Here is a 142,842-nt window from a genome sequence, read left to right on the forward strand (position 1 = left end):
TGAGATTACAAATAAATGGGCATAATGTCATAGGGCTGATATTGTTCCTCTTGATTCTGGTATTTCTCAGAATAATCTCAAAGGGACATCAGCTCAGCTCTAGAACGTGGGAGTGTTAATAGGCATAGGAAGTTCTGAGACTTTCAGCAATAGACTCAAATTCCAGTGTTGCTGGCATCAAATAACATGCACATTAATATAGATTTCCCAGGAAGGATTTTATTAAGATTTTACTTTTTTTTTCTTTTGGAAATGACCTAGCTTTTTACACATTTTCTCAGCAGCATATTTTAAAAGCGTAATTGGCTTTAAGCAACTTGCGCTGAGGTGTTACAGCAAGGCATCCCCAGGGGTAGCCTTCATGTTATACATCTAGATCCCAAACCACCACGTTACCTGCTGAGCCAGTCATGCCAAAAAATGACTCGCTCAGCTGGCCATGTAAAGTGGCTCCTCATGGTTCCAAGCCACATCCACACCTCCATAGATTGCACTATCACCTCTGAGCCACTATGAGCCCCAACAACATTTGAATGCAAGTTATTGGATTCCTAGTCTAGAGTGTTGTTAACCATCAGAACAATAATGTAAGCAGTGCCTATGAACACAGTTATGTAACACATTAAATTAGGGTATGCCACTAAGTTCTTTTGCTGTGGTAACTCACAGTGGCTGTTTAATTATAGAAGAAACCCTGGAATAAGCACAAGACAACTGGGGCAAAATGAAAAATAGCTGCCGTAGGGTCATTGATTCCATTACTTACAAATGATTCAGAGCACCATTTCATTATTCTTTTTTCAGAATTGGACACCTGATTCTAAACAGCACTTTGGTCTTTGCAAACTAGCAACACAGTGGCTTTGTTTACAGCCTGTCAACAGTTTTTATACCTTTTTCTCTCTTTTTTTGGTCTGACTTTGTTTTTCTTTTTTATTTTTTTCTTTCTTGTTGCTTACTTAACAGTTTCATCCAGACTTACAATGACGTGAACTGCAATCTTAATAACCTTACTGATGTAATTGCATATTTTGTCATTTCAGATGGAAAGATATTCAAAGCCATTGAAGCAGCAATCCACTAAGCAGTTCATCTTAAGAAAAATTGTTTTATAATTTCAATTATGGATGAAATCTGGTTAGCATTGGATAGAGGAATTCAAAAGTGGCACGATGAACCCTTGTGATATCTTCAGTATGCAGAAGTAAACGACACTGATTGGCCGTACATTACAGGGTGAAAAATGCCACCTTTTTTAAGTGTTTGCTATTAATTCCTAGAATAGTACCGAGGCATTGTATGCGCTGACTTCTCGACACTGATTCTATTAAAAATTAGGAACAGACGGGTTCTGATTCCAAACGGCTAAAAGTAGATGGCTTGAGAAGACCTTCAGATGGTTCATTCTGCATGTCTCCAAAAAAAAAAGAGCGCAGTCCGTACGTCACCTTCGCAGTCTCATGCAGGCACACCATCTGACTGCTGTCCTGCCAGATCGGCCCGTTCCTCCCTCTCTATCTGGCCGACGTGCTGAGTGAGGATAAGAGCGCTCTTTCTGCAATTCAGTGTTCGGCCCTCACTTCGTTTATGAATGAGCCTACTTGGGAATTAATATTTTGTTCTCTGCATTACCTCCAAAGCCCTGCTCATTTATTTTTTATTGTGATTGTTGTTTTTCCTAAGCTCAATTTTGTCTTCGTGTCAGTGCATATTACGTGTTGTCATCTCACATTCAACGATCACGGAGAGAAAACCGTTTAGCTCTGCACATATAAATGTTTTTTGTGCAATCAAAGTAAACTTCAAAGATCACAAGCTATACACACGGGTTTATATGCGATGCCATGCGTGTCGTGAATTTAAATGTTTTTTTTGAGAATTGAACACGGAGCAGATTTCACAACTTTAATATGTAAGAGTGGCAGATAGCACCACATTTTTACATTACATTAGAATTCAAGAAGGGGGGGCTTCAGGGATCAGGTGTAAGGTGGGGCCATTACAGCATCAAAGCATTGGAGAATCTATTCAATGAGAATTAGATTTAAGCCCTTCCGTTTCTAAGATGTGGTTTTTTTTTTTCCAGGCAGCACAGTGCTTTCTCTGTGAAGAATGAAAATTTGATGCTTTTTCTGGGTCATCTCTCAAGCACACTCCCGAAAGAACACAATTCCTATTTTTGCCACCCTCTTTAGAGGTTCAAAATGTTCCTGCAGCAGCGTTCCCATTGATTGACATTAGAAATGCTCCATTTCCTTTTCATGTTTGTTGTGCTGCAGTATCTGACTGATTTCAAAATTTCCTTTGGAAACATGTGACTGGCAACCAAGACGTTCTCTGCATTGTGAGTAATAACTCCATTCAAAATACTTGCAGGTAAATAAAACTGAGCAGTACATAAATACAACTTCTTGTAAGTCATGAAGCCCATACGAACACTTCAAGGAACATTTTTTAAGCGTGCCAATACCTGAACAGTGGCCAAAGCAGAAAGCCACAATTATTAGTAATAATCATAATCCACTATACATGGCAGATTGCCTGGAATAGTCATGTTCTGAATTATTTACTTTTCTTTACTGTGGTCAAAGATAATATTAATAGTTTGTGAAATGAGATTATACTGTTTTGTGTTCATTTAGTGGTGGTACAGAAATGTAAAGATACTCAAGAAAAGACACGAGTAAACTGAAGAGTACTTCATATTTTCTAAAGGAATTTTGGCGACTGTCTAATTGTATTGAATGTCTGATTTTGACAATCTCTTCTCTGGATTATAGCTGCTCGTTTGCTGACTTTACTAGGCTTTTAAGGGTCAGGTTTACATACAAAAGTGGTTCCTGAGATATTGCTTGAAATGATGCACTCATAGGGAAAAAAATCCACTTGTGAAGCTCAAGCCTCCAATACTAACAGGCAACAAGCACATTAAACCCACTAAATTTTTCTGTTTCCATGCATAAGACAGGGTGGGTTTATCTGAGTATAGACCTGTCAACCTGTGACAAGGTGTTGTGCTCCAAAGGCCTTCGCAGTGCTGATGGCCAGAGATGCTGAGCTGTTACCATGCCGATCAACGCGTCTTACCTGCACGCAAAAGTCAACTAGTAAAGGTGTGTTAGCAAAATATTTCCGCCCTAGAAAAACACAAATGCTGCCGTTCTTCAGAGTGTCCACATAAACACCAATGTGGGTCAGAGACGGAGGAACTGGATTACAGCCTCATGACGCGCGTGTGTGTCTCTACGTCTCTGTATGTCCGTATGGGTCTCTGCATGCTTTTGTCTGGGTGTATGTGTGTGTGTTGTGTGAGCAGTAATAACTGGACAGCGGCTCTGCATCTGCCTCCCACTAATGGGATTGTAGAGGATAAATCATTTTTCTCAAATCCCGAAGCAGTTTACAGCTCGTAGCCGTGTGAATTAAAACGGCAGCGCCGCCAGCGAGCGTTGACAAGACACAACCCGCTCCGGCTCTTTGAGGCTACAGTCTCACCGGCTGCCTGTCTTTCACATCTACCTCTGTGGAGCAGAAATACAGTTGGGGGCTGTGACCGCCATAGAACGGCATTTCATCTTGCGAAATCAAAGAGACGGAAGACTAATCTGGGGAGCTGAGGAAATGAGAGATGAATAGCAATTGCATACCTTTTAACCTCTCTAAAAGCTTCTTGCCACAGCTGTGCGCTACGTGTCAGGATGAGATGATTTTCCCCTGGTTCTGCCCCCCCGTGCCAACAACCCCATGGAGATGGAAGCAGACAACAGGCTGCAACGTTGTTCATTTTGCAACAAGACCCCTAGACCCTTATTAAACCCCAAAGGTCCACAATGCCTTTGCGTACCGACCGTTTCCGGCTCTTCTTCACACGCTTATGGCCCTATGAATAACTCTTTCTCGATACATGTCTTATTTTGTTTGCATTCTGCAACAACATGCTGCTATATTCCGCAGGGAAATTAATCTGATGAGAAAACTGGTCTGCAGAAGATAGCACCAAGTTGCTAGAGAAGAACCCCCTCCCATCCATCCTAAGGCAGTCCCATTTCCAGCGTACAGACAGCAAAGCATCGGCACGACGAGGGGTGGTGGAAGGGATCCATGCTTACCAACATCATCCTCATCAAAAGAGTTCATGCAGGGGAAATAAATGGCCAGGGCTTCAAAGGAGGCTGACAGGCTGATGCGGCTCTGCGAGCGTTCCATGTAGAGCCCCGGCGTGGGCGCCGGCTCGGGCGCCGCCTTGGCCAGCCTCGCCTGGGCATTCTTCACACGGAGCACGGCGCGCGGCGTCTTGGCGGACTTTCACGGCACAGCGCAGGGGAGAAATGTTCCTTCTGTTCCTGTACCCCACACAGACGGTACCCACTGGCTGCACTCTGCTCCACAATCCCCTCTAGGACACAGGATCCGGGGGTCCAACTTTGGGTCAGCTCTGCTGATCTTCTTCACTCCCAAAGTAGTTGGTCAAGGAAAGACACCTCTATCATCTGACAAGGGTCCAAAGATAAAGAAATGAGCACTAGGAGCTGTAATTTCTTAGAGCCGGCTATTCCACACATAAACAAGGCAAATGACTTGTTAACGCCGCTTCATTGAAGAGTGCCGCCACTCCTGTACCTCATAAGCGAGAAGGTGCTCGGTTCATCCGCTGATGGGGATCGGCAGAGAGCCTCCTACTATCTCTGTGGCTTGTGCTTGATTCGCTCCATTCAGTGGTGAGTCCTTTGTGGAGACACAGAGGGGAGGCGGCGGCACAAGCTGTTGCTGGGACTCGGCAGCTCGGCCAATGGCGTGAGGCTGGGGTGGAGTGGGCGTGGCTTGGAGCCGACGAGAGCCCCTTCGCACAATAGGCTCCGCAAGTCGTCTACAACCCCACTCCCCGCTTTCTCGCTCTTCGTCGCACAGGCACAATGAAAGGAGCCACCGACGGGGAGATATTAAGTCAACACGGTTTGATTAAGGCTGCCTTCAGCACAGAGTGGAATGTACCAATCCATGGCTTATCCCCCCCTGGGAAAAGCTCATGTCCAGGGATGGATTGGGTGGCTTCACTGAGATTTAGTGTGGCAACACATGGCAGCGCTTAGCGTAAGTGTCTATTCATCTTCCTGTCAGTCAGTCCATCATTATATGCCTCTTTGGATGTGCACTTGTGAAAAAATAATTCCTTTGGAATGCTCGTCATGAAAAATCCCCACAATAACCTTCTGCTTCTGCGCTCTGCAGAAAGAAAGCAAAAATAATGTAAGACATTTTGCCTTTGTGTTAATTTATGATTTGTGTAAGTTGCTACCTGCTCCAGGCACAGTACAATGTTGGGATCTGTGTTTTGAGAATTCTTTGTTCCCTTTGTGCCAGACGGTCCTTTGTGTCATCATAGCGTCAAAAACGCAGGCCGTTCCTCCACACTAATCCTGAATGAATATTCATTTGCGCCACTTCACTCTCACCACCGATGGTGTAACCCTGCATATTTCTTGTGATTTCATGGAATTTTACAGTGACACTGCTCTTGTAAACTGTTTACGCCATTCTTACAGCCACAGAAGTGTGACGATATCCCAGTATGACTCTCCATTGCACACGCTCTTCCTGTTTGGCTCGAGTGCGCTGTCAGATTCACACGAGCCACATGGTAACTGCGATTTCGCTTTTACCTGAGACTGGGTAATAGTCTGCTTCATCTTTTTTCTTTCGGTGCCACTTCTTCTGAGAATCATAATTTTTATCTGGATTTTTTTTTTAATCGGAATTGCAAATTGCATTTGTATTTCTTTTGATTACTTAATTGCTCAGCCAGCATTTTTACCCAGTGTTTTATTTTTTCAGTTATACTGTTGCGTGGTTGGATTTTTCACCACAGTAATTTAAACATTTTTGCCACAGGTAGAAAAGCAGGGTGGCCACTAGTGTCCACAGCCATAAGCCTCCAGGTTTCAACTTCGGGTCCCCAACATGGGTCGTAATCATTCCCTTCATGACATTTATGCCTAGATGCATACATTATGATTACCTGAATATTAATCATGTGATACCCATGCTGTTTCCACATGCATAAACACTGGAACACTGAAGTATGGTCTCTGACAAGAAATCAAAATTGTTGATATACATTAGCTTTTCTGAAATGAAAATGTCATAAATCAGCTGAATCCCTTGCCAATACTCCCACTAGTTGCAAAAAAAACAAATTTGCATAGTATTTCCATATTTCACTTGCTCAATAATGAGTACACACAGTCTGTGGTATTTGTATAATGATACTGTAAAAATGACCCAATCAAGGGCTCACAATGGTGTTATGATCGGAGATTATTCATTTTCTGTTTTGCAGACCATTCTCATTCAGGGCGAAACAACAGGTTGTGTTGAAATGAGGGTCTTGGGTCAGAGGAGAAGAAAACCGTTCCAAAATAAAAGCACTCTGGTATGCAGGCATGAGGCAAAGAACCTTTATTGGATGAGCCTGTCTGGAGGTACTAAAAGCTGGTGCAGCACAGAGGAGGAAAAAGCTTTGCAAATGCATCAAAGTGAAAAGTGTGACATAGCACCCTACGGAAGAGGCACACCTGTAAGGAGCTATTCTGTGCATAAACTTCAAAAAAATCCATCTCTACTGCTCTTCTGGTCAAAGCCAGTTCTTTGGAGTCAGAATATTTATTAGAACTGAGCAGATGTTTTCTTGCTAGACATGGAATATTTTAAAGAAATGATCATATGGAAGACTGCTCATGTTTACTACACTGTCACATGCATGTTCTGCATTAAAAAGGGATTCCAGCTGCCACTGGACATCTCAGTCCAAAGCTGAAAAGTACCACTCAGATGGATTTTCAGAATTGGTGTGAGGACATCTGGAGAGCCCATTCTTAGCGGCTCTACAAAGGCTGTGTGATTATCTATGTATAACACGGGAGTTTTCAGTTTCTTAGTAAAAACAAATGAGTGTGGGGGCAAGGGGGTGCGGTGGCGCAGTGGGTTGGACCGCAGTCCTGCTGTCCGGTGGGTCTGGGGTTCAAGTCCTGCTTGGGGTGCCTTGCGACGGACTGGCGTCCCGTCCTGGGTGCGTTCCCTCCCCCTCTGGCCTTACGCCCCTGTGCTCCCGGGTAGGCTCCGGTTCCCCGTGACCCCGTATGGGACAAGCGGTTCTGAAGGTGTGTGTGTGTGTGTGTGTGGGGGGGCAGTCAGATCAGAAGGATTATTCCCTAATCAGTGACATATGAGCTCTTAAAACAACCTAAGACACCAAGCATTTGTCATGTGGATGAGTTCAAGAGGGATGAGGAAAGTTTTACAAGATGCTGTGTTATCTGACAGAAATATAATGGTCAGCAAGAACCCCACCTGTGTAGAATTAATAATGCCCAGTTTGCTAATGTTCTGTGTGAGGTACACACACACTTTTGGAACTGCTCACCCCATATGGGGTCGTGGGGAACCAGAACCTACCCGGTAACACAGGGCGTAAGGCCAGAGGGGACACACCCAGGATGGGACACCAGTCTGCCACAAGGCACCCCAAGCGGGACTTGAACCCCAGACCCACCAGAGAGCAGGACCTGGTCCAACCCACTGCACCACCACGCCACCACACCTCCCTGTGTGAGGTATATAAAGGGAAAACATGCTCTGCAGTCTGAGAATTGTCTAACCCAAGCATACAGTGTGTGGTCACATATTCTGCAGTATTATTACTTTAAATACATTGGATTGTCTTTTCTGTTAAACTGCCACATACTGTATGTACACATACATACACATTGTCTGAACCGCTTGTCCCATTCAGGGTCGCGGAGAGCCGGAGCCTAAACCAGCAACACAGGGCGGAAAGCTGGAGAGGACACATCCAGGGCAGGACGCCAGTCCGTCGCAAGGCACCCCAAGCGGGACTCGAACCCCAGACCCACTGGAGAGCAGGACCCGGTCCAACCCGCTGTGCCCCCCATACTGTCTGTATTTACTGTTAAATACCTTCAAGATTTTTTAAACATTATAACAGTAGAAAATTCTATAGAAAATTATTTCAAGTTCAAGTTCAAGGTTTATTGTCATAAGTACAAATACCATGTACAAAGTACTATGACATTCTTGTTTGAGTGCTTCTTCAGACTATGAACAAAAACAATAGATAGTACTGCACAAAAACAAAGCAATAAATGATGCCAGTAACAATAACAACAAATAACAATAACAATAAAGAACAATAGATAGCCAGGATACTTAAAGTGACAGTGCAAGTAATGTGCAAATGTGCTTGGAGGGATCAGTGTAATTCTAGCTGCAAAAAGGTGGCACATTGGTGAGAGTTGTATGCTCTTACATCAGTGGGGTAAAAACCGTTCCTGTACCTAGCAGTGGGATATTTCTACAATAAATTACAATATTACATTACATAAACAATCAATTGATTATATTACTTTGTATCTGAGTTCTGTCACTTTATAATAGTTCATTCAGTCATTATCAACTGCCTGTTCACTCCTGGATCATGGTGGTCCAGATCCCACACAAGAAGCATAACGTACAGGACCGGATGCCTCCTGGATGACACAGCAGTCCATAAACAACATTTATGATGTTTGAAAATGTACGATTTTACTAATATGCTAAACCGGTGCGTTAAAAGGGTGTGTATATACCATAAAAGCAGACAACACAACAATCCTAGCTAGTGAAGATATCAAAAAATTCTGAACAAATTAGGCTATTTTTATTTTTAAAAGAAAATGAATTAAATATCTGATACTGCTGGTGTATAACGTGAAGATCTGCACAATGTAAAATGTTTCCGCTGCAGTTCATGATCAGTATATTGTATTGCTTTAAACCTAACATGATAAAATTGGTAATGGTATTGCCTGAAGTTACTGATGTAATTTATTTATGGTAACCTTATGGCCAACCCTTAATAAGGACATATTATATATGCTCAGCCGTAGCTTCTTAACACTAATGCTTTAACACAGATAAATACAGATATACAGAATAAAAAGATGCAATAGTGGTTTGATACTTACATTACTGAATTTAGTGTCATGTATTTACATAATTGGGATTTAATTCAGGTGTCACAATACATTACGGATATAATTTTATTGTTGTTAGGGAGCATTCTAGTTTGAAGTTTGGTAATATTTCCTACAATGCATTTTGTTGGTAAATTTTATACTAAAACTACAGTTCTCACCTCATGTGTTGGTTAGTGGTCTCTGGCTTAAACAATTTTGCCCTGTTGGATCCTGTTCCTCGGTTGTTGCTCAACTTTACTTATCGGAGTCATTTTACGAACCGACTAACATCCTTTATAGGCAAATAAATTTTTTCACATTCGCTTTCTCAGCATTTGAAGTTCTTAACATGTTCACACACATATGAATAAAGTACAGTATTTCCACAATATCTGCAAAAAAAATCTAGATCAAGAATAAAAATATCTTGACTTAGCCCAACAGTTGTCATGGTTACTGAGTGTACTCAAAAAGCACTCGTAACAAAGACGTCAAAGCGAGCTTTGGAACAGAAAACATAACACCCACAGCTTCCTTTCCCCTCGAGACATCGACTGCTCCCTTAATCTCCAGAGGACTCATCCAGTCAGCCTGCATTGAACACTTTGAGCCGAAACAACGCCGTAGCACTCTTTGAAATTTTAATACAGCAAAATGTTTTAAATGTGGTATTTCTTTTTAATCAGATTTCTGAATGTCAACAATCTTGACTCTACATTGAATTGTGGGTTGTAAAAATGAACAGGTGAGCGATGGCACAAGGTGGTTTTGGATTTTTGTGCTACCCTCGTTTCTGTTACAAAATGGTTCTTGGAGGGAAAGGACCATCGTCCTTGTCTTTGCAATGTCATTCGTACATATTGCAATGATGCAAAACAATCACATTTAATTTAATTTTTGAAAAACATTTTCCTTCAAGAGACCATCAGGCTACTTCATTATTAAACCACTGTTTATGCGGAAACAGATATGGCTTAATGACAAACACCTGTCCGAGTCTGATGCGTTTATATAAAGGGCTTAAGCTCTGTGTTGGAATTATGCAGGCAGGAATTACCTTAAAGCCCCTGGTGTTGTCAGTGCATGCACTACAAATGTAAGTGTTTTGAATTGTCACTGCATGACAACAAACGCAGGTTGGTACCAAGTTGATGGGAACATTAGTTACACACCTTGCCATAGTAATGTGTCTTCTAGGATTCTGTGACCTTTGCATGCGCCGCGTGTCTCGCCTCTGGGGGGCTGGGGTGGCTGGGGGCGGCACTGGCCAGGAGATGTTCCGCTCGAACTCCAGCTGTCGGAGCGACAGATCCACTCTCTAATAAAACAGCGGATGCCTGACGGTGATTTGGTCTGACAAGACCACCGAGTCCGAGTAGCACAGCAGGAGCCCGTAGGAGGGAAACATCTTTCGACATGCTGCTGAAAAGCAATAACATCCAATCCCAGCTGGAGGTAAGAACAAAGAATTTTCCAAGGCCCCTTGATAATAATTCCATATACCGAACATAGCGTCAACCGGAGACGCCATAACCGGGGCTGGGGAATTACATAATACTTTAGGCATAACTGATGATGAAGCCCTTCACTTTGTTGTTTTAATCATTTCCTTCTGGACCGCTGTTACCTCTGCATGAGGCTCAGTCTTTCATTTGCGGCGAAAATAAATGCAACACACAAGTAGACCTCAACACAAAAAAAGAATAATTATTAGGCTCAAAGGTAAGAAGGAGTTATATTCAGGCGAACCTGCCAATGCAAATGCAAAATTCCAGTATAGCCTGGATTATTTTAGCAATGATAAATGAGGCCAGGCAGGCATCTGATTCCAATGGGCATTGCTATCATGAAGCTGTTGTACAATTCAAATCAGGTAATAAGAGAGGTCTCTCTTCAGTAGATGAAAAACTGGATGTGGATGAATTGCTGTAAATAGTTTCATTGGCTGGAAGCACATGTCCGAACAGATGACATGATGTCATGTATCATACATAGTGATGTCACGCAGAGTGATGTCATACACAATGAGTAGACCACAATAAGTATAAAGTTCATATTCACTTTTCTCTTCTTGAAAACATTATGACCTTGTAGAGGTCCACCAAAAACAAAAGGCTTCTGACAACAGAGAACACAGTGCTCTTCCTCTTTGGACAAAAACAGGGTCCAGTTGTGGGTGAAGGAGGTTGAGAAGTTAGATGAAAAGGTAAAAAAAATGGAAAGCATGTATTTTTAAGATAAGATGAAAAAAGTAATGACTAGAGATACCATACTGGGACAGGTGCTTGCACTTGCGTTTGCCCTCTGTGCAGAATAAATGTTGTTATCCCTTTGCGACCGGCTGATTATTTCAGCAAACCCAAAAAATGAAGAATCTACTGATGGGATTTTGCAAAGAAAACAGTTAAATGAGAATGCTGCTGACCACTGTATCAGCATTTCCTTTTATAATATATCAGCCCATCGGTAAAGACCTTGACCCAGTTGACCGTTAGATTTTGTATTATGATGACAAGTTAGAGACTTTGAAAGACAACAAAGGCCATAACTTACAAAACTCTTGATGACACTGAAGCCTTTTTTTCATTTTAGGCCCATAAGCAGATAGTGTTTTCGCTGCTATTTCCACTTGTGCCTATACCTCAGTTTTCTCGGTCCAGGGTGTTCGAACCGAGGTGTGTTTCTGTGTTTAATTCATTTTTTTTTTAAATGTACTGCTCTTTTCTTCTGACGTGCACATGACTTGTGAAGAACACTGTCGTCCACAGGCATGTCTCCTCCCCAACCAGAGCTGAGGACAATTCACAGAGCAGTTTCTAATAAACTGCACCTTTTTCTCCTTCAGGGACCACAAGCGCCTGAGCAGAATCAAATGTGGGGATGTTTGTCACTTGGAGACGCTGTGTTTTCCTGTTATAGTCTCAGGTGTCTCCCCTGCAACATTCCCATTCTATCACTAATTTGTTTTCACTGAGCTCCTGTTTCTGCAATAATGCTTGACTCTCCTTTCTGCCTGTGTCAAAATGCAAATTTCACTTGTTGCCTGAATTAAAATATATCAGGCCTGTTCATAATGTTTTTAATGTTATGCAGCATCCTGCATGCGTGACTGATGTCTGTGCATCCTTCTTGGAAAAACTTACATTATGAAATGTGATGTACTTAACACATTATGTAACAGCTACTTGTTTCAACAAACATTATTAAATCAAAGCAGCATTTAATCCCAAACTATTTGTTTGCCCTGATTTTTCTATATATATATATATATATTTCTAATCCAGCGTTATCTGAGTTTTTGTCGGGCGGACAGGGATTTATGGAGGCTCGGTTGTAATCATGTTCGTCTCACATGGTTTGCATTGCTGATGTGCTGGCGTCATGGAATCAAAATCTTTCCAGAAAAAAAAAAGTTTATACAGCAGGGATATTTCTTGCATTATTTATTTAATGTGCAGCTAAAGGTTTTCAGTATGTTATTGAAAAAATTATTCAAAAATGTAAATGCAAATACTGGACTGTGCATGTCATACTCTGTTGCCAGAAGGTTTACTGAAGAGCAAACTTAGAAATTTAGTTAATACCAAGGCTTATTCCAGTGCCTAAGAAGGAAACTACAGTATGGAGCTAGAAAGTTTGGATGAGAGGTAAAAGAGATGGTGCTGACCAAGTCACTTTCTGCGGGAAGCAGTGTGTCCTTCGATACAAGCAACAGAATGATGAACTAGTACAGCTGCGCAAAATGCAGTTCCATGCTTAAGATTCCTAAATGCACTTTACAAGTACAAACAGACAGCGCTCCGATATGTTTGAAGACCCCTGGAGTGGACCTGCACCAAGACATCCATTCCTGAGGATACAAAAGAAAGGGAAACCAGTACACGTGCACTTGGTAGCCCTTAAAAAGAAAGGAATCTTATTTTTTAAGGCTGACGCACCCAAAATAATCCCAAATACTTTCTCAAAAGGCAGTATTGCTTTTTTGCAAATGTTGTATTATTAAGTCAAAATCTGCATTCAACATAAATATGATTTATGGCTCAGTCTGGCATGTATGTGAGTCATTTTTATTTAGTAAAAGAGGCACAAAAAAGCATTTATTTCACCCAGTCCAGTCACTATAGTGTAAACACATATTGGAAAAAAATAAACAGAACAGAAAACAGACATTACATTTACAAGTACAAATTTGCTTATCCATTTGGCAGATGCTGTCCTCCAAAGTGACATAAAGCTCAGGGCATACAATGATATTTAAGGTTATTTCTCGAGGAAGCACCGGGCAATCAGACTGCTTAAAAAAGTATTGTGAATTCAAAGGTAATCCAGCCTACCAGGATCAGGTGTGTGTTTAACACTGCACAATCAGATTTCTGTTAGAGCCCACAAGCAATTTTGCCCCTTCTCCACTGAAACCCTGTCCCAGGAAAGGGAAGAACCTCAGATGTACTCATTTCAGAAATAAATTCCATCAAGAGGAGCTGGGGTGGGTTTGAGCTGTAATAGATTAGATGCCATGGTAGTAGGTGCAAACAATCGAAGCTAAATGCCATGTCGGAGTCAACGGAAGGCAACATCTGTGACAGAAATTGCTTTCTCTCCAAGATGAAAATTCATTACAGGACTGCATGAACTCACGTGAGACTACCAGGCAACTGGAGCTCACCGGATATTGGAGTGTATCATTATACTAGGCCCTGTCCTTTTTTTCCATCTGATATCAGAGGTGTGATATCATATATATCATGTAATCGTCAGTATATGATAGGGTCTCTGACCTCGCTGCAGAAGGGCTTTGGATGGAAAGAAACAGAAAGGAATGCCTCCAAGAAATGATGGCAGGAAGGGAAAAACCAGTATTGAATAACAAGAGGGTTTGGTGGTGGGTCCTAAAGGAAGTCAGGGAGATGTTGATTAATTTTTTAGGCTGATGATAATCTCAAGGGACAGAAAGATAACTCAGCTGTGCATCAGTTTAATTGCATATCCTGATGAGGTATATTCACTGAAGAGCAACCACACGAGGGCCACAAACACACTGAGTTATTAAGGCGACCTTCAAACCTGACATTTATTAGGCATCTCAAAAAATATGCTAGTGTCCTTAAAGAAGAACCAACAGTGAAGATCATTATTGTGTGCTGTACTGAACCTTTGTCAATTTAACTTGGAGGGCTAGGAGTATGTTGTTAACGTGTGAACATATGACAAAAATTGCTTTCTGACCAAGCTGTTGTTCAGCGAGATGCTAGCAATATACATCATAAGCAGGAAATGAATCTAAATATCTGTATAAGTCAAAAAATCAGTATTAATAATGTAATTAATCTCACATTGGTGTAGTGTTATGAAAAACAGCATTGCTTGAACAATTCTCATCCTATGTTTTGTGGATCCTTCAGCACATTTGAAGGCCTTTTCCACATCACTCATGACAGCTGCACCAAGTGCCAGTGTCCGGCACACCTTTCTACCATATCTATTGATGGAGATCATTTATCCCAAGATGCAGAAGTTGCCAATTTCGGCATCTTCACCGTCAGTACTAATTTTTGTTGCCGCTTGCTGCAGAATCTCACCTATTTAAACACATAATTAGAAATACAGCTATATGGAAAAAGACTTAGCGTGCATGCATTTTTGCGGTGAAAACACGTTCAGTTTACAGGGTAAAAAGGACATAGATGCTGATGTTTTCCGTGACATGTTATCTGTTTAGTAAATGAAAAAATACTCTACATGCAGCTACTGGTGTCATGTATACTGGTTCATACGGTGGTTTGTGTTTAACTGTAGTCAAGAATCACTTGTCTGCATCCAAATCTCTCTTTCTGCTGATGTACTGCACTCTTTGTATCGTTCTTTGCGATGGACTTCGTTCCCAAGAAAAGCCTCTGCTAAATGAATGAATGCGAATGTAAAGGATGATTTGAACTTTTAGAAGAAACTCAAAGTGTAGGGTAAGGTGTGGTGAATGGGCAGGAGTGCCTGTTTCCCATCAGCTTGCTGTCACACTTATGGAGAAGCAGTTGCCCAGTCCCTGGGAGTGCAAGGGCTGCCCTTCTCATGACCCCCAAGCACCACAAAGTGAGGTTCTCCACTCCAAGGATTCAGCCCCGCCAGACCTAGCATTCCACACCATCTACTATTAATGTGACCAAATGTTTAGATGTGTCAGGAATGTAAACCAAGTTAGGTACGCCTGGAACTCAAAAGGCCTGATATTGCCAAAAGTTTTGTGTCTAGCTTTTAGTGGTGCATATATCTTTATAGATTCTGTATAATTCTTTCTTTTCAGAGTAACTAGACCTGTTGCAGTGCTATTTGAACAGTTAAACATGAGGAAGTTACACAGACTTTACAAAAGGTATGCGTTTCTCAGAAATAATTTGCTTTCCCAGATAGCCCCTTATTCAGCACCTTATCATTAACATCATAATAAAGAAGTCTTCTTTACATTTATTTAGCAGATGCACACACACACACACACACATTGTCTGAACCGCTTGTCCCATACAGGGTCGCGGGGGAGCCGGAGCCCAACCCGGCAACACAGGGCAAAGGGCTGGAGGGGGAGGGGACACACCCAGGACGGGACACCAGTCTGTCACAAGGCACCCCAAGTGGGACTCGAACCCCAGAGCCAGCAGAGAGCAGGACCCAGTCTAATCCACTGCACCACCACACCTCTATTAAGCAGATGCATGTCTCCAAAGCAACTTCCAGTGAACTCTATGTAGTGCTATGAGCCCGCACACCTTATTCACCGCAGTGACTTACACTGCTAGATACACTACTTACACTGGGTCACTCATCCATACGTCAATAGAACACACTCTCTCTGTTACTCACACACTACAGGTGAACCTAAGCAGCATGTCTTTGGAGTGTGGGAGGAAACACACACAGAGAACATGCAAACTGCACACAGACTGAGCGGGGATTGAACCCATGCCCTATTGTACCACGGAGGTGCTGTGAGGCAGCAGCACTACTTTCTGTTGCACTGTGCCACGCTTTAACTGACTGCAGCTGTAAACTGGTATCATTTGGCACTCACATTGACAAGGCAAACCCAAACGTCCTTTAAAAATCAATTTTTCACATTACACCTCATCCAGTAGTATCTCAAGAATTACTTGAGCCACTGCAATGAAAAGGAATTATTCAACAATGCAAACTGCCAGTCATAAATATTGTATAGTCTATTATCCTTGTTGGCTCATTGAACCAGAATATGGATTTGCATAATACAAGATTGGAGTTTAACACAGAAAAAGTACCTGAATATCCGCAGTGGGTTATCATTGCCGTGATTATAATGGGATAAAGGGAGGGAAAAAGTTTACGAAGCACCCGTCAGCGATGTCCAACTCGTGCCGGTGGCCTGCAAGCTCGCAGCAGTCACAGTGCAATACGAGCTGTGGGTGAGAGCTGCTGAAACGGCGGCGCGCAGAAGGAGTCTGCCCTGTAAGCGTGCACAACAGCAGCAGAAAAAAAGGGCGCGCGTCGGCGGCCCGCGAAGAAGCAGCTCTAAATTTGCTTTTCTGGGAGGTCATTCGATCCACCGCCGGCCAAGGCGTGCTGCTGCATTCCCGTCGCCAAACTCCCCACCCCCACTTTAATATCAGGATGAGCTTGAAACATTGCCATCTTCCGCTATAGCCTCCCCGCTCGCTCACAGTGCACTTCAGGCCAGCCATATATCCCTCATATGCACATCAAAATTAACTTATGGTTTTGCGCGTAGGCTTGGCATTAGGTAATGACGAAATGAAAGCCCGCACTCCTAGGACACCAAGTGCCTAATCTGTTTTGAGCAGAAGGATGCAACTGTCAGAACATGAGGGGGCTGAGAGCCACACTTCATTCTGACTCTGTTTGATCCTATTTACGCATTGAAGGTCTACATGGAATAATCCTGTATTTATTACCTCAAAAACGATGTGGCAAGAGAGCAAGAGGAATGCGATAGATGTAGACGTCTGAAAAGTAAACAGGTTATTTTTGCGCATTTTGCTTCGGGATAGAGAAGCTGCTATTCAGAAAAAAGGAACAAAATAAACGAGAAAGAAAACGTCTCACGAAAAGAAATAAAATCAATACGCGGGTGAAAACGGCACTGTAACTAATGAAACGAAATGTTCTGATTTTTTCATGCAGTAATTTTGACTCCTGTATTTGCTGAACACATTAGTTTCCCTTCAGTAGGGAGTCAAGCGTCACATTCAAAAGACAGAGGCCCCTGAAACGAGAAAAATAAAATGATGAACACATCTTCAAATAAACAATCCAGATCTTTTAGGTTTCATTCCAAAAAAGCAAAAATTCTCTCAGTCCTCAAATTCCCGTACAATGAAAAGTTACTACAATGGCTTATGAAAATATAGATCCTTTTTACTACAATGATGTTATTAATCAGTACAATGGCATTTCGGCCTATTCAGCAGCCATTTGACTTCAGGTGTTCTAGACCTCATAAAATTTCTATCTATCTATCTATCTTGAGACATAGATACATTGTTGGTGTCTAAAATTCAAATGTTTGTGTCCATAAGTGTTGCCAATCTGGCAATTTTCTTACTAAACTTATCATGATAACCTCTACATTACCCAAAAGAATGACTGCTAGTGTACAATTTGAGTTTAAATAGTGCCCATAGAGCACCTTTTTTCTTAGTATACGCACTGGATGGAAACCGATGCTCTATCAAGCAACTTATTAATTGTAAAGCAGTTTACAATGTTAAGTTACCTACAATTATCTATCAATTTATGCAACAGGGTAATTCAGGGTAAGTACCTTGACCAAGGACACTACAGCTGGGCTAAATTTTGAACCTCCTTTGAGTCCTTGAAGAAATAAACTATAAAGATTTAACTGTTAATTCAGTTATTTAAATCTTATAAACAGCTGTTATAACATGAATAGCCTCACGCCAACATCGGAAATCCGTAATCAAATGAAGATTATCTAAAGTCAAACATTTGCCAGAAACTCCATACAGCACATCCAGTATTGCAGCGTCCCTCTGCTTTGCAGAAAGACATAAGCAATGATCTTCTAAGCTTTCTTCATTTATACCATGAACACATCGCACTCGGTGCTTCCAGGATAGGCTCCATGACCCTGCACTGGACAAACAGTTATTGAGAATGAATGAATGAATGAATGAATGAATGAATGAAATACAAGCTGAAAAAAATAATGTTGTTACAAATATTGTAAAATATGTTGGTGTTATTGTCATACATAAAAATACTTTTTATTTTGACACTGTAATTACCTTTTGGTGATATGTTTCTCATTCAAGAATAGATCATTTTTTCCTCGTAAGGAATAATGGAAACTTGACCGCCTCACAACAGGAATTTGCCTAATGAGCTGATTTCATGAAACAAATTAACCCTGTTTTGCAAGGAAAGGTTGTTTTTTGCTCTCCCCCCCCGCCCCCCATCCCCACCCCCCACTGTGTTCAAGAGATCTCAAGTCATGAGAGGTTTCATTTAACTGTGTTGCAGGAAATTCATGCTGTATTTACTTCTCAGAGTTTTGCATTGCTAACATATAATATTAATATTCTGTACCATAATGGTTGTGTAATTTCCATAATTATTTCCCAGCAACAAATTTCCCCTTTGACTGTTGATAGAAAAGGTTGTTGATATAACCCATTTTATTTTTACACCTAATTATTCAGTTTTGAAACTATTTAATTTATACATGTCTGAAAAAGCTGTAAAGATTTTCTTTTGTTGAAGGCTGAAGGTTTTTCTCTGCTCCCATGTGTATTTCACACCAATATTTTGTAATGCTCAGCTTTCAGCATTGTAAATGTAGCATTTTTAAAATAGAACGAACCCAGCAATGCAGCTGAGACTACAGAACTGCTATTAACGTGCTTTTAAAAAGTCCCCTTGCATTATATATATTTGGAGCAAAGAGCAAGATATGAACAGTTAACCTTGATTGTTTCATAACTCAGATGTCTTCTTAATGGTTAATGTTTCACATTTAATAATTAATTATATGGGGAAAAGGTCGCCAAAATGTTAATTAGTAGAGCCTTTGTGAAAAAAAAATGTGTTATATATTGTCAAAAATACGAATATGAGCGCTAGATAGTTTATTTTACACAAAAATCTGTGTTGTGTGACACCACTTCATCATTTCAAAATGATTTCGGCTCTTTTTCTTTGCTGTTATTTTATTTAAAATGCATGTAGTAATATTCAGTGAAACTCCGCTGACAAAAAATATATAGCGATCAAATGTGGCATTGTTCTAGATCTCTCCCAGCAGCAATGTATTATTATTATGCCAAACAATGCCACCGTACTGTGCTACGCTTGTTGCAATTGCAAAACTCCGTGTTAAACTGAGCAACGTAATTTTCTGTTCCCGGCTAGTGGCTCCATTGTGAAGACCCCGCACAATAAAGCTGTGCCAGTGAAATTTTCTTCGCTGCATTTCTTCTTTGCACACTCAAGTAGTTTTGCAATGGCTGCTGTTCATTTTGTATTCCTTTTTTGGGATATTTCTAAAGATTAAGGTGAAACCTGTGGTGTTTATGTCTGTGTGCACTTCTGTGTGTGCGTGGCGGGCGGTCGGTGTGTCGCGCATTCCCAGCAGGCCCCTTACTTTGATAAACATAAACTGTAAGTCCAAGAGCCAGATTCATCCCTTCGTCCTTCCTGCCTGCTTGCTGAGGCAGAAGAAAGCGGCACGGAAAATGTCACGCAATCACGCTGAGATACATCTGCAGGTGGCCCCCGTAACCAGGTGTGACAAGCTGGCATCTACAGCTGTTGGCAGGTGGACTTTTCGCTCCGCAAGGGTTCAACCGCACAGCTGCACCGGAGAGACCCAGCTGGAACCCGTGCCGTAGGTCTCTCGCAGGGGGTCCCTCTCCCACTGGTGGTGCCTCCTGAAACCAGGCACTCCAGACACCTGCTGGGTGTTGGGTGTGTAACTAGACACGGAAGTCCTCGACCAAGGTGTGCGAAAGTCGGCTCCACTCTGACTCGCTCAATAATAATTTTCAGTAATTACACAAACACAGCAAAAAAAAAAAAAAAGACTTGTTCATGTTCAGTTTATTAAATAATTGTGATGCGTGGCCAATAAGCTCAGTACTTAGTCAGTGGAGTTACATGTCAAATTTGTCAGTCAAGTATCAGGGTTCGTTTCCAGCGCACAGGTTCAAATTTGGCAAGGGTATCATATGCATAAATGACGAGAGGCGTATCACTAAAAATGGCTCACGCAGACCAACATATTAGTGGGCAAGGGCTTTAAGGAACATATGCGGTTACAGTGATTACCCTATACCATGATTACCCTATGTAATTAATTACCCATGGTATTAATTATACCATGATTTTTAAAAATGGAAATGATTTCACTGCCTCTTGCAAATCAGTGACATCAATGCAACAAACAATAATAGCCAAAATTTATGATATCAGTGTGATAGCAGATAAGAGGTGATGTGAATTTGCAGGATTGTGGGAATTTTAATAGTTTGACACCAACGCTTCTCTCTCAAACGTCTGCTTGAGACTTAAGTTCAGGTACAACCGCTTTTCTGGCCGTTCTGACTGTTTCTCAGGCACCAGGATGTATACATAAATAACTGGAAGGAGTAAATAAAATTCACTTATTGCTGCTAAAGTAGATAAAATTTAGTTTTGTCCTCTGTATAAAGGAAGCGTACTGATGAGAGCGATCTTTTACAAGCCATTACATTTTATTCTCATTCTCCTAAAACCTTCCATCATACAATCATTTAAGGTCATAATTTCCTCCATAGGAATTTTGGCTCTTCATATGGGAGCCACAATTTGCGACGTTGTGTCTTTATTAAATGTTCAACAAGTGTGTACAACTGACTAGTATTTGCAGTTTTCGCTTTAATATGAATCTGTTGTGTTCCAGTATTAAACAACAAATACGCCTTTCTTTTTCAAACTCGTCTCAGTTATTGTACGCAAAATCTACAACAAACTGCTAAAAAACCAAATACACATCCACTGCACTCACACTAGCTATGTCTGTTAGATAAGTCAGGTGATTGCATATAAACCCTCTAATGCTGCCCCTCTTGCAGGATTTTCTTCTTCAATGCACTTTTCTGTCACTGATAACATGAATACATCTGAAATGAGTCAAACTGTCACACACACACACACACACACACACACACACACACACACACACACACACACACACACACACACACATTTTCAGAACCGCTTGTCCCATACAGGGTCACGGGGAACCGGAGCCTACCCGGCAACACAGGGCGTAAGGCCGGAGGGGGAGGGGACACACCCAGGACGGGACGCCAGTCCGTCGCAAGGCACCCCAAGCGGGACTCGACGTTTTTCTTATATACTGTAACCTTTACTGTATTGATTTACATGTATTCATTTAAGCTGATGCTTTCCTTCAAAGCAATTTACAATTATTTACCCATTTATACAGCTGGGTAATTTTACTGGACTAATTGAGGGTAAGTACCTTACTCAAGGGTATTACAGCCAGAAGTGAGGCTCAAACCTGCAACCTTTGGGCCCAAAGGCAGTTTTTCTAACCACTACACTACACTACACTACACACCATCCCCAACTGTCATTTATTCTTTCATTATCAGTGCTTGCCCACTGCAGGGTGGTGGTGGTCCAGAGCCTATCGCAGAAGCACATTCACTTGCACAGTCGCACAATACAGGTAGTTTAGAGCCGCCTGCTCACTTGATACACTGTGTAAAGAAACCAGAGGACCTGTATGAAACATAGAACGATCCAGTTTTTTGGCACCAACTCTACCCGCTGTGTCAATATTCTGCTGTACTTCTCAATAATATTAATTGATATTAATATAATGTCAATTAATTAGATAAGGGGCTGCTGGTGGTGTCGTGGTTGGAGCAGCTGCCTTTGGCTCCGGTTCGATCCCCACCTCTGGGTGTGGTGCCCTTGAACAAGGTGCTTGTCCTGCAATTGCTTCAGTACCTGTGCTTCAGTACCTAGTTGTGGCCCTGCGATGGACTGGCATCCCGCCTGGGGTGTGCCCCCCCCCCCATCCCCTTAGCCTTGTGCCGAGAAGCTTTGGCTCACTGCGACTCTGCTTGGGACAAGCGGTTATTGAACTTGGTTTGATAATTCTATATTTTATTATCAGTTATAATACATTTTTAGTTTATTAGCTTTTCAGCAGTGCTCGAAGTTGCAATAATTCATTATGTTCCTAATTATATATGCTTTTCTCCTATAGATGTTGAGGGATTTAAATATGAATGAAGTAGTAAGTGATATCTGTTTAGATAGTACTCACTTGTACTGTTTTGTAAGGCATTCATTGTATGTGTCATAACCTGTTTGTACTGAGTAGGCAGATGTGATCACATTGCAGGTTCTCGTTTGCGAAGCACTGACAGTCTCTCCTCATTACTTTTTCAGCACACACTTGCTTGCCTGAGTAAAAATAAACACATATTACTACCGCAAATATGTTTTTCTGCGCATTGTTTGGACAACGGCCTTCTTCTTTGCACCGGTTTAACGGGAAAAGAAAACAAATTAGCCGCTAATATCACCAGAGCTCTGTTTTGTTTAATGACATTGTGGGCGGAAGAGGAGAGATCACATTTAAGAACGAGGTCCTTTCTTTCCTGGGATACTCCTAACATGTCAGCGCGTTTGAATAATGAGGTAGTTAAGGAGATGAATCTGGAGAATGTAATTAAGTGGGAACCTGGTCATTTGCAGCAATGAGTGTCCATTACTCACCCAGAGAGGAGCCATGTAGTAGCTGGAGATCGCAAAGTACCTGAGACTATGGCAAAGGCAAAATATTGTGGCAGTGGGGGCTGAGACCCTTCCCATCATCCCCTGTGTGTCGTGTGACTGTGTTGTTTTAGTAACGCTTCAGTAAACGTTTTTCTGTTTTGCTTTTTCTCGTAAATTTCTTCTATTTATACTGCTTTAGTTGCTGGGGTGTGTTATTGTGTGTGTATTTCTAATATTTGCATGCCCACCGCCAGTACATCTCATAGCTGGGTTTGTATGTTCAAAACAGCTCGCGTGTGTTATTAGTCGAATTACTTATTGGTTTTGAAAGTGGATATGTTTTTTTTTTTGTTGGATGAAAGCATAATTTGGAGTTTTGGACTCTGTGCGTTGCAGGGATTCAGGGTTTTTGGTGTTTTCTGACAGGTGTGTTAATTGATAATTGCTGTTATTGGTTAGGATATTGGTGTAATGTTTTCAGTTATATTTATTACTTGTTGGGTTTTGTATATGAAGTATTAGGGATGTTTTTAAATGAAATTGTCATTATGTGTTTTGTTGAGGAGTAAGATGTGATTGTATGAATATTGTGATTTCTCTTTGTTTGACTGCTTTCGGGTGGGGATTGTTGATTTGGAAGAGGAATGTTTTTGTCCATTGAATACAAAGCTATTTAATGGGTCTGAGGAAGGGATTTTCTAGTGTATTTTCATTTTGGAACTCCTTGGAAACTAGTGAGTCTATAACCATTTTAATTCCACTGCTTCATTTTTGCACAGATTCACTAATAAAGTTAGTAATAATGGCACAATTAATGCAGTACAGTGGCTACTTTCAGTATCCCCAGCCTTAGTGTAAAAATGCTTCTCTTCTGGGAATCCGGGATGTTTATTTTTATCCAATTAATAGAAGAACACTAGTGAAGAACATGGACGAAATCACATTGCATGATTCCCGTTGAATTTTTATTTAACAAATATAATGAGCCCCTTGTACAATAAAATTAACTAAAACTTAAGTATTACAGTTATCTTGTAGGTTAAGATTAATTTAAGGTATTTAGGCCTAATTAATAAAACCTAAAGATGATATTATAGCCTACATGTTGATTCTTACTACAAATGAATAGAAATAGAATGTTTTTCCTTTTTACAGTTGAATATAAATTTAGTTGTCTTTCATCCATGACATGTGCAAAGGAATGCAATTCCAAAATATTACCTATATTTGCACCAGAACTAATCCAATTTTATGCATAATCAAAGCCAGTGATAGGAGGGCGAAAATATTGTTAAATCGGTTTTGTGAACCAGCTCCCAGGTTGTCCAGGTGCTTGGGTACGAAAAACGTGACATTGGATTGCCTTTGAGAGGTAGTTCGACAACAAACCCACACCCCCCAGTTCCAGTAGAGACAGCAGCAAGCAGCTCTGCTGCTCCATGTCCTGACAGAGAATAATTAGAACCTCTGTGAACGCCTCCTCTGCAACATGGATCAGCCTGACCTAGAAACAGATCACAACTTCTGCCACGCGGACGGGCGCTCGTGAAGATTTATCGTAGCGTGGCCTCCTCCGTACACGTGCAGGGACACGTGGCAGAGTGCGCTCGCGATCAGGGCCCCGAGTAGCAAGTTCCGTTTGATGTGCTCGCTCAGCTCCCATCCGCTCCCCTGCTACTTCTCCCACATCCGTTCGGTTTCCAGCATAGTACTTTCAGGTCTGGAAATAACAGATATGGGTTTTACGGAGAGTATTAATTACATTTAGCAGACGCTTTTCTCCAAAGCAACTTCCAGTGATCTCTATGTAGCATCAGCCCACACACCTTATTCACCACAGTGACTTACACTGCTAGATACAGTACTTACAATGGGTCACACATCCATACATCCGTGGAACACGCTTTATCACTCACACGCTATGGGTGAACCTGAAGAGCATGTCTTTGTACTGTGGGAGGAAACCAGAGCAACCGGAGGAAACCCACACAAACTCCACACAGACCGAGCAGGGATCGAACCCCTATCCTCTCGCACCACCCAGGCCCTATGAGACAGCAGCGCTACTTGCTGTACCGCTTTAAGTAATCCATTTCAAACACAAGTCACTTTCAGAATTTGTTTCATTTGTATGTTTTTATTTTTACCCCAATAAGCTAAAACTCCAACTCAGTGCTCATTCTATTGATACCAAACATGTCTTTTGTGTGTTTGCAGTGAATTGATTACTGTACGTTTCTTGTAGTGTGTGTGCCAACGAGTGAGTGTGCGTAACCTTGCTTTGCAGTGTAGAAAAGTGAATGACTATAGGCAGTTTACTGTAGTGTACTTTTGTAAGTCACCATGGATAAAGGTGTCAGCTACATGTTAGTTAATAATCATTGTAAATCGCATTGGAGAAAAGCTTCTGCTAAATGGATAAACATAAATGAATAAATTACACACCTGAAAGAGGCTCATGCGCTCATCCCTGGAGGGCTGGCAGGGGGTGGACAGTTACAGCTGGTGCTTTTTGGGCTTAGAGGTCACAGGTTCAAATCCCACATCTGGCTCTAGTACCCTTAAGCAAGATCCTTACCCTGAATTACTCTGGTTAAAAAAAAAAAAACAAAAAAAAGTTGCTCAGCTCTATAACTGGGCTGAGTATTTATAGGCAACTCAGCATTGTAAGTTTCTTCGGAGGAAAGCATCAGCGAAATGAACAAATGTAAATACATTTTACACTGTAAAAATGTTCCTATTATTTGGGTGTATAGCGGAAGCTATTTTCATCCAGATGAGCATTGCTGAAGGGGTGCGGTGGCGCAGTGGGTTGGACCACAGTCCTGCTTTCCAGTGAGTCTGGGGTTCGAATCCTGCTTGGGGTGCCTTGTGGTGGACTGGCGCCCTGTCTTGGGTGTGTCCCCTCCCTCTCTGGCCTTACGCCCTGTGTTGCCGGGTAGGCTCTGGTTCCCCGTGACCCCGTATGGGACGAGCGGTTCTGAAAGTGTGTGTGAGCGTGGCTGTGGTACGCTTCACCCATTTAAACAGCTGGATATTTTATTAAAGCAGTGTGAGCTAAGCGGATTGCTCGCTCAAGCAACGCCAGTTGCCTGCTGTCCCCATAGCAGCAGTTACTGATCATTCTCGAGTCGAGAGGTCTGGCCACGACACTTTAGCACGAGGAGTCAGCCCAGAAGCAGCCTCTTAACCTCTTCTCAACAGCCTTCCCAAAAGTACAGGGGAACAACATACTTGATGTTAACAATCTTATCGCTCACATTTATTCACTTAGCTGACACTTCTCTCCAAAGTAACTTACACTGCTAATCTACTTACAAATATTTCCCTATTTATGTAGCTGGCAATTTTACTGGAGCACTTTAGGGTAAGTACTTTGCTCAAGGGCATTATAGTTTGAGGAGGGAATTGAACCTCTAACCTTTGGGTCCAAATGCAGCAGCTCGAAGCACTACGCTACCAGCTGCCTTGTTACAGCACTCATGTAACACCCCATTTGGAACAACATGTATCACAATTTGTGTGATGAAAGTGTGTGATTGAGTTTTGAGCTCACAGTTGAACGACAGAATACGATTTTATGTAAACTGGTAAATATTATGTATCCACTCCCCCCCTTGCTATCCATAACTGCTTATCCCAGCACAGGGTTACAATGGTCCAGAACCACTCATGGATAGGGACACTAATCCATTGCAGCATGTTATATAGACACACATTGACTGAAGCCACTCGTCCCAAGCGGGGTTGTGGCAAGCCGGAGCCTAGCCCAGCAACGCAGGGAGCAGGGCTGGTGGGGAAGGGTACACACCCCGGACAGGACGCCAGTCCACCACAAGGAACCCCAAGTGGGACTTGAACCCCAGACACACCCCATACTGTTATATACAATAAATTTAATAAAACATGGCACTTCACACACAATTTGACATGATCATCGTCTCTATTTCTTTATGCTTTCTTGGGTTTTTAGAGAACCAGATGTTCGGCGTCTCAGTCAAATGCATACCTGCAGATAATATTATTTGTTCCGAGACTGAAAATACATCCTTACACCACATTACTTTCCGAGGAGCATTTCCTGGGCACAGCAGAGCAGTTTGTCACCCTGCGCATCCAGGATGAACACACACTCTCAGCGGATAAAGTATGATAAATGGGGTCCATTACAGTTACAGTGGCCTCCACATGTATTCTGTACCCTTGAGCAAGGGTACAAATAAATTAGACAAAAAAATGGCATATGTTCCATATAAAAAGCCCATGTTCTCAAAAACAGCATGGTTAAATTTATTTGCGCACTGAAATAAGCGTTTTATGCATCCCACATGACTGCAGAGAAGCCGAGAGACTGATCTCTCTTGTCCAGCATGCGCTTCGCCATTGTCTGTAAAACATATGCCGTTGCTCCCTGCAAGGATGGTGCTATGAGAAATTCACACTTCTTGATTTTTTTTTATTTAGCTTTCCAAAAATTGCTTCTCTTCTGTCAAACCATCTCGTTGTTCACAGCTTTTCAGGGCTATAAAAGGAAAAGCATGACTTTGCATGTGCTTTTCAGTCGAGACATCCCGCTAGGTATTCGACAAAACGGTTTCATTTGTGTTCAGGCGCTTTCTTCTCGGGCTCCGTGTTGTCCTCGGGGAAAGCGAAAAGTCCCCTTCATCACAGTCTTTGTCCTTCGGTTCTCAGGATCGCTCACACGTTTGGTCGCGAACCTTTGACTTTGGCGTTAACTTTCATACGTGTCTCCATCGCCCTTTCTGGCCCGGCTTTTACTTTCGGCGCAACGCTTCTCGGTGCTGGCGTTCACAGCGAGGTCACTCACTGGAACACGTGTGTGCATGTGTGTGTGTGTGTGTGTGTGTGTGTGTGTGTGTGTGGTGGGGGGGGGGTCAGGTGAGACACAGCCAACATCTCACACTCTCTACTCATCGTCTAGAGGAATACGACTTTTATCTTCCTTTCATAAATTTTAAATTATTGCTTCATAACTGCAGGAGTATGTATGTGCTGTGAGGATTTACAGAATTTACATGGGCGTATACTTAGAGCACACAAATGTGAGGACAGAGATATGATGACCTAGTTTCTCACTTGTTCTGTAGCGCCACCAAGTGGTAAGTTTATTCAACAACACTGTAATACTCAGTAGCTATTGAAGCACCTCCGAAGGCTTTTTTCCCCCCCCCCACATCCAAAGCTATTCACAATGACTCATCCATTTACACAAGCAGGTAAGTTTTAGTGACGCAGTTCAGGGGAAGAACATTTCTCAAGGGTTCTGCAGCAAAAGGTGGGATCTGCAAGCGTAGGGCTGTGGCTGGAACTGCTGCACCACCCGCTTGCGTCAAACTCCTAATGGTCTGTGATAGCATTTTACAAGTGGTGATCATTGTCTGACCCCGGGCGTCATATTCATGGAGCATTCCAAAATATGCACCAATAATATGGGACAGCTGGTCACCACATGGCGCATCTTTCGGCGGAGGCTGTATTCGGTCAGCTGCAAGGACGACAGTGTGGAAGAATTTATTTATTATTATTGCTTTAATATGTAGGTATCCTCAGCAAAAGATATAGAATGCAGTTGTAGCAGTTTCTTTCTCACATGTTCAAGGCCTATTGCGAAACATCACGTCCTCTGGTGTTCCACGCCAGTCCGCGCACTAGGACACCGTGACCTTCAGGTTGGGTGACCTGATGCTGTTTCTGTCGTTGTGCCATCAGCGCACTCTGCGTGGAAGCCTGGATGAGCCTTCAGAGCAATAGCCCATGAAAACCGTGACAGGAACAGAAACTCACCGGTTGGCTTCCAGGTCACATGCATGTCTTTGCCCCCCGTTGCTTCTCCTTCTGCTTCCTTGCGTGAGCTTGACGGCTGTCCAGCCCAGGTGCCCAGACTTCAGCACAACTCTTCCACCAGGGGCGGAACAGGCAGTAGTGTAGTGGTTAGACCCCCCTTGCCTTTTGACCCACGGGTTGTAGGTTTGATTCCCATCTCTGGCTAGAGTAGTGTCGAGTACTGTGCTTACCCTGAATTGCTCCAGTAAAGTTACCCAAATGTATAAAAGGGTAAATAATTATTGTAAGTTGCTTACAATACTTACTAAAATGTGTCAGCCAATGGAATAAATGCAAACATGAGTTTGCAATAATCACACACCAGGCTTTGCCATAATAAGGTGGGTGTGATCCTGAAGACCTTAGCTAGCTTAACAAACAGGAAAAAAAGTCGAGGGTTAGGGTACCATTGGCATGTTGCTCCTGTTTGCTCATTCTATCTGTTACACACAGGTCTTCCTGGGTCTCACACACCATGTGACCTGACAAACAGTGCAGCTCAAGGGGGTTCTTCTGTGTTTGCAGACCTTGGATTTAGAGCCATCATACATGACTTCTTGTGTTAATGTGCTTGGAATGGTATTTTACCATTCGATTATTTGGGAGAAATATGCAGGTAGTCCCGGAGTTACTAAATATGTGATTTACGACCATCTGGATTTACAACACGTGCCCCATTAACCTTATTATTAATTATTATTTTCAAGTCCTGACATTTGGTCATAGCGCCTAACCATGACTGCTCCCTATGCTGTACAATAACATCGGCTGGCCACGCTGCCGCAAACTTATAGTTTTGGGTCCAGTCAGCATTTGGGTGTGTAGCAGCAATGGTGATTTATTTATAAAACATTTGTGATCCCCATCAAGCTGCTTTTCAGTTTTAAATCTAGTGAAATTACAAATTACAAGGCGACTGTGCCATTCAGATCTACTTCATTAACACTGTGGAGTGTTAACTGCAGTGCTTTTACAATTACCTGTCCTGTATGTATTTCATTTATGTGTGTGTTTGTGTGTGTGTGTGTGTGTGTGTGTGTGTGTGTGAGAGAGAGCTGTGATAGCATTACGTCCAGGGTGTACCCTGCCCCACACCCTGTGCCTCCATCACAGATTCTGCTCTGATGCAACCTTGTATTGAGCAAGCAGTTTTTTGATGATATATGTACAGAATTTTTATGCATACTATAAATTTGTCATTGTGTGATTTGCTTTAATGAAAAAAGAAATCTAATTAAAAATTGGAACGCTTAAGGGATTCTTCAATTGCTCTGCCAGGAACGGCCAGTGCATCAAAAGCAGTGAAAAGCAACAGTGTGCAGGGGGGACAAATGACAGAGACGGTTTCTTCAAGCCGCTCGGGGGCCGTTAAGCAACCGATCATTTTGGCTTGGCATCTCTGTCGGATGTGTTGATGCACCTCCTTTCGCTTGCCTTCTACCCCCTGCCCCTGAACCGGGGAGGAGGGGCAGCAGTGCACCGGTGCATCCTGGCTGACCGCTTCATAAGCGTCACCTTGTGATGTGCTGTGAGCTGGCAGCAACGTGGGCAGCCAGATGTGACATCCGTCCTGTCGGTGGTGGCTCTCTTGCGTGGCTTTCTGTTCAGCCCAGAGTGGAAAGGCAATGTTCTGCTGAAGGGCGGAGGAATTAGAAGAGCAAATGTTGTCTAGGATGCTGCATTCAGGACACTCCACGTGTCTGGAGGGGATCTGTGGGCCAAATATTCCATTGTCAGCTTCTACGAAGCAGTACTTAATGCTCCAATCGAGTGATTTTGATCATTTTTATACGCGCTTACTTCCAAACTGTCCTGTTTCTATGCAGTAATATTTGCCGTTTTTAAAAATTTATCTGCAAATATATTCATGATGAAAAAGGCTTTTTTGCCACTCTAGACTGCATTTATATATTCAGAAAGAAATTAAAGTTTAAGTATTGCTTTGTCCCAAACTATTCCATTTTAATACGCATAGAGCATTCTTCTGTGAACTACTTTTACACGAGGGAAGTCTCTAAAATGGCTTTATGTAATGTAAGTCTGTTTGAATTTAAATAAACCATAGCTGCTTGGGGCAAATTAAAAACCACAGATCATCACACAAACGCATATTCCAGCTCTAGATCTGTGTGGCTTTTCACTTTGATTGTACATATAATCTTAGTAATAGCTCATAAAAAATAATAAATCATATGCAACTGGACGGCTCTCACTGTAACTCCTTTATTCTGCTGTTCCAGAAATAGGCAAATATTGTATATCCAAAAACAACGCGGAGAGGCAATTAACTCAGTTATAGCAACACCAGCCTACTGCAAAGGTCTAAGTTAAGCAAAATTAAACATGGTTCCAACATATGTGTAAGGGACAGTCATCACTTTGTCATTTGCAGATCAGTGTCAGTTCCTCAGCCAGGCTTCTCTTAAATTCAGAAACACACACACACACACACACACACACAGTCTGAAACTGTGTGTCCCAAGCAGGGTTGCAGCAAGCCAGAGCCTAACCCGGCAGCGCAGGGCACTGGGCTGGGGGGGGGGGGGGGGGGGGACACCCAGGACGGGACACCAGTCCATTGCAAGGCACCCGAGGCAAGATTCGAACCCCAGACCCACCAGAGAGCGGGACCTAGCCAAACCTGCCAAACCTGCCACACCACCATACCCCCCAATTCAGAAATCTTTTTTACATATATATGCAGCTTCTTTCTCTAATGTAAAATTTGTATATATTGATTTATCTTTTGTTTTTTAAATTTTTTTTTCAATGTGTTCATTTCATTTAACTTCTAAAAGTGAACAGCCTTTGATAGCGATACAGTTTCTCAAAGTATTTTCTGCATCACTGTGGGGCTTCTTTATGTGGATTGTGGAATTTCTGCAGTTTGTGTGACATTCTGCACAAATTTATTTATTAAATGAATACATTTCTTGCTTGGTCTAACACTACAGGCTGTAATCGGAAGAAAAAGTAAAATCTCTTGAGCATCACAAAACTAAACTACCCCTGAAGTTGTGCAAAATATTAATATAGGACCTATTACCTTTTTGTGTAATTAGCTTATCTTGACACACAAGATAAATGTGAAGGACAATGCAATATAAAGTGAGAAAGAATATACAGTACTGAACAATACCAGGTTTTGAAAAGGCAGGAAAGTTGCTGGTGCTGTAACTAAGGTACACACCGAATGAAAGGTGAGGGTACTGAGTGAAAAGTGAAAATACTAGTCAAATGGACAGTGTCGCCAACATATTTCTTATGAATTCTGTATACATTTACATGTATTTATTTAACGGGGGTGCGGTGACGCAGCAGGTTTGGCTGGGTCTTGCCCTCTCCAGTGGGTCTGGGGTTCGCGTCCTTCTTGGGGTGCCTTGCGACAGACAGGCATCCTGCCCTGGATGTGTCCCCTCCAGCCTTCTGCCTTGTGTTGCTGGTTTAGGCTCTTGTTGCGCCACAACCCCGCTAGGGACAGGTAACTTCAGCACGTGTGTTTATTTATTGAGCAGACACTTTTCTCCAAAGCAACTTCCAATGAACTCTACACAGTGTTATCAGCCCACACACCTTACTCACCACAGTGACTTACACTGCTAGATACACTACTTACACTGGGTCACTCATCCATACATCAGTGGAACACACTCTCTTTGTCACTCACACACTATGAAGGAACCTTAATAGCATGTCTTTGGAGTGTGGGAGGAAACCAGAGCACCCAAAGACTTACACTGCTAGATACACTACTTACACTGGGTCACTCATCCATACATCAGTGGAACACACACACACTCTCTTTGTCACTCACACACTCTGGGGGAACCTGAACAGCATGTCTTTGGAGTGTGGGAGGAAACCAGAGCACCCGGAGGAAACCCACACAGACACAGGGAGAACATGCAAACTCCACACAGACTGAGCGGGGATCGAACCTACATCCTCTCACACCACCCAGGCGCTGTGAGACAGCTATATACAACTCCTTATGTAATGTGTGCTGAAACAATGGCCGTACGGGGAAAAACCGATATAAATGTAATTTCAGGAGTTTAAACACTTTGTCAGTTACACCAGTGAATTGTTGGTATGCTTTTGATGTATTTTAACATAGGTTTTAACTTTATAGATGTTTGGAGAACCACATGTTTTTACCAGAATTAAAGATAATATTCTAAATGATAATTTCTCATAGATGATTCAGATGCAAGTACATGCAAAGAGTTCACTATTTCCTCAACCTATTTTTTGTGTGTCTTCCCACCGTGAGGTTTCGAAGGTAAGTACTTAAAAAAATCTACAGTCAGCTGCTTTTTCCCCCCTCCAGCTCCACTCTCCGCTGTCTCGTGCTACCTGGGGCGAGGATTAATTTTGCCCGTGAATTGCATGGCCCAGCACACCTGCCATATTGTGGCTGAGTCAGTGGAAAACCGTTGCTCCGGACGTTTCACATCATACTTTAAGGTGGCTGGGATAGCTTAGCTTTCATGGTGTAAAACAATGATAAATACACCTTCATCTTAGTTTGCGTTTTTGTTGATGATCCCAATATCTCTCAGAATCATCTATGAAGTACTTTATGAAACATAAGATTAAGGTCCTGGAACGCCCTGTACAGTCTCCAGGCCTGAATATCATTGAAAATCTGTGGGTAGATCTCAGACATGCAACTCATGCAAGACAGCCTAAGAGTATTTCTGAATTAGAAGCCCTCTGCAACGAAGACTGGGTGAAAATATTCCTAGAGCAAGACTAGAGAGACATTGACCTGATGCTTTTCTCCAAAGCGATTTGCAATTATTTACCCATTTGTTCAGCTGGGCAATTTTATGGTAAGTACCTTACTCAAGGGTACTACAGCTGGAAGTAGCACCTAAACCTGCAACCCTTTTTTGAGTCCAAAGGAATCAGCTCTAACCACCACACTACCAGCTGATCTCACCACCCTGATGTGTGGGTTTACATTTATTCATTTAGCTGACTGTTTGAATACAAGAAACAGTTGGAGACTGATTTCTGCCAAAGGGGTGTTACTAAGTACTAACTGAGAAGGTGTGTGTTTCTTTTCCAGTCCGTTAAAGTTCACAGACAAATAGCAATTGTGCATTAGAATTTGCCACCTTTAAGTTGGTTCCCTGCAGAAGCTGAGCACGGTGCAGTTGAAGGACTGCTACCGGAGGTCATTTCTACCAGCAGCCCCGAGGCTCTACAAGGAGTCCTCACACTGCCGGGGGGGTGACCTCTTCATGACCAAGTGACACTGAGCTCTTCTGTGTTTCACCACACCCTGCATCACCTCAGCATCACTCATTTAGCTGATGCTTTTCTCCAGAGTGACTTACAATGTTAAGGTTACATGCTTACAACTACTTTACCTTTTACACAGCTGGGTAATTTTACAGTAAATACTTTGCTCAAGGGTACTAGAAGCAGAGATTGAACCTGCTACCATTGGAGCCAAAGGCAGTAGCACTAACCCCTACACTACCAGCTATCACTCATCAACACTCTTCAATCCACTCATCCCTCCCTTGCATCTAAATATGTCATCCTGTTCATTCATTTGTTAACTTTTTTACTTCTCTAATTATTTCACTTGCTCACCTGTTTTTGTACTTATTTATATGTTCAGTTGCTTTAAATGTCTATGTATGTGTGTATGTATATATGTACATGGGTGGCATGGTAGCACAGTGAGTAGCGCTGCTGTCTCACAGAGTCTGGGTGATGTAAAAGGATGTGAGTTTGCATGTTCTTCCCGTGTCTGTGTGGGTTTCCTCTGGGTGCTCTGGTTTCCCCCCACAGTCTGAAGACATGCTGTTCACCCATAGTGTGTGAGTGACAGAGAGAGTGTGTGTGTGTTCCACTGATGTATGGAGGAGTGACCCAGTGTAAGTAGTGTATCTAGCAGTGTAAGTCACCAAGGTGAATAAGGTGTGTGGGCTGGTAACACTACATAGTATCCATTGGAAGTCGCTTTGGAGAAAAGTGTCTGCTAAATAAATGTAAATGTATGTTGTCCATTGTGCGCTAAGGCAACCAAAGTGAATTTACTCCTGGGATTACTGAAATGTCATTCTTTTATCACTTCTTTAATTAATTCAACTTGTTTTTAATTAGAGAATCAACAAAACCTGCAATTTGACTAGGGCTGCCCAACCTTTTACACACGACTGTGAACGTACACATCCCCTTTCAGTTAAGAGCAATTTTATTATTTACCCAAAACCCCAGTTTTGCGCTACAAATTAGATATGTAGATATGAATACATATTACATATTCTGATCACTTTCCCTATTATTCAAAGGTTTCCATGAAAACAGAGGTGAAAAGGAAAATGATAAGAGGCTTTATGCTACATGACAGCAAGCAGAGAGGAGAAGCACACAGAAAACCCTGTTATGAGATGCTGCTCTCATTTGCTTAGAGTGTGTTTCCCTCTCCAGCGCCTTTCAGATACACACCATGCTACAGCCTGGATCAAAACAAGAACTGATCCAAAGTGTGTGTCTTACAGCTCTGCACAGCACCGAGAGGCGCTTGATACTTTAAGTGGAGATCATAATGCTGAGGGTTTTATAGCAATAGGTCCTCAGGAGCCAGCTTTTCAATGCTGAACACTCCAGTTTAGCTGCTCTGTCCACAGTGTGCCCTGAACTACTGTGGACAAAATTTCTGTCTTTCTCTATCATTGATGTATTTAAGCCTTTTGCATTAAAAATGACTTGATCAGCTTGTTTTATTTCCTAAAGTTTAGAAGAGAATATTACATGATTCAGTCAAAGAAGGTGGTATAATGGTGTTTTTAATTTATTGTTCATTAGTAGTATTAGTGCTATTAGCATTGTTTAGTAAAACTATTAGCAGTATGTGATGTCTGTCGCTCAAATGGAAAAGTACAATATAAAAAAATATCGCTCAGGAATACTGATTTATTTTTCATTCCTCTGTTCCTTTGTTTCCCCGTGTCCTTAAATTCATTCAGCGATAAAAGCAGCACCCCAAGGGTGGCTTTCTCAAGCGGGAGTTGAGACATATGCGCCAACTGTGAAATTTTGGCTCCTGCCTGTGCAGTGTGATCAGTTTCTTCTGGTACATTTCAACCTACTTTTGCAGGAAAATGGAGCAAGGCCTACGAGTTCATGTAGGAAACCGAGCTCCATCATCCCATATAATGGTGTGATCATACACTGTAATCGCGGTGCATCAGCAGTCAGTCAGGAAATAAACTTCTATTTGCTGCTTTTATCCAACCAAGAACTAATTTTTAAATAATTTCTAAGTTGCATTTTTTTTCAGAGTAGCTGACATGGAGCCGTGGAATATGATTGTGACAAATGGTGTGTTACAAATTTATGAAGCTGTTGAGATCAGAGGAGAAGTGAGTTTGAAAAAAGATTTGTTTTGAGAGCCTTCTTGAATGTTGAAAGGGATTCAGCAGGGCTGAGGGACAAGGGCAGCTCATTCCACCACATCGTAGTCAAAACTGGTAACACAGTCATGCGCACTGGAAGCAATGGTGGTGGCAGATTGAACATCAGCAACCTTGAATCACTGCTTTGCTCCTCATATAGAGCAAAGGGTAGTGCAAAAAACAGAGCTCAGATTATTGGTTCATTAGGCACACGTGTGCTGGGTCAGCTAGGTCGGACTGAGTCGTGTCCCCCATGGTCAGTGAGGCTATTATTCCCGGGGTCATGACACCCAGGACCACCAAGTGGCCCAAGGTGTAGGAACACAGTTCTCTTGCTAGGGTGAAGGAAGTGATCATGTCTCCGAGGTATTGGGGTGCACATCCTTTGACTGGCTTGTAGGCTGTAAACAGACTCTTGAACTGGAATAGGCAGTTGCTGCAAGCAAATAGAGAGAGATAAGGAGGGGAGACAAGGCTTTGGCAGGTCAAACATAACTTGTGCCAAAGAACACTGGGTCCTCTTGCTACAAACACTGAAGTCATGATTTTTTGGAGGCGATAACATTCGCCGTTTATTTATTTTTATTTGTACTTTCTTGTCTATTTTCAAAAATTTGTTGTGGAGTGAACTCGACCGGCGTTTCCACAAGCTGCTGTTAGTTAGCAGGAAAATGCACCCAGGCTGTGAACGTAGGAAGAGATTAATTGTACTCACTTGCAGTGTTTACAGTCCCCGTCTGGTGTTTGTGAGGGTCGGTGATCAATAAGAAGATGACGAGCACTGCACGAGCTCATGGAATAAATCAGTCAACACACACACACACACATTTTCAGAACCGCTTGTCCCATACAGGGTCACGGGGAACCGGAGCCTACCCAGTAACACAGGGCGTAAGGCCTGAAGGGGAGGGGGACACACCCAGGACGGGACGCCAGTCCGCCGCAAGGCACCCCAAGCGGGACTCGAACCCCAGACCCACCAGAGAGCAGGACTGCAGCCCAACCCACTGTGCCACCGCGCCCCCAATCAGTCGACAATCAACAGCAATAAATAGGCACTGACAAGAGGCGGTACGGTGGCACAATGAGTAGTGCTGCTGTCTCAGAACACCTGGGTGGTGTGAGAGGACATGGATTTGATCCCTGCTCAGTCTGTGTGGAGGTATGTTCTCCCTGTGCCTGTGTGGGTTCCCCCCAGGTGCTCTGGTTTCCTCCCATCATCCAAAGACATACTCTTCAGGTTCCCCCATAGTGTGTGAGTGACAGAGCGAGTGTGTTCCACTGATGTATGGATGAGTGACCCAGTGTAAGTAGTGTATCTAGCAGTGTAAGTCACCTTGGTGAATAAGGTATGTGGGCTGATAACACTACATAGAGTTCATTGGAAGTCGCTCTCGAGAAAAGTGTCTACTAAATGTGATGAAGACAACCTAGGGTTTTTTTCTTCAATGATTTTAAGTATGTTTTAATGAAGTTAAAAATTAATATTTTTTTTAATGTCTTTTAATGTGTTTTTTATTTGTTTGTCTGGGACTGCACATTCAAGACTTCTACTGAACCCACCACGGTAATAAATTGATGTGTGTGTTTATTATTACCCTTTTGACTGAGTGTTAAGGTGATAAAGCAAACCAAAAAGGGGGGTGTGGTGGTGCAGTGGCGCAGTGGGTTGGACTGGGTCCTGCTTTCCTGTGGGTCTGGGGTTCAAGTCCCACTTGGGGTGCCTTGCGACAGACTGGCATCCTGTCCTGGGTGTGTCCCCTCCCTCTCTAGCCTTACACCCTGAGTTGCTGGGTTAGGCTCTGGTTTGCTGTGAGCCTGTATGGGACCAGTGGTTCAGAAAGTGTGTGTGTGCAAACCAAAAATAGCTGACAGATGCTACACATGTTCTTTCAAGTTACCAAAAGAGAAAAAGCTAAAAGTCCTGTGGTAGACTGGTGTCTAGCCTGCTGTTTACCATGCCTCAGGCACTATGTTTCCACAATATGCTCTGGAGCACAATAACCCATCACTGGATGCACACCTGATGAAAACTGAATAAATAAATTTCTCACAGCACTGGCATCCCATCCAGCATGTACCCTCCTCAGCTTTGCAATCAGCAATTGCAGGATAGGCTTCAGACCCCCTTGACCCTAATCTAAACAAGTGGTTAATGAAAATGGAGAGATGGTTGGGTGCCTTACAGCAAATTGTCAAAATTTAACATAGATTTACCTGACATTCTTTTTGAACCAAGCCTGTGAATAAACAGAGGGACGAATATATAGTTGAGATTTTGTCAATTGTAATGGTAAGCGGTAGGATTTATGAACAAGTTGAATTACGATTAGAATCGTGGTCACAGTTGTGTTTGTTACTTGGGGACCCGCTGTGGAATTATACTCTCTGCATTCCTCAAGCATTACATTTACATTTTTTATTTATATAACTGATGCTCCTTCCCATAGCTACTTACAATGTTAAGTTACCCATTTATACAGCTGGGTAATTTTTACTGGAGCAGGCAGGCTAAGTACCTCACTCAAGGACCCTTCACTGAAAGGAAGGGCTTCATTTACAAATGCATTGTTACGCATTGATTTATTTGAATTCTATTTTTTGTCAGAATTCAAATCTAGTGGTTTGTCTGTCCAGTCTGCTTGACCAGTTTGTGAATTTTACCCAGCTCATTTAAAGGAAGAAGGCTTTCCGAATTCTTCATGTCCTTGCGTAGCTAATTGGCTGTAATATGCCACGTATATGGCCAGTTCTCTCCACAAGCCCATTGTCGTTTTCAATATTTTTTGTTTTGTATTTACCGTTTCCCTGGGAAAATGCAATAATAAAGCTCATATTTTATCATTAGTAACACATTATATTAGGAACAATAATTCATCTGAATAAGAAGACAAGTACGAATATTTTTTTGGATTACTTCTCGCCCATTTTCCATCGTGTGTCCACAAATGACAATTTTCTGATCTTGCTTTCATATTGAGTATTGATCATTTTTGAATTATAGGAATCGCTAGTTTTAGCACGGACAGTGTCTCTTATGTTCCGTTACGGGTACTGACTGCTCTGAAGGACCATTTGTTTTGAAATGTGAGTTTATGACACATCAGTGAAATGTGTGTACAAAATTAAAGACCAAGCAAGAGAGCGAATCTGCCAAGAGCTCTGTAAATTAGAAAACTGCCCTAAGGGAAATCAGAATAATACTGCCCTTCCAGCATGTCTCCTTCTATACACTTATCTGCTACACAGAAAGTCAAATACTGGATCTTTCATTGTCACTTAAGCCATCTTACAAAAAAATTACATTTAAATTCAGATAAATATTTCATACAACAGTGTTACGAAATGAAATACAAAATGATAAGACAAACGTCATTTCAAATGTGAGGATTTATTTATTGTTGAGTGTATTCTATTGACTAATGCACGCTGATGAATGCCTGGAAGCGAAACTGAAAATGAATCAAAATAATAATATATTTATGAACACAAATGTGAAAAGAGCAACATAAGTATGCAAATAAATCCTTTGATGTAATGCTACAGATGATGTTATATAACACTCTAGGTCATAGGGAGTGCTCATATCTGCATAAGTATATTGCCTACTGGTACTTTATATCACTGCAAGAACACATACACATACGTGTATGTGTTTTACATGTATACAATGTATGTACGTGTATGAATATATGTAATAACATAAATGATTTCGGTATATATGCAGTAAAAAGACTGCCAGTAAAGGCGAAGGATGTACTAAGAGCATACCACAGTGAAACGAGCACAGCAAAGGCTACCATAAAGAACTTCATTACCATGATCCTAGGACGATCTGGTGGAGAACAGCTAACCTACCGTGGTGTTTATCATCACATTGGAGCATACAATTTTTTAGCGATGGCGACTCATTGTGTTGTGTCAGAGTGCTTAACATTGCAGAGGGAGATAGAGAAACTCACGTTGCCTTAGGACAAGCACCAAATGCCAAAGAAAGGAAACCTCTTCCCAGGGAGATTTTAAAATGATTTTTAAAAATTGTGACAAAGCTGCTGGGGGAAAAAATTAATGAACAGTGCTGTATTGAAGGTTTTAGGTGCATCCCCATGTAAAGAGGATTAAGGGTTGTGAAACACCTGTGTAGCAGGCTTTAGAGTGATCACACATGGACCTCTACTCAGAATAGATTTTTTGGCATACAGACATACAGATCTACTCTGGAAAACAGTATAACAGCTTAGATACTACATATTAAATTATAATTTGTGGAATCAGTCTTTGAGAAATCCTGCTCCCTTTACCTTTGGTCAGGCAAATTTATTTAATGAAATATCGGTATCATCACCTTATGAATTAAAAAATTGTTTTACATTATTATTGTTCCTTCCATCGTCACTATCGTAGTTGTTGTGGTGGTTGTATCAAGATATATCAATTATTGTGTCAATCACAAAACTGAATCACATTTATTTATGTGCGATGCATAAAACACTTCATAATATAAAACTATAACTAGAAAATTCTTGGATATGTATTTTTCTTAAGCCTAAGATTAGTTTCTTAATAATGTTTTTACTAATAGTGCTTTTAGTCACTGGTAAATTTTGTAAAACATGGCATGTTTGATACAGCTTTGTAAGTCTTTTGTGCCCCCTGCCAAAAGTACCATCACTGGTACTTAGTGAACATACTTTTCTTAGTAGTTGTTACTCAGAGCATACAAATCTAATTTTGCAATGCCATAACACAAATAACACAACCTTTAAGCAATTGTATTATGTGAGCAAAGGGCCAGTCTCACAGCGTTCAGCTCTAAGGCTGCGTAAACCTCTATGAGAATTCTGCGTCATTGAGTACGGCCTTACTGCACTCAAATACGAGATTTCAGCAAAAAAGTACTGCGATGAGCATCAGTTCTTACAAAAATGGTGTAAGATGTAATTATGATTTTAAAAATCAGCAGTTTTCACAGCTGACAGTGTTCAAGTGAGCTAAAAAAGGTCCTCTCTCTTCTGTTCTATGCGGGGTCTTGTCGGACACCGTTGCCATATTATAGCTTCCAGTGCTCTCTGCTGACAAGCGTCTAACATTACATACAGTCACACAGAGACCTCCTACCTTACGGGGGCACAGCAGTTCCACCTACACCATTTCAACAATCCACCTTTACTCCAAGCTTAGGACAACAAACCTGCAGAATACCTTAAGCAGAATTGCAAAAAACAAGTAACTGAAACATTAATATCCTCCAAATATCAAAAGAAATGAAGAGTGAATAAATAAAGATTTGTCAATTAATGCATTCCAGAGCAATACAAAAAGTCAAAAAGAAATTGCCGGGCTGCACAGAAATTTCTTTAGACATTTTTACAAACGTATGCTCTGCCAATTTCACCTTTCATAATACAGACCACCAACCACATGGTCACATGTCAATATTTATAGTGAAACCCTTCCCCCCCCCAGACCATTTTTTTCTCAACAACTTTTAAATTTTCTCACTGTGATACAGAGGTAGAGGTAACAACAAAGAGTCTGTAAAAGTATGGCTTAGACAAAACAAAAAAAAAAACTTATTTATCAAGAAGAATTACTGCATACCTTGGATGAATCTTAATAGTAACAGTATTAGTAGAGGAGTGCTTAAATATCATTTGAAAACTGTTAATGGTATTTTTCACAATATTCTTTCTTATACTGCCAGGGGTGCCCGAGAGGAAGAGGGAACGAGTGACTTGGAATAAAGGTTTTTGAAATCTGATTTTTTGTGAAGGTTGACGAGTGATAAATGCGTATGTGGCATGGTGTACGAGATTCCATGAGGACTGAAGATCCACCAGCTTGTTGCACAGTTGAGTTTGCATCACAAGGCACGGGCCAGGAGGCAATCCACAGTGCCCAGAAGCATCAAGTGACACGAGCCTGAACCCCAAGCAAAGAAATAGAGAGGTCTTGCGTAAAGTAAAAACAATGGTAACAGTTTGATAAAGATGCAGACAACATGCTGGAGGCAACCATGGATGGTGACATTGGTAGGGTTGAGACAATGACCACTGTTGTTAGTTTAGCAGCAAAGAGGTTTGGATGGAAAAAGAAGGCAGTCCAGTTGGGTTGCACAATGAACAACAGCGCATGGAGCACCCAGGGTGTAAGGCAGGAACTGAGGGCATTACGGCCTCAGTTCAGGGACGCTAGTGAGGAGAATGTCTCTACGCAGGGCACAGTGGCATAGGATAAGGAGGAAAGAAAGGGCCAGAAAGCAAGCACCATTTTTAGCACATCCCTTGGTTCACCATACAGTTGCAGAGGTAGAAACAACATATTGGGCAGCTTCTCTGCTACAAGGAGGAGACTGATAAATATTCATTAACACACACACAAACAAACAAATGTATATACTGCTATGTTACATATATAATCAGGAAGTGTAATATATATACAGTACCTCCTGTATGAGCAGTAGGGCCCATGCCATACACACACACACACACACACACATCTTCAGAGCCGCTTGTCCCATATGGGGTCACGGGGAACCGGAGCCTACCCGGCAACACAGGGCGTAAGGCCGGAGGGGGAGGGGACACACCCAGGACGGGACGCCAGTCCGTCGCAAGGTACCCCAAGCGGGACTCGAACCCCAGACCCACCGGACAGCAGGACTGTGGTCCAACCCACTGCACCACCACACCCCCCCCCCCCATGCCATACAATAGTATCAAAATATTTATTTTTATATAACAGTTCATTAACAGGAAGTATTCAGTATATAGGAAGTATAGTAAGGTAATGTGTCATGCTGAGCAAGCAGACTTTTTTTTTGTGTGACTAAACATGGTGGTAACAGAAAGAGGTCAATTTCAGTTTTTAATTATTTTGCTCTCGACTTAACGTCACCGAATCATGGATACGAAATTAAGCTCATAAAACAAAACAGTGAGTTTAAAGTCAAAATACGGACAGCTGTTGTTTTACTTGAGATTAGAACATGCAGCTGTTTAATCCACTCGCTCCTCCTAGGACCAGTCACCATGGTGATCACTGACGTTACTACCTACTGGTTGCCATGGTCGTTATGACGTAATGAACCCTGGAAAGCGCTTGGGAAACCCCGGGCGGAGGTTACCATCGTTACTGGCGGGGGAGAGGTGGGGTTTAGAGGAAGCGGAAGTGTCAGTGCAAGCGGAAGTGGTACTGCCCTGAATAGCCAGAGCAGCGAGACGGAGGACGGAGAGAAAGGCTCTCATCGGCCCCAGATAAAAGCAGGACTAAAAGTACATTGCCAATGTGAGTGTGTTCGTGTAGGGTGCGTCGAATAGCACGGGCCGCTGTTAGGTAGCCACGTAGCGGGTTATGGTAGTGTGCAAACGAACCCTGCGGCGGGCTGTGCCGGAGAATGTGCTATTGTGGTTTGGGGCTGGGTGCGAGCGCTTAGGCCGTGGCGTGTGATGAATAGGTATCGCACACAGGCGAGCTAATGGAGGCACTGCGGTCGAAGGAACTGTCTGCTCCTGGGCTTCATTTTAACCTTATGGTGCAGTTATCGTCTAGGATAGCTTTTTGGGTGTCAAGGTAACGTGGTCGCGCAAATTCCATCGGGTCGTGATGATCATGATCATGATTGTGTGGCCGACTCGCTCAGCTGCTGTCGGTGAAAGAGGAGGGAATCAATGCGGCCCTCTGCGGTGCGCGGAGAGCAGGGGGGATGCCGACGATGATGAGGCCGACCGGCCCGCCGTGTGAAGGTGGTGTGTGAGGACATCTCTCGTTAGAAGTGAACGCGGACACGGGGAGGCCCGGAGGGTGCGGTGAGCGGCGCGCAGAGCCCCGGGCTGGATTAGCCGCGCCTCCGTTTCGATCGCAGCCTTTCCACTCCATCCGGGCGAGTCGTGTGGAACCACGACCACGGTCTTCCTCGCACACGGACTCGAGGAACGGAACAGTGAAAGGCGAGATGATAAATGCCATGGCGTTTTCTGCCTCTCTCGGTTCACTCACTGTGAGTGTTTGTTTCACGTGAGTTCGGCTTTTCTGAATGAGCATCCGGATGAGTTTTATTGTTCAGTGGGAGCGCGAGCGTTGCTTCGGGACTGATGTGACACCGTCGTCGCGCGGACGGCTGATGGCGCTGGTCTGGATGGGACCCCTAGGTGCTCGTGCTCGCGCCCGGCGTCGGGGCGGAGTCGCGCACCTCTTCTTCCTCGCTGCAGCTTTTCTGCCCTTTTCCTGCTTCTCCTACGAGCCGCTTCGGCCCTGCGACTCTACCGGCCCCGGTCCGCCTGTGGCGGCCGCCGATCGGACTGCTTTGCTTTGGCCTTCGGTTTCGGGAACGATCCTGCCGAGTGTGTTTCACACCCGAGGGCTCATTCATGATTAAATCGTTCTCGGTTTGCCCTTCAAAAACGCTTAAAAAAACAAAATAGGCATATTTTATTTATCTATGCTGAGTGTATGTACACACGTTTACAAAATCATCAAGTCACACAAGTGTCCAGTATGAACCCGGATGAGCAAGACTTGTTCCTCGCTTTGATGGAACAGAAAATTATTGACATCGTTCTTTAACTTTGTGAAAGTTAATATTTAAATGTATGCGCCTACCTCTCCTTGCACCTCTGCTTTACCTTTTCTGTATTTGGATGAATGTAGCCTACTCTAAACTCATATTTACACTTTTATCAAATGGGCTTGGAATGTAAAATGCCTTCACGTGTGGGCAAAATATTTCTTTGGAACATCTCGATCTTGCTGCGGTGTGGACTGTAGCCTTCTAATGTGATTCCTGGGTTTACGCTCCCTCCTTCTGTAGTACCGTTGATCAAGGTACTTTACCCTGAACTGATACACAGTAGGGTATTACTGTAAATGTGGAAATCATTGTACACTTGAATAAGTCACCTTGAAAAAAGACATCAGTTAAAGTTAATAACAAAGTGTATGATACAAACATTTTACTCTGCTCGTGCAGTGTGTCCTATGGCTGAACTTCGTCTCATCTTTTAAATCAGATCAGAAGACGTGACAAACTGCAGTGGATGCTCCATTTTTATTGTCTCCTTGAAGTTTCTTCTGTTTTGCATTGGCATCTTTTGGCAAAAGGAATTCTTGTAATTAAATATTTGTATTGTGCTTGCTTGCTCACATGTACTAACTGCTAAGGTATAGGATTTAGAAAAGAGAAATATAATACAAACTGAACTGGCATGTAGATAGGACTGCTCGTTTTTACTGTTGTCTTGTCATCGAGCAGCTTGAAGATGGACAAGAGCGAACTGGTACAGAAGGCTAAGCTGGCCGAGCAGGCTGAGCGCTATGACGATATGGCGTCGGCAATGAAGGCTGTGACGGAGCAGGGCCATGAGCTTTCCAACGAAGAGCGCAACCTTCTCTCCGTCGCATACAAGAACGTGGTAGGCGCCCGCCGTTCTTCCTGGCGCGTCGTCTCCAGCATCGAGCAGAAGACGGAGGGTAATGAGAAGAAGCAGCAGATGTCACGCGAGTACCGTGAGAAGATTGAGGCCGAGCTGCAGGACATCTGCAACGATGTGCTGGTGAGGCATGGTCCACCATTTGGTGGCCCTCTGGAGGAGTAAATGCAAAGTGTCTGTGTTCCTAGAGGACCCTTCAACAGGTCAAACTGGTAGAGTGGGGGGTGGGGGGGGTTAAACGTGTGTTGAAATTGGTTGATGTTTGGAAGCAGTTTCAAGCCAAACTCTGGTACTTGGAGACATTTTTTTTTTTTTCTATTGTGCAATTTTTTAAAAAAATCTGTCAATCTTCCAGGCAGTTTGAGTCATGGCAACAGCTATGAAAACACCTGTGCAAACAGTGTACGAGGAAAAAATTGTTGACTTGATTGGCAAACACCCATAATTCATATTTGTGGTACTGATACGGCTGGCACTTGAAAATAACGCTTGGCATTTGTCAAACATAGGAGAACTTGGTAGATATTCATCTCAGTGTCATTTCTTTCTCCCATGTAATTATTTATGGAAAAAATAACATCTGTTTAATCCTCCTTCTAGGGACTTCTCGACCAGTACCTCATTGCCAATGCAAGCCAGGCAGAAAGTAAGGTCTTCTATCTGAAAATGAAAGGAGACTACTACAGATATTTGTCTGAAGTGGCATCTGGAGAATCCAAAAAGAGTTAGTATATGATTAATGTTGAATGGGAAGCTTTCTAACTGGTGTATATATGAAACAAAGAGAGTAATGCTATGTGATCATGAGGTGTCATCATGTTAGTCTTATGTCATGTTTTACCCATTTCTCTCTAGTGTTTCTACTGATTGTTTCCACAAATTTATTAACGTTGAATATGTAGCTTTTTGTGTTTTGAATCTTTAGCTATTATCTAAATCCTGTTTACCCCCTTTTTTTTTTTCTTTTTCTTTTTCCCCCCACTCAAGGCACAGTTGAGAATTCCCAGCAGGCTTACCAGGAGGCTTTTGACATCAGCAAGAAGGAAATGCAGCCAACGCACCCCATCAGACTGGGGCTGGCTCTTAACTTCTCTGTGTTCTACTATGAAATCCTCAACTCCCCTGAGCTGGCCTGCAACTTGGCAAAGACGGTAGGCACCATCAGGCTGCACACATGCATCATAATGCTCTTGCATCAGCTCCCTTTGCCTGTCTGTCTGAGCACTTCAGGCTATGACAGAAGCAGAGTTTTGATGTTTTTCAAAATGCTTTGCATCTGATTTCATATTGCAGTCATAGCCTTGGTAAAGCAAGTCTTGTAATAAGCTACCAACTCTATAGTCAGTCTTTAATGAATGGCTGTGTAGGTGTAGATTTGTACTGAAGGGCAGTTTATGTTTTCTTTGCAGGCTTTTGATGAAGCAATTGCTGAACTTGACACCTTGAATGAAGATTCTTACAAAGACAGCACCTTGATCATGCAGCTACTAAGGGACAACCTCACTGTAAGTTTGATTCAGTGTTGGGGGGATTAATCTGCAGCACTATTAAATTCCCTTAACTTGTTATATTACAGGAATGCTACACAATGCTAAATGGGCTCATTGTACTACGTTCACCTGTAGCATATTCCGGGCATTTTTGATACTTTCATAGAGTTGTTGAACTTGTTGTCCTGAGACTTTTTCTTTTTTAAAGGGTTTTCTACTGATTTCATGATATTTAATCAAAATAAGCACCAAAGTGGATCGTGAACATTTAATGCATGGCTTTGTGTGTGGCTGAAGTATGTGCTTAACATTTACCTGTTTTATTCTGTTCCTCACCCCCAGCTGTGGACATCAGAAAACCAGGGTGATGAAGGGGACGGTGGTGAAGGGGAGAACTAATGTTGTTGCACTTCACTGTTAATCCACCCTCACTCTTTATCTTACACACGTACAGCCCATGCGCCCCCCCCCACCACCACCATCAGGCCCCCCTTTCTGTATGGCGAGCAGCGAGAATTGTACCTGACCCCACCAATTGTGCCCCTCTCAGCTGATTTGGAGGTGACAGGGTAGAGTTAGCAGCCTCAGTCTTTCCATTTGTGAATTGAATACATAGTCAAATAGAAAAAGCAGAGTGCTCTCTTTATTTGTTGTCATTTATGAGCCCTTTCTTCACCAGTTTAAATTTGTTTTAATTTTGTTTATTCACCTAGCAGGGTGTGCATTATCATTCTTTTTTTTATTGTCATTTTTTAGTGTACTGGCATTTGCAGGTTTTACTCAAAGGTTATTAAACTGGCGGTTTATTTTCACCAAACACTGTGATGCTTAGTTGTTTTCCTCTGCATTTTCTAATATCCTTAAATAAAAATAACACCTGGTCTGTAAAATGCAGATATACATGGCTTGGGTAACTGTACAATTCTGCTGTGGGCTCATACAGAATGGCATAAAAGGCTGTATTGTGACACTGACTAATGTGCATATTGCTGTTTAATATTCATTATATTCAAAATGAAGAAAAATTAAAAGGGACCCTAGTAATTTTTTCCCATTCTACATCTTAAACAGTTTTAAACATTCCATCATAGCCTAACTTTAGTTTTTCAAACTGCTGAAAGCTTTTGAACAAACTGGAACACTATGCTAACCTGCTGCCCACAAGCAGTTAATGTAAAGGTACTGTGACATCAGTACAGTGAATCTTGTTTGTTCTTAAATCTTTTCCCCAGTTTTGCATTATGACTGTTCTCAGCGAAACAAATTGTATATTGTAAACATTTTTTTAGAAGTGCATATAAATTTTTCTTAATGTAATATTGTGATCCTGCTTGCTAAAGAACACCTTAAAGCTGTTACTGAAATTTTCTACGTCCGGACTTTCCTTATTGAAGGCTAAAACTACTCATCGTTCCATTTCCTAAATTGAGTTGCTTCAGACAACACAAACCTGTTGAGGGTTTGAGAAAGCAAGTCTTCAGGTGGGATTGTGATGATTGGTTTATGTTGGTATCTGCTGGGGACTACAGTTTGGTACTCGTTTGATACTTCACAAATCTGCTGGGATGTTGGGGGGAAGAAAAGCAATGGTTTGTCTCTCAAATAGCTGGATGGAGAATTAGTAGCTGTGGTCAGCTGAAGAAATAAAACTGATCCTGAATTCACTCAGTGTCACAATACTTTGCCATCACCATAACATTCCACTTTTAGGTGTAGAAGTCATCTGTCTCGGTCCATCTCGCTGAAGACAATGTTCCACACACTAAAGACTTTCCCCTTTAGCTGAACAAATGGCAGTTAATCTACGCTTGATAAAAATGCAGTAGTGAATGTGGAACCGAGCCTGTCTGTATATCTGGTATCTACTTGCTTTGTTTTTACTGACCAGTATTCTGCCTAAAGTTTGCTTCTGTGACGGTTTTATTGCCTAGCGAGCACGTGGTTGTGAAAATTTAGAATAGCTTAAACTTAAAGAAAATTAAAAAAAAAAAAAAAAAAAAAAACCCGAAGTACCTGGTTATTGACGTAATACTAGATTTGTGTATGTCTTTTAAAACAGTTCTAGTTTCACCTTACATGTAATAATCAGGAGAGTGTAAGACAATTTAAAGTGAAATAAAGGTTTTATCAGTTCCAGATTTTCCTGTTTTATTTTTCATGTAAGGAGTCGCATTGTTTTCACCACTAAACCTAATTGCTTGTATGTACTGTAGCACTTTCAAGGAGATCTTATTTGCTTTATTTTGTTGAGCTTTAACAAAGGAACCATAAAGTGTTCAGGAAAATAGTCACAAGGGATCCCTTCCAATAAGTAATGTTTCTTCTTGCTCTCCAGTTTATTGAATTAAGCAGACTCTTCAGTGCAAAATCCCTTCTTTGAGTCTTGAGAACTAGGTTATGAAGCAGACAACTCAAGAAGCAAGTAGTCTAGAAAAGTAGGCAAGTTCAATAAATATTTACCACTACAGCAAAATTCAGACATATTGCAGATTTATATATCAATAGATTAAAACAGCATATTTCAGAATACTATGTCAGTGGAAGTCCTTTAAATACTATTGCTCGTATTGTTTGGCCCATCATAACACGGCAAGTTGTTACACCCTTGTTAAGATGCAAGTTAACTGACAAAAATGGAAAATTTTAGAAAATATATTTTTTTTTTTTTACACCTTACCTAGTATCTAGTAACATTTAAGAATACTGGATGATCTCAAGAAAGGAGACAGTTGAGTCACTCTTGTAAGAAATCTTAATGTAAGGGACTTAATTTAAGCATTATTTCACATATTGCTTTTTTAACCATTTAATAACTGAAAACTACTGTGTTCCAAGTATAGCTGCTGTTCAGTGATGCTAGTCCAGCTACAAGATTCCCTGAAGTATATATTTATATCATTTTCTAAAACTCCCTTCCTTTAACATAATCAATGAAAGCAATGTTTAATGCTAAGCAGCATAATGAAATATGTAACTATATTGACATAACTAATGAAAAATGTAATTTCCATCTGAATATTTTAATCCCCTATTTGCTTCCAGCTTCCTTCTGTTACATTAACAACAATTAATTACTATAAAACATGCATCATTCACACAAACTCAGCACAACTGCGACTGGAAGTTTGGAACAAATCAGCTTTACCACCAAATCACAATCCAAAACTTTTATTTAGATTACTAAAGCATCTTATTCAAATTGGAATGATGCGTTATTTCATCAGTTTTGTCCAATGCTAAACAGAAACATAAACAGTCAAGATTTTAAGTTTAGTTACTTTACTGAAGCTACCTTGTGATGGACTAGCGTCCCGTTAGAGATGTACTTCCTAGTCTTGTGCTCAAGCTCCAGACTGCCTCATCCCTTACTACGACAAGTGGATAATGAAAGTGACTGAGTAATTTACTGAGCCAATTCAGAGTAATTTAGCCAAGGATTGAAAGGAAGCAGGAATTACAATGAAACATTTGTCACCACACCTTGCTGCACATCCTAATTAATTAAAAACAGTATCATATTTCACATGTGTGGAATCCAAGATGGAAGCTTAGTCATTACTGAATATCAATACTTTTGTTTTAGAGATCTTTGCATACATGGGACAGGACAGATTTTTAGACAGGAAGCATGGTACTGTAGTACTTAAGTCTCAGATGATTTTCAAAAGGACAGAAAGATAAAATATTTGAAAGTCTATTTGTATGTGCAAATCCTGAGATGATTAAAAGAATCTATCCTTTAATTTGTATCAAATAAGGCAATATGCTGTTATACATTTTAGTTTCAGTTCAATTACCTATCATCCAATCACCCCCACCCCCCTCCTCCACCATTTAAAACAACCACCTATGCAGGATGACAATGGTCTGGAACCTATTCCAGAACCATAGGGGGCAATGCAAGGTACACCACAGACAATTTACCAATTTGTTATATTCGAAAACATAAAAACTCTGGATTTAAATTTACCAGTGCAAGCCACTCTGTGTACTTATATGCTTTTACTCCCTGTACTTTGCATAAATGCCATAAAATCTCCTTTAAATTGGTGTATGAATGCTTTTTTTCCCTAGGGAAGACAGTACACATCTGGAAGATATACAAGAAAAACATTTTGAAATACTAAAAATACTGTATACACAAAACTATTCATTGCTAGGCTATTAAACATAAACAAACAATCTCAAACTGATTTGTCATAAGTGGGTCCAAAGTTAAAATTCCAGACATTAAAGATTTTAATTACACAATTCAAAAGAATTAGATATGTATTGTACAAAAGTTTTTTCCAAATCCCCACATAACACTAAAATAAAATTCACAATCCTTTATTTTTCCTGTCAGTGCCATTGTAAATATTTTTCTCAATTTTCAGTGCATAGACATCAGCATTGAGGAAAGATTGAGTTTATATTGTAAAAATGTATGAATGTATTCTAAAATGTTCAAACTAACAATGTACAGTTGAAGGACAAACTGAAAAACTTTACATTACAGGCCACATAATTTTCAGCAAACAAGGGCACTTAAATGTACACATAGTTTGAATAAAAACTTTGTGCCTGGAGATATTAACATGAAAAGGTCACTTAATCTTTTGCACTTCTAGCTTTAACTTTTGAGCAGCTGTGTTCTTTGGTTCAATTTTCAACAGGGCGTTAAGGTCATCTACACAAGCTTTGTAGTCCTGTGAAGGAGAGATTTACACACATTCATTTATTTGTTACACTAATCCATTTAGGGCTAAATCTTGCTAAAATAGACCACATGCCAGTTATATGTATTAAGTATCTTTTCTGGTCTAAGGATAATGGTGTTGCATTCCCCATAACATATTCTAATTTTGCAAAACATCATGCATACATCAAAACAAAATAGATAAAGGGTGACTGCAGGTTTTCTGCATGTTGCTTGCTGTCCACCCCTAATCTCAAACCACAAGTAATCTTATCAGTTAAAGCAACTCACTAGCTGCTCACCAAGTGACCACAAAAATTTCAACCTTGGTCTTAAATTATCCAATTCCAGAAATGAACTTCATCTCAAAAGCAATGTCATTAAAAACAAATACATATGTGAAAATGATGTATGGATGAGTGACTTATTGTAAGTAGTGTATCTAGCAGTGCAAGTCACCTTGCTGAATAAGGTATGTGGGCTGATGACACTACACAGAGTTCATTGGAAGTCGCTTTGGAGAAAAGCATCTGCTAAAATAAATAAATGTAAATGAAAATGTGAAGCACATTTGAAAAAGTGCACTTACTTTTAGTTCCTTGTGTGCTTGGGCTCGTCGGTACAGGGCTTTAACATTAGAAGAGTCAAGCCGCAGAGCTTCTACACAATCTTGGACTGCCTCTTTGTACATTTTCAGAGACAGGTAACACAGCGCCCTGCACAAAGGAAACAGGCAAATGCTTTAATTCAGTCCTTGACCGAATTTCTAATATTGTGCCTACCATGCCACATCTCCCTGGAATATCTCGTTCTCCGGATTTCAAACCGTCAGAAGCCGAAATCTCTGACCTCCTGCTGTCACAGAGAATCATCACCCCGCTCCCTCAATCCCACCCCCTCACCTCTCTACTGGAGATTTCTCCACATCTTATCTCTTACCTTCAGTATCAACTCCTTGCTCTCCTCTGGTTGCTCCCCATCTGCCATCAAAACTGCCCTCATTTCACCACTGCTAAAGACACCCTCTCTGAATCTAGACTGAAACCAGAACTACAAAGCAGTCTCCCTCTCTTTTCTGTCAAAAACTCTGGAACATGCAACCTGTGACCAGCCATCTGCATTCCTTGTACAGAATGATCTCCTTGATGGTCATCTCAGACACTTTGCTAAAACTGCCCTCCTCAGTATCACTTGCTCTCTAGTCGGCTAGAGCATCCTCCTGAACCCATCTGCAGCATTTCACTCTGTCAACCACTGGATTCTACCTGCCTCTCGTGGACAGTTTGGTATCTAAGGAACAGCAGTGAAAGGGTTTGGGTCCTACCCATCAGGTAGATCTTAGTGAGTGGGTTTGTGTGGCTCCCAGTAAGCCCTCAGCCTCTCTCAACTGGTGTTCCACAGGGCTTGGTACTTGGCCCCCTCCTTTTCTCAAATCCACACCCTTGGCCCTATCACCTCCTCCTTTGGATTCTCCTACCACTGCTACACCAATGATACTCAGCACTTCCTTTCCTTTCCCACTGGAGCTATAGATGGTCCCTCAAACGTGCACCGGCCTCTCGGACATGTCTGCCTGGATGCCTGATCACCTCCTGCAACCTGACTCCTCCAAAACTGAGATCCTTCACTTCTCAGATGATCTATCCCCTTGTCAAACTGGAAAAGTCATCTAATTAATCTGTTAAGAACCTAGAAGTAATGATCAACTCAAATCTTTCTCAAAACATATGAAAGCCACAACCTGATCCTGCACATACATGATGCTTAACATCTGCAGGATCCACCCTTATCTCACAATAAACTCTACACAGCTCTTCGCCCAGGCCACGGTGATATCCTGTTGGGATAACTGCAACTCTCTCCTGTCTAGCCACCCAAGTTGTTTTTGACCTGCCAAAGTGGTCCCATGCCCTCCCCTCCTTGTTTCTCTACATTGGCCTCCTATAGGTGCCTGCGTCAAATTCAAGACCGATTACAGCCTACAAGACCATCAGTGGATCTGCTCACCCTGTCATTTATGTTATATTAAAAAAATTAAGAAGTCTAGATACAGCTATGAAAATATATATATAACAACATTACATACATAATCAATATTGTAATTATGACAAAGAGGTACAAATTCCAAGATGCCCCTACCTATTTGTGTAAGTTGTGACTTCCGTAGGATTTAGTTTGAGGCTCTGAGTATATTTTTCTATAGCTTTTTTATGTTCTCCTTTTTTCACCAGTGCATTGCCCTCTTCTTTCAAGGAAAGTGCTCTCTTTGAAGAATCATCTCCTGGAGCAACAAAACAGACAAATCCACACTCATACTCAAAAGAAACCTAATCGCAACAGTGAACACAATTTAAACAAGTAGCTTTGTGTGCGCATTTTGTCACGATTCCTTAACATAAGGCATAACATAGCAGTAAAATTAAACAGAGCTCCAAAAACCTCATTTTTCTATGTATGTTTTAACAAAGTTTGTTCTGAAGCTTGGTAAACAACAGTACTAGCTCTCTCTCTCTGGTTTGTTCCATTCTGCTGGGCAGGTGGGATGGAGGTGGCTGTTTGTGATGCTTTCTCACGAACAGCCAGTGGCACTGTGGGAATCGGTGGCAGCTTCTCTCTCCAGGCCAAGCCATCCTGGTCAGTCAGAGCCTTGGTCATTCTGCAAGGAAATGCAATTCCTTTCAACAAAATGTAGGTTATTTGTAGAAATAACTATTTCCCTAATGTGCCTGTCTATGTGCTTTTTAATCAGTGGGATCACTTAGCTGAGACCACAAAGTGTCACCAAAAAAAAAAAAAAAAACAAAACTATTTTCCTACCTGTTTGTTCCATCATGAGCCGCAGGTATGTTGCAGTCTATCTGCAAGACTGTCTTATAATCTACATAAGCCAGTCTATATCTTTCCATTGCCTCATATGCTGCTGCACGCCTCAAAAGGGCTTTAATTCCAAAGGGAACCAGGTCAAGAGAGCTGTGAAATAACACCGGTTTATTAGTGTGATAAGCATCAAAGCCACTTATCACCAAATATTATAAACTGTGCATTTTAATTGACATGATAAAAAACAATGAACATCTTGCACTCAAGATGTTCTTTTATTTCACACATATTTCAACAGGTGAATAACTCCCACTAAGAATACAGATTAAACAAGGAGGATTTATAATACAAGCAAAACTATGGAATAAGCTTTTTATTAAGTACATTAGACACACTGCTTACATTTATTAATTTAGATGTTGATTTTCTTCAACGTAACATATGTTAATTTGCTACTCAATGATCTACCCACTTATAGCTAGGTAATTTTACTTCAGTATTTCAGGGTAGTTACCTTGCTCAAAGGTGCTAAAGTAGGAGGTGGGATTTGCACCTCTTCAGTCCAACGCTGACATCTGTTACCACTGTTACCCTGCTACCCCCCATTTAGTATACATTTAAAGGCACATATTTAAATGTATTTTTTGCATTTCATACTGTAATGTTTCAGTCCTCGCAGTATTATGTGATACATTTAAGCCCTACAGAGGGTGGTCAAAACAGCTCAGGAAATCATCAGCACACAGCTACCAGCAGTCCAGGACACCTACACCACACGCTGCCTCAAAAAGACGATGGGCATCATGAAAGATCACAGTCACCCCGCATGGGCACTTTTCTCTTCTCTGCTGTCTGGAAAGCGGCTCAGATCTATTCGAACCCGCACTGCTAGGTACACGAGCAGCTTTTACCCCATTGCTGTAAGAGTATACAACACTCACCAATGTGCCACCTTTTGTAACTTGGACTGTTCCTTCCAAGCACATTGGTAAATTACACTGTCACTTTAACTTCTCATGTTTTGAGTTCTCTGGCTGTCTACTGTTATTGTTTAGCATTACTCACTGTCATTGTTTTGTGCAGTATTTCTATTGTTTTTGTTCATAGTCTGTGGATAAACATTCAAGAAGAATTTCATGATACTTGTACATGGTACTTGTACGTATGACAAACTTGAAACATAGAAATACATGTTCAAAACTGTCACACAGCTAAGTAAATGGTACATTAATAACCTTATATATTTGCCAAAAGAACAAGACTTTCTGGATTTTTTAACCAACATTTTAAAACAGCAGCTTACAAATATCTGAGAACCTCTACATAGGTTAAAGATGAAGTATGTAAGAAATGGAGTCGGATGGCAGTCAGTTCCCAGGGATTACATTCTTCTTTCAACTTCCCATTCAGCTTGCACTCCTAACTTTAGTTTGGCATCTCTTCTGACAGCAGTTGTCAAGAGTCACACTGAACATAATTCCATTAACTGTGATTATAAACCCAAGACAAGACATGAATAACCTAATGGCTGACAACATATTCATGTAACATTCTCAGACAATGTTTTTCAAGGCTTATAAACATGAAACAGTTATAAAGTAGATCTACATAACTTACGTTGTGCAGTCCTTTACACACTCAGTACAGTTCCCATCTTTCAGGTAACTAGCAGCTCGGTTTGAGTACAGAATACTTAGAGCTTCATCATTCTTCTTACCTGCATGAGTGGAAAAGGACTGTGTTAACTCACTAAAAAAACCATTACTTCCCTCTGCTTAAGGGAAACTGCAGAGCTTCTAGTTTTACAACTGATTCAACTCCATAGCATTACACCTTTCAAGTACAACAGCAGGTGGTGTGTGTGTGTATGTATATTTTATATACAGACACATACACACAGACCATTTATCTAAAACGACTTACCATAAAGGCTATTATATAATGAAAAAATATTTTACCAGGTGTTAAAACAGACTTGTATGGAGTGGCACAGTGAGTACCACTAGTACTGCACAGTAGCTGGACTGTATGACCAAATGTAGGTTTGGGCTCTGATCAGCCTGTGTGGGGTTTGCATGTTCTCCCCTTGTATGTGCAGGTTTCCTGTGCAGCCCAAGAACATGCTTTTCAGGTGACTAAACTGAATTTAGTATTTGTATGAGTGTGGGGGTGCTGTGGCGCGGTGGGTTGAACCGCAGTCCTGCTCTCCGGTGGGTCTGGGGTTCGAGTCCCGCTTGGGGTGCCTTGTGACGGACTGGCGTCCCGTCCTGGGTGTGTCCCCTTCCCCTCCGGCCTTACGCCCTGTGTTACCGGGTAGGCTCCGGTTCCCCATGACCCCATATGGGACAAGCGGTTCTGAAAGTGTGTGTGTTACATTGCTCAGTTGTACAAAATGAGTGATTTTACAGAGTTTACTGTACTGTGTATTTCATTAAGTCACTTTGGACAAAGGAGTCAACAAAATACTAGTTAATGATCATTCACTTTAAAGAAAAATGTCTGCTAAATGAATAAATGTAAACTTTCTCAATATCAATAAGGCAGGGCCACAGCAGTCTGGAGGCGATGCTGTAAGCATAAGACACTCGAGCAGTAGCTAGTGTGCTGCTGCCTCCCAGCTCCCTGGCTGTGGGTTCAAACATGGATTCATATATACATGATCTGGGTTTCGAGTTTTCATGTTCTCTCTGTGCTTCTTCTGGCTGTTCTGGTTGCCTCTCACAGCCCAGAGATGTTTCAGGTTAAGGGGTGACTCCAAATTGCCTGTTATGCATATATTTGGGATTGCATTTTGGTGGACTGATGTCTCAGTCATAATAATATTACCTGCATATGCATTTTAAATGTTTCTCCAGTCCAATGCAAATTGTAACAAATTTGTTGCTTTCTGGTGAAAAACACGAACCCAGATGTTCATAACACATTTCCAAGTTACACAAGTTTTAAGAGAAACTAAAAATGTTTCCTTGAGAGCATCAGGCGCCTCGCTTTCCATAGGAAACGTTCCTGCCTGCTGTCAGGAGTGACTGCACGGACTGCGCATGCGCAGCGACGACACCAGACTACGGTTAATTATCAATTCATTTCGCATAAAACAACAAGCAAATTAGTCGCAAGGTTACAAGAATACACAGGCTTGGGTACAAACGAAAAGCGGGGTGTGGCGGGATTTTGTTCTGAAGCTGGTCGAAACCAGTTCAACGCGGCTGCCTACGCCGCCGGCACGATTACCGGATTTTTCGAGAAGCGCGATGGCCTGGCTGTAGAGCGCCGCCGCTTCGCCGTACTGGCCGCTCTTAAAGCACCCGTTCCCAGCCTCCTTGAGCTCCGTCCAGGACTGCGAGCGGCGCTTCTGGGGCATCCTTCTGGAAGTGCTGGTTAAATTAAAAAAAAAAAAAAAAAAAAATGAGCGTTTCAAAGAGCGGTCTTACACCCAGTTTATAATATACAAACACATCAAATTTAATTATTATGCACACACAGACTGTTCCAGTCAGTAGTCTAACAACACAACACTCACTGCCACTGAAACTGAAAACAAAATAAAAAGTTAGTCCTCCCACCTCCCCGTACTCGATAGAAACCCCGCTTCACATGATTTTGGTCAATCATGTTCACCATCATGTTTTCACATGATGATTACGTCAGAGAAGCAGCTCAGACTCAGCAACAAGATCACCCGCAATTTAAACGGCGCAAAACTTGGTGACGTCGAGAGTCAGAGATGTGAAGCAGTTAGTTTTCTTCAGAGGAGAATAGTCGCGATAGTGTTAGCGTTACCTTATGTACCTTCTTCTAACAGCGGTTTAATCGGTTGGTTCTACACCGGCTCTCTTTCTCCCTCCAGCACGTCGGACTCTTTGGGGGCCGTAGTTCACCACGCCTGCTAGGCTGCCCTCCTTCCTGACGTCTAATGTTTCACTTTTGCTTCCCTGTATGGAGCTGAGAGGACGACTGCGCGTGTCCCTATTTGCGGCGCAGAAAAATCTAGTACGTTCTCGACCGTCCTTACGGCAACTGCAGCTGCGGCGTGTGGTATCTTAAGCAACGTTGTTCCCGCAGCGATGTTGCTGCACACGCATTACAAAAAACTGTTTTTGTAAATTGTAATAAAAACATTAAATTCTTGAAAAAAAAGTTTTTACTGTGGGCCAAATAGAAATCATATCACCTGCTTTTGGCCGGTTTTGTACAGTACAGCATGTTCAGTTAGCAAAGTGGGAAAATACTATTCCGAGGTAACTGGAGGTATTGAAGCTGTCCATCCTCCATAGACCTGTAGTGCTGTATACAGATCATAGTGTTTGTTAACTCTTATTTTTGCAGAAATGCAAACTTTGAAAGAGCGATTTCAAGAAAATTTGGGTGTCAACTTGAAAGAATTTGCTGTTATATAATTTTATAATTCACAAATGTTTTTTTTATTTAAAATGTAACTTTTTTTTTTTTACATTATGGAGAATTCGGAACATTCAGGGAGGTGGCCCACTGTATTTTGTTGGGCCCAAATACTAACCAGCCATCCTGTAGTCCGGACAAAAACCTTTTGTGGGCTGAATGTTTGAGATTCCTTCTCTATGCCTTGAGCTTGGCCCCAGTTGAGGAGAATGATGCATAAAATTCATTACACTCAGACAGATTGTATTAGATTATATTAGACAGCGTAATACATTCCTGATTTAAATGCAAAGAAATAGAAAATTGTTTGGCTATTCACACAATATTCTCCTTACCGGTTCTGACAAAAACAAATTAAAGATTTTTCATTATCCAGGAAAAATCCACATGAGATTCCACAGCAGCATTTTCTCTGACTAACCAAGGCAAATTTGGCATAATATCCAAACTCAATCAATATCACAGTGCTGTTTTAGTTTAATTCCAGCCTTCTGTATTTTCATTGATCAATGTTATTGAAGAAAGCAATATTAAGATAAGTACTGTAAATAATTTGTGCAAAGGCTAATATACACAGTTCTAGTGGGAGCACGTATACAGAGTCAGCCAAATGCCTGAAACCACCGAAATATTTTTAAGATGCCTAATGTTGGATTGACAAACCAATACCATTTTGCATTAGAGTTAGACCAATGGGTGTATGTGTGAGGTATGTGTGAACAAAATAAGTTAATACATAAGTATGGGGGAGCATGGTGATGTAATGGGTTCAGCCAGTGCCTGTCGTGTGGGAGGTCTCGGGTTCGCGTCTTGCTTGGGGTGCCTTATAGCGAACTGGCGTCCTGTCCTGGGTGTGTCCCCTCCCCCTTCGGCCTTGTGCCCTGTGTTGCCCGGTAAGGCCCCGGCTCACCGTGACCCCACTCGGGACAAGCGATTGTTGACAGTGGATGGATAATCAAGTATATTTATCCGCAAGCAAATGGATAGGTGGTGCAGCTCAAGCTCAATACAACTCACTCAGAGAGAGTTCATTAAGAGGTCGTGACCCTGACAGCTGCTTATAGACATGGCCTCCGTAGCCTTTCTTGGAAGACCATAACTGGATTGGCCAGACAAAGAGCTCTTGAGGAGGATTTCAGTCTTGCAAAGGTTTAGCTGGAGGTGACGATTGGTCATCCAGATGGGAAATGTTAGAGAGGCATGCTGCAGCACCTGAGGATATATCAGTGTTGGTTGGGAGAAGATAGGAAAAACTGTGTGTCACCTTTATAGCAATTATGAGAGAAGCGTGATAAGTAATGGCGGTAGCTGGTAGTGTAGTGGTTGGAGTTATCACTTTGCACTCCAGAAACTTGGGTCTGAACCCCACCTCCTACTGTAGTGCCCTCGTGCAAGGTACTTAGCCCAAATTGCTCCAGTAAAAATTACTCCGCTGTATGAACGGGTGAATCGTTGCATGTTGCTTTGCAGAAAAGTGCTAGCTAAATGACTAAATGTAAATGTGGTAATTACTGAGTTGAGGGAAGCAGGTGGAGATAACCCTGGGGGACATCATTTGAGGGACTTGCAAAACTACTTGGAGAGGATTCAAACTAAACTATTTCCCTTAAGAGTAGTGCAAAACTGAACCAGAAACACGTTGGTGACAAAGCTCTATTTACACAATCACTGCGCTGCCTGTAGCCGTAGCATTACTTCACCGTGGCCCCTTAACGAGCGCTGCGAAGGACAAGCCTGTGAATAACAACCGGAAATAACAGCTGAAATTCACACAAAATCCTCCCTGCCGTAGAGGGCAGCAGAGAGCGCGAACGACCCTCTTTTGGTCTCGTCAGAAAGAGAGGAAGTTTATCCTGTGTCTCCAAAGCGGTGCGTCGCTCTCTGGTGAAGGTCGTCAACGCTACGGGTGAGTAGCTTAGCTGGACGGCACGTTTGCGCTTCTTTTGATTTATTTGTTAGTTCTTTAGTCTAATTCTAAGTGTAGTCGTGGTGTCGTCTTTAACTACGGTGAAATATTTCGCGCGCGGATACGTTCTTCTGGTCGTGGGCCGCCCCTGGCCAACACTCTGCACAGCGAAGTGAGGTCATTCTCATTCTGAGGCAAAAATTACTTGCTGAGAGGACTTCACTTCAGTACGCAGACTGGAACGACTCGACTTATTTAATACAGTAGTGTAATTAGTTCATCTGTTCGTCTGCCAATGGCAATTATGAATTATATATTATGTAGTACTTGGTAACTTTCAAAAACGGAGCGTAGCCCTGCTGCTGGAGGATCATTAGGAAAGTCCAAGCGAGCGGTCGAAAAAGTCGCCTTTTACTTAGTTTAAGCAGCTCTCTATTTCTGAAACACAGTGGGTTATTATCAACAGAAATTGTTGTTCCCTTTTGAAAATTTTGGCACCAACAATTAGCTCAGTCAGTGTGCTACTATACGCTCGTGCCGCGATCTACCGGAAGTGAAATGAGGCGCTTGCAGCACAGCAGGCAGGGCTCATCTCATGACATGGCTCGCGACTGTGTTGTCATTGTCGTTTTATCACCTTCCTTTGCTTTTGTGCAAAGTGACTTTGAATCTGTACATCTGGTTATGACTGAAATATTTCATGGTAAGTATCAGCAGTGTATATGATAAATGCCTGAAAACATAAGTAATTGCACTTGACTTAAGTTTCTATAACACTGTTTAGACAGATCCTGTAGTGTGCTGAAGGAGATCGGGGGGGTGTCATGGTTTTCCGTAGGAATGTGGCGAGTGACTATAAATGGAGCACATAGACTATAAAGGTACAGATCTGTTTCTGTGTGAAAATACTGTATTGGACTTCACTTATCAGTCATGTGTTTGCATTGTAAAACCTGGGTGGGTTTAAAATGTACAGCTATAAATAAATGTTTAGCTTGATAAGTACTGTACTTATAGGCCCCGCATCACCAGGAACCTGGCAATGATAAGCAATTATTGAAAATGGATGGATGGACAGACTTGTAACATCAGGAATGGTTTTTAATTTCCAGAATGGGCCCTTAGGTTTAAATGCTTTCTTTGACTGAATTTCGATTGTGTTGCCCAGTTTTCTGTTTCCAGTGGTGCAAAGATTCTTTTTGTAGGAATCCTGTATAAATGGCAGAAATCCATCATATGCCCTTAGTCAAATTACAGATTTTTCATAAAGTGCCATAGTTGATTGCCTGTTACTTCTCATATGTTTTTTTAAATCTTTTTTTAAAAAAAATCTGGCAACTAAAAGCTGTTCTTTTTTCATTAATTTACAGGTACTTCAAAATGTCTCTGCCAAAGCCTGTTATGAGAGGACTTCTTGGAAAGCGTTTGAGGCTTCACTTACCCCTTGCTTTTGCTTTTGCTTTGACTTGTGCTGCTGCTGTTAAGGTTGGAAAGAACACAATTCTTTAAAATGAAATGAGTGTATAGATTGAGATGCAACACAAGTCTTTTGAATGCAATTACATCAGACTGCTTGTGCTTAATTGTAATTGTTTTTTGCCCCATGATCCAAGTGACAATATTTACATAAATTAGTAGCCCTTTTTGAAATGCCATTTTCCCCCTCAGTTTGGAGTCACGGAGCCCAGGAAACGGGCATATGCTGAATTCTACAAAAATTATGATGCCACGAAGGAGTTCAACAACATGAGGGAAGCTGGTGTGTTTGAGAGTGTCAGGCCTTCTGGGGAGTGAACCTGTGAGTGGTCTCAATTTTTTTCTAATAAATTAAATGAGCAAAAATCATCCATTTCAAGAATCAGTGTGGAGAAACATCAAGTGCTTAGAATCTGTGATCAAAAAAATAACTGTATAATGGGGGGAAAAATAATTAGCTTTTGTGTCTCTTCTAGGTATGAACACCCATTCCTGATGTATCCTCTGTCCACCTTCAGAATGTGACATGTTGACCAGTTGGCATTCTTATGTGCTCCTAATAAATCCAACCAATTAAACTTATGTTTAATATGATTTGTATTCACCTGCTGTCTTTGGTTTCCAAAAAAAAAATCCAGAAACAATAGTTTAATTATCACTTTTATTCATATAGCTGATATTTTCATCTAGGACAGATTGATTTTAAACCATATTTTACATCTTGGGTAAAAGGCGAAAAATGTGTAGGTCTGTAGTGCATAATATACGACTTCGCAGTTTCTATGGCATAATGGAATGTTTATACATATTTGCAAAGTGTTTTAAGCAGTCATTCCCTCTTGGTTGTCACTGGTCGCTACTTATAATTGGGAAGGATTGCTGTAAATCATAATTCCAGCAGTAGGTCAGGATGGGGGTATTGGTTTGGTGATTGTGCTGCTTCGAACAGAATGCTGAAAACATGCAGACGCCTATTGCGTCCTCTCACGAGACTGTCCATAAGGAAATGTTTATACCTTTTGCTAAATCCAGTGTGTGCCCAGAAGCCCACACAGGAGAAAACAAACATAAGCTTTAAAAATTCAAGGGCTGAATATTACAGGTTCATAGCCATACAGTATTTCATTATAATTCTTTTGATGTCAAGAACAGCAGTCTGAATCTCCTTGGTTCAAATCCTTGCCCCTTGTGTAGTACCATTGATCAAGGTACTTATCCTGAATTTATAGAGGAAAACATTCTCCAGCTGTAGAAATGGGTAGAGAAGTAACATTGCAGTTATTTAGCATTGTAAGTCATTGGACAAAGGTATCAGTAATATGGAAGTTCTCTAAAGCATCTCTGATTTTTGACTTTCTATTGTAATTTTGAGTCATAACTCATTTGTATGAGAACTGAAGGAACAAAATGTCAGTTAGTGAAAAGAAAAGGGCACGTTGTGACCTTGGAAGGTTGAACACTGGACATTAAGTACAACCAGAGAGGTAAAAAAAGGCCTTGAAAATCTTCTGTTTGCTTCTGACATATAGAGTTGGTGTTATGTATTATCACAATGATAAATGTGGATTCACCTGATGTGGACGTGAAGGGGAAAGCTAGTACTGTAGTGGTTAGTGCTACTGCCTCTGGATCCACCAGTTGCTGGTTTGATCCCTAGCTGTAGTACATATGGGCAAGATACTTACCCTAAATTGCTCTAGAAAAATTGGCTGAGAGATATGTTGGTTTGGAGAAAAGCATCTGCTAAATGAATAAATGTAAAATTAGCCAGCTGTATAAATGGGTAAATAACTGTAGTCTTAAAATAAGTTGCTTTTGAGAAAAGCATCAGCTAAATGAATAAAAGTAATGTAAGTGGAAAGATGCAGCCAGTGATATTACTGTTTACCCAGGAATGGATGGAACTGCTACAGTAACAAAACATTTATTGTACATGTTTCAGCATTGTGGCTGGCTGTTGACAAATAATCATGTAGCACATGTAAAGGAGTATGTAACAAAAAGCTGGAGGGTCCTGCAGTTATTAAGGATGGAGCCTTTTAACCTGAATTAGACTTTTTAACCTGTAGTCCCATCAGCAGGGTTCTTAATGTGAAATTCTGCATTAGAAATGTCTGTCCCACACACATTGTTAGAAGCCACTTGTCCCAAGCAGGGTCACAGCAAACCAGAGCCTAATCCCAGCAACACAAGGCACAAAGCTGGAGGGGGAGGGGACACACCCAGGACAGGACACCAGTCCATCACAAGGCAACCCAAGCAGGACTTGAACCCCAGACCCAGTGCAACCCAATTTCTGTCCCTTTGAATAAATTAGAGCACATAGTGATCAAGGGCGTGGAATTGTAAACTGAAGGTTGCTGGTTCAAAAACATTCCTAGTGGCTCTGGTAGTATGCTTCTGCATGGTACTTGATTGGCTTTACTAAAATACCTGGGTAAAGCAGTAGGCTATACTCTGAAGGTCCCAGGTTCAAATCCCACTTCTGCTGTAATACCCCTCATCAACGTACTTCCCCTGAATTGATACAATAAGAATGGCCTGCTGCATAAATTGGTGAATCAATTTTATGTTGATTGCGAATGGCCTCGGAACAGCTAAGACTGAAAATGGTATGTGCAAAGCGAGCGCCCCCTGTAGTTCACAAGGTGTTAGCGCGCAGCCTCAAAGCATTAATACAACACATGGTGATAGTAACAATATGCACGCGCTTGCTGAAGCCGCTTGTCCCAGTCGGGGTCGCAGCGAGCTGGAGCCTAACCCAGCAACGCAGGGCTGGGGGGGGGGGGACACACCCAGGACAGAATGCCAGTCCATCGCAAGGCACCCCAAGCGGGCCTCGAACCCCAGACCCACCAGGGAGCAGGACCCGGTGAAACCCACTGCACCACTGCACCCCTCTAGCAACAATACAACAAAAAGAAAAAGAAAATAGAAATAGAAAAAAAAAGAGAACAATCATACAATAAGTCATGGAAAAACAGTTACAGGTTACAATTTAAATAAAAATAGTGAGGGATTTACAAAGTTGTAATTGCTTTTTATACGTAGAGTTCCAGACAGTAATAATCATGTACTGTTTGATGTGAGAGTGCCAAAAAATCAGGTTTCTTAGCGAATGTGCATTCCTGGATATTACACTTGGTGAGCGCGCCACCTGTCTTTGTTCGCGGCATCTCGCGGTGACCCCGCCCTCGCGACACAGCGTCAGTTTCAGAGGCACTTCCGGTCCCCGCTGTCAGCCACGCGGAAGCGCGAGGAAGCGGGGCAGAACGAGGCGGGGAAGGGGTAAAAAAAGAAAGAAAAGAAGAAGAGGAAAGAGGGCGAAGGAGCGGAAAGAAGGCCGAGGAGGGAGTGCGAATGAATCGGTGAAGGAAACATGGAGCTCAAGTGAACTAGACGCGTCTCTTTATTTATTCACGCCTACTTTTAACAACAGCCGCCCTCACAGCGCGGTAAATAACTTACAAAAAAGCAGCGCGTCCTGGCGGAGTTGAAGCGACGTTGAAAGTGTCTAACCGGCTACCGGTCCGGTGTAGGAAACGGCGGCAGTAAGTAAGTAGCGGGGAGTTCGTCTCCTCCCACGTGAAGTTCTCCTAGGCAAAACTAAGAAAGTTCGAGAAGAAGAAGTGTGTGGAGAAACATGGACAGTAAGGTGCAGCTGAGGCACAACCCGCGCAGGTGAGACAGACACACGAGAGAGACAAGTTGACCGGACCGAGGGGGCTCGCCGGGGGAGGGGGGTCCACCTTCACCTTCACCTTCACGTTCGCTTCGTGTGCTGGCTCACGCCGCTCTGTCTGGAGGTGTGTAGTCGAATGGGGAACTGTACTCTGTGTGTCCGTTTGCACCGCCACAGCACGTCCGGTTCTGACACACACAGAGACAGAGCCGGCGGCGGTGTGCTGACTGACTGCCCCCCCCTTATTTCCATTTTACATTTTTTTTAAACACACAATCAATCGCAAGTGATCGACTGACGCTGTCAGACTTGCTGAGAGTTAACCGATGTTTTCCAGTAGAAATATAGGAACTGGGAGGGAACTGATGACAATGGTGGTGGTGATGCACTCGTGTCACTGGATTGTGCTCCCTTTCGTTTTTTGTTTGCTTCTCAGGCCGATCGAGCCGATGAAGACACTTGGGCATCAGTGTGAAAGTTAACTGCAGGACTACCCCCCCAAACACACACACACGAACGTGAACAAGTGACAGTCCACCCTCCAGCCCCGTCCAGTGCAGTGGCTCACCGTGCCTAGACTTCACTGTAGTCGGTCATTTCTGAGAACAGAAGGAGAAACAAATGTTTCCAGTGATGCTGCCATCATCATTACATGATCAGTCTTTGTTGAAATTGTTGTATCTCTTAGTGAGGCAGAGCTGTTTGAAATGGACATCAGTAGTACAGTTGCACTGCCACATGATGTCTTGCTATGTTGCGCTGTCAGATCTCGAATAATCCGCTCATCTCTTTCAGGTAAAACGATTAGAGTGCTATCTAGGTGTAAGAAAAGGAGCATCTCAGCAGTTTTACAGCTATATTTATGTTTGGAGGAGCTTTGTTCAGCCTTTCTCTTTTTTTTTTTTTTGGTCACGAGTAGTCATGTATTGCTCAGGATGTCATTTGTGGTTTTAGGAGAGAGTTGCCGGAGGCAGTGAGTTGTTGTAGTTAGTAGCTAGGTGTTCTTTCGAGGAGCGGCCTACGGAGTGAAGCGGGGTCCTGGCCAGAGCCTGTCTCTGCTTGTTTGCCAGGTTGTGGAATGTCTCCCGAAGAACCCCGGGGGATATACTGTACCGCTTCACGCTCGTGCTACATTGGTTTCCCCTTGATTTGTTAAGTGCTGAACGTCGCGTTGGTTCTGTACCAAACTGTACTATTTCAGAGGTTTGATTTATGCAGTGAAAAGTCGTAACGGTTTAGACATACTTCTTGTAATTTAGTATTTTCACACATGAAAATGAAAACACAGACATTGCCACCGTTCCATGTGCAAAACACTACAAGCACTTGGGAAGATTATGAAGCCGTTTATTGTGTTTATGGTTGTATTGTTAATGTTCCCTTACTTTGCAGCCTGAGTACAGTACTAAAATAACTGAATTGTCTGAAGAGGGAAACTCTTCTCTAAAATCTGGTGATTTCCCCCCCCCCCCCAAACCTTGGATTTCCTTGAGATTGTTTAGTGCAGCTCCCAGAGCAAAGGAACAACGGTTTGTTTCTTTTGATTGTCCTCTTTGGTTGTTGGTGTGATAACGTGTTCCACAGTTGTTGCACAAAAATTAGTTGTTGTGTTTGTCTAATTTAAGCTTTTTTAGACATTTAAACCTCAGCACATTAACATCCCATAAATTGAGAACTTTATGTATCAATCACACACCATAACACCTATTGTGATCTTTTTCAGTTTCTTGTTAAACGTTTTAATTTTTTAAATTTATTTATTACGGTAACTGGGTGAATGTATGCAGCTTGGGGAATGATTTATATCGTGTCCTTAGGACACATCAGTGCGGTGTCCAGATGAAGACTATGGAAGGAAACGCAGTCAAAATTCTCTCGCTATGTTAAAATTCAGTGTGCATTTCAGTGAACAAAACTTCCAGAAGCTCTTTCTTTTATATCAGTCTGCAAATGCTTTTTTCCTGCTGAACTTGAGTTACTCTCTTCTGTCTGTCCTCATTCAGGCAACTGAAAAAGCTGAGTGAGGACTGCTTGACGAAACAGCCGGAGGAAGTGTTTGACATCTTGGAGAAGCTGGGTGAAGGGTGAGCCTTTACATACAAGTCTGAGTCTTCACACAGAGATGTCACTGTAGGAGAAAGGCAGACTTTATGCCCATTTTTGAAGAAATAAGATCATGTGTGATGACACAATTTAGGTTTTACCTTAAATACTTCATTTATCACCGTCATAGCAGGTTTTTTTTTTTTTTTTTTTTTTTTAAATGATAGTATGGAGAGGAAATTTGAGATGAAGTGCAATACGTGTCCTTTAGAAAATTCAATTTTATAACCTTCAGCCTAGGTATACATCGTAGTAGTCATTGAATGTGCTTTTATACTGTGTTTTTAAGTAGTCTGTACATCATACTGTGTTTAAATTATGTTAAATATGCTTTGCTTGTATGGAAGATGAAAGCAAATAAGGGTCATAGCCTCAGTATTACAACAGTAACATATTGTACAATATGGTTCTGTAGGAGAAGCTCCTCTTGTACCTCTGGGATATTAAGGGGTTCTTAACAGGCAAAGAACTTGAAACTATCAGAATCCTGAAGCTAATGGTGAGAAGGAAATTGTGCTAGGGCCATAATAAGCAGGGAAGGGTCAAAATTAGTTCCTGTGGGACGGAGCGAGGCATGTATTGAGTCTGATTGTTTAGTCTGAGAAAGCTTAGGTTTCTTAAAGGGCAGAGCACCAGTCCAGGAAACAGATGTATATTTGGATAACAAGTCTGCACTACTAGGTGGGTTGACACTTTCAGAAGCGTCCGTTAGAGAAAGTCAGCGAGGTTATCGCCTCCCGCCGAGCTTCGTCATGCTTTAGGTTTCTGTTTTTTCCACATGTGGCAGCAGTTTTTCCTGACTCTCTGAGCAACGATTCAGGAATGAATATTAACTTTTGGCACAAGCTGAAAGGATATGCAAGGTCTTCGTAGCGCTGCTGTCTATTTTTGTCCCAGGGCAGGGGAAGAGCAGGGGTAGCACTTGCAGGCACTTCTGCCTATCATAGATGCTGCCATATACTTCCTGTTTCTCAACTTCCTGTAGCACGGCTCAGTGAGAAACATCTTAACTACGTCATTTGCTGCTGGCTTGTTGGCTTTGTGGAGAGCTCAATGTGTGTTAAGTGGCTGTAAATTAAATATGCTTATTAAAAATAACTTGATCTACAGTCTTTGTTAAATTAGTAGCTTCTGGCAGTGCGCACTGCTTGCCAAAATAAGATGTCTTAATAAAGGAGCAGTATTTCACTTAAAGGTCCTGGACTTCAGTGTATTTTATATATGAAAGCATGATTTAAGAGATGAGGTTTTAGTTAACTTTCTCCTTGTCTTGGCGTATAGGTCATATGGCAGCGTATTTAAAGCTAACTACAAAGAGACTGGGGAGATTGTGGCTATCAAACAGGTTCCAGTGGAGTCAGACCTACAGGAAATCATCAAGGAAATCTCCATTATGCAGCAGTGCAACAGGTAAAGATGCTGCACTCTAACTTCTTTGGCACTAAGTGTAATACGCTGCAAAAAAGCAAAGCAGAACAATGAGTCTGGTTCCTAGACATATATATGGCAATGTCTATTTTTTTTAGTCACATGACAACTATCATTTTTTTATAATGTGATTTTAATAGAAGTCATTGTCCTTATGGTTATCGAAGGAATTAACCATTGTTTCGGTGACTATGTTGGGTGTGTTTCCAGTCCACATGTTGTTAGGTACTACGGAAGCTATTTCAAGAACAGCGAATTATGGATTGTGATGGAGTACTGCGGGGCTGGCTCGGTTTCTGACATTATCCGGTTGCGGAACAAAACAGTAAGTGGAAAAAGGCAGTTACCTCTGCTGAGATGAGAAGTTTACAGTTGAGCGTTAACACTGAGTTTCCCTTTCTCCTCTGTTCCCCATGCTATCGTAGTTAACCGAGGATGAGATCGCAAATATTCTACAGTCCACTCTGAAGGGACTAGAATACTTGCACTTCATGAGGAAGATTCACAGGGACATCAAGGCTGGGAACATCCTGCTCAATATGGAAGGCCATGCCAAGCTGGCTGACTTTGGAGTAGCAGGACAGCTGACGGTAAAAAGCCCATCAAACACTTCAGCCATTGTAGTCAAAAGAGCCATACAAAGTAAGGGCTTGATGTTAACGGCTGTCCAGGACAGGTAATTTGCTTAACTTTTCAAAGTTGGACAGGTAAAATCATTAAGATTTTACATGTTCCGATGGAAAAGTGGGCAATAAATTATGGTAAAATATTAAGAAGAATTATGCAAGGTGATGACTACCATCACAATAAAAAGAAACCATATCATGTCACTTACAGTATGGTGTCATCTGAATATTTGTTTTGAAATAATTTCTTGCTGGATAATGCCAGATTTATCAAATAATGCAAAATAACCACAGTACTTAACTATGTTGGCTGATTTTTTTTTTTTTTTTTTTTTTTTTTCTCCTTCCCCCTCTCCTCTCTAAAATTATTATTATGTTGGAGTCCAATATTTAGCATGCTTTCTTTCATGTGATATCCTGTTTGCTTTGGTTACTATTTAGGATATTTTCAACTTTGAAATTTAGTTTTTATATTTATAATATGTTCCAAATTGAACCGCTACAAAGTTTGATGAGACAAGTGAAATGTACCTGTCCTGTAGACAACCAAACACAAAAACTTGATGTGGAGCACTAGAAGTGTTCCCAGACCTATGTAACATCATATGTCTTGATAATGCATGGATTTATGATCTGAAGTAGGGGTATGCATAAATGTACATCCGCTAAATTGAACTTTTAGTGTACTTTCCATTAAAAAAAAAAAGGCATTTTAATCGTAATCCTGTTATCCCAGTTCAGAGTAATTATTGCTTGGTGGTATGATCAGGTCGGTGCTTGCAGAGAGGTAGAACATGGGTCTTTTTTTACATTTAAAAAAAAAAAAAAAGGCAAATGTCTCAGCAATTTCTTTGCAAATGGCTTTCCTCACTGCTGTTCTTAGGACACCATGGCAAAACGTAACACAGTCATTGGAACCCCATTCTGGATGGCTCCAGAGGTGATCCAAGAGATTGGCTATAACTGTGTGGCAGATATCTGGTCACTGGGCATCACAGCTATAGAGATGGCTGAGGGCAAGCCTCCGTACGCAGACATCCATCCCATGAGGGTAGGTCGCCATGTTGCATAACCTGCTGTTTACTTATGTACTGTTATTTAGGGTATTATTCTTATCCATAGTGGCACTGAATGAAAGGCTACAAGTAATCTACTGTTTATAGTCAGCGATTCGGCCCCATTGCTTTAACATATTTGAGTTCAGTGTTTTTGCATGTTTTCATTTGGTGTTGCATCTTGGACTTTAGTTCTTGCTGTTTTGTCGTTCTCCCTCTTACAGGCCATATTCATGATTCCCACGAACCCTCCTCCAACATTCCGGAACCCGGATTTGTGGTCGGCACCATTTAAAGACTTTGTTGCACAGTGTCTTGTGAAGAACCCAGAAAGCAGAGCTACCGCCACTCAGCTACTTCAGGTATACAGGTTTCACCCAGTAGGTCAACATGAAAACTGTCTATGGCAGGGGTGTCCAACACATGGCCCACCATTTTTCATTTGAATGCAGAAGGTGGCAGGAACAAGAGCAGAAAAGTTTCAGATAAATGTAAGACTTTTCAAGCGAGACGGTCGAATCTGTACTTTAGTGAAATGAAGAGCAAGTCAATTTGTTTGATATGTAGTAAGGTGATTAGAATTTTTAGGAAGTGTAATGTTAAAAGACATTATTGCATGACGGGGCGTAGCTACGTGGTGGCCATGGGTGGCCAGTGCCACCCCTGTTATACAAAGCACTCTGACCGCACTGACAGGTGACTTTTTTTCGCCGCTCAAACTTGTATGACGCACATAGTGTTCCGTACGGCGTTATTAGGCTGAAGAGTTGCGAACCGCCTGCGCAGTACAAACCTCTGTGTGTTGGAGGGAGGAGTAGGAGTGGGAAAACTCAATTTCGGGAGCATTACTACAGCCAAGTCCAGTGCAAGAAGATACGGTGATCAGGAGAGTAAAATCAGTTATTTACTTACATTTCACTACCATTTCGTGAAAGTTTGTTAAAGTTGAGGTCCTGCGATGTTTCATCATGAGAAACAAATGTTACCTTACCATTAAACATCGCATAACTTAGCTAATAGGCTAATGCTAAAGTTACTGCCGCTGCTAGCTAGCTAATTTTTAAAAATGTTACCACACACAACGCTACCACATCATAATACGCTTACATTGAGTCTGTCACTTTTTTTTTTGTAAGTAGGTATTCAATTTAATAATAATAAAAGTGTTTATCTAAACTGTAGAGAGCAAAGGAAAGGAAGATGAAGATATATATTTTTTTTTTTTTTTTTTAAAACACAACCTGAGGACTAGTAGCAGTAGAACTGAAAATGAAGAGGCAGGGAAATGAATGCTACAGAGAGGGAAGAAGCAGGGAAACTGTGTACTGCTAAGAGAGACAAGGAGGAGTTGGAGAGGGAGCTTGTGGAGAAGCTCTACAGACACAGCAGACATCAGACCAGAATTAGAGATGAGCAAAAACACTCATATAGTTAGTCGTTGCTCACCAGGTATGTAGGTTGCATCAGTTGTATCTGCAAACATAAAAGAATCATTTCCAATACCGAATTTGTATCATTAGCATCTAAATGTATGAATAATGTAGAATAAGGATCGTATTAAATGATATATTTTTACAGACATTTAAGTACTGCCACTGTAATTTCTTGTGTGCATTTGTAATAAATTTATAGAATTTCTGTCTGTAGAATTTGCTTTTGGTACAGCATGTCACAGTCAGGTGTGTGTATTTTTGGGGGCACCCCAGTGAAATGACTGGGTCTTATTTGGCCACCCCTGGAAAAAAAAGTTCTGGCTATGCCTCTGTTGCATGACACCACAAGTTTTTGTATGAGCGAGGTATATGAGCTAAAAAGTAAACTTTTAGGACAATAGTGGCCTTTAAGAACTTGTGTTCCCAGTCAGAATCATTGGTCACAGTCAGCTGTACGGTAGGTGAAATTATCGCCGGAAAATCAAACCACTTTTGGATGGTGAATTTGTTGAATGTTTGGAGTAAGCTGCCGATGTATTTCCTGAGGGGAACAAAATGCAGTTACTAAAATAAGTTTAGAACATTTCAAGTATTATTGGAGTGTACCCATTTTCAGCATGTGTATGACTTGAAGGGAAGTTAAACAGTTTTAGACATTTACAAGAAATTAATTATTTCTTGAATAAAGTTTCTGGCATCTGTCAGTTAATAAAATTGCAATTTATGGTTTTAATTTTTCAATTAAAACATCTAAGGTTCAGTATGTCACTTATTGTGAGTTTTTTTTCCATTTAAAATTCAAACTGCCGTATATGTAATGTTCCTTTGTTTGCTGTAAACCTTTACACTCTCTCTCTCATTTTTTCCTAAAAAATACATTTTCAGAAATGTTTGTTACAGCACAGATTCTAAAATCCAACAGAAGAATTGTCTGTCTCATGTATACATTAGTATATCTCACTGATGCATTGTGAAGGTCTTCAAATGAAGATTCTAAAAGACCATTCATCTTGGTCCTTGTTACTTCTCCCAGACCTACATGATCAACATGATCATGAGATCTGGGAATTATTTTTCAAACTTCTCAAACAGTTTTCCTGACATTTTCATTAAGCCATGCTAACTGTCAGTGCTTTGAGTTCTCAGATTTTTCTTGAATGCATCTCATTTGAATTCTTGTACCATCTCAGGGTGCACTAAAATTACTTAATCACATGCCTGCAACTATGTCTCTTTCTCCTAATGTAATGCACAAATTGTATTTTCTCTGAGATGTACATCGCTTTGGAGAAAAGCACCTGCTAAATGAATAAATGTAAAATTTTACAAAGATGAATATATGATGTCATAAATTTTTCAAAAATTGTTTTTTGCTCTCTTGCCTGTGTTGCTTTGGATACTTCAATCTTGACTGCTACTCGTGCAGCATCCGTTCATCAAGAGTGCCAAGCCAAGCAGTGTCCTCAGGGCGCTCCTCACAGATGCCTTGGAAATGAAGCTGAAGAAGCAGGAGGCCCAGCAGAGGGAGCAGGATCAGGAGGAAGAGGACAATTCGGTACAGTGCCTCTAGTACATCTTATATCTGTATCTAGCCTCATGAATTGGGTAAGGCCACAAGGTATTTTCAGTCACATACTACACTGTTCTCCTGGTCTTCTTTTCATGTTCATCACCAGGGTTCTGCCAAGCACACACAGTTTTTAGATTCTCATTATGGTGTGGCTTTCACAGAACCTCTCATCTGACCTCACCAAAGCCTGCCTCTCGACTCAATTATGAATTATATAGTTAGTTATGGTGGTCTACCGTTAAGTATTTTTGTGAGTGTGGGCATGAAGACACTGAATCTTGTTTCCTGTTTTTCCTCTGGGTTTATAGTATACATCTCACAGTACAGTCTGCGTCCTTTTTTTTGTATTTTAAGGATGATGACGAGGTGGACCAGGGCACAATGGTGAGGGCAGGCTCGTCCAACTCGGGCACTATACGGGCAGCATCATCCTCCCTGGGAACATCGGCACGCACAATGATTGAGCAAGACGGCACCCTGGAGTCACAACTTGGCACCATGGTTATCAACTCTGGTGAGGATGAGGAGGAAGAGGAGGCTGGCACCATGAAACGTAAGACAAATGTCAACTTTGTATATATTGCTAATTCTATATATTTAGACCCGCATTTAAACCTTATATTTTTTAATTTTTAGTGAGAGACCTTTTTTAAACCTGATCATTTTAGGGCCAGGATGCACTGATATTTGCAAACCTTACATTCTGTTAGTCATTGATGGAATCATTATTGAATTTAACATTTGACTGTGTTACCTTTTATGTGACAGTTTTAGTTTCTGATTTCTAATTAGTGACATGTTACACTCAGCTGAAGAATGCATAGACAGTATGTTAGGTTGCTTTTCAGCTGCTGTTCCACTCATGTTCAGAGGAGGGCCCCATTTCACTGTGAAAAGCACATCTGTCACTTTTCCTGGTTGGGAAGAGATGAGTGTGCTGGAATCAAACTACTTACATTTGCATTTATTCGTTTGGCTGACACTTTTCTCCAAAGCGACTTACAATGTTAAGGTCACAATTATTACATGCTTACAATCATTTACACAGCTGGGTGGCTTTTACTGGAGCAATTTTAAGGTAAGCACCTTGCTCAAAGGTAGTACAGCCAGAGGTGGGGATCAAACCTGTGACCTTTCGCTCCAAAGGGAATAGCTCTAACCAGTACGCTACCAGCTGTCCCGCTACTTGTGTGCTACTATGTGTTTATTAGGCACCTTATTTAGGGCAGGATGGAGAAACGGTTCTTTCATAAGTGAAATAACAAAATTCACTGCACAAAATTAGGGTATACTTTCTAATTGTGATGACCCAAGTTGTTGTCATATATATACACACACACACACACACACACACACACACACACTTTCTGAACCGCTTGTCCCATACGGGGTTGCGGGGAGCCAGAGCCTAACCCGGCAACACAGGGCGTAAGGCCAGAGGGGGAGGGGACACACCCAGGACGGGACGCCAGTCCGTCGCAAGGCACCCCAAGTGGGACTCGAACCCCAGACCCACTGGAGAGCAGGACCCAGTCCAACCCACTGCGCCACCGCGCCCCCCTGTTGTCATATAAATATGCATTTTTTAAAAACTCAGAAGGCAATAAGAAACCACTTCTGTACCTTCCCTTACCATGAAAACCATGCAAGTGGTGTCTATTGAAATTATGGTCCCAGAAGTATGAAATTGATTTTAAGTGGGTTTACATACTTAAACCTTATTGAATGTCTATCTGTATTCTGAACAGTTTAACTTAGCAATATGTCCTTTTATCAGTTGTGTAAGTTTTGTCAGATTCCTTATGCAGTTATTGTGAAAAAATGAAATTTTTCAGAAAAATGTTATGTCTAGTGTTTTTGGAACACACCAGTATTTGTAGTGCTTTCTCTTGTTACATCTTTACAAGTCAAACCAAGCAATAAAACCAGTTAAAAGCTTAATAAGATCACAAGGTTGCACACTTTTTCCATGCTGTCCTGGAGGAAATTAATCTCATTTATATAGATTCATTTGGAGAGCAGTGAAGAAGATGTTAACGGAGGAACGTGTGGAAAATAGCGTTTCCCTCATAAATTAGATTCCAATTCTGATTTCGATCTTTTAAGTTGGGATAGGTATTCAATCCAAGTCCTTTAATTAGAATAAGTAATTGATTTTTCACTAAAAACGCTTAGGGGAATTAAAGTGCTATTCCTTCTCACTACTGTGCAACTAAGATCACAGAGACACTAGACAAAAATTAGCAGCTTGATAGCATTGCTTTTTCTGGACCAAATCTGAAATGGATTTAAAGACCCCCCCCCCCCCCCCCCATTTTCTTTGAGAACGTCAAAATTGTAATTATAGTGCTGTATAATTATAGAAAAGTATGTTCTACCTGAATTTTTTCTCCATTTACCTTTAAATGCTAAGAGATTACAAGGATTAAAGAACACTAATTTAATTTCTATAACAACTGATGTATTATTTATGAATTTAATGGATGGGAGAAACATTGACCCTTTCTGTTGAACATTTATTTTCTTTCCTGCATATAGACCCTAATATGTTCCCACGGCACCCAGTACGTTTGGCTATGCTTCTGAGTGCTGCTGTTTCCCTGTCTCACCAGGCATAGCCATATATGACCATGCTGGGCAACACAACAGATCTGATGTGCACATCTAAAAGCAACCATTTGCTCTTTATTTAAGATACATCACTAATCTGTGCTTGATGTAGAATACATCCATATTGAAGGTTAGACAGTTTCCTGTGGGTTGGTGCTTGGAGTTTGATGCTTGCTTCCAGGCTTGTCCATTTTACGCCATGCAATGATACCTATAAACTGTCTACGAAACAGGCTTAAAAACTGCCTTAAAATCTGATGCAGTAATTTTGTAACTACTGTTAATACCATGTAAATTTGACTCCAGACAGTGTCTGAAGGTTGAACCACACGCACTGTCTGAAACCGCTTCTCCCAAGCGGGGTCGCGGCAAACCAGAACCTAACACAGGGCATAAGGCCGGAGGGGGAGGGAACGCACCCAGGACGGGACGCTAGTCCATCACCAAGTACTCCAAGCAGGACTCGAACCCCAGACCTACCAGAGAGTAGGACCTGGCCAAAGCCACTGCACCACCACGCCCCCGTGGGTAGAACCATCTTCTGATTTATATATGAGCAGCAACTGTTGGCTAGTTATTTATTTCTTTCTTTTTCCCTACCAATTTTTTTGAAGGACCTTTTGAGATCTGTTGGATTTACCTTGGAAAAGTCACTTTAAGCATAATTTGAGGGTGTGAAATATACGTGTATGTATTATTCTGATTGAGACAATTTTAAAAATCTGATCCGCTGTGTCCTAGGATGTTGAATATTGGTGACTGAATATAAATAAAAGGTCTCAACTCCCCCCCCTTCTGTAAGTGGGAATCCTTGGGAATGTTGTCCTTGCCTTAACTCCAGACCTTGCCAAAGAGGAAAGGGGAGACAATGGGGAAGCTCCTGAATAATTTAACTTTGTGAATTAATGATGAGTAAAGTGTCTCTTCTAAATGGAGGCAGAGGTGGACTGCTACATCTGATGTTCACAGATGAGCCAGCGCTTGTCTCAGGCATGCATAAATTATTTAAGAACTAAAGAAATTATGTTAAGATGAGTGGAATTACATGAAGCAATGCCAGTTGGAGTAGTCCTGAGTTAAAGAAAACATGAGATTTCAATAACATTTATTTATTTATTTTTAGCCCCCATTATATGACAGATTCCTGCAGGAAAGTATAAGCCTTTTCTGGTTCAAATTCCTCTACTGCGGTTAATAAATGAAACGCTACTGTGGAATGGAACCATCCCCCTTGGTGGGAACCCATTTTCATTGTCAATAGCACATAGAAACCCCCACCCAGAGTTCTGTTTCATGTGACATTAGAAACATTTAGCACAGATTCCAATGTCATTGAAAGCTTGTGAAACCATGTATAGAATTTTCAAGCTGTGGGCAGCAACTCAGCTGGAATGTCATGAAAGGAACTCACTGAAGAGGAGGTCCTGCCCCTGCATTTTATTTTTTTTATATTTTATTTATTTATTACAGCCTAAATTCTGTGGTCAGTCATGATCACAGTAGGATGAGTACAGACCTGCCTTGGACACACTGAACAGCACATGGTGAACTTCTACTGTGCTTTGTGCAATGGTGTTTTTTGTGCTCAACACTGATTTACAGTGTGGTCATTCAGAGTTTGACTTTTTTTTTTTTTTTTTTATAAAGGTTGCGATGAGACCCCGCAGCCTGCCAAGCCCTCCTTCCTGGAGTATTTTGAGCAGAAGGAGAAAGAAGCAAACAACTACAATGCAGACGGTGTCCAAGGTCATATAGGTGACAACCGCAAGCTGCCAGGAGAGGGCGATTTGGAGCAGGTGAGTCATCACTGTTTGAAAGTCATACCTCAGCTACATGTTAGCACCAGCACAATAAAATGCATACATCTGTTTCTGTCCACATTTTTATAATGTGCTTTATGATGTAGAGACTCTCTCCTGTCTGTTCTGTCAGAATAACTTGAATTCCTGTAACTTTTTTACATAATGTTTTTCACACAGTACTTGCACTGCTTTACTCATTTATACAATTAGGTAATTTTTGCCAGAGAGGTTCAGGAGAAGTACCTTCATCAAGGGTATTGCAGTAGAAGCAGGATTTAATGCTTGGTTTTTAAGTGCACGCTGATGGCTCTAACCGTTTATGCTACTCTCTGATAATGGTTGTATTTTCAAATAGTTGTGATTTCAGACACTGCTGCATCTCTTGTCGTTCTTATTCCAGTTTGTACCTACATCCTGAAACAACACCCAAAACTAGACTGTAGTGCAGTTTCATTCAATATAGCAGTTTCCCCCAGTTCATGAATTTTTTTTTTTTTTTTTTTTGAAATTACATTAGAAGTTTGTAGTGATGTCAAAAGTGTATCTGTATAGGCAATATATGTAACAAATGTGCTGTCTGCAAGTAAAGTCATTGTATTGTTATTTGCACCATAAAGGCAGAAGAACCTTTTCTGCAGGAAAAGCTTCTGTCTCTATAGAGACCGAAGCTTGGAAACCCTGTCCTCAGCAATTAGTTGACAGATGTGCTGTGGCACCCCAGAGGCAGCACTTTTGTTTGTTTTGCCATGTTAGTTTGCTGTCCTTGTGCTTCTCATCTGATGCATAGTGACAGAAGTGTGTGTGTGTGTGTATGTCAGAGTCATCACTCCAGCATCACACTTGAAAGCCAAGCAAATCCTTATGTTTTAGGGCAGACAGTGTGGTTTTGACCGGATACACAGAAACTGCTCCGTATCCAGTTAGTTTTACATACCTAACATTTCACACTGTATGCTGTCCTTTCACATGCACAGCCTGAATAGATTTGGATGCACAATGCCAGCGAAGTGTTATGGTTAAGGGACAATTGTACCCTGATTCCTGTAACCTGTAGGCTGCAGGTTTGTCTTTGGAGGTGTCCTGCTGTAGTACCCTTGAGGAGGGGGCTCTACCTGAATTGCTCCAGTAACATATTTAACTGTATAATGGCTACATCAGTTTGGAGAAACACATGAGCTAACATAATAATACAAATAGATTACCAGAAAGTAAGCTATGGAACTATATAGAAATGAAATTTATAATTAAAGTAGTACAGTAGCAGGTTTAATTGTCAAGTTTCACTTTGGAGGTGCACAGCTATTGCTTTATTGTACACGTATGCACTGACAGACATTGCCTTTTCTGAAAGCAATAGAATTTTAACGTATTTACTATTTTTCCGTCTTTACCAGTATGTGGTACTACTAATGTTTCCACCCTTTGTTTACAACTGAAAGGCATTAAGTGACCGTTTTCCATTTCAAAGGTTCCGGTTTCCCTTTCAAAATCCTATGCTGCCATACAGTTATTCTGCATTATTGTTTTGTAGCTAGATTTGTGTTACTGTATCAGTTCATCATATGGCTGTAATTGGACAGGAATAAGAGTTTAGGAGGAATCCTGCATGGTGATGTGGGAGGAAGAAACCAGCTGTGTACAGTAATTACAGCACATTTCTGAACTAAATCTTGATCCAAATCAGTGTGTACACTGACCAAACATTTGGTTTCATTTACTCTTTAACGTTCAAAGTACGTACATAACAAGTCTATGGTTATCTTATTAGTTTTACTACAGATAATGTATTCTCTTTAGAAACACTAATTCCACTTAATAGTTGCTAATTGAATGCATGTTTTGACCTTCCTCAATGATTGGCAAGGTTATCCTCAAAAGCTTATGCTGAAACCAGAAAATAATTTACATGGTTTGAGGATGATTGTTGGATGATAGCTCCCTGAAGAAAGGCACTTCATTATTAATTCATCCTGGGCTGTGCTCTAGAATCTATTGCACTTTAAGACTTAAGTAAAAATACATGTTTACATGTGAATGTCATACAATTTTTATTTTGACTGGTTACATTTTTATAATGAGCATAAAATACATTTTAGAAGTTCACTGCATACATTTTGATAGATTCTAATTTACATTATACCAAGCCAGTTGGACAACAACACAAATAACGCCGTACTGCCTTTTGACAAAAGTACGAGTGTTGCATTTCTTATGCTATATTACTGAAGTAGAGGTGGTCACATTGCGGTGTGTGGGAATGTCTGCTGTCAGTCTCTACTCAGTTGTCATACACAGTTTACGAATTGGCTCTGCTGCCTTACCTTTTTTTTTTTTTTTTTTATAAAAAAAGGAAACTAGAAATTGACCATATTTGCTCTCAGTTGCTCTTTTGGGCTTCCCTCTTTGCATAGAACATTAGAGGTCAAAACATGGTAAATGTTGTCAACTCAGATTAATTTCAAAGTCCTCTGTTGTGAGAGAGTGGCATATAGATATTTGAAATTCCTTACAATCAATACAGGTTGATTGATGAGAAGTTTTATAGGCTTCTTAAATTGCGTACAACTGGTAGTGTATTGGTTCGAGCTGTTTCCTTTGGACCCAATGGTTGCAGGTTTAGTCCCTTTTGGCTATAGTACCCTTGAGCAAGGTACTTACCTTAAAAATGACTCCACTTACATTTCCCAGCTGTATAAATGAGTAAATAACTGTAGGTACCTTAACATTGTGGGTTGCTTTGGAGAAAAGCATCAGCTAAAATTAATAAATGTAAATTAAGAGAAGTTTTGAGAACACCAGCAGCCTGGTCCCAGGCTCCTGCTCTGTGGTTGTATCTAAGTGAGGACCAGGTGAAGGAACCTGAAACAAGATGTCAGACAAGGTGAAGACTGGGTTGTTGTTGTTCTCCTGTACCGGCACTCTACTGCTCTGCTCTACTATTGCTGCTTATGTGACAAAAGGGTTGCACTAGCTGAAAAAGACATAAATACAAGTCAGGGAACTGTATTTCAGGGGTTTGACACCCCTTTAAGTGCTTTCTTCCCACTGTTAAATGTTCTAAAAATCTTTTAGTGTGATTAAAAAGGCAAAGGCAAAACTTTGTAATTGGAAATAAAATGTATTCATTATTAAATTGACTTCCTCTCCTTTTGATCTCATATCTATTTTCAGTTGCCTGCCTATTTTGTGGTTTTTCATTATCTGAACCTGTCCTTTTTGTCCTCTGGGAGCTTTATACCCCAGTGTACGTCCATGAATGTGAAATGGGCTATACTGTGAAAGAAAGAGAGGGAGGGAAGTGCAGCCTTCCACCCATCGATTTCTGGCCCACTTGGTCCCTACTTATCCTGTCTGCTGCCCTTCTGACCACTTTGCCTCTCTATTCAACCTCACTCTCACACTCAAAGGGGGTGGCACTTTGCACAGATTGCAGACGCCACTCTTATTTTTACATCATTGATTTGGGCAATAAATACTGCAGCTCGTTACAGATGTGAAAGTGCGGCAAGGTGAAGGATCTTATTTTGCTTACAGTTCTGGAGTTTCTGTGCGTGCCTTTCTACATGTGATGTCAAGGACTTCCGAATATCTTTAAAATAAAACTGGTCGGAAAGCTAGTAGTTCACGCCTAACCTTTTTGCTTGGCTTGGGTGCCTTTATCTCATTTGTGAAATCCTTTTTACTCACATATGCTTCTTTCTTGTGAACATAAGCAGTCAGTATCCTACAGAGTAAGCAGTACATATGTGCCAAAGTTAATAATGAGATCATGAAGTGCTTAACGCTGCCCCTGTTTTGTATTGTAGGCAGTGATTATTATAATGTCTGTGTAGGTGGGCAGTTGATAATGGAGTTGAGGGTGGCTCTTTCCTGGTGTTGTGTAGACAACAGCAGGTCTAGAGAGTGGGCTTCTCATTTCCTGCTTTAGTCCTTTTTGGCGTGCAGGCTCCTGTTGTCTGGAAGTCTGATGGAGCAGTCGGGTTGGGTAAGGTCATTCAAACTAAGTGAATAATCATGCACAAGACATCCGGCATTTTCACCAACTCTTATTGACGGGTTTCACGGTCGGGTCAAGCGCTGTGCATTGTCCTCTGACTGCGTCCTCTTTGTGCAGATGAAGAGCTGGAGTGTGGACGAGCTCAAGTCAAGGCTGGCTTCCCTGGAGCCCCAAATGGAGCAAGAGATCGAGGAGATCCGTCAGCGCTACCAGGCAAAGCGGCAGCCCATACTGGACGCCATTGAGGCTAAAAAACGGCGGCAGCCAAACTACTGAGGAGTAGAGATTGACTGGCTGGTTTCAGTGGACTCCTTTCTCTGCTTTCACACTGGAGAAGACGGTGGACCAATTACTGATGGTCCCGAAGCTGCACTGTTCGGCTACAGCGCAGCTTTTTTCTGTTGCTCTCTAATACTTGATGAACATCTTTGCAGTGCTGTGAAATGGAACTGGCAAAGTGGCTTATTTTTTTAAAATCTCTATGCCCTGTTCCAGTTTGAAATGCTTATAGCTCAAAAGTAATTTTATAGTTGATATAGAACCATTTTGGTACTACAACCCTGGGAATTAGGTTAAGACTGGTACAAATGAACCTGTGCATAGCATTGCAAACTGGACAATGGAAATTTATTTTTAATGTTCATTTTTTAATATAAATATTGTTAGTATGTTTAAATGTTATTTGGATGTTCAGTTCGACTTTGTAAATTTTGAAATGTAATCTTTTATATTTCTACTGTGTTCTTGTCTTTTGGTACTTTTTTGTTCTATAAAGCGATGTTCCAGAATCCAGATGAGTGGAGAATCAGACAGTTGCACTAAAGTGAGGGATTCACTGTAACCACTGCTTTCTGTGTGCTGCCTTGACAAGATTATGTGGCTCTACTGAGTGATGCACTAGGGTGGACACTCGTAAATTAATGAACGGGAGCATGATTTAATAAAAGAAGATGCAGGGTAGAAACGAGGCATGCAGGTCCGACAAAAAATGTAGCTTTTTTTTTTTTTTTTTTTTTTTGAAACTGTAGTGCACTTGTTTTATTTAATGTTCTTAGGTATTTCATGGCTTTTATTCAGGGACTTTACATATTTTGTGTCTTCCATGATTTTGGGGGGAGAAAAAAAAAAAAAAAAGGTTTAGTTGTTGCTGTGAAAGGTTGCTTCTGCCAAGCACTAATTTGTGTATAAATTAGCAACTCAGGACAGATGTGCTACTCAGGATTTGATGTTCATAACCATAGCAGTCAAGTACAAAAACAAGTGACTCAGTACAAATGGCTTAGAATAATCTAACGGTACCTTGGCATTGTGTTTTAAAAGTGACGTTTTTGTATGTTATCTGACTTTACATTAAGGCTGGAAAGATCAATATCAATAAAATTTTGTACATCTCCTTAGAGGACTTGTTTCATGCCTTTATATGAGTGACCTTAAGACTATGGACTGCATATTTAATTCAATAATGCTGCATATCCTGAATAATGTTCCATTGCATTTTTTTTTTTTCTCTGTAATGTTAATGCAATAATTAATCCTGATGTCATAGCCACTGGAGGAGGTTTTTGTTCTTAAATGTGAATGAATGACCAAGCTAAAGACATCATTGGTCCTTTTTAAATTCATTCCATAATTCAGAATTTTAAATGTACATTGATGAATGTCTCGCAGAAGTAATTTATCAGTATTTTAGCCATATGTTTTTTTTCTGTATTAAAGTTTTGGTCACTGTTTTGGATGTGATTGTGTCGTTTCTAGGTGGGCAGTTGATAATGGAGTTGAGGGTGGCTCTTTCCTGGTGGTGTGTAGACAGCAGCAGGTCTAGAGAGTGGGCTTCTTATTTCCTGCTTTAGTCCTTTTTGGCGTACAGGCTCCTGTTGCATCTCCTGTTGCAATAATACTGTCACGTTATTTTCAGATGAGCTTTTCCCCAAACCGTCAGCTTTGTTTTATCAATTGTTCTGCCATTCTTTATGAAAGATTTTATGAAAACACATTCAGTGAACAGGTGTAAGGCACTTAAGTACAGTTCTGAAAGACTGAATTTATTTTCTCTTTCTTTTTTATTTGTATTGCATTATATTTCCTTGACCCATACTTTATGGGCTAAAATAGCCTACAAATAAATTTTTAATGTGATGGCTAAAAATATAATCTCTTGTGCTGCCTTGTAGGATGGTGTTTATTTCATGCTATGGGTAGAAGACTGTTAAATTAGGAAACAACATCTTCAATTATAAAGCTGCTGTTTGTGTTTTATAAAATATTTTATACAGGCTGTCTAGTTTGAATGGAATTTAATGTGTACAGAGCTGACTGCAGATGACTTTCTTTGAAGTATCAAGGAGAATTTTAAGAGAAGAAACTGACATTTTGTCATCCATTAAATGCAGTTAATGAGTACAATATTTGATTTATATTGTGTTTATACTTTTGGGGATGTGCTTCCCTAAAAGATATTTAGTGCAATTTCTATCAGTCTGATTGAAGTTCAAACATACCCCTGTAAACTTTAACTTCTCTCGGCTCTCATGAAACGGGTTCCCATAAAAACCCATACAGTAGCTTATGAAAATACAGTATATATACCATTTTCCATGCAACAGCAGCATTGCCTGGTTATTGTTCTTGTGCTTCCACAAAAGGTATTTTATTCACTATCTATGTCTTTTACATTGCAAAGCACGCAACTACTTGTTCTGCAACAAAAAACCTCTATATAGTACTTCCTACTTATCACCTTGACCATCACAATCCTGGATTATAGTAAATATACTATTATAACTAAAATAGGGGATTCAATAATGTTATTAATTCGTTTAGCTGATGCTGTTCTCCGAAGCATCTTACAATGTTAACGTACTTAATTTACCCATTCATACAGTGGGGTAACATTTACTGGAGCAATCGAGGGTAATTACCTTGCTCAAGGTTACTGCAACAGGGGTGAGGAATAAAGATTTATTCTTAAGGATACACAGCACCTCTAACTGCATATGGTTTGTGTGCTTTGTGTACTGAAAGACATAGATAGTGATCTTGTGTTACGTCTTTACATTATAAACATCTGTAAGCTAAATTATCAGTGTCTCTAACCAAAGCCTTATGCACTGTGCATCCTTGATAGACTTTATTTTAGTAATGACTGAAATTTATTAAAATGCTAAAATAAGATAGAAATAATATTTGATACAAATATAAAATCTTGGGGTTAGCACTGTCATGCATAAAATCCTTTTTTATTTTGGTATGTAAATTAATGAATAAATGAAGCACATGAAGAAACAGCAGGTTTTTTTAAAATTAAACTGTATTATACATATGCAAAATGAGAATTATACATTTAATTGAAGCATTACAGGTTAATTAGTTTTTTTCACACCTGAGACACAGCCATGCAACCTCCCAGCCACAAGTCTGCACACTGTTCATAGTATCTGATTATTCTGGCTGGAATATAGTTCCTATTGAACTTCACATGAGGGCACAATTCATAGCACAATATAAATTCTTTTACTCAATTTATTGAATAAAATATACCCAAGGACATCCATGTTTCACATGCCTCTGTGTTAAGAACATGAACTTAATATCTTTTTATCTTGCTTTACCAACATACTTTCATATCTGCTTGACACTGGGGGAAAAAGCATTTTTATCTTTGGTATTACAAATTGGTCCCCGTGCTTTGAATGAGGTGAGCTTGTGAACCACAGCTTCCGATGCCTTGCTTTGTATTCACGTGCAAAAATAATTATTTTCAAAGCACCGTTCCTACTGCAGAGATTACTGTGAGCTTTCTCAGTGTCCAAGCTATTGGTTGTCTGCTGAAGGTAACTAAACCGCAGAGAAATCACAAAATCCTCCGATGTGACGACGACGATAAAATGCAACAATGCTGAAAAATGGCATAGATAAGTAGACTGATACAGGAGTCCCTGTCTAACACTTTTTATCTGACAGTAATGAGAGGATAAAGATAATGTCTCAGCCTTGACCGTGGTGAAGAAACTTGGCAAAGAGATGCTGAGTAGCTGCCTTTGATAAATGGCTGGAAGACCAGATAATACAGGAAAACAGCAGTTGCTTCAATGAAAATACACTTAAAGAGGGAACAAGTAACTGTGGCACAGATAAATGTAATAGATCATGTTTACATAACACTGATTCCTTAAAGCTTTAAAAAACAAACCAGAAAGAATACGACCTCCATTCTCTTTTATGCGTAGTATGAATGAATGGTACTTGATGGAGGGCAGAAATGATAGAACTGCTTCACATTACAACTTAACAGCGATACTTGAAATGGTCAGTAAATTCCTGTAGGGAAAGGTTTTGGTTTCAGTAAGAGGTATGAATCCCAGAATGTTCCAGGAATACAGCTTATGTTACACTTAATGTGGCCCGAGGCAGGAGACACCTCTCAGCAGCACTGTTTCAAAGCGAGTGTAAAAAGCACTGGGGGGGGGGTGGAAGTCTACATTACTGAATGAGAAATACGGCAGGGTGAGAAATACTGCTCAACATAACACCCTCTTTAACATAAAGAGAGGTGAACGTGGCAACATTATCAACACAAACATCTGAAATATGATTAGAAAAATGTTTAAATGCATACATTTTAACAGTGAAAACCTTTTTTTTTTTTTTGCACTATTCAGTGAAATAGCAGACTGGAGTGAAGCCTTATTGGTCAACTAAGATGGAAAACAGCAAAGGGTAATTAAATCTGTAAACGAATCCCCCGCAAGCCTGAAACCCCTGTCTCAAATTGCCCATTTTATTTACCACACCAGTGCCGCTGCTGCTCCATGACTGTTACAAGAGCCCTCCAGTCAAGTATGCTCCATTTGTGGCTATTTCTTCTACTTAAGCGTACTACTCCAAATGCTATGTCAATAAATAATTTGTTGCTATTTATGTCAGCTAAATACAATTACATCATCATAGGGTTTCCAGTCTTTGCAAGAGCTACCGTAAGGGTCCCCACTGTCAATTTTACATGCTTTGCAGAACATGGTCGTATATATTTTAACATGTTAGTACAGTAATATAATGATACGGATATTGGCTCCTACAGTGAGAAAATTGTGAGCTTTATTTTTCTGGCATCTTCAGACTGATGTTGATCAAACCCATCTTTCCTATTTGTATAAGTTTGAAATCTGGGCTGTAATTCAAAGTGTCAAAGCTGTTAAAGAGCATTCTGCACTGGAACCCCCACCCCCCAACTTCTCTTACATTCAATCCCACTAAAGTTACTAGATGACACTTGTAAGACAAAACCGATCTTTCAGAGAGTATCCGGTTCCTGATGCACTGCGTAACAGCATTCATAAGCTCTCCAGCAGGGTGGTAAATCTGATGGTTTTGAGTAGGAGTGGATGCAGCATGGCTGCAGAGGTGAGAGTTGAAGAGACTGAAAAGGGATGTCATGCTTCCAAAAGCATTCATCACAGCACATTCAGTTCTCAAACAAGTTCTCCAGATTCCAACTGCTTTCATACCTTTGGAGTAGAGCTACTGTGATCTTATTCACGAACCTCAAAAGTGCTATTACCAAAGTTTTATCTTACTATTAGCTGTGAAACAGAGCATCCAGTGTCCCTGAATCTTTCTTTGGAGACACTGAGGAGGGGTTCCCGGTTCAGAGTTAGCATGGTGCCTTCCTTCATACAACAGAGAACCTCCTCTCCCAGGGAAGTGGGTGATCAACATAGCTATAATTCACCACTCCTCCCTCATCTTCCCTGTCCTGCCCCACTTCCATGTCCTCCTCCAGGTCCTCCAAGCACTGACTGTCCCCTTCGGACCCGGCATCCACCTCAACCTGCGGGGCTATGGACCTCTTCTTGTTGCTGTTGCGCACGGAGGCCTCCAGAGCCTTCTGCTTCCGGTAGAAGTGGGAGAATTTGTTGAAGATGATGGTGATGGGCAGAGCCACCACCAGGGTCCCACCCAGGATGCAGCCGGAGGCAGCAAGCTTGCCGGCCACAGTGACAGGGACCACATCGCCATAGCCCACAGTGGTCATGCTGACAGTGCCCCACCACCAGCAGGCCGGGATGGTATCCAGCCCCACGTCCTCCTCGTACTCAGCGGTGTAGGCCATACCTGAGAACACCGACACACCCACTGCCAGGTATAGCAGGAGGATGCCCACTTCCCGGTAGCTGTGCTGCAGAAACAGAGATGTCATGAAGATGCTGGGCCAGACAGTTAGCGTCTATCTCTCCAACTATTACATAAAATCTAATCAACAACAAAAAGGACTTTGTGATTAATGAAAACTCAAGTGGTACAAGAAGGTCAGCTGTAGAAATTCTTAACATATATCCAGACTAGAAGATGAGAAACATTGCCTTTGAGAACAAGGACGAAGTGAACGGGCAAGAACTGGACAATGTGAGGAAGGTGCGCAAACCCCTAGAGCTGTGGTAGAGGTTTGCCCTGAGCTGTCCTCCAGCTCTTCCACGAGGCAGCCTGGGCTTCCTCACGTGTTTTCCCCTGTCTTCTACGCAACCAGGCGCAACCACAGACCAGCTTAATGGAACAGGTTAAAGGGTTCCACAAAATATCAAAATAGAAGCCTCCCAGCAGAGCTCTGAAACATTTATCTCACTATATAGACCCTCAGATGTGAAAGATTTTTTTTAGAAAAATTATACCAGTGAATTGGGGGGGTGGAAGAAAGTCTGTCATAATACCACAAAAATTACTTCAGTGCAGAATAGGGCACCTTGTATTCAAAACCCAGCAGCATCTAGGAAAGGCAAGGTCTGAAGTTCAAGCTGTATGTTTTTGTTCATCGTTTGAAATACACAACTCATAGACATCCTTGAAGAAATTACAAGTGCAGTCACTGGCTGGCTAACATCAGGGTTTGGCAATGAACCAACGTTCATAACCGCACTTATCTGCGAACGACATCACTGGGAGACAGTTGGGAAATGACGATATATAATTATTTCAATAAAAATTTCCTCACAGATGCCTCCTCCAAAAGGAATCATGGTATATCCACATGTTTAACATACCACTGTTGGGTTTGAAATGGGGGTGTTTCTTCAGTAGCTGCGGTGAATATTTATTATTGCAGCTTTGGTCGTAGACATGAACAGTAACAAAGTGGGCATTAGTGAACATGGTCCAAAAATTGGATGGCGGTTAAAGTACACCATCCTTGATCATATGACGTTAACTGCAAATATGTATGACAAATTTTATTACAGGTTAAAACAACAATTACCCAGATGATTCTAAAAGTTCAAGACACAAACCGCTCTTGTCACCGTTACTCTCAAGGCTGTTTGGGCTCACTGTACGAATGCAATGGGAGTTTGTATGCTCTGCAGCTGATGCAGATGAGGGCAGTGCTCATCATTTATTTATTTCTCGTTTGCTGTTTGCATCCCTAACAGTCCTTGCAGCAGGCAAGCGTTCTCCTGAATCACAGGTACCATTCTGTCCATCAGCAAGTACAAAGACAACATCCTGTCTCAATCCGTTCATGATGTTGATGCGACAGAATGCTTCCACCTGTCAACGTCTCACAGCCTTCTACATAATTATTGTAAATAACATAAAAAACCTATTTCCCAAGAGATATCTGGCCGAGTTAGCAGCGTCATGCATAGTTTCGATGTATACAACACAACGCTTCAAGACAAAAGCAACGAGTACCTCGGCTGCTTATCTCTGACACCTAAGGACCTGTTTAACAGTGTTCGTAGTCAGCATTTGTCCTCTCTACAGGAAAATGTCACATCATCAGAGTAATCGCCCTTGACACCATGATACTGCAGACTTACGACAGCACATTGATTCAGAGAAGCACTTATATCAGGTCTACATCGGTAAATGTTCACGTGTCCTACAGAGAAGACCAGGGTTTGAGTCTCCAATGTGCTGCACACAGAGTTTGTGGCTGCACCTTACACGTTGCTCTCTGCCAAGTGTGTTACATTGCTGGATGAAGGCTGCAGCTTCAACAGAGCAAGGAGTCTGGTGGCTCCAAACTTACACGCATCAGAGTTGGAAATGCCATCGTATTTCATGGTGGACATATTAGTATAAACCTAATATGAGTTTCACAACCCAATGTGTGAATCCATCCTTCTTGTTTAAGTATATGTGTAGCACGGGAATTTGATTTATTTGAATAATCCTGCTGATCATAATTTGTCTATCCTGAGTTTTGTGCACCTACTCACGCGATGAACATCGGTGGATGAAGTGGAAAGAAACAAACAAGGTCTACTTAAGAATCACACGTCTGCAGTTATGTCTCTCTTTCTCCTAATGTAATGCACAAATTGTATTTTCTCCGAGATGTACGTCGCTTTGGAGAAAAGCATCTGCTAAATGAATAAATGTAAATGTAATCCTGTCAACTGGTGTCACCACTCTGCCACAACTTTCAGCTGTGGCCACAGTTCAGGCTCTTGATTCAGGTTCTGGAATAATGATCTGGAAAGGGATTGGAACCTTATTATCTGCAGGCCATCATCATCCCCTACATCACTGCCAACAGCAGCTGCACATTTGAAAGTGCCAACCATCTGGCACCATCGTACCAGAGTACACTTATTCCCCATCATTGCAATGCCCCCCCTCCAGTTAAATGAGCTGCCAGCATTTGTGACCAGCTGAACAACTTCCTCTTGTGCGTTGCGTACTGAATAGTCAGAACTTCATCGAAGTAATCAGATGCATTTTAGGTTAAGTTCTAAGCACATAGTAATCTGTAGCGTCTGTAGAACAGGGAACTGAATTGTAATACCCCGTACTGCGGTACCTTTGAGCAAGGTACTTACCCTGGGTTGCTCCAGTAAAAACTACCCAGCTGTATAAATGGGTGAATCATAGTTAATAGCTTAACATTGTAAGTCACTTTGGAGAAAAGTGTCAGCTAAATGAATAAAACCCTGTAACACTTAATACAACACTGTTGAAATATTATGTGTGATTTTTCTTCTTTACATGCTTGGTGCCTTTGACTGTGACCTGAAATTCTCAATGGACTCATTCGCTCTTGGCAGACTACTGGCTGTAGGCAAACACACCACAGGAAACCTGAAGAGCCTCCTCTATTTCTGGTTCCAGTGACGTCTGCTGTGGAGTTTTAAAATATTTACTGCATAATTACCTAAAATGCGAGGGACAAACACTGCTATTTCCCTGATGGAAGTTAAATCCTGGTGTTCAGATTTTTAAAGACTAACTTCTTCTCATTTCCTCAGCCTCCAAAATTATCTTGTAGATTTTGACTATTTTTGTACTTCATTAGGAGTAAAAACTAAAACTCTGTTCCAACAAACCAGGATACGACCAATGCCAGCATAAACCTTTGATGCACATGCTGTATTTTTGCCTCTCTAGCCAGGCAGAGATCTGAGAAGCGAATGTGATTTTGTTTTTATCACATTCTTTCCACCCAAATTCAAAACCCTAAATCATGTGGTAAAACTAAGTAGGCCTATAGATGGCACATAATATACTGGAAATGTGCTGCTTTAACTCACTGAATTTTACATTTCAGGCACCATAACTTGCAGGAAATATTCCAAAATTGAGAACATAAGGCATTCAGCATTGTTAAATCATTTCACAAAAGCAGAGTTTATATCAGAATATCTATATCAGAACTGACAGTGCAATATGTAGACTAGAAGAGCTAATACTGCCTGTCACAATATATCTAAATTTCATTATTTACTTATGGCACTTTAAACCATTAAGATCCTTTGCGATAATGTAACTACCAACACTAAATATGTTCTGCTTTGCTGATGTGAATTTTTTCCTTATTAAAAATTATCTGATGAAATTTGTAATTTTACTTCAGTTCAGCTCTAAGAAGCTTCTTCAGTCTATGAACAGTGCTTATTAAACATGTTTGAATTCTGGATCTATCTGCTATAGTTTATGCCAGTGATGAACTATGTAAGTCCATATATTCTGTGTTCCACAAAAATAAATTCATTAATTCACACACAGCGAGTATTACCAACTAATTAAGTGCAACAGAAGTAATATATTTAAAAAATTAAATGATTGAAATAATGTAAGGACCCTAGTAAAGTGTTTCATTTCAACTGGGCTGCGTATTACCAGTCTGTGGCCTGTGAGGTGCAGTTGGGACAACACATGGGGCTGAGCTCACCTTCAGTGTGGCTCCAAGGGACCTCAGACCTGTGGAATGCCTGGCCAGCTTCAGCACCCTGAAGATCCTCATGAGCCGGAGGACCTGCACCAGCTTCCCCAAGTTTCCCAGCTCAGACTCGCTATCGGCTATGAGGTCCACGAGAAGCGTGACGTAAATGGGCACCACAGACACAATGTCGATCATGTTCAGCGGGTGGAAGAAGAACTTGTGCCTGTTGGGTGCCAGCAACATACGCGTCACCACTTCAAAGGTAAACCAGCAGATGCAGAAGATCTCCAGAGCCTGCATTGTTGGGTCTTCCATCAGCTTGCCGTTCTCATCAAAGTGCTGGTACTCGGGGATGCTGTTGATGCACATGGTTGCGATGGAGGTGAGCACGACAGCAATGGACACGAAGCTAAAGATCTTGCTAGGAATGGAGTAGCCAGGATTTTCCAGGGTGAGCCAAAGGCACTTCCTTACATTCCCACACCTCATATCCTGGAAGTGCTGGATATCCTTGTTAAGGTCAGAAATCTCGTCCATCGAGGTGTCGATGCTGCTGACGTCACTTTCCTCATCCCAGCTCTTGTGTCTGCTCTCCAGTTTGCGGTCATGGTAGCGGTAGCTACAGCAGCTGTCGAGAAAGAACTCGTTGATGCCCCAGTACTCAATCTCCTGGCAGAAGGAGAAGACACACAGCTCCTCCATGATGTGCAGCTTTCCAGTCTGGTAGAAATGCAGCACATATGGGAAGAGGCCTGGATTGCGGTCGAAGTAGAACTCTTTCCGCTGCACGTCGTAGTCATCGCAAACCTGCAGGATGGCCTCTTCGGAGTCACAGGTTAGCAGCCGTCCCAAGCGCGTGTCAGGGAATTTGCGTAGTGTGCTGGAGTTCAGGCTCTGCTTCAGTCCGCCAACATTGATGTGAACCAGTTGGTCCTCCACGACCGAGTCCCAGCTAGGGAGGGTTTCATTCACCATGCTTCCATTCACTACATCACAAAAAAAAAAAAAAGAGTTCTTCTTCAAGAGCCCACAGTATCAAAGTAGCATTAATATAATATCCTCTTTCCTTTTGTTAGATTACTTTTACTATATGATTTAGATGGACAAGGACTATAAAAATGAGAATAGAGAAGACAGATTCCTGATTATTTAAAAATGTGCACGTAATAGTTTGAATTTACACTACTAGTGAAATATTAAATGTCTCCTCCTTCTTAAAAGACATTTCTAAACAGGATACGGAGCACCACTTAAGTTTTAAAGTAAAGACTTCCATTTTACAGCTCCATTTAAACTGTCCATGTACGTAGTATGACCACAGAAAATGACAATGATAGCCGAATAAAGTGAACATGTACATCTCTCAGGAAAAGTTTTAAGCATAAATTACCGGACTCCAAATCACAGCACGACTGAACCAGGAAATCTTGTGAACCAGCCAGAAGCAAAGTGTGGAAAGACCTCGGTCAGAGTTTGACCAAACATACAGTAGGCAGAAAGACAGTCCTAGCGAGACACACTACACACAACAGCATGGGGAGGACACAGACAGCCATGCAACAATGACATATTAGTCACACTCACATATATTGCACATACAATATACAACACAAACATTTTAGTCTCAGGTTAATTTTGACATTGGCACTTTTTTAGTTTATGTAAAAGTAACTGATAGGTAGCACATTTATTGGGAGTAGATGATGAATAACCAGTGTAGATGCTTCAGGATTATTTACTTGGCAGTTTCTGTTGCCATTTAAACAGCATGTGACACTTAGAAGGACTATGAGCTTACCACAATTTTTTTTTTTTTTTTAAATTCTGCATTTTGCTTAATTTTAACAAGCACATTTTCTTCTTTTAATGTTTTATAATGAACAATTAAAAAATGTGTAATATGAATCAATAATTAAAAAATGAAAAGTTAAATAATTGATCAAAAGTATCCAAGGGACCTTCTGCACTCTTTGTTTAGCGCAAATGAAATGATAGCAACTTGATGTAAATGTATTGTGGTAGATGGCCCTTAAAATAGATTGCGGGCATATTGTGATGCTCATGTCTTTTGTTTCAAATAAAGGCAGAGGCTGTATGCAAACATCAAGCTCCTCCAGCAACAAAGAGCATTACTGTAGATAGAAACATTCTCATCTGGTATGAATGAAGGCAGAAAAATCAATGGCTTGGTTAAAACACACACTTTAAAGTGGCTAATACTAAGAGAACATGATCTGGCACAAGGTATTGTCTTACATCAAAAAAGGATAAAAAGTGATTTTTAAATACATTACAGTATTAATTAGACATTTACATTTAATATTAAAGTCTAGGTATATTATCTTGAACTCTGGTGCAGGAATGACATTAATAATGACATTTAATATAAAATACTAGGAAAAACTTCAACCGGCATAAAAAATGACAGGGCTTATTAAATAGTATCACAATATAAACAACCAGAAAGATAGAGAGATAGTGCGAGCAGAGTGACAGGTGGATGTAGAAATAGTGGACAATGGTGCAATGGTGACATTGTAATTAAAATATACTCTGGTACGGTGAAAAAATGGGTGGATTTTCTGTCCTTACCGGAGCTTCACCGTCGGTGCGTCTCCACTCCACTACGCGCTGGAGAATATTCAATATGCTCCACATGCAAAATGGGTGGAAAAAATAAAGTGTATCAATAATTCAAAAGATCTGGAGCTCTCTGCTTGGGATGCGCGGGCTATGAAATGTTAACCAAAATCGCACTTGAACGAAAGAATGCATGAGGACGGGAGCCGAGCCCAGAGGTCAGTGACAGGTGAGATAGATAGAAAAAAGAGTCCCGTTTACAGATCGCGCGACCGCGCTCAACTTAGGCTAAGCTTCCCGTCGCCTTGGAGACGATGGAGCTCATAAAATATAGACATAATTACATAGAAGTTCACAGGGCGGAACGTGTTCGACTCACCTTGCAATAAGAAGCTTCCACTTCTGATTTTTTTTTTTTTTTTTTTTTTTTTGCGAAATCACATCTTTTTCTGTCGGTCCCACTTGAAACAGCAGAGCGGAGCCCGGCTTAAATCCCCGATGGAGCGCATCTTCTAACTGTTTCACAAAAATGTAACTGTTGTCAGATGCTGCTGTTTATCTGACGCTGTTAAACAAAGACAGAACGGACTCCTTTGGCCGGTCCAGCGCTGCTCTCCACGCGCACCCGTCCACTTTGAACTGACATCTGATGTTCGCGGTCACTCCCGCTGGAGGAGTTAGGGACCGTCGATATTTTACGCTACTCACCGCAAGGGATCGTGTGGATGTTTCGGCAAGGTTAGCAACTAAGAAATCCTCACACTGTACTGTTATCAGTTAAGTCGTGTTTGCTTAAACAACACTTCTACATCACGCTTCGTATTGAGTGTGTAAAGCACATTAAACTAATTAAAACAACGTAAAGAATATCCATTGTGGGTTACGACAGATCCGGATGAAATCACGAAAGTTGACGGTCGGCGAGAAGAAAAAAGAAAGAAGAAAAACGGTAATCTGCGACAGGAATACACAATGATTATTCTTCCAAAAATCGTATTCATTCAAAACATAGTAACTATGTTTTGAATGAATTTGCACTGACTGACCACCGGGGCAGGTGCATTGATTGATTGTTCTAAACCAACTTGGATTTTATTAGAACAAACAATGCACCTGCCCTGTGTGGTCAGTCAGTGCAAACCTGTTCACCTGGCCGTGATGTTTCGGATTTTTTTTTTCTTTTCATCGAGTGTGTAACGTTTGTTAGAAAACTCTCAGTACTTTCTTAGCGCGTGTGACATCAATGTGTGTCCTGTGCTCTTTTCGCTTTCCCCCCTCCTCACAGGCGATAGGCGAGTGTGCGGGCGGGAACAAGTAAGAACTCCTCCCCTTCTGCTCCAGGTTCCACGGGAGCGGTGAAGGTGAAGACGCCCTTTTTTCCGGGGGCTTCGCGCTGTCGCTGACCTCCTGCCCCGGCGGGACTCAGAAAAGCGGCTAGAAGCGTCTCCGAGCTTCGTCCATTGCCTGTCTGCCACCCCAGGTATGCCCAGATTATGAAAAAAGCATCTCGAAATGTCCCCTGATGTCGCCAAACACTGCGAAATGTTCCTGAATGTTCCCGAAAGTTACCTCGTCAGCGCTGAACACTGACGCGGACGCAGCAGCAGACAGAGAAAAATTTCCCGCCTTATGCTTATCATAATCTCAGGCTTATGAAATTTCCTTTTGAGCAGCCGTTTAAAGACATTTATACACATTTAATACTATTATTACGATATTATACGCAAATAAAGTTATTATTCTTTAATAATAATTCTTTAATTCCATGTAACACCTTTAAATGTCGAGTGTGACGAGAAATACCCAACTCTGGAGACGCTGCGCATTTTCAGTGATGGTATATATGCTATATTTTTACTTAAGCTATAGGTCGAAATACAAAAAAAAAAATAAATAAATAAAAAATAAAAAAATTTGCTTAAATGTAGAGCATCTATGAAGCCAGAAATAACTGTACCTATTATTATGTAGCCTTGTAGCCTTGTGGCAGTGATATGCTTTTTTAATGATTGGTACTGTAGGTTTTCTGTGTGTGTGTTTCAATTTTGGGCCTATTCAGAGGAATGACAGTTATTGAACACAATAATGATGATGATAATAATAATAATAATAATAATAATAAGTAGTGGGGGCCTGTTGAAGGTGACGTTACCACACTAGAGCTATAGTTAGTGGGGTGGATGGTAGCGACAGATGTAGGTAGGGCCCATCAAAATTCCACTTGTAAATATACAGGTGGTCCCGATTTACGACGCTTTGACTTACAATTTTTTCGACTTTATGATGGTGAGCTGGAGATCGGTTCCTACGGAATGCCTTACTTAAGATTTTGAATCTTGATTTTTTTTCCCCAGGCAAGTGATATGCAGTATGATACTCTCACGATGGTGGGAAGCAGCACTGCAGTGAACCGCATTTCCCACTCTCTCACACAGAGGTGTGTATTAGGTGTAATAAATGCATTTTTTCTTAGGATATTTTTGACTTACTATGGGTTTCGGGGAACATAGCCCCATCATAAATCGGGAACCACCTATATATACTTTTTTTATTTAAAGGGTAGGAGAGGGGCAGGGAAAATATTCTTTAAGTGGAGCCTAATTAGCTACACCCCTACATTCTTTAACAAAGTTGAAGAATAATTATTAAAGAATAATTATATTAATAGCATGTAATATAGTAATAATACTATTAAATGTATATAAATGTCCTTAAACTTTAAAAAAGGACAGCTGGTAGTGTAGTGATTAAAGCTGTTGCCTTTGGACCCAAAGGTTGCAGGTTCAGCTTTTACCTCCAGCTGTAGTACCTTGAGCAATGTACTTACCTGAATTGCTTCAGTAAAATTACCCAGCTGTACAAAAGGCTAAATAATTGTAAATCTCTAAATGTTGCGAAGTTGCTTTGGTGAAAAGTGTCAGCTAAATGAATAAATGCTGGGCTGATGCAGTCATTCTTATTACACTATCCCATCAAACGTTATTCTGCTAATTTTGCAGTCAGTTTTAATTTAGCTTATTTTTGTATGTTAGTTCCTTTTCTTTGAGCTTTCTGATTTGATCACAAATTTTGCTTTATTGCTTGTGTCCTACAGCTATAGTTTTACAAACAATAATGACAAAATGCATATCTGGTATGGTAGGACTTTTTTTTAAAAAAATTCCCCCCCATTTTAAATATTGATGGTATATACCTTTGATTGTTTTTGAAAACTGTATCTGTTGAAAAATGTACCCATTTTTAAATTCAGTTTAAGGCATGAAAATGTCAAATTAGTGCAACAACCCCCCAAAAAAAACAGATTTTAAGAAATCACTCAGGTAGAAATCAGTGGGGATTCTGGACATACCTTGTGTGTCAAGATAAGCTAATTACGTGAAAAGGTAATAGGTCCTATATTAATATTTTGCACAACTTGAGTGGTAGTTTAGTTTTGTGATGCTCAAGAGATTTTACTTTTTCTTCCGATTACAGCCTGTAGTGTTAGACCAAGCAAGAAATGTATTCATTTAATAAATAAATTTGTGCAGAATGTCACACAAACTGCAGAAATTCCACAATCCACATAAAGAAGCCCCACAGTGATGCAGAAAATACTTTGAGAAACTGTATCTCTATCAAAGGCTGTTCACTTTTAGAAGTTAAATTAAATGAACACATTGAAAAAAAAATTTAAAAAACAAAAGATAAATCAATATATAAAATTTTTCCATCAGAGAAAGAAGCTGGATATATATGCAAAATGGTTTCTGAATTATTCCCCTCCCCCTCCAGCCAGTGTTCAGTTCACTCTAAATGAGGTGACAAAGAGTACTGGGAAATGTAAAGCAAAATAAAGACATGACATGCTGTTCAAGTTCACCCATAGTGTGTGAGTGACAGAGAGAGAGTGTGTGTGTTCCATTGATGTATGGATGAGTGACCTTTTGTAAGTAGTGTATCTAGCAGTGTGAGTCACCTTGGTGAATGAGGTGTGTGGGCTGATAACACTATGTAGATTTCACTGGAAGTCACTTTGGAGAAAAGTGTCTGCTCAATGAATAAATATAAATAAGGTCACTGTGAGCCATCAGAAGGTCATACAGATACAAGCTAACAGAACTGTACCCGTCATGCAGTTTTGTACTTGTGCATCAGGAGACAACTGAAGTACACAACAGAAAGTAGAACGCAAGCTGCACAGTTTTTGAAGAATCTTTCTTCAGTTTAGCTTCTCATTTTTCTTTGCGTGTTGTTATTAAGTGGTAAATCAATGTATCCAGTTTTATTTCAGTTCAGCATTAAATTTATATTTTTAATAGTCAACATTTCCCATCTTATCGCTTCCATTTCACACATTTATTCTGCAGTTATAGCAGAACCTCACATAATACAATTTTAATAGACTATCACCTCACGTAATATTACAAAAAAATATTACGGAGCATAGAAGCTTTTTTTGAGTAGAACACTGGTCTGCTGTGGAAAGTTTTATTTCTGCAGACAGCTTACTTTCTTGAATTTTCCCAAATTAAGCAGACCCAGATTTTATTCATTTCTGACATTTATACAGTGTCTGTCATAGGTACACCTTTTAATGATAGGTTTATGAATTTGGGAGAAGTTAAAAAATGTTTTTGTTCAGGTAGGCATGTTAATTTTTTTTGGCCACATTTATTTAACATTTTATTTATTACTACTTACCTTTTTTACATTACATGTACATCAGTGTATATGTTGCTTACTTTACATGTAAATGTACATTATTCCTTAAAAGTGGCCAAATGAGCACAGATTTAGCAGTGTAAGTAGATAAAATTATATACATTTCAGCATTTTGTTTCAGAACCTTGGAAACATTATATGCTTCACAAAAACTCCTCTGATTAACATAAAAACTGCATTTCTTTGAGCTTTAGCCACTCTGGTGAATGTCATAGGTGTTTACCCTAAATTCATAATCAATTGCAAATTCTTTGGAAATAGTTGAGGTCTCAGATAAATAAGCCTTGTAATCTGAAATTAAAAGATTAATAAATTACAGTATCAGTAGTTTTTTAATATGTGTAACAAATTTCTGGTCTCGAATCCCATATATCAAAGGAGTTAGGAATCTTGGTAAGATATTTGTTATTATAAAAGTTGAAAACATTATCTTTGTTTTATCATTGGGGAAAAGTGGAAAGAGAATTAATTCCAACAAAGGAGCAATATAAGACATCATACAGAACAGCAGCTGTACGCCATGTAGTAAAATGGTGTTCTGAGCCTTTTTAGCAGAAACTTGATCAGTTGTTGCAGTTTTAGCAGTAATGAAAATTCTGAAATAAGTATAGATCAGTGTAATCCACACAAAAGACAGGAGAAGTACATTTAATACCACAGATTTGTCTAAATGATGAGATGTATTGTATATAGCCAAACGATAACACAAAATTCTGGAGGTGAAAATAGTTAGTGGTCGAGTCAGGAACAAAATGACAATATCAGCCAGTTCTGGGATGAATGCCACAGACCAGATAAGAAGAATGAGCATGTAGGTCCTTCTCACGGTGCAGGTCTGTGAGTGACGCAGGGGCTTGCAGATAGCGATGTAGCGTTCAACTGCCATTCCAGCCAGACTCATGGGAGTGTTCTTAGTGGTCACAGATCCCACAAGTAGTAGAACACAGCAGACTGACACATTTATCAATGGCATGGTATAGCTTACAACATGTAAACTAACTGTTATGCAAAGCATGATCATGTCATTGATCACCAGATGTATGTACAGTATGTACCTTGACTCCATGTAAAAAACTGGACTCCTGGAGAATATGAACACAAAAATTCCATTAACATAATTGATTGTGATGCCCAAGAAAACAACAATGAAGTTTTTGAAGAAAGCTTCTTTAAAATCATCCTGGGCAGGCTTGGATGGATAACCAGTTGAGTTCATTTTTTTCCAGTGTTTGTAAACATGGGAAGTTTCCTGTAATGATGAACAAAATAAATAGCAGTAATGGAAACAAAAAATTGCTGAAATGAAAGGGAATTCCATTGCCAATAGATAACTTTTTTTTTTTTTTTTTTTCAGTTTTGTGTTTAACTACGGGGGGCGCTGTGGCGCAGTAGGTTGGACCGGGTCCTGCTCTCTGGTGGGGTCTGGGGTTCGAATCCTGCTTGGGGTGCCTTGCGATGGACTGACGTCCCATCCTGGGTGTGTTCCCTCCCCCTCCAGCCTTACGCCCTGAGTTGCCGGGTTAGGCTCCGGGTCCCTGCGACCCCGTATGGGACAAGTGGTTCAGAAAATGTGTGTGTGTGTGTGTGTGTGTTTAACTAGTGGTGTCAGCCATACATCTGAAATAAACACGGCCTTTTACAGCAATAATAGCTGAAAAATATAGGGTTACCTTTAATAAATGGAATGATACATTCACTCATTCAGCTGACACTTTTCTCCAAAGCAACTTACAATGTTAATCTACATACAATTATTTAATCATTTATAGAGCTGGGTAATTTCACTGGAGCAATTTAGTAAAAGTACCTTGCTCAAGGGTACTACAGCTGGAGGTAAGAGTCAAACCAACAATTTTTGGATCCAAAGGCAGCAGTTCTAACCACTATGCTGCCAGCTGTCCCTCTAATACGCTGCAGTAATATTCTTTAGGCAATTTCAGTGAACTTCCAAAGCAGTGTACAGATATTAATGGCACCTTCAATTTATGTAATCCTTGATTACATGCCTTAAAAATATTATGAATTTTAGCAGCACTTATAAAATGAAAGTGACTTACCTCTGATGGCTTCCTTGTCTGTATTGTCAGAGATATGTACTGGGTGCTTTATATAAGCAGTTTGTTTTCTGTGGGTTCATCAGTGTGTTTACTTGTGTGTATGAATTAATTTGAGAGGGGAATACAGGCATCCATGGAGAAAAGGATTTGGTTGAGTGATACTAATTGCCTGCAAAATGATTGGACACGCTGATGTTCAAAGTTTCTCTGGTGCTTTTCCACCAGTATGTTATTTTTTAAATTTCTTTGTAGAGACCACGGTAAAAGGCAGTAAACCTCTTTTGTGAAGTCATATTTTGAAAGTATTAGGATGGTTATGTCTGTGAATATTATTAGAAATGGTTTTGTTTTGGTACTTACAGTATCGTCATGCATTTGGTTGAAGCTGTGAATCAATGGTCTGAAAGAAAGAGTTAACAGAACGGTTACATTTACATTTACATTTATTAATTTAGCAGACGTTTTTGTACATCTCAGCAAAAGTACAATTTATGCATTACATTAAGAGAAAGAGACATAGCTGAAGACTTGTAAGTCTCAAGTAAACCTAGTTTTTTACATTCCACTTGCTGCACCGAGATTCATTGTTCAAGTACATCCATAAAACACAGGATAGACAAATCCTGATACCCTCCCACCAATTTTTTTCTTTTTTTTTCAAAAAAATATTATAACATACACAAACAAGCAAATAAAATGCCGGAGTAGTGGCAGAATAAAGGCTATATCTGGGGATGCTTGTGAAGTTACGGTGCATAAACAATTATGGAAAGATCTTGGGCGAAGTGGGTTCAGAAAAAGTGAGTTTTCAGACCCTTCTTGAATGTAGACGGAGTTTCCGCAGTTCTGAGTGAAAGGGGAAGGTCATTCCACCGCAACGAAACCAGAACCGAGAACCTCCAAGCTTTACCTTTTGTGCGCGGGACCACCAAGCGAGCAGAATTAGATGAGCGAAGGGGTCTGGCTGGGGTGTAGCAGTTGATCAAGTCTTATAAATAGCTGGGAGCAGTTCTATTGATGCATTTACAATAACCAGGGTCTTCAATTTGATTCGGGCAGGTATAGGAAGCCAATGCAAAGAAATGAGTAGAGGAGATACGTGGGAACGCTTTGGCAAATCAAACACAATTTGTGCAGCAGCATTCTGAAAAGCTGCAGAGGTTTGATGGCAGTAGCAGGAAGGCCACACAGGAAAGAGTTGCAGTAGTCCAGACGGGAAGTCACCATGGCCTGGACAAGTAGTTGGGCAGAGTCAGTTGTGAGGTAGGGACAGAACCTATGAATAAATACTATGCAGGATATATCTGCAGGTTGTGGCTTTGATGTGCTGAGAGAATGACAAACTCGTCAATCCTTACTCCCAGAATCTTAGTCAGGGAGTTAGGTGAAATGAGTGAGTTGTCCAGTTTGATTGACAGATTGTGACAGGAGGACAGACCAGCTGGGAGGTAAAGAATCTCTGTTTTGGGGAGGTTGAGTTGGAGGTGGTGATCAGACATCCATGAAGAGATGTCTGACAGGCAGGCAGCAATGCGTGCGGAGATGTCTGATGCACCAGATGGAAAGGAGAGGAAGAGTTGGGTATCATCAGCATAGAAGTGGTATTTGAATCCATGGGAGGCTATGACCGGATTGAGGGAGGAGGTGTAGATTGAGAAAAGAAGAGGACCCAATACCAAGCCCTGTGGAACACCGGTTGAGAGAGGCAGAGGAGAAGAACGGAAGCTCTGCCAGACCACTTGATAGGATCTGTCAGATAGGTAGGACTCAAACCATCTTAGTGCCGCACCTTTAATCCCAAGCTGGTTAAGAGAGGAGTCTAGAATGCGGTGGTTGACAGTATCTAAAGCTGCAGACCGATCGAGGAGGATGAGGACAGAGGAGAGGGAGGCAGCTTTAGCAGCTTGGAGAGCATCAGATACCGCCAGAAGGGCCGTCTCAGTGGAGTGACCAACTTTGAAACCAGACTGATAACTGTTGAGGAGATGGTTCTGGGTGAGGAAATCAGACAGTTGATCACAGGCTGCCCGCTCTAGGGTTTCAGACAGGAAGAAGAGGAGAGAGACTGGTCTGTAATTTTCAACCAGATTGGGATCCAGTGAGGGTTTTTTTTAACAGAGGTGAAATTAGAGCAGTTTTGAAGGCAGCTGGGAAACAGCCAGAGGAGCGCGAGGTGTTGATGATCTTAGAGATGAAGGTGGAGAGTTGCGGGGAAATGTTCTGTAGGAGTGACTATGTTAGTATTCATTTTCAACCAGTGAGCCTTTCAGTAGGGTTCATTTTAGTGTAATCTTTTTCTTTGTTACAGGTGGGCTAACTGGACACAAAATGTTTAAGAGCTCTGTAGTATTTTGCTGGGGTTTTTGGATGCTGTCTCACAGTGCCTAGATGCTGTGAGAGGATGTAGGCTCAATCCCCGCCCAGTATGTGTGGAGTTTGCATGTTCTCCCCGTATCTTTAGTCAGCAATGGCACCGCGAATGGCCGCCTCGGTGTGGAGCTCCACAATTGTTTTATTGTTTTTGTTAGTTTGTCCTGTCTTTAGTTATGTTCCTTCAATCAGTTTTACCAGGGAAGAACTGCTGAACATTCGGCAGTACACACCACCCAATATTTTACCGGTTTTCGATTATTCTGACGTTTTGCTGGACATTGTAGTCGGAGGTGCAGCGGCGCTGCTCAAGTGCTCCAAGATGCACAAGCGTGGAAAGCGAGCCGGCGCGCTAGTAAAGTTCCGAAAGTGTGGCTTTAGAACATCGCTGCCTAGTATCCATCTGGCGAATCTCCGCTCCCTACCCAACAAAATGGACGAACTTCTCCTCCTGTCCCAAAAAAACAAGGACTTCTTAAACTCTGCTGCTCTGTGTTTCATGGAAACCTGGCTGAATGAAGCCATTCCGAACAGCGCGCTACATCTGCTGGGCTTCCAGCTGTTCAGAGCGGATCGCGACGTGGAATCAGCGGGAAAATCACGTGGCGGTGGGACTTGCTTCTACATCAACAAAAGGTGGTGTACAGATGTACCAGCATTGAAGACGTGCTGTCCCGACCTAGAAGTGCTCTTCATCAACTGTAAGCCTTTCTACTTGCTGTGGGAGTTTTCCTCGTTCATCCTCGTAAGTGTTTACATTCCACCGCAAGCGTGCATGAACGCAGCACTGCAAGAGCTGGTGGATCAGATCACAGACACAGAGCAACAACACCCGGACTCTGTTATAATCATTCTCGGGGACTTTAATAAAGCAAATCTCTCCCGTGAACTGCCAAAATACAGACAGCATGTTACATGTCCTACCAGAGACAGTAATATACTGGACCACTGTTACACCACAATAAAGGATGCATATCACTCTGTCCCACGGGCAGCCTTGTGGCTCTCTGGTCACTGTCTGGTTCATCTTATACCGACCTACAGGCAGAAACTGAAATCAGCTAAACCTGTAACAAGGACTTTTAAGATATGGACTGAGGAAGCAGAGCAGGACTTACAAGCCTGCTTCGAGTGCACCAATTGGAGTGTTTTTGAGGCTGCTGCTACCGATCTGGATGAGCTCACAGACTCTGTAACATCGTATATCAGTTTCTGCGAGGATATGTGCATCCCTACCAGGACTCGTTTAACATACAACGACAAACCCTGGTTCACTGCAAAACTCAGACAGCTTTGTCAGGCCAAAGAAGACGCCTACAGGAATGGGGACAGAGTCTTGTATAAACAGACCAAAAACACACTGGCAAAGGAGATCAGAGTGGCTAAGAGAAACTACTCTGAAAAGCTGAAGAATGAATTTTCAGCCAACGACCCAGCATCAGTGTAGAAAGGCCTGAAAGACATCACCAACTACAAGACACCATCCCCTAGCACTGTGTCAACTCAACAACTGGCCGACGATCTGAATGAGTTTTATTGCAGGTTTGAAAAACCCTGTCTTACGCCCCACACCCATTCTGACCCTCTCTCCACGCATCAATTAACACCTCCAGTAACCCCCACCTTCCCCCCCCCCTGCACCTTTGATTTGTGAAGAGGAGGTGTGTCGAGTCTTCCGCAAACAGAAGACAAGGCAAGCACCAGGCCCAGACGGTGTCTCACCGGCCTGCCTAAAAACCTGTGCTGACCAGCTGGCCCCTATCTTCACAAAGATCTTCAACAGATCACTGGAGCTGTGCGAAGTTCCTTCCTGCTTCAAACGCTCCACCATCATCCCCATTCCGAAGAAACCCAAAATCACAGGACTTAATGACTACAGACCTGTCGCCTTAATGTCTGTGGTCATGAAGTCATTTGAAAGACTGGTGTTGGGCTACCTGAAGGACATCACTGGACCCTTGCTGGACCCTCTGCAGTTTGCTTATCGAGCAAACAGGTCTGTGGATTATGCAGTCAACATGGGACTGCACTACATCCTGCAACATCTGGACAAGCCAGGGACTTATGTGGGGATCCTGTTCGTGGACTTCAGTTCGGCCTTCAACACTATCATCCCACACCTCCTCCTGTCCAAATTAACCCAGCTCTCTGTGATCCACCTCCATCTGTTGGTGGATCACCAACTTCCTGACAGACAGGCAGCAGCTAGTGAGGCTGGGAAAATTCTCATCCAAGACTCACACGATCAGTACTGGCATCCCCCAGGGATGTGTGCTCTCCCCACTGCTCTTCTCCCTGTACACCAACGACTGCACTGCAAAGACCCCTCTGTCAAGCTCCTGAAGTTCGCAGACGACACCACACTCATTGGCCTCATCCGGGATGGTGACGAGTCTGCTTACAGACAGGAGGTCCAAGAGCTGGCTGTCTGGTGCAGTCATAACAACTTGGAGCTGAACATGCTCAAAACAGTAGAGATAATTGTGGACTTTAGGAGAAACACCTCAGCACTATCCCCACTCACCATCATGAACAGCACTGTGGCAACAGTGGAGTCATTCAGGTTCCTGGGCACCACCATCTCACGGGACCTGAAGTGGGAGTTCCACATAGACTCCATTGTGAAGAAGGCCTAGCAGAGGTTGTACTTCCTTCACCAGCTGAGGAAGTTCAACCTGCCACAGGAGCCACTGATGCAATTCTACTCTGCAGTCATCGAGTCTGTCCTCTGCACCTCTATAACTGCCTGGTTTGGCTCAGCTATGAAATCAGACATCGGAAGATTACAGCAGATAGTTTGGACTGCTAGAAGAATCATTGGCACACACCCCAGCCCTCCAAGAACTGCACTCGTCCAGAGTCAGTAAAAGGGCTAGCAAAATCATTCTAGACCCCTCACATCCAGGCCACTCCCTCTTCGAACCATTGCCATCTGGTCGGCGCTACAGAGCACTGAGCACCAGGACAGCCAGGCACAAGAAAAGTTAATTTCCTCATGCCATCTACCTCATAAACAGCTAAATCCCCCCTAGAGAGTAAACCAGTGCAGTACACAACGCTATTTATATTTATATCTATTTATCACATCATATCTCTTACTCACACTCCCTTGCATTTGTATAGAACATAACTGTACATACATACAATGTCTAGTGACTATTTTTCTATATTGTGTACTTTATATTTTTATATATTTTTTATCCTTCATTCACATATTCTATCTTCTCATCTGTCTTGCCACTGTCATCCTGTCTGTGCTGTGGAAGTTTCTGTCACCAAGACAAATTCCTTGTATGTGTGAACATACTTGGCAATAAAGCTCGTTCTGATTCTGATTCTGATCTGCCTAGGTTTCCTCTGGGTGCTCCAGTTTCCTCCCGCAGTCTGGAGACATGTTGTTCAGGTTCACCCATCGTGTGTGAGTGACAGAGAGAGTGTGTTCCACTGATGTATGGATGAGTGACCCATTGTAAGTAGTGTATCTAGCAGTGTAAGTGTCACGTTCACGCCCACAACTCAATCGACAGCACCTGACTAACTGCTTACCGTTTAAAAGACCCTCCTCAGGTCCCATACCTTTGCAGAATTTCGTCAGAGACAACCGCCCTCCTTCATGACTTCCAGTTCCTACGCAACCCTTGTTCTTAGTTCTCGTCCTCTGGTGTTCGACCCTTTGCTTTGTTTCCCGACCACGTCTATGGATCTTCGTTCCAAAGCCAACCGCCAATTGACCGACTCTTCGCTTTGTCCCCTGACCACACCCATGGATCCTCGCTCTGACTCTGACCGCCGATCGACCAACTATTCGCCTGTCCCCGACTCCAAGAACTTGCCTGATCCCTTGACTCCAGACGAATGACTCTGCACTTGGTTCCAACCGTCCTGGTTCCCTCGGTTCCGCATGACAGTAAGTCACCTTGGTGAATAAGGTGTGTGGGCTGATAACATTACATAGAGTTTGTTGGAAGTTGCTTTGGAGAAAAGTGTCAACTAAATCAATAAATGTTAAAGGTAGTTTAATGGCTTGTGTTAATTTCCAAGTTCATTGCTAGTTTTTAAGCATCAGTGTATTTCCAAGCAGGATGTCACCATGACCTGGACAATTAGTTGTGCAGAGTCTGTTGTTAGATAGGGACGGATCCTGCGGATTTTAGGTAGGATGTATCTGCAGGTCCGAGTTGTGGCTTTGATGTGCTGAGAGAAAGACAGGCTTGACTCAGTCATCACTCCTAGACTCTTAGCTGAGGAAGTAGGCAAAATGAGTGAGTTGTTCAGTTTGATAGAGAATTAAACTGAATTATTTCTTTACATGTTTAACAGCCAGTGAGATTTTTCTTGTTTCTATCTATTTCAGTGACAAGTAAACAATAGTTGAATTGTAGCATGGGTGTGTGTTACAATCATCTTGTCTGGATTTGTAGTTTGTGAAAATTGACATGATAATATTGAGACATATTTTATTCAATTTCGTTTTCATTTTCAACTTGAACACCTTAATTGTTTTCTGATTCCAGTCTAGCTAACAGCAGTATACTAAAATTGCATGAACCATTAGATATAACGCCACACAGTGTTGTTGCGTTGTTGATGAAATGGACATGGGTTTTGTAACATAACTACAGGAACCAGTTACTACAAAAAAACAGTAATACCAAGTGGGTTTCAGTGGTAAATAACACAGCTTGTTGAGGAACATGTTTCCTAGCATCAATTTCAGAATGAACGTTAATCTTCAAAAAAAAGTGTAGTTGATTAGGTAAAGCATAAAATACCGTATCTTTAGAAATCACTCCTTTTTATTTTTATTAGCATTTTCCACACTGTCCCAAGTTTTTTGGAATTTGGGTAGTAAATCTCAATGGAAAACAATAACATGATTTCATAAAATTATATGTTAGAATTAATAAAATGACTGTTGAGTACTCTCTTTGTATTTGTATTGTACTTTTGCTGAGATGTACGTCACTTTGGACAAAAGCACCTGCTAAATGAATAAATGTATTTATCTGTAGTGTCATTCTTCACTGTCAAGTCAATGACCTTACACACAAATACAAGTCTGGGGATGACACATCAGGCTTAAAGTGTCACATCCCACGGGGTCACTGCCCCTCCTGGTCAGAGGCGACACCACTCAGTGCCGCTAGGTAACACCCATGTATCACCTCACAGTCTCATAGGACACGGAGGTATAAAAGGAGCCAGCGGAGCAGAACCAATTGCGGATTCTTAATCAGTGGTTCTATTATGCTCTCTTGGCGAGTAGTAGTCTCTTGTTTCCTCAGTCTGTTTCCTAGGTGTTCGTGTTCCAGTCCCGAGTGCCCGTCCTGTCGGTTCCTGCCTCTTGTTCTCCAGTCCTGGTCCAGTGTTCCAGTCCGGTATTTCATCACGTCTAGGGGTTGCGGTCATACTCACAGAGTAGCTCACCATAGTTCAAACACCGTGTGTGTTTCCTGTTTCACTTCCACCGAGTGTCTTACAGTACGCACAGTGCACTTTTAACATCACCCTGCACGTGAGGTCATTTTACGCTTCGTCCCCGTTCGGATGTAATAGCAACGTGCGTCCGTGTCAGACTCCCGTCCGGACGCTACATAAAGTCCAGCAAAGCATCTCAGATGAAGAAATAAAGAAGGCGGTAATATCAGCAGGACAGAAATTTGTTGTAGAAAATATCTCCAAGAGTTTAATGACCTTTTTGACATACAGTGCATATTTTTTTGTTTTACTTATGCCAGTACTAATTGTCATCTTACTTAGAGTGGACTGAACACAGTAGACTTGGTTGACAAGTAATTCTAAACTCTAAATTCAGTGTCATTAGAAATTCCTATAATAAATAGACAATACCAGATATATAATGGAGTTAATGCAGGAATTTCCAAATGATTTAAGATTTTTTATAAGTCTTACTTTTGTTACATTAGTTTTTCCTATTTACTGATCTGACCTTTCCAGTACACACTGAAAAGTACTTTTTAAAATATGAGACAGCTTTGGTCTCTTATCCAATATATGCATGGAGTTTAAAAAAAATTGTGGTAAGATATTTATTTAAAAATTTGAAGACAATATCTTACTTCTATCATTGGGGGAGAGTAGGAGGAGAATTAATTCTAACAAAGGAGCAATATTAGACATACAAAACAGCAGCTGTTATTCATTTAGTAAAATGGTGTTCTGAGCCTTTTTAGCAGAAACTCTATCTGGTAGCAGTTTTAGCAGCAGCAAAAAAAAAAAAAACTCTGAAATAGGTGTAGATCAGTGTAAGCCACGCAAAAGGCAGGAAAAGTACATTTACTGCCACAGCTTTTTCTAAATGATATGATATATTGTATATAGCCAAAGGATAACACAAAATCCTCGAGGTGAAAATAGTTAGTGGTTGAGTCAGGAACAAAATGATAATATCAGTCAGTTCTGGGATAAATGTCACAATTCAGATAAGAATAATGAGCATGTAGGTCCTTCTCATGGTGCAGATCTGTGAGTAACGCAGAGGCTTACAGATAGTGATGTAGCGTTCAACTGTCGTTCTAGTTAGACTCAAAGGAGTGTTTTTATTGGTCACAGATCCTTCAAGTAGTAGAACACAGCAGGTTGACACATTTACCAGTGACATAGCATAGTTTATAGCATGTAAAGTAACAGTTATACAAAGTATTATCATGTCATTGATCACCAGGTGAATATACAGTATGTACCTTGATTCCATGTAAAAAAAAAAAAAAAGGACTCCTGGAAAATTAACAGAATAATTTAAAAAAAATGTTTAGTGGATCTATATGTTTTTGTTTGTCTGCATTCTTGTGTGTGCAGGAGATAATACAAGAGGGAAATACAAGTATTCACAGAGAGGAGGACCTTGTGGAACCACATTAATGAAAGTCTGTGGGGCTCTGAAACTATCACACAGGCAGAGATAGTCTGATGTTTCTACACTGTTAAATTTTCCCAGTTTCTTTGCACAAACTACACAATAAAATGCAGTAAGCTTGTCTTATAAGCTTGTTGTGTTGTAAATTTTATGAAGGAAAAGTTGCTGATTGTAAATATAAAAATCAATGGAAAACAATTACATATCATTTCATAAATTGTATAATTTGGCAAAAATGTGAATGTTCAGTATTAATCTGTAGTGTCATGCTTCACTGTAAAGTCAAATGACCTGATACACAAATGCAAGTTTGGGAATGACACAGCAGGCTTACTTGAGCATTGGGAGTGACACATCCCCCACCTTGTTATCCTATGATTGAAATTATTGGTTATCTTATGTACAGAGATTCCTGAATGCTGTTGCACAGTGATATTGTTCCAGTTTCCACACAAAACCAGCAGAGTAAAATGCAGTCTTGTTGGCACTTTTTCGTATTATAGAATTATTTTGAATGGAAAAATCACCAAGTGTCAGTACCACCATCATTATTTGACAGTGTTATTAGACAGGGTTATGACTCAAACTTAAAATTAACAAAGAGTTATTCAATTACAAGTTTAGGCAATTGTCCTCCTTTAAACATGTTTTAGTATGAAGGGTCTTGGCTCAAATTCTTACTCTTAGTATGGGAATGTAGTACCCATAAGCAAGATCCTTACCTTAAACTGGTGCAATTTGCCATTTCTGAGAATTAATATAGAATTTCCAAGGAATATTAGATTTATTATTTGTTTTTTGGATTTAAATCTAATTTTTAACTGGTTTAACCTTTACAGTACACATTGAAAAGTGCTTTATAATATATGTAACAAATTTCTGGTCTCTGATCCCATAAATGAAAGGAGTTAAAAATCGTGGTAAGACACTTGCAATGAAAAAATTTGCAAACATTATCTTGAATTTATCATTGGGGAACAATGGAAAGAGAATTAATTCCAGCAAAGGAGTAATATAGGACATCATACAGAACAGCAACTGTATGCCATGCAGTAAAATGGTATTCTGGGCCTTTTTTGTAGAAACTGGATCGGTGGTTGCAGTTTTAGTAGTGAAGAGTACTCGAAAGTAAGTGTAGATCAATGCAATCCACACAAAAGACATAAGAATAATGTTTACTGCTAAAGTTTTGTCTAAGTGATACGTTGTTTTGAATACAGCCAGGGGATAGCATAAAACCCTGGAGCTGAAAATAGTTAGTGGTTGAGCAAGAACCAAAATGAAAACGTCACTCAGTCCAGGAATAAATGCAACACTGCAGATGAGACTAATGAGCATGTAGGTCCTTCTCACGGTGCAGATCTGTGAGTGACGCAGGGGCTTACAGATAGCGATGTAGCGTTCAACTGCCATTCCAGCCAGACTCATGGGAGTGTTCTTAGTGGTCACAGATCCCACGAGTAGTAGAACACAGCAGACTGACACATTTATCAATGGCATAGCATAGCTTACAACATGTAAAGTAACTGTTATGCAAAGCAGGATCATGTCATTGATCACCAGATGTATGTACAGTATGTACCTTGACTCCATGTAAAAAACTGGACTGCTGGAGAATGTGAATATGAAAATTACATGAATACAACTGATTGCAATGCCTGAAAAAACAACTATTACGTTTTTTTTATGAAAGCAGTTTTAAAGTCATCCTGACCAGTTCTGGATGGATACCCTGTAGAATTCATAGCCACCAGTCTTGTTGAAAGTGTGAAGTTCCCTAAAACAAAAATAAATAAGATAGGAAACATTAACATAATAAGAATGATAATGTATCAATGTGTCATCTGTTTTTCACTTGATACAGCTACCCATTCATCTGTTTCAAATTTTCAGAAAAGTATAAATCAGTGAAATTCTCAGGGAACCAAATGTATCAATGTTGATAAGAGGCAAAACAATGCTGCTGGTGATACTTTTAAATCAGGAATTAAATGTTAATCTTGCACAATTTCTTGTTCTGGCTCTGGCATCAGAGTATTTTTGTTTCCATTAATAGTTTGTTTCATAATGTAAGGAGAATTTAGTTAAATGTTTTTCAGATGTTTTCTTGATTTTCTCCACAAGTATTCAGTAGAATATTCATGCTTCTATAAGATTTTAGTTTTCCACATGAATATTAGTTATTACAGGAAAAGTGACTTACCTCTGACTTCCTTGTGTAAATTGTCAGAGATACGGACTGGGTGCTTTATATAAGCAGTTTGTTTTCTGTGGGTTCATCAGTGTGTTTACTTGTGTATATGAATTAATTTGAGAGGGGATTACAGGCATCCATGGAGAAAAGGATTTGGTCGAGTGACACTAATTGCCTGCAAAATGATTGGACACGCTGCTATACAAAGTTTCTCTGGTGCTTTTCCACCAGTATGTTATTTTTTAAAATTTCTTCATAGAGACCACAGTAAAATGCAGTAAACCTCTTTTGTGAGGTCATACTTTGGAAGTATTAGGAAAGTTATGTCTGTGAATATTTTTAGAAATGGTTTTGTTCTGATACTTATAGTATCATCATGCTTTTGTTTGAAGCTGTGACTCAATGGTCCAAAAGAAAGAGTTAACAGAACAGTTAGTATTCATTTTCAACCAGTGAGCCTTTCATTAGGGTTTATTTTAGTGTAATCTTTTTCTTTATTACAGGTGGGCTAACTGGACACAAAATGTTTAAAAGAGCTTTGCAGTATTTTGCTGGGTTTGCAATGCAATGCAATGTTTACAACCGCTCAGCCCAAGCAGTGCTCGAACCTCAGACCCACCACACAGCGAGCACCAGCCAAAGCTGCTGTGCCCCCACACCCCTGTATGATAGAGTATGTTAAAAGTAATTTCCGAGTTTATTGCTCGTTTTTGAGCGTCAGTGCTTTCAGAATAGGAGAGAAGTTGGTCCAAAAGAGATTTGTTTTCAGGTTAACCTTCAATACTGGAAGCCTGTTTTGGTCTCAGGTTTTATTTTGTGTCTCACATTTACTGGAGTCCCATAGTTCTGTGGTGATGTGAAAGAGCTTGTAAGCAGGATATTGTTAATATCAAGAAGAAATATTTTTTTTGGATAGAATATTTCTCTGTGATCCACTGGGAAAGGTAAATGTTACAGATCTGACATTTCTCATTTTTAAACTTGGAAGTTTGTCCTTTTAATCCCAAAAGTTGTATTTCATTTGTTACACAGTTACCATGGAATTAATGAGAAAGCCATGTTGTGGTGGATGGGTAGTGGTGCTTGTGGCTTCTCTTCCAGCAGCTACTATTTACTATGTATTAAGAACCAATGCTATAAAAAGTACTCAGACAAACAGTTACGGTTCCTCAGTCAGACAGGACTTAATTGACATCAAGAAAATGGCCTTCCACCTGCAAAATATTAAAGTAAAATTTACATTTATTCATTTAGCAATTGCTTTTCTCCAAAGCGACTACCAACAAACTCTATATAGTCTCTGTCACGCACGCATAATGGGTGAACCTGAACAGCATGTTTGACATAGAAAATATCTGCAACAATTCAATGACCTTTTTCACATACATTTTTATTTAGCTTTACTTTTCCCAGTAGTTCTTGTCACCTCATTTAAAGTGGACTGAACACAGCATAGACTTTGACTGACAAGTAATTGTGTTGTGACACATATCCTTAAAATAAATTGTGACCCTCTAAAGTCTTGCTCAGAGTAGTTTATTTTTATGCAGATTTCAATTTTTTGTGTATGCAACATTGAAATAATGTGAGATTTTCAACCTGAATACTTTAGGAGGGTACTATATTTCAGAAATGAGATGCATTCTATTCTTCACAGAGGACTGTCTTCGCTACCCTCAGTTAAAACCTCTCTGAGTTCTAGACGTATATGGTAATCTGATAAGACCTTTCATCTCTGAATTCACAGTCACTGGAAATTCCTATAATAAACAGACAATAGCATATACACACACACACACACACACACACACACACACACACACACACACACACACACACACATTTTCAGAACCCCTTGTCCCATACGGGGTCGCGGGGAACCGGAGCCAACCCGGTAACACAGGGCGTAATGCCAGAGGGGGAGGGGACACACCCAGGACGGGACGCCAGTCCATCGCAAGGTACCCCAAGCGGGACTCGAACCCCAGACCCACCGGAGAGCAGAACTGTGGTCCAACCCACTGCGCCACTGCGCCACTGCACCCCCTCTACAATAGCATATATATATATATATATAGTGCAATTAATTTTAGGAATTTCCAAATAATTTGACGTTCATTATTACCATTGCTTTATTTTGTTAGTGTTTCAGGTTTACTGGTCTAACCTTTCCAGTACACACTGAAAAGTACATTTTAAAATATGAGACAAATTTTTGGTCTCTAATCCCATATATAAATGGAGTTAAAAATCGTGGTAAGATATTTGTTATTAAATAATTTGAAAACATTATCTTACTTCTATCATTGGGGAAAAGTGGGAGAAGAATTAATTCCAACAAAGGAGCAATATAAGACATCATACAGAACAGCAGCTGTACACCATGCAGTAAAATGGTGTTCTGAGCCTTCTTAGCAGAAACTGGATCAGTGGTAGCAGTTTTAGCAGCGAAAAAAACTCTGAAATAGGTGTAGATCAGTGTAATCCACACAAAAGACAGGAGAAGTACATTTACTGCAACAGCTTTGTCCAAATGATAAGATGTATTGTATATAGACAAACGATAACAGAAAATTCTGGAGGTGAAAATAGTTAGTGGTTGAGTCAGGAACAAAATGACAGTATCAGCCAGTTCAGGCATAAATGTCACAGTCCAGATAAGAATAATGAGGATGTAGGTCCTTCTCATGGTGCAGATCTGTGAGTGACGCAGGGGCTTACAGATAGCGATGTAGCGTTCAACTGCCATTCCAGCCAGACTCAAGGGAGTGTTCTTATGGGTCATAGATCCCACAAGTAGTAGAACACAGCAGACTGACACATTCACCGGTGGCACAGCATATATCATGACATTTAATGTCACAGATATACTGAGCATAATCATGTCATTGATTACCAGGTGAATGTACAGTATGTACCTTGATTCCATGTAAAAAACTGGACTCCTGGAGAAGATGAACACAAAACTTCCATTAATGTAATTGATTATGATGCCAAAGAATATAGCAATGAAGTTTTTAATGAAAACATCTTTAAAATCATCTTGAGCCGTCCTGGATGGGTATGCTGTAGAGTTCATTGCCACCAGGTTTTGTGAAACTTTGAAGTTTCCTAAAATGATAAAATAAAGTGAACTAGCACCCATATTATTTTTTGAAAGAACAAATTTTTTCAGTTGTTTGGGTGGTGCTGTCAAGTAATCTTTTTTAACAGTAAATCAAGAGAAGAAAATATAAAATATATATTTTATTATATAATAATAATTATTTAACAAATATACAACTGTTAAATAAGATACATAGCTGGTGATACTTGTAAACCAGCAAAGGCATGAAAAGTTAATTAATTTAGACCAATATTGGTTACGAATATTTCATAACCTTGAGAGAACTTTCTTCTAAAAAGATAGTGTTTCCTTAATTTAATGTTTAATTTTTTTCTGTAGAAATGTAATTGTTGTTGAGTTATTTAAGGAAGAGAAACTTACCTTTGAAGGCTTGCAGAGTTTCCCGTCAGAGACAGAGAAAGTTCTTTATATAGACAAATCATGTTATGTTTGTTTTTTTGCATCTACATGTTTTTGTTTGCGTGCATGCTCGTGTGTGCAGGAGATAATACAAGAGGGAAATACAAGGATCCGCAGAGAGGAGGACCTTGTGGAACAACATTACCGAAAGTCTATGGGGCCCTGAAACTACCAGACAGGCAAAGATAGTGTGATGTTTTCACACTGTCAGATTGTCTAGGCTTCTTTGTACAAACTACACAATAAAATGCAGTAAACTTGTCTTATAAGTGTTTTGTGTTGTAAATTTATGAAGGAAAAGTCAGTGATTATAAAAATAAAAATCAGTGGAAGACAATTACATATGATTTGACAAATTATATAATTTGGCGAAGGGGGTGTGGTGGCACAGCGGGTTTGACCTGGTCCTGCTCTCTGGTGGGTCTGGGGTTTGAGTCCCGCTTGTGGTGCTGTGTGACGGACTGGTGTCCCGTCCTGGGTGTGTCCCCTCCCCCTTCAGCCTTATGCCCTGTGTTGCCGGCTTAGGCTCCGGTTTGTCGCTGCCCTGCTTGGGACAAGTGGCTTCAGACTCTGTGTGTGTGTGTGTGTGTGTAATTTGGCAAAAATGTGAATGTTCAGTATTTATCTGTAGTGTCATGCTTCACTGTCAAGTCAAATGACCTGATACACAAATACAAGTCTCGGAATGACACAGCAGGCTTACTTGAGCATTGGGAGTGACACATCCCCCACCTTGTTATCCTATGATTGAAATTATTGGTTATCTTATGTACAGAGATTCCTGAATGCTGTTACACAGTGATATTGTTCCAGTTTCCACACAAAACCAACAGAGTAAAATGCAATGTTGTCAGCACTTTTTCATATTTTAAAATGACTTTCAAGGAAATAATCACCAAGTGTCAATACCAACAACATTATGTGACGTATAAAGACAACAGTCAAAGAGATTCTTATATTACTTTTTCCTTTGCACGCTGTGTCAAAGTGAACAGAAAGAAAGCATGAACGGAGCAACTAGTACATGTTTTGCAAGCAGTGTGGCTAGTTTTGAGTATTTTTAAGAAGTCTTTCACTGGATTTTTGAATGCTGAGAGGCTTGTAATATTTAAGTGTGTTAATCGCAATGGTACCTTAATGGTAGTGTGCTTATTTCTGATTTGTTAATCTGTGAACTTTTTCTGAATATCTTTGTGTTTTTAACAATGTAGAAGTTTCAAGAATATTTGGCTGTCTTTTTATTTTGGCTGTTGTATTTAATAGAGTCTTGTATTTCAGTGGAAACATGAGACACCTCCTGAGGAAAATATGACTTTTCATATGGAAAACTTATTATGGGCAGCATGATGGCACAGTGAGTAGCGCTGCTATCTCACAGCACCTGGGTGGTTCAAGAAGACATGGGTTCAATCCCCACTCAGTCTGTTTGGAGTTTGCATGTTCTCCCCATGTCTGTTTGGGTTTTCTCCCACAGTCCAAAGACATGCTGCTCAGGTTCCCCCATAGTGTGTGAGTGACAGAGACAGTGTGTTCCAATGATGTATGGATTAGTGGCCCATTGTAAGTAGTGTATCTAGCAGTGTAAATGACCTTGCTGAATAAGGTGTGTGGGCTGATAACACTACATAGAGTTCATTGGAAGTTGCTTTGGAGAAAAGTGTCTGCTAAATAAATAAATGCAAAAATTCTAGAGACAATGGTTAAGTGAAAATAATGCATGTTTTTAACTCATCATTTAATGACTTACATTGTAGTTCTACAATTTTCATTGAAAAAAGGATCCTTAGGCATAAAAACTGTCCCTTACAATGCACATATGTTTAGTTGAAATTTTATGAAATCTTAGTATATTATGTATACTGCAATAGATGGTGTGCCAAGACAGTGAAGAAGTAACTTTAAACAAAGGAAAACAAAGCTGTGTAACTAACTTGGATGAAGAATGTACAGATTTTGTACTAATATTACTTTTACTCTGTGATCTGAGTTTGAGGAGTTGGTGCATTTACTGTGGGTGGCGGAGGTTGGATCTGGGGCGCAAGACTACACTTTTGAGCCTTCCTGAGGTGTCATGGGCCTAATTCAACTTCAGGCCACTGTGCACTGAACACTTTCACTGATGAAGATAACAACGGCAGGGTGAACTCTCCCACACACACACTGTCTGAAACCGCTTGTCCCATGCAGATCACAGAGAGCCAGAGCATAACCCGGCAACACAGGGCATAAGGCTGGAGGGGGAGGGGACGCACCCAGGACAGGACACCAGGCCATTGCAAGGCACCCCATGCAGGACTCAAACCCCAGACCCACCAAAGAGTAAGAGCCAGTCAAACCCACTGTGCCACTGCACTTCCCTGAGAATGAACTCATAAGTACAAACTGATTTTGTCTGCAAATGTAAGAAAAAAAAATGTTTGCCAGATGTATTGGACTGCTGTTCATTGTGTAGCAGGACAGTGACCCCAGGATATACTCTACGTTTAACACAGAAGTTCATGTCACAAAAAAGTACAACATTTTAAATTTGGCAAATTAATCAACAAATTATAATCCAGTTGGGGATGTATTTACCTTCTTCAAAATGAGACTTCAAACACCAACTTGAGCATCATGCACCAACTTAAAGAGACTGCAGTTAAAGTCCAGCAAAACATCTCAGATGAAGGAACAAAGAGGACAATGATATCAGCAGGAGAAAAGTTTGATACAGAAAATATCTGCAACAATTCAATGACCTTTTTGACATACATTTTTATTTAGCTTTACTTTTCCCAGTGGGGGGTGTGGTGGTGCAGTGGGTTGAACCACAGTCCTGCTCTCTGGTGGGTCTGGGGTTCAAGTCCCGCTTGGGGTGCTTTGCGATGGACTGGCGTCCCATCCTGGGTGTGTCACCTCCCCCTCTTGCCTTACGTCCTGTGTTACCGGGTAGGCTCCAGTTCCCTGTGACCCTGTATGGGACAAGTGGTTCTGAAAATGGGTGTGTGTGTGTGTGTGTGTGTGTACTTTTCCCAGTACTTCTTGTCACCTCATTTAGAGTGGACTGAACACAGCGTAGACTTTAGCTGACAAGTAATTGTGTTGTGAGATGTATCCTTAAAATAAATGGTTACCCTCTAAGGTCTTGCTCAGAGTGATTTGTTTTTATGCAGAATTCAATTATTTGTGTATACAACATTGAATAATGTGAGATTTTTATCCCGAATACTTTAGGAGGGTACTATATTTCAGAAATGAGATCCATTCTATTCTTCACAGAGGACTGTCTCTGCTACCATCAATGAAAACTTCTCTGAGTTGTAGACGTATATGGTAATCTGATAAGACCTTTCATTTCTGAATTCACAGTCACTGAAGATTCCTTTAATAAATGGACAATACCATATACTATATAGTGCAACTAATTTTAGAAATTTCCAAATATTTAACGTTCATTATAACCATTGTTTTATTTTATTAGTGTTTCAAGTGGGGGGCGTGGGGGCGCGGTGGCGCAGTGGGTTGGACCACGGTCCTGCTCTCTGGTGGGTCTGGGGTTCGAGTCCCGCTTGGGGTGCCTTGCGACGGACTGGCGTCCCGTCCTGGGTGTGTTCCCTCCCCCTCCGGCCTTACGCCCTGTGTTACCGGGTAGGCTCCGGTTCCCCGTGACCCCGTATGGGACAAGCGGTTCTGAAAATGTGTGTGTGTATGTGTGTGTTTCAAGTTTACTGGTCTAACCTTTCCAGTACACACTGAAAAGTACATTTTAAAATATGAGACAAATTTTTGGTCTCTAATCCCATATATAAATGGAGTTAAAAATCGTGGTAAGATATTTGTTATTAAATAATTTGAAAACAATATTTTACTTCTATCATTGGGGAGAAGAATTACTTCCAACAAAGGACTAATATAGGACATCATACAGAACAGTAACTGTACACCATGCAGTAAAATGGTGTTCTGAGCCTTTTTAGCAGAAACTGGATCAGTGGTAGCAGTTTTAGCAGCGAAAAAAACTCTGAAATAGGTGTAGATCAGTGTAATCCACACAAAAGACAGGAAAAGTACGTTTACTGCAACAGCTTTTTCTAAATGATAGGATGTATTGTATATAGCCAAAGGGTAACACAACATCCTGGAGGTGAAAATAGTTAGTGGTCGAGTCAGGAACAAAATGACAATATCAGCCAGTTCAGGGATAAATGTCACAGTCCAGATAAGAATAATGAGCATGTAGGTCCTTCTCACGGTGCAGATCTGTGAGTGACGCAGGGGCTTGCAGATAGCGATGTAGCGTTCAACTGCCATCCCAGCCAGACTCAAGGGTGTGTTCTTATGGGTCATAGATCCCACAAGTAGTAGAACACAGCAGGTTGACACATTCACCAGTGGCACAGCATATATCATGATATTTAATGTCACAGATATACTGAGCATAATCATGTCATTGATTACCAGGTGAATGTACAGTATGTACCTTGATTCCATGTAAAAAACTGGACTCCTGGAGAAGATGAACACAAAACTTCCATTAATGTAATTGATTATGATGCCAAAGGATACAACAATGAAGCTTTTAATGAAAGCATCTTTAGAATCTACAGTCCTGGATAGATCCTCAGTGGAGTTCATTATCACCAGTCTTTGCAATGTTTCCTGCAATGATAAAGAAGTAAAATATTTCAGTGTGATCAAATGTAATACATTTCAATGTAAAAACTAGCCAGTATAACATTTTTCTTCAGTTTTGTTCACTATTTAATTATTGGTTTATTAATTTAATTTATTTTTTTTTAACAGGAAGAAAATTACTTAGTGTCCAATATTTTATTTTCAAATTAAATGTTATAGCTAAGATATTACAGAAACAGCTTACTTGAGATGGGTTTCAACAGTCATCTGCTGGAGACATAGAGTTGCTGCTTTATATAGACAAATCATATTAGTGTGAATGTTTGCGCATGCGTGTATATGAGGTAATACAAGAGGGAAAACTAGGATTGGCAGAGAGTGAGATTTGCTGGAATAAGGTTAATGATCTTTGAAACAAATGGACACGTAATCTCAAGATACTCAAATGTTTTCTCACTGTTAGGTTGTTTTTATTTACAAAACCCACACTACATTTAAATGAAATAAACCTCTGTTTTGATATTATAAACTGCATTTATTATGGGGGTAAAATCTGTGAAAAGCAATACACCGGAGAAACATGAGATTTGATATATTTAATAAATATGCTCCTCTACTTAAGATGGTTTGACTGCGTAAATTGGCACAGCAACACTACCCAACAGGCATTCTCCCCCTTATCCATCCCTTTCATCCCCCACTTACATCTTTCTCACAATTCCCACTATTTACAAGTAACATCTGTTCCCACTCAAACAATGTTCCTCAGCAACTCCCACATCCAGGGATGGGAGTTCTGTTGTGCAGTCCTGAATAAGCAATATGGAGTTTATTGTGTACATGTGCAGTTGTGGTGCCTGCTGAATATTTGTCAGGATGAGGCAAAACATTTCTAATTAAAATGACCATATAATAATAATAATAATAATAATAATACCTGTGTGAATGGGCATGATTTGGGGACAAAGCGAAGGGTCGGTCGAGCGGCAATCAGCGTTGGAACGAGGATCCGTGGACGTGGTTGGGAAACAAAGCGAGGGGTTGAAAACCGGAGGACGTGAACTGTGAACTAGAGATGCCTTACCGAGACATCACGAGGAAGGACTGTTGTCCCTGATGAGATTGCACAAAGGTATGGGTGCTGAGGAGGGTCTTTTAAAGGGTGAGCAGTTAGTGAGGAACTGGAGTCAGGTGCTGTCAATTGGGTTGTGGACGTGAACGTGACACCAAGTACTGGCAGATATGGCAGGATTTTGTACCAATTGTACAGGAGAATGATAAGAACATAGTACAGCAGAAAGAAAGAGTACAATTTATATGAAAGTCAAAACAAAAAGTGTAAACATGTTTTAATTGTTCTTAAAGACCTAAGGATGCAAAATGCAAAATTGCGAGTAATAAAAACCCATCATAAAGCATCTCCAACTATAAAAACTCAGTCTCCACTCCTGAAGGATGTTAAAAAATTCTGCAGAACATTAAAAGCCCCATCCAGATTATTGATACAAATTTGTACAATTACTCCAGTATCCTGTTCTTAAAATAAAACAAACAAACAATTGGTATATTTTGAATATCTAAAAATGCAAACTAAGAACCAAACTCTTTTTTGGTTAATGTAATTTCGCAGAGGTATTTCTGTAAAACGTGACCAGCGCACAAAAAAAAAAACTCACAGAATATTTCCAAAATTGTTGGGGCAGATATATGTCACGCGGAACACAGGGAGCCGGGACGGCTGAACCCAAGTGCAGCGTTGTTCGTCTGAAGTTGAGGGAAGATGCAATTTCTCAAAACCAGGGAGCTAGTGCAGAGTCAGGTGTTGTCGCTTGTGTTGTGGGCGTGGATGTGACAGTACCCCCCTCCCCACGAGCAGCTCCAGCCGCCCTGTGGCGCCTGGAAGGAGGGCGACCCCGATGACGAGGCGCCGGTTTATCAGGATGTGCTTGATGGAAGTCAGCGATGAGCGATGGGTCCAGTATGTCGCAGGCTGGCACCCAGCTACGTTCTTCTGGGCCATACCCCTCCCAGTCCACCAGATAGTACAGCTCTCCACGCCTGCGTTGGGAAACAAGGAGGGCGCGAACGGTGTAGGTGTCCTCCTCTTCCACGTCGGGTAAGGGAGGAGTAAGTTCACCTTGGGTGGCCTGGAGAATGGAAGTACTGTAGGGCTTGAGAAGAGAAACATGAAACGGTTGATGCGCAAGTGTGGGGGTAACTGTAACCAGTACGTGACTGGGGTGATTTTCTTCAGGATTTTATAGGGACCAATGAACTGGGGGCTGAGTTTCTTGGAGGGCAATTGAAGGCGGATGTCCCTCGTGGATAACCATACCCGTTGCCCCGGCTGGAAGGATAAGGTGCGGCGGTGTCGGTCCGCCTGTTCTCTATACCGGCGGATGCTTTCTTGGAGGTGGTCTTTTACCGCCCGCCAGGCAGCCTCTCTTTGCAGGTACCAGGAATCCACGGCCAGAACTTCTGAGGATGCAGGTTGCTACGGGACCAATGAAGACTGATAACCAAGGACGCACTGGAAAGGTGACAGGCCTGTAGAGGAGAGAGACAGGGAGTTATGGGCATATTCAGCCCATGGCAGGAAACGCGACCACTGGTCTTGTTCCTTCCCACAGTAGCTCCTCAGAAACCGGCTAAGGTCCTGGTTCAACAGCTCCACTTGTCCGTTGGCTTGTGGAGGGTACCTGGACGTGAGGCTTACGGACATTCCGAGTTTCCACCAGAATGCCTTCCAGACCCTGGACACGAACTGAGGGTCCCAGTCGGAGACGATATCCTCGGGTAACCCGAAGAGCCGAAAGACATTCTGAAAAAGAAGCTCAGCCACGGTCATGGCAGTGGGAAGTCGGGGCAAAGGAAGCAGATGACATGACTTGAAGAATCGGTCCAGGATGACAAGGATTACTGTGTTACCATCTGAGGGTGGCAGGTCCGTGACAAAGTCCATCGCTACATGAGGCCAGGGCCTGGCTGGGACCGGAAGGGGCTCCAACACTCCTGCCGGTTTCTGATTCGGAGTCCTAGACTGGGCACATACCTCACAGGCCTCCACGAATTCTTGTACATCTTCCCGTAGACAGGCCACCAATACGTCTTCTCAAGGAAGGGCCCCAGTCCATCGAGCCCCTAAAAACTACAAAATCCAACAGTTTTTCAGGAATTACTAAATTCTGATGTTGTTCAGTTCAGTGCACCCATCTGGCCTGGCGGGGGTTGAGCCTGCGCGCAGACTGGAGATACTCAAGGTTGCAGTTGTCAGTCAGAACGAGCAAGGGATGTGCTGCCCCTTCCGGCCAGTGCCGCCACTCCTCCAAGGCCAGCTTGATTGCCAGCAGCTCTCGATTCCCTATATTGTAATTTTGCTCAGTCAAAGTCAGTTAACTTGAAAAGTAGGCGCCGAGATTGAGCCTAGGGGGGATCCCCTTGCCTCTGGGATCGGACTGCCCCCACTCCAACTACTGAGGCATCCACCTCCACCACAAAGGGGAGAGTGGAGTCAGGCTGGCGCAGGAGAGATACTGATGTGAACCGGTGCTTGAGTTCCTGGAAGGCGTGTTGAGCGTGGTCGCTCCAGGCCAGACGGTGCTTTTTACTTGCATTGAGCGCAGTTAGGGGGACAGCAACAGAACCGAAACTCTGGATGAAGCAGCGATAAAAGTTAGCGAAGCCCAGGAACTCCTGGAGGGCCTTCACTGTCTTCGGATGTGGCCACACCAACACTGCCCGGACCTTCTCCACGTCCATCACCACCGCCTCCTTGTTTAGGATGTACCCGAGGAAGGACACCTGTGACTGGTGGAATAGACACTTTTCCCCTTTCAGAAACAGGTTGTTCTGGAGGAGCTGTTACAACGCTGTTCGTATTTGTTGCATATAGGAGTCATGGGTCTTAGAGAAGATTAAAACGTTATTGAGGTACATCAAAATGCATTTGTTGACAAGGTTCCCGAGGACATGGTTAACAAAGGCCTGGAATACGGATGGGGCATTGGACAATCCAAACAGCATGACAAGGTACTTGTAGTGGCCCTCGGAGGTGCTAATAGCAGTCTTCCACTCATCCCCTCTCTGATCCGGATCAGGTTACATGCACTCCGGAGGTCAAGCTTGGTTAACAAGGTGGCTCTGTGTACTCGTTCCAAGGTAGCCGTGATCAGAAGTAATTGATAAGGATATGGGACCGTGATAGCATTCAGCCCTCGATATTCTATACAGGGATTTAAGCACCGTCCTTTTTCCCGATAAAAAAGAACCCTGCTGAGGCCAGAGATCTCGAGGGCCGGATAATGCTTGCCTGTAATGCCTCAGAAATGTAGTCTCTCGTGGGTCTCTGTTCTGGGAGGTACAGAGGTTAAACCTGACCACATGGCAGAGAAGTGCCCGGCCAAAGATCGATGGCACAATCCCAGGGCTGGTGTGGGAGGAGAGCTGCTGTCTGGGTCTTACTAAACACTTTGCGGAGCTCCTGGTACTTGGGAGGGACCACCACAGGTTGCGCCCCCTCCAAGCTCTCAACTGAGGTGGCCCGGCAAGTGAGATGCAGGCGGAGTCATGCTGAATGAGGCAGGGGAAGCCTAAAATCACTGGCGTGTCGGGGTTCCTAATTAATAAAACGCAAGCTTTTCCTGATGACAAGCCTCGACCGTCATCTGCAACACAACAGTACGGGTCTCCACCAGAAGTGCAGGCAGGAATCATAACCAGTAAGACAAGAGCAAAGGGTCCAGGAGACAAATCGGAGGATAACACACGGGTAAAGAACTTAGGCAAGGCTCTGCAGTTGCTTTCATGGAGGTTCCGCACTCAGGAGTGATTCACTCCTTTTGTACTACTTGACCCACTGCAGGTGCAGGTACCTCATTGGATTCTGCTGTCCAAGGAGAGAGAAGAGGCACAACGCAAAGAACATGCAGAAACATGGTCAGGTTAGTGGACAACTGTACTAGGAGTTTAGCCATACCATAGCTCAGGGGATAAAACAGCTCCAATCTGTCTCATTTTTTTGGTCATAGTAACTCGAGAGGTACTACACAATCCCCTGGTTCTGATGCTCCACCACATTTGACAGGTGGTGATATCTGGATTTTAGGCCCACCAACAGCCCTAGATAGCCACAAAAGGCCTTTCCAAATTTTGCATGTAAATTGGGGCCTCTGTCATATAGTGTCCTCTGGCATGCTGTAAAATTGGAAGACATTTCCATGGCTGTAGGCATCGCCTTCAGTTGGATCAAACGACACACCTTTGAGAGGCAGTTGTTGAGCCTTAGAATGATACGGTTCCCCTGCCACCTAGGCAAGTCTGCCAGAGAAGTTATGAAAATGTGGAAATGTGTCTTATTGGGCACCAAAACTGTACAACTACAATTGTCAGAAAAGGTTTGTGAACCCTTTGGAATTATTCGGATTTCTGCCTGAATGGCTGGAACATGATATTGCGGCGCACAGCACCGCGGGTTTGGATGGGGCGAAGAAGAACGCAGAGGCAGCGTTCATCTTGAATGTTTTATTGAACAGCGGCACCAGGGAAATAATGCTCTCGGTCCGAGGACCCCGATTCCTCCAGGACCTGCGCGTCTAGCCAGCCTTCCCAGCCTGCTTAGCGCCCCCAGGCTTTCTCCTCTTACGCCTTCTCCCCGGCACACGCAATCACCCCATTATATTCCCCGTACGTCACTAAAAGCTAACCAATTACAATATAGGTAACAATAATAGGCAAGTCTGCCAGAGAAGTCTATGACAATGTGGAAATCTGTCTTTTTGGGTAACAAAACTGTACAACTATAATTGTCAGAAAAGGTTTATGAACCCTTCGGAATTATCCAGATTTTTTCCTGAATGGTTGGAACATCTCCTCCGTGAACCGCCACCTTACCGTGGTGGAGGGGTTTGAGTGCCTGAATGAGTCCAGGAGCTATGTTGTCTGGGGCTATATGCCCCTGGTAGGGTCTCCCATGGCAGACAGGTCCTGGATGACAGACGAGACAAAGCGCGGTTCAAAAACCCCTTATGAAGAAAAAATCAAGGCTTTCGTTTACCCCGCCCGATATGGGGTCACCGGGGCCCCACCCTGGAGCCAGGCCTGGGGGGGGGGCTCGCATGCGAGCGCCTGGTGGCCAGGTCTATGCCCACGGGGCCTGGCCAGGCTCAGCCCGAAGCCACGACGTGGAGCCGCTCTTCGGTGGGCTCACCACCTGCCGGAGAAACCGTAAGGGGCCGGTGCATTGTGATTTGGGCGGTGGTCGGGGCCGAGTGCCCGGCCGACCCAAACCTCGGGCGCCAACTCTGGTTTTTGGGACTTGGAATGTCACCTCACTGGCGGGGAAGGAGCCTGAGCTGGTGCGGGAAGTTGAGAGATACCGTCTAGATATAGTCGGGCTCACTTCCACTCACAGCTTGGGTTCTGGAACCACTCTTCTCGATCGAGGGTGGACTCTTCACTATTCTGGTGTTGCCCAAGGTGAGAGGCGGCGGGCTGGTGTGGGCTTATTAATAGCCCCCCAGTTCAGCCGCCATGTGTTGGAGTCTACCCCGGTGAATGAGAGGGTCGTCTCCCTACGCCTTCGGGTCAGGGAACGGTCGTTTGTGCTTATGCGCCTAGCGGCAGTGTAGAGTACCCGGCCTTTTTAGAGTCCCTGGGGGGCGTGCTGGAAAGCGCTCCCATTGGGGACTCTGTCGTTCTACTGGGGGACTTTAACGCCCACGTGGGCAGTGACAGTGATACCTGGAGGGGCGTGATTGGGAGGAACGGCCTCCCTGATCTGAACCCGAGCGGTGAGTTGTTATTGGATTTCTGTGCTAGTCGCGGTTTATCCATAACGAACACCATGTTCATGCATACGGGTGTCCATCAGTGCACTTGGCACCAGGACACCCTAGGTTGGAGGTCGATGATCGACTTTGTAGTCGTTTCTTCTGACCTTCGGCCATATGTCTTGGACACTCGGGTGAAGAGAGGGGCTGAGCTGTCAACTGATCACCACCTGGTGGTGAGTTGGATTCGATGGCGGGGGAAAAAGCTGGACAGACCTGGCAGGCCCAAACGCATAGTGAGGGTCTGTTGGGAACGTTTGGCAGAGGCCCCTGTCAGAGAGGTCTTCAACTCCCACCTCCGACAGAGCTTCAACCAGGTCCCGAGGGAGGCGGGGGACATTGAGTCTGAATGGACTATGTTCCGTGCCTCCATTGTCGGGGCGGCGGTTCGGAGCTGCGGCCATAAGGTCTCCGGCGCCTGTCGCGGCGGCAATCCCCGAACACGGTGGTGGACACCGGAAGTAAGGGATGCCGTCAAGCTGAAGAAGGAGTTCTATTGGGCCTGGCTGGCTCATGGGACTCCTGAAGCAGCTGACAGGTACCGACGGGCCAAACGGAGCGCGGCTCTGGCAGTCGCCGCGGCAAAAACTCGGTCTTGGGAGGAGTTCGGTGAGGCCATGGAGGAAGACTTTCGGTCGGCCTCAAAGAGATTCTGGCAAACCGTCCGGCGACTCAGAGGGGGGAAGCGGTGTTCCACGAACACTGTTTACAGTGGAAGTGGTGCGCTGCTGACCTCAGCTGAGGATGTTCTCGGGCGGTGGAAGGAGTACTTTGAGGATCTCCTCAATCCCTCCGACACGCCTTCCGTAGAGGAAGCTGAGGCTGGGGACCTGGAGGGGGACTTGTCCATTACCCTGGCTGAAGTTGCTGAGGTAGTCAAAAAACTCCTCGGTGGCAAGGCTCCGGGGGTGGATGAGATCCGCCCCGAGTTTCTCAAGTCTCTGGATGTTGTGGGGCTGTCTTGGCTGACACGCCTCTGCAGCATCGCGTGGAGTTCAGGAACGGTGCCTCTGGACTGGCAGACCGGGGTGGTGGTCCCTCTTTTTAAGAAGGGGGACCGGAGATTGTGTTCCAACTACAGGGGGATCACACTCCTTAGCCTCCCTGGGAAAGTCTATGCCAGGGTACTGGAAAGGAGAATCCGACCGATAGTCGAACCTCGGATTCAGGAGGAGCAATGCGGTTTTCGCCCTGGCCGTGGAACACTGGACCAGCTCTATACCCTCACTAGGGTGCTGGAGGGTTCATGGGAGTTTGCCCAACCAGTCCATATGTGTTTTGTGGACCTGGAGAAGGCATTCGACCGTGTCCCTCGTGGCATCCTGTGGGGGGTACTTCGGGATTATGGGGTTTGGGGCTCGTTGCTACGGGCTGTTCGTTCCCTGTATGACCAGAGCAGGAGCTTGGTTCGCATTGCCGGCAGTAAGTCAGACCTGTTCCCGGTGCATGTTGGACTCCGCCAGGGCTGCCCTTTGTCACCGATTCTGTTCATTATCTTTATGGACAGAATTTCTAGGCGCAGTCAGGGAACGGAGGGTGTCTGTTTTGGTGGCCGCGAGATCTCGTCTCTGCTTTTTGCGGACGATGTGGTCCTGTTGGCTTCATCAAGTCAAGACTTGCAGCGTGCACTGGGGAGGTTTGCAGCCGAGTGCGAAGCGGCGGGGATGAGAATCAGCACCTCCAAATCCGAGGCCATGGTTCTCAGTCGGAAAAAGGTGGATTGCTCCCTCCGGGTTAGGGGGGAGTTGCTCCCTCAAGTGGAGGAGTTTAAGTATCTCGGGGTCTTGTTCACGAGTGAGGGAAAAATGGAGCGGCAGGTTGACAGACGGATCGGTGCGGCGTCCGCAGTAATGCGGTCATTGTACCGGTCTGTTGTGGTGAAGAGGGAGCTGAGTCGTAAGGCGAAGCGCTCAATTTACCGGTCGATCTACGTTCCTACCCTCACCTATGGTCATGAACTCTGGATCATGACCGAAAGAATGAGATCGCGGATACAAGCGGCAGAAATGAGTTTCCTCCGCAGAGTGGCTGGGCGCACCCTTAGGGATAGGGTGAGGAGCTCAGTCACCCGGGAGGAGCTCGGAGTAGAGCCGCTGCTCCTCCGCATCGAGAGCAGCCAGTTGAGGTGGCTCGGGCATCTGTTCCAGATGCCTCCTGGACGCCTCCCTGGGGAGGTGTTCCGGGCTTGTCCCACTGGGAGGAGGCCTCGGGGCAGACCCAGGACACGTTGGAGAGACTATGTCTCCCGGCTGGCCTGGGAACGCCTTGGGGTTTCCCCAGAGGAACTGGAGGAGGTGTGCGGGGAGAGGGAAGTCTGGAGGACTCTGCTCGGACTGCTGCCCCCGCGACCCGGCCCCAGATAAAAGCGGAGGAAGATGGATGGATGGATGGATGGATGGATGGATGGTTGGAACATAATATTATTTTCTGCGAACTCATGATAATGGATAAAGACTATCTGACTAAACGCGTATAGCACACAGAAAACAGTACTTTAATGGTATTTTAGAAGCCACTCATAGAGAAGCTTCACAGTTCTCAAACTTTTTCACACAACTATATGTATAAAGTTGCTGCATCTGCTTCAGTGAATTTCCATTTATACAGAAGTTGACTAACCAACAAATGAGTGTATAAGTTGCTAACCATACATATATACAGAGATGTGCCACAAAATCACAGGAGTATGTGAGACAGTTGTGAATGGATGAGAGCTGGAATGCTTTAGACTGTGTTTTGACACATAATGATGAGCAGCTGCCTACCAGACCCAATGATCAGAGCAGGTTAGAAAGTAGGAAGACCAAGAGAATAAGACAGGCGTTTCCGAGGCTGTGGACTTCTGGTTTAATGCATTTTCAAAACCTTTTTGTCATGTCTTTTTGGGTTTATGAACCATACTGTTCCTGATGCCTCTGCCCATGAGGTCACACCCATAAAAACTACAAAATCCAACAGTTTTTCAGGGATTACTAAATTTTGATGTTGTTCAGTTCAGTGCACAGCATTTAGTGATACATTTGGAAAGGGGATTGCATTAAGCCATCTGCTTCATTTTAGTCAAAGTGGAAAATTTTGCTTTTTTACTCTTCTTTAAGAATGAGTGCATGTTTTATTTCTGAATTCAGAGCACACAAATAGAATGAGGGACCATTTTTTTAATATAGCTCAATATGTGATAAAAGAAGCAACTGTGCTCCTGGTTTCAGGATCAGAAACAGGAGTACCACACATATTGCTGTGCTGCCTACTGTCACTTTGTAATTTTGTCTACGCAATAGCTTCAGGCCACTGTGCACTGAACACTTTCACTGATGACTCTGATGAAGATGACAACAGCAGGATGAATTCAGAGAAATACAAACTCATTTATTTCCAAATTCTTCTTCCATAAGTGTTTATGTTCCAATCCCTAGTGCCTGTCAATTCCTGTCTTTTGTTCTCAGGTCCAGGTTCCAGTCCGGTATTTTGAAGCCCCTCCATATTCAAGTTCCACTCACAGATTTGTGGTTCATGTTTCACGTTTGAGAGAACACACTGTGTGTCTCTGTGTCCTGTCTCTGTTTCACCTTTACTCTGTACTTTGCAGTTTGCACTGTGCACTTTCCGAATACACTCTGCACGTAGGGTCGTTATACTTTACTCATGTCTGGATGCAACAGAAACAAAGAGGGCGATGATATCAGCAGGACAAAAGTTTGGTATATAAAATATCTGCAACAATTTACTGACTTTTTTGACATACATATTTATTTAGCTTTACTTTTCCCAGTGCTTCTTGTCACCTCATTTAGAGTGGACTGAACACAGCATAGACTTTAGCTGACAAGTAATTGTGTTGTGAGATGTATCCTTAAAATAAATGGTTACCCTCAAAGGTCTTGCTCAGAGTAATTTGTTTTTATGCAGATTTCAATTATTTGTGTATGCAACATTGAATAATGTGAGGTTTTTATCCTGAATACTTTAGGAGGGTACTAGATTTCAGAAACAAGGTCCAATCTATTCTTCACAGAGGACTGTCTCTGCTACCATCAGTAAAAACTTCTCTGAGCTCTAGGCTTATATGGTAATCTGATAGCACCTTTCATCTCTGAATTCACACACACACACTGTCTGAACCGCTTGTCCCATGCAGTGTCGCGAGGAGCCGGAACCTAACCTGGCAACACAGGGCGTAAGGCTGAAGGGGGAGGGGACACACCCAGGACGGGACACCAGTCCGTCGCAAGGCACCCCAAGCGGGACTCGAACCCCAAACCCACCGGAGAGCAGGACCCGGTCCAACCCACTGCACCACCGCACCCAGCCTACTCTGAATTCACAGTCACTGGAAATTTCTATGATCAATACATAATAGCATATGCATAGTGAAATTAATGCAGGAATGACCAAATGATTTCTGTTTTATTATAACTTCTTTTTTATTTTTGTTACTTTAGTTTTTCAGTTTACCAATCTGACTATTCCACTACACACTGAAAAGTACTTTTTAAAATATGAGACAAATTTTTGGTCTCTAATCCCATATATAAATGGAGTTAAAAATCGTGGTAAGATATTTGTTATGAAATAATTTGAAAACATTATCTTACTTCTATCATTGGGGAAAAGTGGGAGAAGAATTAATTCCAACAAAGGACTAATATAAGACATCATACAGAATAGTAACTGTACACCATGCAGTAAAATGGTGTTCTGAGCCTTTTTAGCAGAAACTGGATCAGTGGTAGCAGTTTTAGCAGTGAAAAAAACTCTGAAATAGGTGTAGATCAGTGTAATCCACACAAAAGACAGGAGAAGTACGTTTACTGCAACAGCTTTTTCTAAATGATAGGATGTATTGTATATAGCCAAAGGGTAACACAACATCCTGGAGGTGAAAATAGTTAGTGGTCGAGTCAGGAACAAAATGACAATATCAGCCAGTTCAGGGATAAATGTCACAGTCCAGATAAGAATAATGAGCATGTAGGTCCTTCTCACGGTGCAGATCTGTGAGTGACGCAGGGGCTTGCAGATAGCGATGTAGCGTTCAACTGCCATCCCAGCCAGACTCAAGGGAGTGTTCTTATGGGTCATAGATCCCACAAGTAGTAGAACACAGCAGGTTGACACATTCACCAGTGGCACAGCATATATCATGATATTTAATGTCACAGATATACTGAGCATAATCATGTCATTGATTACCAGGTGAATGTACAGTATGGACCTTGATTCCATGTAAAAAACTGGACTCCTGGAGAAGATGAACACAAAACTTCCATTAATGTAATTGATTATGATGCCAAAGGATACAGCAATGAAGCTTTTAATGAAAGCATCTTTAGAATCTGCCGTCCTGGATAGATCCTCAGTGGAGTTCATTATCACCAGGCTTTGCAATGTTTCCTGCAATGATAAAGAAGTAAAATATTTCAGTGTGATCAAATGTAATACATTTCAATGTAAAAACTAGCCAGTATAACATTTTTCTTCAGTTTTGTTCACTATTTAATTATTGGTTTATTAATTTAATTTATTTTTTTTTAACAGGAAGAAAATTACTTAGTGTCCAATATTTTATTTTCAAATTAAATGTTATAGCTAAGATATTACAGAAACAGCTTACTTGAGATGGGTTTCAACAGTCATCTGCTGGAGACATAGAGTTGCTGCTTTATATAGACAAATCATATTAGTGTGAATGTTTGCGCATGCGTGTATATGAGGTAATACAAGAGGGAAAACTAGGATTGGCAGAGAGTGAGATTTGCTGGAATAAGGTTAATGATCTTTGAAACAAATGGACACGTAATCTCAAGATACTCAAATGTTTTCTCACTGTTAGGTTGTTTTTATTTACAAAACCCACACTACATTTAAATGAAATAAACCTCTTTTTTGATATTATAAACTGCATTTATTATGGGGGTAAAATCTGTGAAAAGCAATACAAACCAGAGAAACATGAGATTTGATATATTTAATAAATATGCTCCTCTACTTAAGATGGTTTGACTGCGTAAATTGGCACAGCAACACTACCCAACAGGCATTCTCCCCCTTATCCATCCCTTTCATCCCCCACTTACATCTTTCTCACAATTCCCACTATTTACAAGTAACATCTGTTCCCACTCAAACAATGTTCCTCAGCAACTCCCACATCCAGGGATGGGAGTTCTGTTGTGCAGTCCTGAATAAGTAATATGGAGTTTATTGTGTACATGTGCAGTTGTGGTGCCTGCTGAATATTTGTCAGGATGAGGCAAAACATTTCTAATTAAAATGACCATATAATAATAATAATAATAATAATAATACCTGTGTGAATGGGCATGATTTGGGGACAAAGCGAAGGGTCGGTCGAGCGGCAATCGGCGTTGGAACGAGGATCCGTGGACGTGGTTGGGAAACAAAGCGAGGGGTCGAAAACCGGAGGACGTGAACTGTGAACTAGAGATGCCTTACCGAGACATCACGAGGAAGGACTGTTGTCCCTGATGAGATTGCACAAAGGTATGGGTGCTGAGGAGGGTCTTTTAAAGGGTGAGCAGTTAGTGAGGAACTGGAGTCAGGTGCTGTCAATTGGGTTGTGGACGTGAACGTGACACCAAGTACTGGCAGATATGGCAGGATTTTGTACCAATTGTACAGGAGAATGATAAGGACAAAGTACAGCAGAAAGAAAGAGTACAATTTATATGAAAGTCAAAACAAAAAGTGTAAACATGTTTTAATTGTTCTTAAAGACCTAAGGATGCAAAATGCAAAATTGCGAGTAATAAAAACCCATCATAAAGCATCTCCAACTATAAAAACTCAGTCTCCACTCCTGAAGGATGTTAAAAAATTCTGCAGAACATTAAAAGCGCCATCCAGATTATTGATACAAATTTGTACAATTACTCCAGTATCCTGTTCTTAAAATAAAACAAACAAACAATTGGTATATTCTGAATATCTAAAAATGCAAACTAAGAACCAAACTCTTTTTGATTAATGTAATTTCGCAGAGGTATTTCTGTAAAATGTGACCAGCGCACAAAAAAAAAAAAAAAACTCACAGAATATTTCCAAAATTGTTGGGGCAGATATATGTCACGCGGAACACAGGGAGCCGGGATGGCTGAACCCAAGTGCAGTGTTGTTCGTCTGAAGTTGAGGGAAGAGGCAAGTTCTCAAAACCAGGGAGCTAGTGCAGAGACAGGTGTTGTCGCTTGTGTTGTGGGCGTGGATGTGACAGTACCCCCCTCCCCACGAGTGGCTCCAGCCGCCCTGTGGCGCCTGGAAGGAGGGCGATCCTGAGGACGAGGCGCCGGTTTATCAGGATGTGCTTGATGGAAGTCAGCGATGAGCGATGGGTTCAGGATGTCGCGGGCTGGCACCCAGCTACGTTCTTCTGGGCCATACCCCTCCCAGTCCACCAGATAGTACAGCTCTCCACGCCTGCGTTGGGAAACAAGGAGGGCGTGAACGGTGTAGGTGTCCTCCTCTTCCACGTCGGGTAAGGGAGGAGTAAGTTCACCTTGGGTGGCCTGGAGAATGGAAGTACTGTAGGGCTTGAGAAGAGAAACATGAAACGGTTGATCCGCAAGTGTGGGGGTAACTGTAACCAGTACGTGACTGGGGTGATTTTCTTCAGGATTTTATAGGGACCAATGAACCGGGGGCTGAGCTTCTTGGAGGGCAATTGAAGGCGGATGTCCCTCGTGGATAACCATACCCGTTGCCCCGGCTGGAAGGATAAGGTGCGGCGGTGTCGGTCCGCCTGTTCTCTATACCGGCGGACGCTTTCTTGGAGGTGGTCTTTTACCGCCCGCCAGGCAGCCTCTCTTTGCAGGTACCAGGAATCCACGGCCAGAACTTCTGAGGATGCAGGTTGCTACGGGACCAATGAAGACTGATAACCAAGGACGCACTGGAGAGGTGACAGGCCTGTAGAGGAGAGAGACAGGGAGTTATGGGCATATTCAGCCCATGGCAGGAAACGCGACCACTGGTCTTGTTCCTTCCCACAGTAGCTCCTCAGAAACCGGCCAAGGTCCTGGTTCAACCGCTCCACTTGTCCGTTGGCTTGTGGATGGTACCTGGACGTGAGGCTTACGGACATTCCGAGTTTCCACCAGAATGCCTTCCAGACCCTGGACACGAACTGAGGGTCCCGGTCGGAGACGATATCCTCGGGTAACCCGAAGAGCCGAAAGACATTCTGAAAAAGAAGCTCAGCCACGGTTATGGCAGTGGGAAGTCGGGGCAAAGGAAGCAGATGACATGACTTGAAGAATCGGTCCAGGATGACAAGGATTACTGTGTTACCATCTGAGGGTGGCAGGTCCGTGACAAAGTCCATCGCTACATGAGGCCAGGGCCTGGCTGGGACCGGAAGGGGCTCCAACACTCCTGCCGGTTTCTGATTCGGAGTCCTAGACTGGGCACATACCTCACAGGCCTCCACGAATTCTTGTACATCTTCCCGTAGACAGGCCACCAATACGTCTTCTCAAGGAGGGCCCCAGTCCGTCGAGTCCCCGGGTGACCTGCGGCTGGAGTGTCATGAGCCCAGTGGAGTATCTGGGAACACATCCTGGGATGAACATACTCTTTGCCTTCGGGGGTGTCGGCTGGGTTGGGTTCCTCCTGTTGGGCCTGGTGGAGATCCTGTGTGAATTGCCAATGAACGGGAGCCACGAAGCAGGTGCTGGGCAGGATGGGTTCTGGCGAGTCAGGAGTCGGATCCTTGTCATAGAGATGAGACAAGGTGTCCGCTATGGTGTTCTTGGACCCTGGGCGGTAGGAGACAGTAACCCGGAACCTAGTACAGAAGAGAGCCCACCGGGCTTGACGAGGGTTAAGCCTACGGGCAGCCTTAAGGTACTCCAGATTCCTATGGTCTGTGATGACCAAGAACGGATGAGTAGCCCCCTCCAACCAGTGTCTCCACTCTTCTAATGCCAGTTTAATGGCCAACAGTTCCCTGTTATCAATGTCATAATTTTGTTCTGCTAGTGACAATTTACGGGAAAAGTAAGCACATGGGAAGAGCTTGGCCAGGGTTCCCTGCCTCTGGGAAAGCATTGCCCCAACCCCCACGGTTGAGGCGTTTACCTCCACAACAAATGGCAGCGTTAGGTCTGGATGTTTCAGTATCGGGGCGGTGGTAAACCGGTGCTTAAGGTCTTGGAAGGCCATGCTGGCCTCTTTGGACCAGGAGAGATGGGACTGTTTGCCCTTGAGTAATGCGGTGAGAGGTGCCGCAACACTGCTAAACCCACGAATGAACCGCCGGTAAAAGTTAGCAAACCCCATGAACCGCTGAAGAGCCTTTACCATGGTTGGCTGGGGCCAATCCAGCACTGCCTGGACCTTATTTGGGTCCATCTCTACCCTGTGAGGGCCAAGAACGAACCCTAGGAAAGAAACCCGCTCTTGGTGAAACAGACACTTCTCGCCTTTAACAAAGAGACCATTATCTAGGAGACGTCTGAGGACCTGTCTTACATAGTCGATGTGTCCGGCCATTGATGGCGAGAACACCAGGATATCATCTAGATACACAAGGACACACTGATTAACTAAATCACCTAAGACATGATTGACATAGGCTTGAAACACCGAGGGGGCATTGGCGAGTCCAAAGGGCATGACTAGGTACTCATAGTGATCCAGTGTGGTACTAAACGCAGTCTTCCACTCATCCCCCTCTCATATCCGGATGAGGTTATACGCACTTCGTAGATCTAACTTGGTAAAAACTCGTGCGCCACGTACCTGTTCGAGCGCGGCAGTGATCAGAGGCAGGGGATGCGGATACTTGATGGTGATGTCATTGAGACCGCGATAATCTATGCAAGGGTGAAGACCGCCATCTTTTTTTCCTACAAAGAAAAACCCAGCGGAGGCAGGAGAAGTGGATGGCCTGATAATACCCGAGTCTAGAGCCTCGGTTATATACGTCTCCATGGCCTTCTGCTCGGGTAAGGACAGTGGATAGACCTGACCCCTGGGAGGAGTCGTCCCGGGCAGAAGGTCGATGGCACAGTCCCATGGACGGTGTGGAGGCAGGGCGGATGCGCAAGCCTTGCTAAATACCTCAGCGAAGTCAGCATAAGGCTCTGGTACCGTCAGAGGCCGTGAAGAGTCAGGGCTCTCGATAGACGTAGCTCGGCAAGGTGTCATAAGACAAGAGGAAGAGCACTGCTTTCCCCACGATACCAGTTCCCCGGAACTCCAGGAAAACACTGGGTTGTGCTTGGACAGCCAGGTGTAACACAGAATCACCGGGATGTCAGGAGCCTGAATAATAAAACAGGAGATGGTCTCCATATGACAGGCCCCTGCCTGGAGACCGATCTCCACCGTTTTGGTGTCTACTACCCCGGTCCCTAGTGGTTGACCATCTAGCGCTTTCACGCGTAACGTGACCTCGCAGCTCTGTGTGGGAAGGCCGTGGGCTTCTGCAAAAGCGGCGTCCATAAAACAGCCAGCCGATCCTGAGCCTACGAGTGCGTGCGTAACAACCCGACGCGACTCTCATGTTAGGACAATAGGGACTGTGAGTTGAGAGACTGATTGGAAAGGTCTACACACCTGGGGTTGTCTAGCTTGAGATCCCCTTGCAACAGACCGCTTCGGACAGGCGGCCCAGTAATGCCCAACTCCCCCACAGTAAAGGCAAAGGCCCTCTGGAAAGCGTCGCTGCCTTTCTACAGGAGTCAGATGTCCACTTACAACCCTTAAGGGTGCGGGGTTATCTCTGGTGATTGGTGGAAGCTGTGGTGTGTGCTCACGGGCCAGATGATCCAGGGCGATCGCCCGTTGTATGCAGCGATCCAGCTCCTGTTCATCGGAGTGGGAGGCGGCCGGGAATTTCACCGATGGAGCATGGCGACATCTGATGGCGATCTCTGGAACTGCAAGAAGGTTCGCGTCTTTTTGGGCTCAGGTCTTACTTCTGGCTTTAGGATGCGTACGAGTGTGTCCAACTCCTTTAGCAGGCGTTGCGCTGCTGCTGGGTTCATGTGTTTAAGGGCGGAATCTTCTGTCACGTGGAACACAGGGAGCCAGGACGGCTGAACCCAAGTGCAGCGTTGTTCATCTGAAATTGAGGGAAGAGGCAAGTTCTCAAAACCAGGGACAGGCAACGGGTCGGTCGATCGGCGAACAGGACAGGAACGAGGATCCATGGACGTGGTCGGAAAATGAAGCAGGGAGTCAAAAAACCAGAGAACATGAACAGAGAATACAGCAAGTGTGTGCGCAAAGTAACGCGAGGAAGGGTGGTTGTCCTAAACGAGATTCCGCAACGGTCTTTATAGGGTGAGCGATTACTCAGGAGCTAGTGCAGAGTCAGGTGTTGTCGCTTGTGTTGTGGGTGTGGACGTGACAACATACTGGAATTGCTTCTAATTTAAAAAAAAAAAGTTCAAATTTCAAATTCCATAAGCAATTATTTGCTTTTACGGCATTGTCCCATTACTTTATTTACTTTTTTTTTTTTTTTGCATTTAAAATCGCAAAATCAAATTAACTTAAATGCAAATAAACTAGCAAAAACACAAATAGAATAGGAAACATGCGTTTATTGTTAATGGCAGTATTTCATTTGCTTATTTTTTTACCGTTAATTTTTTATGATGGGTTTTTTATTCAGATTTTTCATTTTCAACCTGAATACTTTGAGTTCTATTGTGGAAGAGTAAAAATAAATTAACAATATCAGTTTTTGAGGGGAAAAATCTAACTGCAGTCATGCGTCACTTAACGACGTTTCGCTTAATGACTGACTGCATATGCGATGGTGGTCCCATAAGATTATAATGGAGCTGAAAAATTCTTATCAGCTAGTGACATCGTAGCCATCATAACGTTGTAGCGCAACATGTTATATGTTCGTGGTAGTGCTGCTGTAAACAAACCTACTGCGTTGCCAATAATATAAAAGTATAGCATAGACAATTATATACAGTACATAATAGTTGATAATGATAATTAACACCTATGTTACTGGTTTATGTATTTACCATACTGTACCTTTTATTGTTATTTTATAGTGTACTCTTTCTACTAATAAAAAGGTTTATTGTAAAACAGTACGTTGTCACGCAGTGTGCAGGGATCAGGAAAGCAGATTCAAGTGCTGATGCTAACTCGCTTTCTTTGTATCACGCGGGGTTGCACCCAGAGAACAGAGCAGAACAATCGACCTCAGAAGAGATAGGTGAGGAGGATGTCTCTCGGTTGGAGGTTCTGCAGCCACGTGCGTTGAAGTGGATGCTTTCATACTGTGTCTACTGATGCCTCTGCCCATGAGGTCACACCCCTAAAAACTACAAAATCCAACAGTTTTTCAGGGATTACTAAATTTTGATGTTGTTCAGTTCAGTGCACAGCATTTAGTGATACATTTGGAAAGGGGATTGCATTAAGCCATCTGCTTCATTTTAGTCAAAGTGGAAAATTTTGCTTTTTTACTCTTCTTTAAGAATGAGTGCATGTTTTATTTCTGAATTCAGAGCACACATAGAATGAGGGACCATTTTTTTAATATAGCTCAATATGTGATAAAAGAAGCAACTGTGCTCCTGGTTTCAGGATCAGAAACAGGAGTACCACACATATTGCTGTGCTGCCTACTGTCACTTTGTAATTTTGTCTACGCAATAGCTTCAGGCCACTGTGCACTGAACACTTTCACTGATGACTCTGATGAAGATGACAACAGCAGGATGAATTCAGAGAAATACAAACTCATTTATTTCCAAATTCTTCTTCCATAAGTGTTTATGTTCCAATCCCTAGTGCCTGTCAATTCCTGTCTTTTGTTCTCAGGTCCAGGTTCCAGTCCGGTATTTTGAAGCCCCTCCATATTCAAGTTCCACTCACAGATTTGTGGTTCATGTTTCACGTTTGAGAGAACACACTGTGTGTCTCTGTGTCCTGTCTCTGTTTCACCTTTACTCTGTACTTTGCAGTTTGCACTGTGCACTTTCCGAATACACTCTGCACGTAGGGTCGTTATACTTTACTCATGTCTGGATGCAACAGAAACAAAGAGGGCGATGATATCAGCAGGACAAAAGTTTGGTATATAAAATATCTGCAACAATTTACTGACTTTTTTGACATACATATTTATTTAGCTTTACTTTTCCCAGTGCTTCTTGTCACCTCATTTAGAGTGGACTGAACACAGCGTACACTTTAGCTGACAAGTAATTGTGTTGTGAGATGTATCCTTAAAATAAATGGTTACCCTCAAAGGTCTTGCTCAGAGTAATTTGTTTTTATGCAGATTTCAATTATTTGTGTATGCAACATTGAATAATGTGAGGTTTTTATCCTGAATACTTTAGGAGGGTACTAGATTTCAGAAACAAGGTCCAATCTATTCTTCACAGAGGACTGTCTCTGCTACCATCAGTAAAAACTTCTCTGAGCTCTAGGCTTATATGGTAATCTGATAGCACCTTTCATCTCTGAATTCACACACACACTGTCTGAACCGCTTGTCCCATTCAGTGTCGCGAGGAGCCGGAACCTAACCTGGCAACACAGGGCGTAAGGCTGAAGGGGGAGGGGACACACCCAGGACGGGACACCAGTCCGTCGCAAGGCACCCCAAGCGGGACTCGAACCCCAGACCCACCGGAGAGCAGGACCCGGTCCAACCCACTGCACCACCGCACCCGGCCTACTCTGAATTTACGGTCACTGGAAATTTCTGTGATCAATACATAATAGCATATGCATAGTGAAATTAATGCAGGAATGACCAAATGATTTCTGTTTTATTATAACTTCTTTTGGGGGTGCGGTGGCGCAGTGGGTTGGACCACAATCCTGCTCTCCGGTGGGTCTGGGGTTCGAGTCCCGCTTGGGGTGCCTTGCGACGGACTGGCGTCCCGTCCTGGGTGTGTCCTCTCCCCCTCCGGCCTTACGCCCTGTGTTACCGGGTAGGCTCCGGTTCCCCCGTGACCCCGTATGGGATGAGCGGTTCTGAAAATGTGTGTGTGTGTATAACTTCTTTTTTATTTTTGTTACTTTAGTTTTTCAGTTTACTGATCTGACTTTTCCACTACACACTGAAAAGTACTTTTTAAAATATGAGACAAATTTTTGGTCTCTAATCCCATATATAAATGGAGTTAAAAATCGTGGTAAGATATTTGTTATGAAATAATTTGAAAACAATATTTTACCTCTATCATTGGGGAAGAGTGGGAGAAGAATTAATTCCAACAAAGGACTAATATAAGACATCATACAGAACAGTAACTGTACACCATGCAGTATAATGGTGTTCTGAGCCTTTTTAGCAGAAACTGGATCAGTGGTAGCAGTTTTAGCAGCGAAAAAAACTCTGAAATAGGTGTAGATCAGTGTA

General features: G+C 42.0%; 11 protein-coding genes and 1 pseudogene across 13 annotated transcripts in view; 3 read left to right on the top strand and 9 right to left on the bottom strand.

Moving 5' to 3' along the window:
* rims4 (regulating synaptic membrane exocytosis 4) overlaps positions 1-4,727 on the bottom strand; it is a 21,421-nt gene extending 16,694 nt beyond the window's left edge. Inside the window, exons 1-2 of the mRNA XM_018742241.2 lie at positions 4,621-4,727; positions 4,110-4,490 (exon numbers count right to left, since the gene is read on the bottom strand). Of these exons, the coding sequence (XP_018597757.1) occupies positions 4,110-4,206 (97 nt within the window). The 5' untranslated portion in view covers positions 4,207-4,490; positions 4,621-4,727. The remainder of the gene's footprint in view (positions 1-4,109; positions 4,491-4,620) is intronic.
* A 38,513-nt stretch (positions 4,728-43,240) lies between these two features.
* On the top strand, positions 43,241-49,011 carry ywhaba (tyrosine 3-monooxygenase/tryptophan 5-monooxygenase activation protein, beta polypeptide a). Its single transcript, XM_018742295.2, has 6 exons — positions 43,241-43,354; positions 45,318-45,618; positions 46,096-46,219; positions 46,483-46,646; positions 46,905-47,000; positions 47,328-49,011. Exons 2-6 carry the CDS (start codon positions 45,325-45,327, stop codon positions 47,382-47,384), a joined length of 735 nt encoding a protein of 244 aa, XP_018597811.1. The 5' UTR covers positions 43,241-43,354; positions 45,318-45,324; the 3' UTR covers positions 47,385-49,011.
* Positions 49,012-49,109: 98 nt separating this feature from the next.
* tomm34 (translocase of outer mitochondrial membrane 34) lies at positions 49,110-58,471 on the bottom strand. Of its 3 annotated transcripts, none has more exons than XM_018742293.2 (8): positions 58,273-58,471; positions 57,715-57,857; positions 56,101-56,200; positions 54,481-54,633; positions 54,162-54,319; positions 53,803-53,944; positions 52,253-52,379; positions 49,110-51,673 (listed from the first exon to the last, which is right to left on the bottom strand). In XM_018742293.2, exons 2-8 carry the CDS (start codon positions 57,842-57,844, stop codon positions 51,572-51,574), a joined length of 912 nt encoding a protein of 303 aa, XP_018597809.1. In that variant the 5' UTR covers positions 57,845-57,857; positions 58,273-58,471; the 3' UTR covers positions 49,110-51,571. The 3 variants fall into 3 exon arrangements, with proteins under 3 accessions (XP_018597809.1, XP_018597808.1, XP_018597810.1); XM_018742292.2 differs by having other exon boundaries at positions 58,264-58,470; XM_018742294.2 differs by lacking the exon at positions 58,273-58,471 and adding an exon at positions 58,047-58,115.
* Positions 58,472-60,693: 2,222 nt separating this feature from the next.
* Positions 60,694-62,857, top strand: cox6c (cytochrome c oxidase subunit 6C). Its single transcript, XM_018742275.1, has 4 exons — positions 60,694-60,787; positions 62,158-62,272; positions 62,456-62,585; positions 62,740-62,857. The coding sequence occupies exons 2-3, from the start codon at positions 62,168-62,170 to the stop codon at positions 62,579-62,581; spliced, it is 231 nt and encodes a 76-aa protein (XP_018597791.1). The 5' UTR covers positions 60,694-60,787; positions 62,158-62,167; the 3' UTR covers positions 62,582-62,585; positions 62,740-62,857.
* Positions 62,858-65,269: 2,412 nt separating this feature from the next.
* Positions 65,270-84,578, top strand: LOC108928433 (serine/threonine-protein kinase 4-like). Its single transcript, XM_018742356.2, has 11 exons — positions 65,270-65,944; positions 67,949-68,029; positions 69,330-69,458; positions 69,687-69,801; positions 69,902-70,066; positions 70,986-71,153; positions 71,382-71,519; positions 74,017-74,145; positions 74,515-74,713; positions 78,418-78,566; positions 82,687-84,578. The coding sequence occupies exons 1-11, from the start codon at positions 65,907-65,909 to the stop codon at positions 82,843-82,845; spliced, it is 1,470 nt and encodes a 489-aa protein (XP_018597872.1). The 5' UTR covers positions 65,270-65,906; the 3' UTR covers positions 82,846-84,578.
* Positions 84,579-88,214: 3,636 nt separating this feature from the next.
* On the bottom strand, positions 88,215-95,662 carry LOC108928385 (potassium voltage-gated channel subfamily S member 2). Its single transcript, XM_018742280.1, has 3 exons — positions 95,315-95,662; positions 92,732-93,708; positions 88,215-88,744 (listed from the first exon to the last, which is right to left on the bottom strand). The coding sequence occupies exons 2-3, from the start codon at positions 93,695-93,697 to the stop codon at positions 88,238-88,240; spliced, it is 1,473 nt and encodes a 490-aa protein (XP_018597796.1). The 5' UTR covers positions 93,698-93,708; positions 95,315-95,662; the 3' UTR covers positions 88,215-88,237.
* Positions 95,663-100,319: 4,657 nt separating this feature from the next.
* On the bottom strand, positions 100,320-101,222 carry LOC108928351 (odorant receptor 131-2-like). Its single transcript, XM_018742247.1, has one exon. It carries the CDS (start codon positions 101,220-101,222, stop codon positions 100,320-100,322), a length of 903 nt encoding a protein of 300 aa, XP_018597763.1.
* An 8,243-nt stretch (positions 101,223-109,465) lies between these two features.
* LOC108928350 (odorant receptor 131-2-like) lies at positions 109,466-111,148 on the bottom strand (annotated as a pseudogene).
* Positions 111,149-112,120: 972 nt separating this feature from the next.
* Positions 112,121-112,999, bottom strand: LOC108928349 (odorant receptor 131-2-like; the record flags this gene model as incomplete). The annotated part of the gene is made up of 1 exon (XM_029247969.1): positions 112,121-112,999. A coding segment is annotated over one exon (879 nt), but the record flags the coding sequence as incomplete, so codon positions are not given.
* Positions 113,000-115,644: 2,645 nt separating this feature from the next.
* On the bottom strand, positions 115,645-116,638 carry LOC108928348 (odorant receptor 131-2-like). Its single transcript, XM_018742245.1, has one exon. The coding sequence runs from the start codon at positions 116,581-116,583 to the stop codon at positions 115,645-115,647; it is 939 nt and encodes a 312-aa protein (XP_018597761.1). The 5' UTR covers positions 116,584-116,638.
* Positions 116,639-117,729: 1,091 nt separating this feature from the next.
* LOC108928347 (odorant receptor 131-2-like) lies at positions 117,730-121,662 on the bottom strand. Its single transcript, XM_018742244.2, has 2 exons — positions 120,748-121,662; positions 117,730-117,771 (listed from the first exon to the last, which is right to left on the bottom strand). The coding sequence occupies exons 1-2, from the start codon at positions 121,642-121,644 to the stop codon at positions 117,730-117,732; spliced, it is 939 nt and encodes a 312-aa protein (XP_018597760.2). The 5' UTR covers positions 121,645-121,662.
* A 20,828-nt stretch (positions 121,663-142,490) lies between these two features.
* The window catches only part of LOC114909311 (odorant receptor 131-2-like), a 960-nt gene continuing 608 nt past the window's right edge, over positions 142,491-142,842 (bottom strand). The window contains exon 1 of the mRNA XM_029247612.1: positions 142,491-142,842. This exon is cut by the window's right edge and continues 608 nt beyond it. Coding sequence (XP_029103445.1) covers positions 142,509-142,842 — 334 coding nt within the window. The 3' untranslated portion in view covers positions 142,491-142,508.

This window comes from Scleropages formosus, chromosome 22, assembly GCF_900964775.1.
Source record: "Scleropages formosus chromosome 22, fSclFor1.1, whole genome shotgun sequence".
Taxonomy (NCBI): Eukaryota; Metazoa; Chordata; class Actinopteri; order Osteoglossiformes; family Osteoglossidae; genus Scleropages; species Scleropages formosus.

Coding starts and splice junctions, on each gene's coding strand:
- ywhaba (XM_018742295.2), top strand. CDS start 45,325: ATGGACAAGAGCGAACTGGTACAGAAGGCTAAGCTGGCCGAGCAGGCT. Junction 46,647..46,904: donor CCTGCAACTTGGCAAAGACG/GTAGGCACCATC, acceptor TTTTCTTTGCAG/GCTTTTGATGAAGCAATTGC. Junction 47,001..47,327: donor TACTAAGGGACAACCTCACT/GTAAGTTTGATT, acceptor CCTCACCCCCAG/CTGTGGACATCAGAAAACCA.
- tomm34 (XM_018742293.2), bottom strand. CDS start 57,844: ATGCCCCAGAAGCGCCGCTCGCAGTCCTGGACGGAGCTCAAGGAGGCT. Junction 56,201..57,714: donor CGCGCTTCTCGAAAAATCCG/GTAATCGTGCCG, acceptor CCACTCATGCAG/GTAAGAAGAATGATGAAGCT. Junction 53,945..54,161: donor AAACCAGAGAGAGAGAGCTA/GTACTGTTGTTT, acceptor TTGTTGCTCCAG/GAGATGATTCTTCAAAGAGA.
- cox6c (XM_018742275.1), top strand. CDS start 62,168: ATGTCTCTGCCAAAGCCTGTTATGAGAGGACTTCTTGGAAAGCGTTTG. Junction 62,273..62,455: donor CTTGTGCTGCTGCTGTTAAG/GTTGGAAAGAAC, acceptor TTTCCCCCTCAG/TTTGGAGTCACGGAGCCCAG.
- LOC108928433 (XM_018742356.2), top strand. CDS start 65,907: ATGGACAGTAAGGTGCAGCTGAGGCACAACCCGCGCAG. Junction 65,945..67,948: donor CTGAGGCACAACCCGCGCAG/GTGAGACAGACA, acceptor GTCCTCATTCAG/GCAACTGAAAAAGCTGAGTG. Junction 69,802..69,901: donor TCCGGTTGCGGAACAAAACA/GTAAGTGGAAAA, acceptor ATGCTATCGTAG/TTAACCGAGGATGAGATCGC.
- LOC108928385 (XM_018742280.1), bottom strand. CDS start 93,697: ATGGTGAATGAAACCCTCCCTAGCTGGGACTCGGTCGTGGAGGACCAA. Junction 88,745..92,731: donor CCCTTGGAGCCACACTGAAG/GTGAGCTCAGCC, acceptor CTGTTTCTGCAG/CACAGCTACCGGGAAGTGGG.
- LOC108928351 (XM_018742247.1), bottom strand. CDS start 101,222: ATGAACTCAACTGGTTATCCATCCAAGCCTGCCCAGGATGATTTTAAA.
- LOC108928348 (XM_018742245.1), bottom strand. CDS start 116,583: ATGAACTCTACAGCATACCCATCCAGGACGGCTCAAGATGATTTTAAA.
- LOC108928347 (XM_018742244.2), bottom strand. CDS start 121,644: ATGAACTCCACTGAGGATCTATCCAGGACTGTAGATTCTAAAGATGCT. Junction 117,772..120,747: donor TTTCAGTGTGTACTGGAAAG/GTTAGACCAGTA, acceptor TTTCAATCATAG/GATAACAAGGTGGGGGATGT.